Source organism: Ascaphus truei, unplaced genomic scaffold, assembly GCF_040206685.1.
Source record: "Ascaphus truei isolate aAscTru1 unplaced genomic scaffold, aAscTru1.hap1 HAP1_SCAFFOLD_456, whole genome shotgun sequence".
NCBI classification, from domain to species: domain Eukaryota; kingdom Metazoa; phylum Chordata; class Amphibia; order Anura; family Ascaphidae; genus Ascaphus; species Ascaphus truei.
In genome coordinates this window covers 195112-326047 of record NW_027456787.1, presented here as the reverse complement: position 1 = coordinate 326047, position 130936 = coordinate 195112, and the positions used below count along the sequence as shown (strand labels likewise).

Genomic DNA, 130936 nt, shown 5'->3' with positions numbered 1-130936 from the left:
CCTTCACACTCTTTCCCCCTCCCCTCTCCTTCACTCTCTCTCTCCCCCACTCCATCCACTCTCCCCCCCCTCACCTTCACTCTCCTCCCCCCCCACTCCTTCACTCTCACCCCCTCTCCTTCACTCTATCCCCCCACTCCTTCACTCTCTCCCCCCCTCTCCTTTCACTCTCTCACCCCCCTCTCCAACACTCTCTCACCCCCTCTCCTTCACTCTCTCACCCCCTCTCCTTCACTCTCTCACCCCCCTCTCCATCACTCTCTCACCCCCTCTCCTTCACTCTCACCCCCCTCTCCTTCACTCTCTCCCCCCTCACCCTTCACTCTCTCCCCCCTCTCCTTCACTCACTCCCCCCCTCTCCTTCTCCTACTCTCATCCCCCCCCTCTCCTTCACTCACTCCCCCCCTCTCCTTCACTCTCACCCCCCTCTCCTTCCCTCTCTCCCCCCCTCTCCTTCACTCTCTCCCACCCCCTCTCCTTCACTCTCACCCCCTCTCCTTCACTCTCTCACCCCCTCTCCTTCACTCTCTCCTCACTCTCTCCCCCCTCTCCTTCACTCTCTCCCCCTCTCCTTCACTCTCTCCCCCCTCTCCTTCACTCTCTCCCCCCCTCTCCTTCACTCTCTCCCCCCCTCTCCTTCACTCTCTCCCCCCCTCTCCTTCACTCACTCCCCCCCCTCTCTACTCTCTCCCCCCCCCTCTCCTTACTCTCTCCTTCTCTCTCTCCCCCCCCCTCTCCTTCACTCTCTCCCCCCCCTCTCTTCACTCTCTCACCCCCTCTCCTTCACTCTCTCCCCCTCTCCTTCACTCTCTCACCCCCTCTCCTTCACTCTCTCCCCCCTCTCCTTCACTCTCCCCCCCTCTCCTTCTCTCTCCCCCCCCTCCTTCACTCTCCCCCCCCCCTCCTTCACTCACTCCCCCCCCTCCTTCACTCACTCCCCCCCTCCTTCACTCACTCCCCCCCTCCTTCACTCACTCCCCCCCTCCTTCACTCACTCCCCCCCTCCTTCACTCTCTCCCCCCCTCCTTCACTCTCTCCCCCCCCTCCTTCACTCTCTCCCCCCCTCCTTCACTCTCTCCCCCCCTCCTTCACTCTCTCCCCCCTCCTTCACTCTCTCCCCCCTCTCCTTCACTCTCTCCCCCCTCTCCTTCACTCTCTCCCCCCTCTCCTTCACTCTCTCCCCCCTCTCCTTCACTCTCTCCCCCCTCTCCTTCACTCTCCTCCCCCCTCTCCTTCACTCTCTCCCCCCTCTCCTTCACTCTCTCCCCCCCTCTCCTTCACTCTCTCCCCCCCTCTCCTTCACTCTCTCCCCCCCTCTCCTTCACTCTCTCCCCCCCTCTCCTTCACTCTCTCCCCCCCCTCTCCTTCACTCTCTCCCCCCCTCTCCTTCACTCTCTCCCCCCCTCTCCTTCACTCTCTCCCCCCCCTCTCCTTACTCTCTCCTTCTCTCTATCCCCCCCCCTCCTTACTCTCTCCTTCTCTCTATCCCCCCCTCTCCTTCACTCTCTCCCCCCTCTCCTTCACTCTCTCACCCCCTCTCCTTCACTCTCTCACCCCCTCTCCTTCACTCTCTCACCCCCTCTCCTTCACTCTCTCACCCCCTCTCCTTCACTCTCACCCCCTCTCCTTCACTCTCACCCCCTCTCCTTCACTCTCACCCCCTCTCCTTCACTCTCTCACCCCCTCTCCTTCACTCTCTCCTTCACTCTCTCCCCCCTCTACTTCACTCTCTCCCCCCCTCTCCTTCACTCTCTCCCCCCCCTCTCCTTCACTCTCTCCCCCCCTCTCCTTCACTCTCTCCCCCCCTCTCCTTCACTCTCTCCCCCCCTCTCCTTACTCTCTCCCCCCCCTCTCCTTACTCTCTCCTTCTCTCTCTCCCCCCCCCTCTCCCCCCCTCTCCTTCACTCTCTCACCCCCTCTCCTTCACTCTCTCACCCCCTCTCCTTCACTCTCTCACCCCCTCTCCTTCACTCTCTCACCCCCTCTCCTTCACTCTCTCACCCCCTCTCCTTCACTCTCACCCCCTCTCCTTCACTCTCTCCTTCACTCTCTCCCCCCTCTCCTTCACTCTACACCCCCCCTCTCCTTCACTCTACCCCCCCTCCTTCACTCTCTCCCCTCCTTCACTCTCCCCCCCTCCTTCACTCACTCCCCCCCTCCTTCACTCACTCCCCCCCTCCTTCACTCTCTCCCCCCCTCCTTCACTCTCTCCTCCCCTCCTTCACTCTCTCCCCCCCTCCTTCACTCTCTCCCCCCCTCCTTCACTCTCTCCCCCCCTCTCCTTCACTCTCTCCCCCCTCTCCTTCACTCTCTCCCCCCTCTCCTTCACTCTCTCCCCCCTCTCCTTCACTCTCTCCCCCCTCTCCTTCACTCTCTCCCCCCCTCTCCTTCACTCTCTCCCCCCCCTCCTTCACTCTCTCCCCCCCCTCCTTCACTCTCTCCCCCCCCCTCTCCTTCACTCTCTCCCCCCCCTCTCCTTCACTCTCTCCCCCCCCTCTCCTTCACTCTCTCCCCCCCCTCTCCTTCACTCTCTCCCCCCCCTCTCCTTCACTCTCTCCCCCCCCTCTCCTTACTCTCTCCTTCTCTCTATCCCCCCCCTCTCCTTCACTCTCTCCCCCCCTCTCCTTCACTCTCTCACCCCCTCTCCTTCACTCTCTCACCCCCTCTCCTTCACTCTCTCACCCCCTCTCCTTCACTCTCACCCCCTCTCCTTCACTCTCTCACCCCCTCTCCTTCACTCTCCCCCCTCTCCTTCACTCTCTCCCCCCCTCTCCTTCACTCTCCCCCCCTCCTTCACTCACTCCCCCCCTCCTTCACTCACTCCCCCCCTCCTTCACTCTCTCCCCCCCTCCTTCACTCTCTCCCCCTCTCCTTCACTCTCTCCCCCCCTCCTTCACTCTCTCCCCCCCTCCTTCACTCTCTCCCCCCTCTCCTTCACTCTCTCCCCCCTCTCCTTCACTCTCTCCCCCCTCTCCTTCACTCTCTCCCCCCCTCTCCTTCACTCTCTCCCCCCCTCTCCTTCACTCTCTCCCCCCCCTCTCCTTCACTCTCTCCCCCCCCTCTCCTTCACTCTCTCCCCCCCCTCTCCTTCACTCTCTCCCCCCCCTCTCCTTACTCTCTCCTTCTCTCTATCCCCCCCCTCTCCTTCACTCTCTCCCCCCCTCTCCTTCACTCTCTCACCCCCTCTCCTTCACTCTCTCACCCCCTCTCCTTCACTCTCTCACCCCCTCTCCTTCACTCTCTCACCCCCTCTCCTTCACTCTCTCCCCCCTCTCCTTCACTCTCTCCCCCCTCTCCTTCACTCTCTCCCCCCTCTCCTTCACTCTCTCCCCCCTCTCCTTCACTCTCTCCCCCCTCTCCTTCACTCTCTCCCCCCTCTCCTTCACTCTCTCCCCTCTCTCCTTCACTCTCTCCCCCCCTCCTTCACTCTCTCCCCCCCCTCTCCTTCACTCTCTCCCCCCCCTCTCCTTCACTCTCTCCCCCCCCTCTCCTTCACTCTCTCCCCCCCCTCTCCTTCACTCTCTCCCCCCCCTCTCCTTCACTCTCTCCCCCCCCCTCTCCTTACTCTCTCCTTCTCTCTATCCCCCCCCCTCTCCTTCACTCTCTCCCCCCCTCTCCTTCACTCTCTCACCCCCTCTCCTTCACTCTCTCACCCCCTCTCCTTCACTCTCTCCTTCACTCTCTCCCCCCTCTCCTTCACTCTCTCCCCCCCTCTCCTTCACTCTCCCCCCCTCCTTCACTCACTCCCCCCCTCCTTCACTCACTCCCCCCCTCCTTCACTCACTCCCCCCCTCCTTCACTCTCTCCCCCCCTCCTTCACTCTCTCCCCCCCCTCCTTCACTCTCTCCCCCCCTCCTTCACTCTCTCCCCCCCTCCTTCACTCTCTCCCCCCCTCCTTCACTCTCTCTCCCCCCCTCCTTCACTCTCTCCCCCCCCTCCTTCACTCTCTCCCCCCTCTCCTTCACTCTCTCCCCCCTTCTCCTTCACTCTCTCTCCCCCCTCTCCTTCACTCTCTCCCCCCTCTCCTTCACTCTCTCCCCCCTCTCCTTCACTCTCTCCCCCCCCCTCCTTCACTCTCTCCCCCCCCCTCCTTCACTCTCTCCCCCCCTCTCCTTCACTCTCCCCCCCCTCTCCTTCACTCTCCCCCCCCTCTCCTTCACTCTCTCCCCCCCTCTCCTTCACTCTCCCCCCCCTCTCCTTACTCTCTCCTTCTCTCTATCCCCCCCCCTCTCCTTCACTCTCTCCCCCCCTCTCCTTCGCTCTCTCCCCCCCTCTCCTTCACTCTCTCACCCCCTCTCCTTCACTCTCTCACCCCCTCTCCTTCACTCTCTCACCCCCTCTCCTTCACTCTCTCACCCCCTCTCCTTCACTCTCTCACCCCCTCTCCTTCACTCTCTCACCCCCTCTCCTTCACTCTCTCACCCCCTCTCCTTCACTCTCTCACCCCCTCTCTCCTTCACTCTCTCACCCCCTCTCCTTCACTCTCTCCTTCACTCTCTCCCCCTCTCCTTCACTCTCTCCCCCCTCTCCTTCACTCTCTCCCCCCCCTCCTTCACTCTCTCCCCCCCCTCCTTCACTCTCTCCCCCCCCCTCCTTCACTCTCTCCCCCCCCTCTCCTTCACTCTCTCCCCCCCCCTCTCCTTACTCTCTCCTTCTCTCTATCCCCCCCCTCTCCTTCACTCTCTCACCCCCTCTCCTTCACTCTCTCACCCCCTCTCCTTCACTCTCTCACCCCCTCTCCTTCACTCTCTCACCCCCTCTCCCTTCACTCTCTCACCCCCTCTCCTTCACTCTCTCACCCCCTCTCCTTCAATCTCTCCCCCCCTCCTTCACTCTCTCCCACCTCTCCTTCACTCTCTCCCCCCTCTCCTTCACTCTCTCCCCCCTCTCCTTCACTCTCTCCCCCCTCTCCTTCACTCTCTCCCCCCCCTCCTTCACTCTCTCCCCCCCTCTCCTTCACTCTCTCCCCCCCTCTCCTTCACTCTCTCCCCCCCCTCTCCTTCACTCTCTCCCCCCCCTCTCCTTCACTCTCTCCCCCCCCTCTCCTTCACTCTCTCCCCCCCCTCTCCTTACTCTCTCCTTCTCTCTATCCCCCCCCCTCTCCTTCACTCTCTCACCCCCTCTCCTTCACTCTCTCACCCCCTCTCCTTCACTCTCTCACCCCCTCTCCTTCACTCTCACCCCCTCTCCTTCACTCTCTCACCCCCTCTCCTTCACTCTCTCCTTCACTCTCTCCCCCCTCTCCTTCACTCTCCCCCCTCTCCTTCACTCTCTCCCCCCCTCTCCTTCACTCTCCCCCCCTCCTTCACTCACTCCCCCCCTCCTTCACTCACTCCCCCCCTCCTTCACTCTCTCCCCCCCTCCTTCACTCTCTCCCCCCCTCCTTCACTCTCTCCCCCCCTCCTTCACTCTCTCCCCCCCTCCTTCACTCTCTCCCCCCCCTCCTTCACTCTCTCCCCCCCTCCTTCACTCTCTCCCCCCTCTCCTTCACTCTCTCCCCCTCTCCTTCACTCTCTCCCCCCTCTCCTTCACTCTCTCCCCCCTCTCCTTCACTCTCTCCCCCCTCTCCTTCACTCTCTCCCCCCTCTCCTTCACTCTCTCCCTCCTCTCCTTCACTCTCTCCCCCCTCTCCTTCACTCTCTCCCCCCCCTCCTTCACTCTCTCCCCCCCTCTCCTTCACTCTCTCCCCCCCCTCCTTCACTCTCTCCCCCCCTCTCCTTCACTCTCTCCCCCCCCTCTCCTTCACTCTCTCCCCCCTCTCCTTCACTCTCTCCCCCCCCTCCTTCACTCTCTCCCCCCCTCTCCTTCACTCTCTCCCCCCCTCTCCTTCACTCTCTCCCCCCCCCCTCCCCTTCACTCTCTCCCCCCCCTCTCCTTCACTCTATCCCCCCCCTCTCCTTCACTCTATCCCCCCCCTCTCCTTCACTCTATCCCCCCCCTCTCCTTCACTCTCTCCCCCCCTCTCCTTCACTCTCTCCCCCCCTCTCCTTCACTCTCTCACCCCCTCTCCTTCACTCTCTCACCCCCTCTCCTTCACTCTCTCACCCCCTCTCCTTCACTCTCTCACCCCCTCTCCTTCACTCTCTCACCCCCTCTCCTTCACTCTCTCACCCCCTCTCCTTCACTCTCTCACCCCCTCTCCTTCACTCTCTCACCCCCTCTCCTTCACTCTCTCACCCCCTCTCCTTCACTCTCTCACCCCCTCTCCTTCACTCTCACCCCCTCTCCTTCACTCTCTCCTTCACTCTCTCCCCCCTCTCCTTCACTCTCCCCCCTCTCCTTCACTCTCTCCCCCCCTCTCCTTCACTCTCTCACCCCCTCTCCTTCACTCTCTCACCCCCTCTCCTTCACTCTCTCACCCCCTCTCCTTCACTCTCTCACCCCCTCTCCTTCACTCTCTCACCCCCTCTCCTTCACTCTCTCACCCCCTCTCCTTCACTCTCTCACCCCCTCTCCTTCACTCTCTCACCCCCTCTCCTTCACTCTCTCACCCCCTCTCCTTCACTCTCACCCCCTCTCCTTCACTCTCTCCTTCACTCTCTCCCCCCTCTCCTTCACTCTCCCCCCTCTCCTTCACTCTCTCCCCCCCTCTCCTTCACTCTCCCCCCCTCTCCTTCACTCACTCCCCCCCTCCTTCACTCACTCCCCCCCTCCTTCACTCTCTCCCCCCCTCCTTCACTCACTCCCCCCCTCCTTCACTCACTCCCCCCTCTCCTTCACTCTCTCCCCCCTCTCCTTCACTCTCTCCCCCCTCTCCTTCACTCTCTCCCCCCCCTCCTTCACTCTCTCCCCCCCTCTCCTTCACTCTCTCCCCCCCCTCTCCTTCACTCTCTCCCCCCCCTCTCCTTCACTCTCTCCCCCCCCTCTCCTTACTCTCTCCTTCTCTCTATCCCCCCCCCCCTCTCCTTCACCCTCTCCTTCACTCTCTCACCCCCTCTCCTTCACTCTCTCACCCCCTCTCCTTCACTCTCTCACCCCCTCTCCTTCACTCTCTCACCCCCTCTCCTTCACTCTCTCACCCCCTCTCCTTCACTCTCTCACCCCCTCTCCTTCACTCTCTCACCCCCTCTCCTTCACTCTCTCACCCCCTCTCCTTCACTCTCTCACCCCCTCTCCTTCACTCTCTCACCCCCTCTCCTTCACTCTCTCCTTCACTCTCTCCCCCCTCTCCTTCACTCTCCCCCCTCTCCTTCACTCTCTCCCCCCTCTCCTTCACTCTCTCACCCCCTCTCCTTCACTCTCTCACCCCCTCTCCTTCACTCTCTCACCCCCTCTCCTTCACTCTCTCACCCCCTCTCCTTCACTCTCTCACCCCCTCTCCTTCACTCTCTCACCCCCTCTCCTTCACTCTCTCACCCCCTCTCCTTCACTCTCTCACCCCCTCTCCTTCACTCTCTCACCCCCTCTCCTTCACTCTCTCACCCCCTCTCCTTCACTCTCTCACCCCCTCTCCTTCACTCTCTCACCCCCTCTCCTTCACTCTCTCACCCCCTCTCCTTCACTCTCTCACCCCCTCTCCTTCACTCTCTCCCCCCTCTCCTTCACTCTCTCCCCCCTCTCCTTCACTCCCCCCCCTCTCCTTCACTCTCTCCCCCCTCTCCTTCACTCTCTCCCCCCTCTCCTTCACTCTCTCCCCCCTCTCCTTCACTCTCTCCCCCCTCTCCTTCACTCTCTCCCCCCCTCTCCTTCACTCTCTCCCCCCTCTCCTTCACTCTCCCCCCTTCACTCTCTCACCCCCTCTCCTTCACTCTCTCCCCCCTCTCCTTCACTCTCCCCCCTTCACTCTCTCACCCCCTCTCCTTCACTCTCTCCCCCCTCTCCTTCACTCTCCCCCCCTCCTTCACTCTCCCCCCCTCCTTCACTCACTCCCCCCCTCCTTCACTCACCCCCCCCCTCCTTCACTCTCTCCCCCCCTCCTTCACTCTCTCCCCCCCTCCTTCACTCTCTCCCCCCCTCCTTCACTCTCTCCCCCCTCTCCTTCACTCTCTCCCCCCTCTCCTTCACTCTCTCCCCCCCTCTCCTTCACTCTCTCCCCCCTCTCCTTCACTCTCTCCCCCCTCTCCTTCACTCTCTCCCCCCCCTCCTTCACTCTCTCCCCCCCCTCTCCTTCACTCTCTCCCCCCCCTCTCCTTCACTCTCTCCCCCCCCTCTCCTTCACTCTCTCCCCCCCCTCTCCTTCACTCTCTCCCCCCCCTCTCCTTCACTCTCTCCCCCCCCTCTCCTTCACTCTCTCCCCCCCCTCTCCTTACTCTCTCCTTCTCTCTATCCCCCCCCTCTCCTTCACTCTCTCCCCCCCTCTCCTTCACTCTCACCCCCCCTCTCCTTCACTCTCTCACCCCCCTTCCTTCACTCTCTCACCCCCTCTCCTTCACTCTCTCACCCCCTCTCCTTCACTCTCTCACCCCCTCTCCTTCACTCTCTCACCCCCTCTCCTTCACTCTCTCACCCCCTCTCCTTCACTCTCTCACCCCCTCTCCTTCACTCTCTCACCCCCTCTCCTTCACTCTCTCACCCCCTCTCCTTCACTCTCTCACCCCCTCTCCTTCACTCTCTCACCCCCTCTCCTTCACTCTCTCACCCCCTCTCCTTCACTCTCTCACCCCCTCTCCTTCACTCTCTCACCCCCTCTCCTTCACTCTCTCACCCCCTCTCCTTCACTCTCTCACCCCCTCTCCTTCACTCTCTCACCCCCTCTCCTTCACTCTCTCACCCCCTCTCCTTCACTCTCTCACCCCCTCTCCTTCACTCTCTCACCCCTCTCCTTCACTCTCTCCCCCCTCTCCTTCACTCTCTCCCCCCTCTCCTTCACTCTCCCCCCTTCACTCTCTCACCCCCTCTCCTTCACTCTCTCCCCCCTCTCCTTCACTCTCCCCCCCTCCTTCACTCACTCCCCCCCTCCTTCACTCACTCCCCCCCTCCTTCACTCACTCCCCCCCTCCTTCACTCACTCCCCCCCTCCTTCACTCTCTCCCCCCCTCCTTCACTCTCTCCCCCCCCTCCTTCACTCTCTCCCCCCTCTCCTTCACTCTCTCCCCCCCCTCCTTCACTCTCTCCCCCCTCTCCTTCACTCTCTCCCCCCTCTCCTTCACTCTCTCCCCCCTCTCCTTCACTCTCTCCCCCCTCTCCTTCACTCTCTCCCCCCTCTCCTTCACTCTCTCCCCCCCCTCCTTCACTCTCTCCCCCCCCTCCTTCACTCTCTCCCCCCCCTCTCCTTCACTCTCTCCCCCCCTCTCCTTCACTCTCTCCCCCCCCTCTCCTTACTCTCTCCTTCTCTCTATCCCCCCCCCTCTCCTTCACTCTCTCCCCCTCTCTCCTTCTCTCTATCCCCCCCCCCCTCTCCTTCACTCTCTCCCCCCCTCTCCTTCACTCTCTCACCCCCTCTCCTTCACTCTCTCACCCCCTCTCCTTCACTCTCTCACCCCCTCTCCTTCACTCTCTCACCCCCCTCTCCTTCACTCTCTCACCTCCTCTCCTTCACTCTCTCACCCCCTCTCCTTCACTCTCTCACCCCCTCTCCTTCACTCTCTCACCCCCTCTCCTTCACTCTCTCACCCCCTCTCCTTCACTCTCTCCTTCACTCTCTCCCCCCCTCTCCTTCACTCTCTCCCCCCTCTCCTTCACTCTCTCCCCCCTCTCCTTCACTCTCTCCCCCCTCTCTCCCCCCTCTCCTTCCTCTCTCTCCTTCCTCTCTCCCCCCCTCTCCTTCACTCTCTCCCCCCCTCTCCTTCACTCTCTCCCCCCCTCTCCATCACTCTCTCCCCCCTCTCCTGCCCTCTCTGCCCCCCTCTCCTGCCCTCTCCCCCCCCTCTCCTGCCCTCTCCCCCCCCTCTCCTGCCCCTCTCCCCCCCTCTCCTGCCCTCCCCCCCCTCTCCTGCCCTCTCTGCCCCCCCCCCCCTGCCCCCCCTCTCTCTCCCCCCCCCCAGGTTTCAGAAGTGAAATAAAATCAGCGTCCATGCGACGAATCCAATTTATTCTTAGTGAGAATCTGAGCGAGTATAATACCAAAATACACCTGTATGATATAGTGTATATACACCTGTGTTATATAGTGTATATGCACCTGTATTATATAGTGTATATGCACATGTATTATATAGTGTATATACACCTGTATTATATAGTGTAATACACACCTGTATTATATAGTGTATACACACCTGTATTATATAGTGTATACACACCTGTATTATATAGTGTATACACACCTGTATTATATAGTGTATACACACCTGTATTATATAGTGTATACACACCTGTATTATATAGTGTATACACACCTGTATTATATAGTGTATACACACCTGTATAATATAGTGTATACACACCTGTATAATATAGTGTATACACACCTGTATAATATAGTGTATACACACCTGTATAATATAGTGTATACACACCTGTATAATATAGAGTAGAGTATACACACCTGTATAATATAGAGTATACACACCTGTATAATATAGAGTATACACACCTGTATAATATAGAGTATACACACCTGTATAATATAGAGTATACACACCTGTATAATATAGAGTATATACTAGTACAATTGCATTATATACATACACACGTATGAACGTATTTAGGTGTCTGATTTGTATAAATGTAAAGGGTGTGTATATGGAATAATATGTATAATATATTACATCTTTAAGATTGTATATAAATGTTTTTATACACATGGACAGATATACACCCACACACCCCCCTATATGTTTGCGAAACCACACACACATAGATGACACAAATATATATCAGTGTTGGTATGCGTGTGTGTGTATATACACAATCCCCCTCCTATATTTAGACAGGACGCTGTAATTAACACTTTACATGCTGCAGGAAGTCGGTATAACATTGGTTGGGTTTGGAGAGAGGGGGCACCGGAACCCCTGGTATAATCATCGCTGCTTCACATGTTCGGTGTTGGCACGAGTCTTGCAAAGGATTCTGGGTACGGACCATTGTTGGGGGGGGGATTTGTCAGGGTGATGGCCGCCCTTTACTTGGCCATGGGGTTCCTGAATTTAAGTCCGGCAAACTTGGCTTTCGCACCCAACTCTTCTTCAATCCTGCAGAGGGAAGAACGAGTGTGGGTGTGAGTGTGGGTGTGAGTGTGGGTGTGAGTGTGGGTGTGGGTGTGGGTGTGGGTGTGAGTGTGGGTGTGAGTGTGGGTGTGAGTGTGGGTGTGAGTGTGGGTGTGAGTGTGGGTGTGAGTGTGGGTGTGAGTGTGGGTGTGAGTGTGGGTGTGGGTGTGGGGTGTGGGTGTGGGTGTGAGTGTCACTGCCGTTGCCCACGCTGTACCTGTGCTGTGACCTGTGCTGTGTATACATGTGTAGTAGTGTGTGTGAGGGGGAGTCTGCCGCTGCCCGCGCTGTACCTGTGCTGTGTATACATGGTGTAGTAGTGTGTGTGAGGGGGGGGGGGCTGGCACTGCCCGCACTGTACCTGTGCTGTGTGTACATGGTGTAGTAGTGTGTGTGAGGGGGAGGCTGGCACTGCCCGCGCTGTACCTGTGCTGTGTATACATGGTGTAGTAGTGTGTGTGAGGGGGAGGCTGGCACTGCCGCTGCCCGCGCTGTACCTGTGCTGTGTATACATGGTGTAGCAGTGTGTGTGAGGGGGAGGCTGGCACTGCCGCTGCCCGCGCTGTACCTGTGCTGTGTATGCATGGTGTAGTAGTGTGTGTGAGGGGGAGGCTGGCACTGCCCGCGCTGTACCTGTGCTGTGTATACATGGTGTAGTAGTGTGTGAGGGGGGAGGCTGGCACTGCCCGCGCTGTACCTGTGCTGTGTATACATGGTGTAGTAGTGTGTGTGAGGGGGAGGCTGGCACTGCCCGCGCTGTACCTGTGCTGTGTATACATGGTGTAGTAGTGTGTGTGAGGGGGGAGGCTGGCACTGCCCGCGCTGTACCTGTGCTGTGTATACATGGTGTAGTAGTGTGTGTGAGGGGGAGGCTGGCACTGCCCCGCGCTGTACCTGTGCTGTGTATACATGGTGTAGTAGTGTGTGTGAGGGGGAGGCTGGCACTACCCGCGCTGTACCTGTGCTGTGTATACATGGTGTAGTAGTGTGTGTGAGGGGGAGGCTGGCACTGCCCACGCTGTACCTGTGCTGTGTATACATGGTGTAGTAGTGTGTGTGAGGGGGAGGCTGGCACTGCCCGCGCTGTACCTGTGCTGTGTATACATGGTGTAGTAGTGTGTGTGAGGGGGAGGCTGGCACTGCCCGCGCTGTACCTGTGCTGTGTATACATGGTGTAGTAGTGTGTGAGGGGGAGGCTGGCACTGCCCGCGCTGTACCTGTGCTGTGTATACATGGTGTAGTAGTGTGTGTGACGGGGAGGCTGGCACTGCCGCTGCCCGCGCTGTACCTGTGCTGTGTATACATGGTGTAGAAGTGTGTGTGAGGGGGAGGCTGGCACTGCCGCTGCCCGCGCTGTACCTGTGCTGTGTATACATGGTGTAGTAGTGTGTGTGAGGGGAGGCTAGCACTGCCCGCGCTGTACCTGTGCTGTGTATACATGGTGTAGTAGTGTGTGTGAGGGGGAGGCTGGCACTACCCGCGCTGTACCTGTGCTGTGTATACATGGTGTAGTAGTGTGTGTGAGGGGGAGGCTGGCACTGCCGCTGCCCACGCTGTACCTGTGCTGTGTATACATGGTGTAGTAGTGTGTGTGAGGGAGAGGCTGGCACTGCCCGCGCTGTACCTGTGCGGTGTATACATGGTGTAGTAGTGTGTGTGAGGGGGAGGCTGGCACTGCCGCTGCCCGCGCTGTACCTGTGCTGTGTATACATGGTGTAGTAGTGTGTGTGAGGGGGGAGGCTGGCACTGCCCGCGCTGTACCTGTGCTGTGTATACATGGTGTAGTAGTGTGTGTGAGGGGGAGGCTGGCACTGCCCGCGCTGTACCTGTGCTGTGTATACATGGTGTAGTAGTGTGTGTGACGGGGAGGCTGGCACTGCCCGCGCTGTACCTGTGCTGTGTATACATGGTGTAGTAGTGTGTGTGAGGGGGAGGCTGGCACTGCTGCTGCCCGCGCTGTACCTGTGCTGTGTATACATGGTGTAGTAGTGTGTGTGAGGGGAGGCTGGCACTGCCCGCGCTGTACCTGTGCTGTGTATACATGGTGTAGTAGTGTGTGTGTGAGGGGGAGGCTGGCGCTGCCCGCGCTGTACCTGTGCTGTGTATACATGGTGTAGTAGTGTGTGTGAGGGGGAGGCTGGCACTGCCCGCGCTGTACCTGTGCTGTGTATACATGGTGTAGTAGTGTGTGTGAGGGGGAGGCTGGCACTGCCCGCTGCCCGCGCTGTACCTGTGCTGTGTATACATGGTGTAGTAGTGTGTGTGAGGGGGAGGCTGGCACTGCCCGCGCTGTACCTGTGCTGTGTATACATGGTGTAGTAGTGTGCGTGAGGGGGAGGCTGGCACTGCCCGCGCTTTACCTGTAATGTGTATACATGGTGTAGTAGTGTGCGTGAGGGGGAGGCTGGCACTGCCCGCGCTGTACCTGTGCTGTGTATACATGGTGTAGTAGTGTGCGTGAGGGGGAGGCTGGCACTGCCCGCGCTGTACCTGTGCTGTGTATACATGGTGTAGTAGTGTGTGTGAGGGGGAGGCTGGCACTGCCCGCGCTGTACCTGTGCTGTGTATACATGGTGTAGTAGTGTGTGTGAGGGGGAGGCTGGCACTGCCGCTGCCCACGCTGTACCTGTGCTGCGTATACATGGTGTAGTAGTGTGTGTGAGGGAGAGGCTGGCACTGCCCGCGCTGTACCTGTGCTGTGTATACATGGTGTAGTAGTGTGTGTGTGTGAGGGGGAGGCTGGCGCTGCCCGCGCTGTACCTGTGCTGTGTATACATGGTGTAGTAGTGTGTATGAGGGGGAGGCTGGCACTGCCGCTGCCCGCGCTGTACCTGTGCTGTGTATACATGGTGTAGTAGTGTGTGTGAGGGGGAGGCTGGCACTGCCCGCGCTGTACCTGTGCTGTGTATACATGGTGTAGTAGTGTGTGTGAGGGGGAGGCTGGCACTGCCCGCGCTGTACCTGTGCTGTGTATACATGGTGTAGTAGTGTGAGGGGGAGGCTGGCACTGCCACTGCCCGCGCTGTACCTGTGCTGTGTATACATGGTGTAGCGGTGTGAGGGGGAGGCTGGCACTGCCGCTGCCCGCGCTGTACCTGTGCTGTGTATACATGGTATAGCAGTGTGAGGGGGAGGCTGGCACTGCCGCTGCCCGCTCTGTGCCTGTGCTGTGTATACATGGTGTAGTAGTGTGTGTGAGGGGGAGGCTGGCACTGCCCGCGCTGTACCTGTGCTGTGTATACATGGTTTAGTAGTGTGTGTGAGGGGGAGACTGGCACTGCCCGCGCTGTACCTGTGCTGTGTATACATGGTGTAGTAGTGTGTGTGAGGGGGAGGCTGGCACTGCCGCTGCCCGCGCTGTACCTGTGCTGTGTATACATGGTGTAGTAGTGTGTGTGAGGGGGAGGCTGGCACTGCCGCTGCCCGCGCTGTACCTGTGCTGTGTATACATGGTGTAGTAGTGTGTGTGAGGGGGAGGCTGGCACTGCCCGCGCTGTACCTGTGCTGTGTATACATGGTGTAGTAGTGTGTGTGAGGGGGAGGCTGGCACTGCCGCTGCCCGCGCTGTACCTGTGCTGTGTATTCAAGGTGTAGCAGTGTGAGGGGGAGGCTGGCACTGCCCGCGCTGTGTATACATGGTGTAGAAGTGTGAGGGGGAGGCTGGCACTGCCCGTGCTGTGTATACATGGTGTAGCAGTGTGAGGGGGAGGCTGGCACTGCCCGCGCTGTGTATACATGGTGTAGTAGTGTGAGGGGGAGGCTGGCACTGCCCGCGCTGTGTATACATGGTGTAGCAGTGTGAGGGGCATTGGCACTGCCCGCGCTGTGTATACATGGTGTAGCAGTGTGAGGGGGAGGCTGGCACTGCCCGCGCTGTGTATACATGGTGTAGAAGTGTGAGGGGGAGGCTGGCACTGCCCGCGCTGTGTATACATGGTGTAGCGGTGTGAGGGGGAGGCTGGCACTGCCCGCGCTGTGTATACATGGTGTAGCGGTGTGAGGGGGAGGCTGGCACTGCCCGCGCTGTGTATACATGGTGTAGCGGTGTGAGGGGGAGGCTGGCACTGCCCGCGCTGTGTATACATGGTGTAGTAGTGTGAGGGGGAGGCTGGCACTGCCCGCGCTGTGTATACATGGTGTAGCAGGGGGAGGCTGGCACTGCCCGCGCTGTGTATACATGGTGTAGCAGTGTGGGGGGGAGGCTGGGCACTGCCCGCGCTGTGTATACATGGTGTAGCAGTGTGAGGGGGAGGCTGGCACTGCCCGCGCTGTGTATACATGGTGTAGCAGTGTGAGGGGCATTGGCACTGCCCGCGCTGTGTATACATGGTGTAGCAGTGTGAGGGGGAGGCTGGCACTGCCCGCGCTGTGTATACATGGTGTAGAAGTGTGAGGGGGAGGCTGGCACTGCCCGCGCTGTGTATACATGGTGTAGGAGGGGGAGGCTGGCACTGCCCGCGCTGTGTATACATGGTGTAGCGGTGTGAGGGGGAGGCTGGCACTGCCCGCGCTGTGTATACATGGTGTAGTAGTGTGAGGGGGAGGCTGACACTGCCCGCGCTGTGTATACATGGTGTAGCAGTGTGAGGGGGAGGCTGGCACTGCCCGCGCAGTGTATACATGGTGTAGCAGTGTGAGGGGGGAGGCTGGCACTGCCTGCGCTGTGTATACATGGTGTAGCAGGGGGAGGCTGGCACTGCCCGCGCTGTGTATACATGGTGTAGCAGTGTTAGGGGGAGGCTGGCACTGCCCGCGCTGTGTATACATGGTGTAGCAGTGTGAGGGGGAGGCTGGCACTGCCCGCGCTGTGTATACAGGGTGTAGCAGTGTGAGGGGGAGGCTGGCACTGCCCGCGCTGTGTATACATGGTGTAGTAGTGTGAGGGGGAGGCTGGCACTGCCTGCGCTGTGTATACATGGTGTAGCAGTGTGAGGGGGAGGCTGGCACTGCCCGCGCTGTGTATACATGGTGTAGCAGTGTGAGGGGGAGGCTGGCACTGCCCGCGCTGTGTATACATGGTGTAGCAGTGTGAGGGGGAGGCTGGCACTGCCCGCGCTGTGTATACATGGTGTAGCAGTGTGAGGGGGAGGCTGGCACTGCCCGCGCTGTGTATGCATGGTGTAGCAGTGTGAGGGGGAGGCTGGCACTGCCCGCGCTGTGTATGCATGGTGTAGCAGTGTGAGGGGGAGGCTGGCACTGCCCGCGCTGTGTATACATGGTGTAGCAGTGTGAGGGGGAGGCTGGCACTGCCCGCGCTGTGTATACATGGTGTAGCAGTGTGAGGGGGAGGCTGGCACTGCCCGCGCTGTGTATACATGGTGTAGCAGTGTGAGGGGGAGGCTGGCACTGCCCGCGCTGTGTATACATGGTGTAGCAGTGTGAGGGGGAGGCTGGCACTGCCCGCGCTGTGTATACATGGTGTAGCAGTGTGAGGGGGAGGCTGGCACTGCCCGCGCTGTGTATACATGGTGTAGCAGTGTGAGGGGGAGGCTGGCACTGCCCGCGCTGTGTATACATGGTGTAGTAGTGTGAGGGGGAGGCTGGCACTGCCCGCGCTGTGTATACATGGTGTAGTAGTGTGAGGGGGAGGCTGGCACTGCCCGCGCTGTGTATACATGGTGTAGCAGTGTGAGGGGGAGGCTGGCACTGCCCGCGCTGTGTATACATGGTGTAGTAGTGTGAGGGGGAGGCTGGCACTGCCCGCGCTGTGTATGCATGGTGTAGTAGTGTGAGGGGGAGGCTGGCACTGCCCGCGCTGTGTATACATGGTGTAGTAGTGTGAGGGGGAGGCTGGCACTGCCCGCGCTGTGTATACATGGTGTAGCAGTGTGAGGGGGTGGCTGGCACTGCCCGCGCTGTGTATACATGGTGTAGTAGTGTGAGGGGGAGGCTGGCACTGCCCGCGCTGTGTATGCATGGTGTAGCAGTGTGAGGGGGAGGCTGGCACTGCCCGCGCTGTGTATGCATGGTGTAGCAGTGTGAGGGGGGAGGCTGGCACTGCCCGCGCTGTGTATACATGGTGTAGCAGTGTGAGGGGGAGGCTGGCACTGCCCGCGCTGTGTATACATGGTGTAGCAGTGTGAGGGGGAGGCTGGCACTGCCCGCGCTGTGTATACATGGTGTAGCAGTGTGAGGGGGAGGCTGGCACTGCCCGCGCTGTGTATACATGGTGTAGCAGTGTGAGGGGGAGGCTGGCACTGCCGCTGCCCGCTCTCTTACCTCATGAGCTGGTTGTATTTGGAAAGTCGTTCTGACCTGCAGGGGGCGCCTGTCTTGATCTGAGGAGTGGGAGAGAATGTCACGGCAGCTTTAAATATGGCTGCCAAAGGCGGGGCCCTCAATCTGTTCTCTCTAAAACACACACACAGCTATCTCTCACATATCACACACACACGGCTATTACCTGCTCTGTACACGGCTATCCCTCGCTGATAACACACACACACGGCTATCCCTCGCTGATAACACACACACACACGGCTATCCCTCGCTGATAACACACACGGCTATCCCTCGCTGATAACACACACACACACGGATATCCCTCGCTGATAACACACACACACACGGCTATCCCTCGCTGATAACACACACACACACGGCTATCCCTCGCTGATAACACACACACACACGGATATCCCTCGCTGATAACACACACACACACGGCTATCCCTCGCTGATAACACACACACACACGGATATCCCTCGCTGATAACACACACACACGGCTATCCCTCGCTGATAACACACACACACACGGATATCCCTCGCTGATAACACACACACGGCTATCCCTCGCTGATACACACACACACGGCTATCCCTCGCTGATAACACACACACACGGCTATCTCCCGCTGATAACACACACACACACGGCTATCCCTCGCTGATAACACACACACACGGCTATCCCTCGCTGATAACACACACACACACGGATATCCCTCGCTGATAACACACACACACGGCTATCCCTCGCTGATAACACACACACACGGCTATCCCTCGCTGATAACACACACACGGCTATCCCTCGCTGATAACACACACACACACGGCTATCCCTCGCTGATAACACACACACACACACGGATATCCCTCGCTGATAACACACACACACGGCTATCCCTCGCTGATAACACACACACACGGCTATCCCTCGCTGATAACACACACACACACGGCTATCCCTCGCTGATAACACACACACACGGCTATCCCTCGCTGATAACACACACACACGGATATCCCTCGCTGATAACACACACGGCTATCCCTCGCTGATAACACACACACACACGGCTATCCCTCGCTGATAACACACACACACGGCTATCCCTCGCTGATAACACACACACACGGCTATCCCTCGCTGATAACACACACACACGGCTATCCCTCGCTGATAACACACACACGGCTATCCCTCGCTGATAACACACACACACGGCTATCCCTCGCTGATAACACACACACACGGCTATCCCTCGCTGATAACACACACACACGGCTATCCCTCGCTGATAACACACACACACGGATATCCCTCGCTGATAACACACACGGCTATCCCTCGCTGATAACACACACACACGGCTATCCCTCGCTGATAACACACACACACGGCTATCCCTCGCTGATAACACACACACACGGCTATCCCTCGCTGATAACACACACACGGCTATCCCTCGCTGATAACACACACACACGGATATCCCTCGCTGATAACACACACACACGGCTATCCCTCGCTGATAACACACACACACACGGATATCCCTCGCTGATAACACACACACGGATATCCCTCGCTGATAACACACACACACGGCTATCCCTCGCTGATAACACACACACGGCTATCCCTCGCTGATAACACACACACACGGCTATCCCTCGCTGATAACACACACACACGGCTATCCCTCGCTGATAACACACACACACACACACGGATATCCCTCGCTGATAACACACACACGGCTATCCCTCGCTGATAACACACACACACGGCTATCCCTCGCTGATAACACACACACACGGCTATCCCTCGCTGATAACACACACACACGGCTATCCCTCGCTGATAACACACACACACGGATATCCCTCGCTGATAACACACACGGCTATCCCTCGCTGATAACACACACACACGGCTATCCCTCGCTGATAAAACACACACACGGCTATCCCTCGCTGATAACACACACACGGCTATCCCTCGCTGATAACACACACACACGGCTATCCCTCGCTGATAACACACACACACGGCTATCCCTCGCTGATAACACACACACACGGCTATCTCCCACATATAACACACGGCTATCTCCCACATATAACACACACGGCTATCCCTCGCTGGTAACACACACGGCTATCTCCCGCTGATAACACACACGGCTATCTCTCACATGTAACACACACGGCTATCTCCCACATATAACACGCGGCTATCCCTCGCTGATAACACACACACACGCGGCTATCCCTCGCTGATAACACACACGGCTATCCCTCGCTGATAACACACACGGCTATCTCTCACATGTAACACACACGGCTATCTCCCGCATGTAACACACACGGCTATCTCCCGCATGTAACACACACGGCTGTCTCCCACATGTAACACACACGGCTATCTCTCACATGTAACACACACGGCTATCTCTCACCTGCCCGGTACACAGTCCCACCACCAGGTCGGCTATGAAAGTATCTTCAGTCTCCCCGGAGCGGTGACTGACCATCACCCCCCAACCGTTGGACTGTGCCAGCTTACACCTGCAGGGAGATACTCCGTGTCACTATACGGGGTGGGGGTGGGGGAGTAGGGCCGGATGTAGGGGGCGCGGGACGTACGCCTGGATTGACTCGGTGACCGATCCGATCTGGTTGACTTTCAGGAGAAGACAGTTGCAGGCTTTCTGCTCCACGGCCTTCTGGATCCGCTTGGGGTTCGTCACCGTCAGATCGTCTCCCACCACCTGGATCCCGACCTCACCCACAAACTTCTTCCAGGTGTCCCAGTCATCCTGGTCAAAGGGGTCTTCAATGGAGACAACTGGGGAGAGAGGACACTGTGTCACCCTGCGGGGGGAGGGACAGGCTCATAGCTCCCTTCTGTCTGTGTCACTGTGTCACCCTGCGGGGGGAGGGACAGGCTCATAGCTCCCTTCTGTCTGTGTCACTGTGTCACCCTGCGGGGTGAGGGACAGACTCATAGCTCCCTTCTGTCTGTGTCACTGTGTCACCTGGCGGGGGAGGGACAGGCTCATAGCTCCCTTCTGTCTGTGTCACCGTGTCACCCTGCGGGGGGAGGGACAGTCTCCTAGCTCCCTTCTGTCTGTGTCACTGTGTCACCCTGCGGGGGGAGGGACAGTCTCATAGCTCCCTTCTGTCTGTGTCACCCTGCGGGGGGAGGGACAGACTCATAGCTCCCTTCTGTCTGTGTCACTGTGTCACCCTGCGGGGGGAGGGACAGTCTCATAGCTCCCTTCTGTCTGTGTCACTGTGTCACCTGGCGGGGGAGGGACAGGCTCATAGCTCCCTTCTGTCTGTGTCACCGTGTCACCCTGCGGGGGGAGGGACAGTCTCATTGCTCCCTTCTGTCTGTGTCACTGTGTCACCCTGCGGGGGGAGGGACAGACTCACAGCTCCCTTCTGTCTGTGTCACTGTGTCACCCTGCGGGGGGAGGGACAGACTCATAGCTCCCTTCTGTCTGTGTCACTGTGTCACCCCGCGGGGGGAGGGACAGACTCATAGCTCCCTTCAGTCTGTGTCACTGTGTCACCCTGCGGGGGAGGGACAGACTCATAGCTCCCTTCTGTCTGTGTCACTGTGTCACCCTGCGGGGGGAGGGACAGGCTCATAGCTCCCTTCTGTCTGTGTCACTGTGTCACCCTGCGGGGGGAGGGACAGACTCATAGCTCCCTTCTGTCTGTGTCACCGTCACCCGGCGGGGGAGGGACAGGCTCATAGCTCCCTTCTGTCTGTGTCACCCTGCGGGGGGAGGGACAGGCTCATAGCTCCCTTCTGTCTGTGTCACTGTGTCACCCTGCGGGGGGAGGGACAGGCTCATAGCTCCCTTCTGTCTGTGTCACCCTGCGGGGGGAGGGACAGGCTCATAGCTCCCTTCTGTCTGTGTCACCCTGCGGGGGGAGGGACAGGCTCATAGCTCCCTTCTATCTGTGTCACCCTGCGGGGGGAGGGACAGACTCATAGCTCCCTTCTGTCTGTGTCACTGTGTCACCCTGCGGGGGGAGGGACAGACTCATAGCTCCCTTCTGTCTGTGTCACTGTGTCACCCTGCGGGGGGAGGGACAGACACATAGCTCCCTTCTGACTGTGTCACCCTGCGGGGGGAGGGACAGGCTCATAGCTCCCTTCTGTCTGTCACTGTGTCACCCTGCGGGGGGAGGGACAGGCTCATAGCTCCCTTCTGTCTGTGTCACTGTGTCACCCTGCGGGGGGAGGGACAGACACATAGCTCCCTTCTGTCTGTGTCACTGTGTCACCTGCGGGGGGAGGGACAGACTCATAGCTCCCTTCTGTCTGTGTCACCCTGCGGGGGGAGAGACAGGCTCATAGCTCCCTTCTGTCTGTGTCACTGTGTCACCCTGCGGGGGCAGGGACAGACTCATAGCTCCCTTCTGTCTGTGTCACTGTGTCACCCTGCGGGGGGAGGGACAGACTCATAGCTCCCTTCTGTCTGTGTCACTGTGTCACCCTGCGGGGGGAGGGACAGTCTCATAGCTCCCTTATGTCTGTGTCACTGTGTCACCCTGCGGGGGGAGGGACAGGCTCATAGCTCCCTTCTGTCTGTGTCACTGTGTCACCCTGCGGGGGAGGGACAGACTCATAGCTCCCTTCTGTCTGTGTCACTGTGTCACCCTGCGGGGGGAGGGACAGACTCATAGTTCCCTTCTGTCTGTGTCACCCTGCGGGGGGGGGGGACAGACTCATAGCTCCCTTCTGTCTGTGTCACTGTGTCACCCTGCGGGGGGAGGGACAGACTCATAGCTCCCTTCTGTCTGTGTAACTGTGTCACCCTGCGGGGGTAGGGACAGACTCATAGCTCCCTTCTGTCTGTGTCACTGTGTCCCCCTGCGGGGGGAGGGACAGACTCATAGCTCCCTTCTGTCTGTCACTGTGTCACCCTGCGGGGGGGGGGGGGGGGGACAGACTCACAGCTCCCTTCTGTCTGTGTCACTGTGTCACCCTGCGGGGGGAGGGACAGGCTCATAGCTCCCTTCTGTCTGTGTCACCCTGCGGGGGGAGGGACAGACTCACAGCTCCCTTCTGTCTGTGTCACTGTGTCACTCTGCGGGGGGAGGGACAGGCTCATAGCTCCCTTCTGTCTGTGTCACTGTGTCACCCTGCGGGGGGAGGGACAGGCTCATAGCTCCCTTCTGTCTGTGTCACTGTGTCACCCTGCGGGGGGAGGGACAGACTCATAGCTCCCTTCTGTCTGTGTCACCCTGCGGGGGGAGGGACAGACTCATAGCTCCCTTCTGTCTGTGTCACTGTGTCACTCTGCGGGGGGAGGGACAGGCTCATAGCTCCCTTCTGTCTGTGTCACTGTGTCACCCTGCGGGGGAGGGACAGACTCATAGCTCCCTTCTGTCTGTGTCACTGTGTCACCCTGCGGGGGAGGGACAGACTCATAGCTCCCTTCTGTCTGTGTCACTGTGTCACCCTGCGGGGGGAGGGACAGGCTCATAGCTCCCTTCTGTCTGTGTCACTGTGTCACCCTGCGGGGGGAGGGACAGACTCATAGCTCCCTTCTGTCTGTGTCACTGTGTCACCCTGCGGGGGGAGGAACAGGCTCATAGCTCCCTTCTGTCTGTGTCACTGTGTCACCCTGCGGGGGGAGGGACAGGCTCATAGCTCCCTTCTGTCTGTGTCACTGTGTCACCCTGCGGGGGGAGGGACAGACTCACAGCTCCCTTCTGTCTGTGTCACTGTGTCACCCTGCGGGGGAGGGACAGACTCATAGCTCCCTTCTGTCTGTGTCACCGTGCGGGGGGAGGGACAGGCTCATAGCTCCCTTCTGTCTGTGTCACTGTGTCACTCTGCGGGGGGGAGGGACAGGCTCATAGCTCCCTTCTGTCTGTGTCACTGTGTCACTGTGTCACCCTGCGGGGGAGGGACATGCTCATAGCTCCCTTCAGTCTGTGTCACTGTGTCACCCTGCGGGGGGAGGGACAGGCTCATAGCTCCCTTCTGTCTGTGTCACCCTGCGGGGGGAGGGACAGTCTCATAGCTCCCTTCTGTCTGTGTCATTGTGTCACCCTGCGGGGGAGGGACAGACTCATAGCTCCCTTCTGTCTGTGTCACCCTGCGGGGGGAGGGACAGGCTCATAGCTCCCTTCTGTCTGTGTCACCCTGCGGGGGGAGGGACAGTCTCATAGCTCCCTTCTGTCTGTGTCACCCTGCGGGGGAGGGACAGGCTCATAGCTCCCTTCTGTCTGTGTCACTGTGTCACCCTGCGGGGGGAGGGACAGTCTCATAGCTCCCTTCTGTCTGTGTCACTGTGTCACCCTGCGGGGGGAGGGACAGTCTCATAGCTCCCTTCTGTCTGTGTCACTGTGTCACCCTGCGGGGGGAGGGACAGACTCATAGCTCCCTTCTGTCTGTGTCACTGTGTCACCCTGCGGGGGAGGGACAGGCTCATAGCTCCCTTCTGTCTGTGTCACTGTGTCACCCTGCGGGGGGAGGGACAGTCTCATAGCTCCCTTCTGTCTGTGTCACTGTGTCACCCTGCGGGGGAGGGACAGGCTCATAGCTCCCTTCTGTCTGTGTCACTGTGTCACCCTGCGGGGGGAGGGACAGTCTCATAGCTCCCTTCTGTCTGTGTCACTGTGTCACCTTGCGGGGGGAGGGACAGTCTCATAGCTCCCTTCTGTCTGTGTCACTGTGTCACCCTGCGGGGGGAGGGACAGACTCATAGCTCCCTTCTGTCTGTGTCACTGTGTCACCCTGCGGGGGAGGGACAGGCTCATAGCTCCCTTCTGTCTGTGTCACTGTGTCACCCTGCGGGGGGAGGGACAGTCTCATAGCTCCCTTCTGTCTGTGTCACTGTGTCACCCTGCGGGGGAGGGACAGGCTCATAGCTCCCTTCTGTCTGTGTCACTGTGTCACCCTGCGGGGGGAGGGACAGTCTCATAGCTCCCTTCTGTCTGTGTCACTGTGTCACCCTGCGGGGGAGGGACAGGCTCATAGCTCCCTTCTGTCTGTGTCACTGTGTCACCCTGCGGGGGAGGGACAGGCTCATAGCTCCCTTCTGTCTGTGTCACTGTGTCACCCTCCGGGGGGAGGGACAGGCTCATAGCTCCCTTCTGTCTGTGTCACCGTGTCACCCTGCGGGGGGAGGGACAGGCTCATAGCTCCCTTCTGTCTGTGTCACTGTGTCACCCTGCGGGGGGAGGGACAGTCTCATAGCTCCCTTCTGTCTGTGTCACTGTGTCACCCTGCGGGGGAGGGACAGGCTCATAGCTCCCTTCTGTCTGTGTCACTGTGTCACCCTGCGGGGGAGGGACAGGCTCATAGCTCCCTTCTGTCTGTGTCACTGTGTCACCCTGCGGGGGGAGGGACATTCTCATAGCTCCCTTCTGTCTGTGTCACTGTGTCACCCTGCGGGGGAGGGACAGGCTCATAGCTCCCTTCTGTCTGTGTCACTGTGTCACCCTGCGGGGGAGGGACAGGCTCATAGCTCCCTTCTGTCTGTGTCACTGTGTCACCCTCCGGGGGGAGGGACAGGCTCATAGCTCCCTTCTGTCTGTGTCACCGTGTCACCCTGCGGGGGGAGGGACAGGCTCATAGCTCCCTTCTGTCTGTGTCACTGTGTCACCCTGCGGGGGGAGGGACAGTCTCATAGCTCCCTTCTGTCTGTGTCACTGTGTCACCCTGCGGGGGAGGGACAGGCTCATAGCTCCCTTCTGTCTGTGTCACTGTGTCACCCTGCGGGGGAGGGACAGGCTCATAGCTCCCTTCTGTCTGTGTCACTGTGTCACCCTGCGGGGGGAGGGACAGGCTCATAGCTCCCTTCTGCCTGTGTCACCCTGCGGGGGAGGGATAGACTCATAGCTCCAGTCTGTCTGTGTCACTGTGTCACCCTCCGGGGGGAGGGACAGACTCATAGCTCCCTTCTGTCTGTGTCACTGTGTCACCCTGCGGGGGGAGGGACAGACTCATAGCTCCCTTCTGTCTGTGTCACTGTGTCACCCTGCGGGGAGTGTGCGTGGGGGGGGGGGGGGGCAGTCTCACCGGGATAGGACTTGATGAAACTCTTGTACAGATCTCCCAGCTTCTCCCCGGTAATATAGCGGCTCGGGTCATCGGGAGACTTAAAGTCCAGATCATACTTTCCTCCCCGGTAAAATTCGGACGCAGCGACGTCCATCCCAATGACGATTTTGTCGGGGTATCCGGCCTTCTCTATGGCAGATTTCAGCAGCTCCAGAGCTGTGGGGTCAGATGGAAACCAGATCTCCAATCATTTCATGCACCCAGATATTCACTCATTCACTTCTCCCTTACTCACCCAATACACACTCACTCACCCAATGCACACCCATTCGCTCACCCAATGCACACTCCTTCACTCACCCAATGCACACTCATTCGCTCACCCAATGCACACTCATTCGCTCACCCAATGCACACTCATTCGCTCACCCAATGCACACTCATTCGCTCACCCAATGCACACTCATTCGCTCACCCAATGCACACTCATTCGCTCACCCAATGCACACTCATTCGCTCACCCCACGCACACTCATTCACTCACCCCATGCACACTCATTCGCTCACCCAATGCACACTCATTCGCTCACCCAATGCACACTCATTCGCTCACCCAATGCACACTCATTCGCTCACCCAATGCACACTCATTCGCTCACCCAATGCACACTCATTCGCTCACCCAATGCACACTCATTCGCTCACCCAATGCACACTCATTCGCTCACCCAATACACCCAATGCACACTCATTCGCTCACCCAATACACCCAATGCACACTCATTTGCTCACCCAATACACACCCAATGCACACTCATTCACTCACCCAATGCACACTCATTCGCTCACCCAATGCACACTCATTCGCTCACCCAATGCACACTCATTCGCTCACCCAATGCACACTCATTCGCTCACCCAATGCACACTCATTCGCTCAACCAATGCACACTCATTCGCTCACCCAATGCACACTCATTCGCTCACCCAATGCACACTCATTCGCTCAACCAATACACCCAATGCACACTCATTCGCTCACCCAATACACACCCAATGCACACTCATTCGCTCACCCCACGCACACTCATTCGCTCAGCCCACGCACACTCCTTTGCTCAGCCAATGCACACTCCTTCGCTCAGCCAATGCACACTCCTTCGCTCAGCCCACGCACACTCCTTCGCTCAGCCCACGCACACTCCTTCGCTCAGCCCACGCACACTCCTTTGCTCAGCCCACGCACACTCCTTTGCTCATCCCACGCACACTCCTTTGCTCAGCCCACGCACACTCCTTTGCTCAGCCCACGCACACTCCTTCGCTCACCCAATGCACACTCCTTCGCTCAGCCCACGCACACTCCTTCGCTCAGCCCACGCACACACCTTCTCTCAGCCCACGCACACTCCTTCGCTCAGCCCACGCACACTCCTTCGCTCAGCCCACGCACACTCCTTCGCTCAGCCCACGCACACTCCTTCGCTCAGCCCACGCACACTCCTTCGCTCAGCCCACGCACACTCCTTTGCTCAGCCCACGCACACTCCTTTGCTCAGCCCACGCACACTCCTTTGCTCAGCCCACGCACACTCCTTCGCTCAGCCCACGCACACTCCTTCTCTCAGCCCACGCACACACCTTCGCTCAGCCCACGCACACTCCTTCGCTCAGCCCACGCACACTCCTTCGCTCAGCCCACGCACACTCCTTCGCTCAGCCAATGCACACTCCTTTGCTCAGCCCACGCACACTCCTTTGCTCACCCCACGCACACTCCTTCGCTCAGCCCACGCACACTCCTTCGCTCACCCAATGCACACTCCTTCGCTCAGCCCACGCACACTCCTTCGCTCACCCAATGCACACTCCTTCGCTCAGCCCACGCACACTCCTTCGCTCAGCCCACGCACACTCCTTCGCTCAGCCCACGCACACTCCTTCGCTCAGCCCACGCACACTCCTTCGCTCAGCCCTCGCACACTCCTTCGCTCAGCCCACGCACACTCCTTCTCTCAGCCCACGCACACTCCTTCGCTCACCCAATGCACACTCCTTCGCTCAGCCCACGCACACTCCTTCGCTCAGCCCACGCACACACCTTCGCTCAGCCCATGCTCACTCCTTCGCTCAGCCCTCGCACACTCCTTCGCTCACCCAATGCACACTCCTTCGCTCAGCCCACGCACACTCCTTCTCTCAGCCCACGCACACTCCTTCGCTCAGCCCACGCACACTCCTTCGCTCAGCCCACGCACACTCCTTCGCTCAGCCCACGCACACTCCTTCGCTCAGCCCACGCACACTCCTTCGCTCAGCCCACGCACACTCCTTCGCTCAGCCCACGCACACTCCTTCGCTCTCCCAATGCACACTCCTTCGCTCAGCCCACGCACACTCCTTCGCTCAGCCCACGCACACTCCTTCGCTCAGCCCACGCACACTCCTTCGCTCAGCCCACGCACACTCCTTCGCTCAGCCCACGCACACTCCTTCGCTCAGCCCACGCACACTCCTTCGCTCAGCCCACGCACACTCCTTTGCTCAGCCCACGCACACTCCTTTGCTCAGCCCACGCACACTCCTTTGCTCAGCCCACGCACACTCCTTTGCTCAGCCCACGCACACTCCTTCGCTCAGCCCATGCACACTCCTTCTCTCAGCCCATGCACACTCCTTCGCTCAGCCCGCGCACACTCCTTCTCTCAGCCCTCGCTCACTCCTTCGCTCAGCCCACGCACCCTCCTTCGCTCAGCCCACACACCCTCCTTCGCTCAGCCCACGCACACTCCTTCTCTCAGCCCACGCACACTCCTTCGCGCACACTCCTTCTCTCAGCCCTCGCTCACTCCTTCGCTCAGCCCACGCACACTCCTTCGCTCAGCCCACACACCCTCCTTCGCTCAGCCCACGCACACTCCTTCTCTCAGCCCACGCACACTCCTTCGCTCAGCCCACGCACACTCCTTCGCTCAGCCCACGCACACTCCTTCGCTCAGCCCACGCACACTCCTTCGCTCAGCCCACGCACACTCCTTCGCTCAGCCCATGCACACTCCTTCTCTCAGCCCACGCACACTCCTTCGCTCAGCCCGCGCACACTCCTTCTCTCAGCCCTCGCTCACTCCTTCGCTCAGCCCACGCACACTCCTTCGCTCAGCCCACACACCCTCCTTCGCTCAGCCCACGCACACTCCTTCTCTCAGCCCACGCACACTCCTTCGCTCAGCCCACGCACACTCCTTCGCTCTCCCAATGCACACTCCTTCGCTCAGCCCACGCACACTCCTTCGCTCAGCCCACGCACACTCCTTCGCTCAGCCCACGCACACTCCTTCGCTCAGCCCACGCACACTCCTTTGCTCAGCCCACGCACACTCCTTTGCTCAGCCCACGCACACTCCTTCGCTCAGCCCACGCACACTCCTTCGCTCAGCCCACGCACACTCCTTCGCTCAGCCCACGCACACTCCTTCGCTCAGCCCACGCACCCTCCTTCGCTCAGCCCTCGCACCCTCCTTCGCTCAGCCCACGCACACACCTTCGCTCAGCCCACGCACACTCCTTTGCTCAGCCCACGCACACTCCTTTGCTCAGCCCACGCACACTCCTTTGCTCAGCCCACGCACACTCCTTTGCTCAGCCCACGCACACTCCTTCGCTCTCCCAATGCACACTCCTTCGCTCAGCCCACGCACACTCCTTCGCTCAGCCCACGCACACTCCTTTGCTCAGCCCACGCACACTCCTTTGCTCAGCCCACGCACACTCCTTCGCTCAGCCCACGCACACTCCTTCGCTCAGCCCACGCACACTCCTTCGCTCAGCCCACGCACACTCCTTCGCTCAGCCCACGCACACTCCTTCGCTCAGCCCACGCACACTCCTTCGCTCAGCCCACGCACACTCCTTCGCTCAGCCCACGCACACTCCTTCGCTCAGCCCACGCACACTCCTTCGCTCAGCCCACGCACACTCCTTCGCTCAGCCCACGCACACTCCTTCGCTCAGCCCACGCACACTCCTTCGCTCAGCCCACGCACACTCCTTCGCTCAGCCCACGCACACTCCTTCGCTCAGCCCACGCACACTCCTTCGCTCAGCCCACGCACACTCCTTCGCTCAGCCCACGCACACTCCTTCGCTCAGCCCACGCACACTCCTTCGCTCAGCCCACGCACACTCCTTCGCTCAGCCCACGCACACTCCTTCGCTCAGCCCACGCACACTCCTTCGCTCAGCCCACGCACACTCCTTCGCTCAGCCCACGCACACTCCTTCGCTCAGCCCACGCACACTCCTTCGCTCAGCCCACGCACACTCCTTCGCTCAGCCCACGCACACTCCTTCGCTCAGCCCACGCACACTCCTTCGCTCAGCCCACGCACACTCCTTCGCTCAGCCCACGCACACTCCTTCGCTCAGCCCACGCACACTCCTTCGCTCAGCCCACGCACACTCCTTCGCTCAGCCCACGCACACTCCTTCGCTCAGCCCACGCACACTCCTTCGCTCAGCCCACGCACACTCCTTCGCTCAGCCCACGCACACTCCTTCGCTCAGCCCACGCACACTCCTTCGCTCAGCCCACGCACACTCCTTCGCTCAGCCCACGCACACTCCTTCGCTCAGCCCACGCACACTCCTTCGCTCACCCCACGCACACTCCTTCGCTCAGCCCACGCACACTCCTTCGCTCTCCCAATGCACACTCCTTCGCTCAGCCCACGCACACTCCTTCGCTCAGCCCACGCACACTCCTTCGCTCAGCCCACGCACACTCCTTCGCTCAGCCCACGCACACTCCTTCGCTCAGCCCACGCACACTCCTTCGCTCAGCCCACGCACACTCCTTCGCTCAGCCCACGCACACTCCTTCGCTCAGCCCACGCACACTCCTTCGCTCAGCCCACGCACACTCCTTCGCTCAGCCCACGCACACTCCTTCGCTCAGCCCACGCACACTCCTTCGCTCAGCCCACGCACACTCCTTCGCTCAGCCCACGCACACTCCTTCGCTCAGCCCACGCACACTCCTTCGCTCAGCCCACGCACACTCCTTCGCTCAGCCCACGCACACTCCTTCGCTCAGCCCACGCACACTCCTTCGCTCAGCCCACGCACACTCCTTCGCTCAGCCCACGCACACTCCTTCGCTCAGCCCACGCACACACCTTCGCTCAGCCCACGCACACTCCTTCGCTCAGCCCACGCACACTCCTTCGCTCAGCCCACGCTCACTCCTTCGCTCAGCCCACGCACACTCCTTCGCTCAGCCCACGCACACTCCTTCGCTCAGCCCACGCACACTCCTTCGCTCAGCCCACGCACACACCTTCGCTCAGCCCACGCACACTCCTTCGCTCAGCCCACGCACACTCCTTCGCTCAGCCCACGCTCACTCCTTCGCTCAGCCCTCGCACACTCCTTCGCGCGGCCCACGCACACTCCTTCGCTCAGCCCACGCACACTCCTTCGCTCATCCCACGCACACTCCTTCGCTCAGCCCACGCTCACTCCTTCGCTCAGCCCACGCACACTCCTTCGCTCAGCCCACGCACACTCCTTCGCTCAGCCCACGCTCACTCCTTCGCTCAGCCCACGCACACTCCTTCGCTCAGCCCACGCACACTCCTTCGCTCAGCCCGCGCACACTCCTTCGCTCAGCCCGCGCACACTCCTTCGCTCAGCCCGCGCACACTCCTTCGCTCAGCCCGCGCACACTCCTTCGCTCAGCCCGCGCACACTCCTTCGCTCAGCCCGCGCACACTCCTCCGCTCAGCCCGCGCACACTCCTTCGCTCAGCCCGCGCACACTCCTTCGCTCAGCCCGCGCACACTCCTTCGCTCAGCCCGCGCACACTCCTTCGCTCAGCCCGCGCACACTCCTTCGCTCAGCCCACGCACACTCCTTCGCTCAGCCCACGCACACTCCTTCGCTCAGCCCACGCACACACCTTCGCTCAGCCCACGCACACTCCTTCGCTCAGCCCACGCACACTCCTTCGCTCAGCCCACGCTCACTCCTTCGCTCAGCCCTCGCACACTCCTTCGCTCAGCCCACGCACACTCCTTCGCTCAGCCCACGCACACTCCTTCGCTCATCCCACGCACACTCCTTCGTTCAGCCCACGCACACTCCTTCGCTCAGCCCACGCACACTCCTTCGCTCAGCCCACGCACACTCCTTCGCTCAGCCCACGCACACTCCTTCGCTCAGCCCACGCACACTCCTTCGCTCAGCCCACGCACACTCCTTCGCTCAGCCCACACTCACGCACCTTCATTGTTCTCCAGGATGTTGGGCGCGAAGCCGCCCTCGTCCCCCACGTTGGTGGCGTCCTTCCCGTACTTGGCCTTGATGACGCCCTTCAGGTTGTGGTAGACCTCTGCTCCGATTTGCATGGCCTCCCGGAAAGTCGACGCCCCCACGGGCAGGATCATGAACTCCTGCATGGCCAGCTTGTTGCCCGCGTGGGAGCCGCCATTGATTACATTAAAGGCCTGAGAGGGGAGAGACGTCAATGATCGTCACCAAGGACGTGGTACCCAGGCGTTACCTCGAGGGCCACGTGTGGGATAGAGACACAATACCTTAGTGGTTAGACGACGAGGAGGAGGAGAGGGGACAGTGACAGAGAGAAGGCGGGGCCGGTAACAAGGAGAAGGAGAGGTGACAGAGAGAAGGGGGGAGGAGATGGAGGAGAGGGGACAGAGGGAGGAGGAGAGGGGACAGTGACAGAGGAGGGGATAATGATAGAGAGGAGGGAGAGGGTACAGGGACCGAGAGAAGGAGAGGGTACAGGGACAGAGGAGTGGAGGGGACAGTAACAAGGAGAAAGAGAGGAGGACGACAGGAGACAGTGACCTAGAGAAGGAGGAGAGGGGACAGAGAGGAGGACAGGAGACAGAGAAGGTGGGGACGGTAACAAGGAGGAGAGGTGACAGAGAGAAGGGGGGAGGAGATGGAGGAGGGGATAGTAACGGAGGAGGAGAGGGGACAGTGACAGAGGAGGGGATAATGATAGAGAGGAGGGAGAGGGTACAGGGACAGAGAGAAGGAGGAGAGGGTACAGGGACAGAGGAGTAGAGGGGACAGGAGGGGACAGTAACAAGGAGAAATAGGAGGACGACAGGAGACAGTGACCTACAGAAGGAGGAGAGGGGACAGAGAGGAGGAGGAGGAGGAGGAGAGGGGACAGAGGAGGACAGGAGACAGAGAAGGTGGGGACGGTAACAAGGAGAAGGAGGAGAGATGACAAGGGGGAAGAGACACGGAGGAGGAGAGGGCACAATGACAGAGAGACGGAGAGGGGACAGTGGCAGAGAGAAGAGGGGACAGTGGCAGAGAGAAGAGGGGACAGTGACAGAGAGAAGAGGGAACAGTGACAGAGAGAAGAGGGGACAGTGACAGAGAGAAGAGGGGACAGTGACAGAGAAGGAGAGGGGACAGTGACAGAGGAGGTGAGGGACAGTGACAGAGAGGAGGACAGGAGACAGTGACAGAGAGGAGGAGAGGGGACAGAGAGGAGGAGAGGGGACAGGGAGAAGGAGGAGAGGGGACAGTGGCAGAGAGGAGGAGAGGGGACAGGGAGAAGGCGGAGAGGGGACAGTGGCAGAGAGAAGGAGAGATGACAAGGGGGAAGAGACACGGAGGAGGAGAGGGGACAGTGATAGAGAGACGGAGAGGGGACAGTGGCAGAGAGAAGAGGGGACAGTGACAGAGAGAAGAGGGGACAGTGACAGAGAAGGAGAGGGGACAGTGACAGAGAGGAGGTGAGGGACAGTGACAGAGAGGAGGACAGGAGACAGTGACAGGGGGAAGGAGGAGAGGGGACAGTGGCAGAGAGGAGGAGAGGGGACAGGGAGAAGGAGGAGAGGGGACAGTGACGGAGAGAAGGAGGGGATAGTGACAGAGAGAAGGAGGTCAGGGACAGTGACAGAGAGAAGGAGGAGAGGGGACAGTGGCAGAGAGAAGGAGGAGAGGGGACAGTGGCAGAGAGAAGGAGGAGAGGGGACAGTGGCAGAGAGGAGGAGAGATGACAGTGACAGAGAGGAGAGGGGACAGTGACAGAGAAGGAGGAGAGGGGACAGTGACAGAGAGGAGGAGAGGGGACAGTGGCAGAGAGAAGAGGGGACAGTGACAGAGAGGAGAGGGGACGGAGAAGGAGGAGAGGGGAAGGAGGAGAGAGAGACGGAGAGGGGACAGTGGCAAAGAGAAGAGGGGACAGTGACAGAGAGGAGAGGGGAAGGAGAAGAAGAGGGGACAGTGACAGAGAGTAGAAGAGGGGACAGTGACAGAGAGTAGAAGAGGGGACAGTGGCAGAGCGAAGAAGAGGGGACAGTGACAGAGAGGAGAGGGGACAGTGACAGAGAGAAGGAGGAGGGGACAGTGGCAGAGAGAAGGAGGAGAGGGGACAGTGACAGAGAGGAGAGGGGACAGTGGCAGAGAGAAGGAGGAGGGGACAGTGACAGAGAGGAGAGGGGACAGTGACAGAGAGGAGAGGGGACAGTGACAGAGAGAAGAAGAGGGGACAGTAGCAGAGAGAAGGACAGGAGACAGTGACAGAGAGAAGGAGGAGAGGGGACGGAGAAGGAGGAGAGGGAACAGTGGCAGAGAAGGAGGAGAGGGGACAGGGAGAAGGAGGAGAGGGGACAGTGACAGAGAGAAGGAGGAGAGGGGACAGTGACAGAGAGAAGAAGAGGGGACAGTGACAGAGAAGGAGGAGAGGGGGACAGTGACAGAGAGAAGGAGAGGGGGACAGTGACAGAGAGAAGGAGGAGAGGGGACAGTGACAGAGAGAAGAAGAGGGGACAGTCACAGAGAGAAGAAGGGACAGTGACAGAGAGAAGGACAGGAGACAATGACCTAGAGAAGGAGGAGAGGGGACAGTGACAGAGAGAAGAAGAGGAGACAGTGACAGAGAGAAGGACAGGAGACAATGACCTAGAGAAGGAGGAGAGGGGACAGTGACAGAGAAGGACAGGAGACAATGACCTAGAGAAGGAGGAGAGGGGACAGTGACAGAGAGGTGACATATAGATATAGATGTATATTAGGAACCACATCTCACTGGGACTGGTAGGATGAGTTCTGCGTTCCCGGCCAGGTCAGCGATGTGACGGTACAGGGGGACGCCCTTCTCTGCTGCGCCTGCCTTGCACACCGCCAATGACACACCCAAGATGGCGTTCGCACCAAACTTAGCTGTAGAATGAGATAGTCTCAGTGCCCTCTCTGCTATTCCTGTACTGACCCCCCCCCACACAGCTCTGTCACTGCACCTCCATCCTGCCCTGCAGCCCTCTCTGCTATTCCTGTACTGACCCCCCCACACACACAGCTCTGTCACTGCACCCCCATCCTGCCCTGCAGCCCTCTCTGCTATTCCTGTACTGCCCCCCCACACACACAGCTCTGTCACTGCACCTCCATCCTGCCCTGCAGCCCTCTCTGCTATTCCTGTACTGCCCCCCCACACACACACACAGCTCTGTCGCTGCACCTCCATCCTGCCCTGCAGCCCTCTCTGCTATTCCTGTACTGCCCCCCCCCACACCTCCCCACACACACACAGCTGTCACTACACCTCCATCCTGCCCTGCAGCCCTCTCTACTATTACTGTACTGCCCCCCACCACACACAGCTCTGTCACTGCACCTCCATCCTGCCCTGCAGCCCTCTCTGCTATTACTGCACACACAGCTCTGTCACTACACCTCCATCCTGCCCTGCAGCCCTCTCTGCTATTCCTGTACTGACCCCCTCCCCTCCCACACACACAGCTCTGTCACTGCACCCCCATCCTGCCCTGCAGCCCTCTCTGCTATTCCTGTACTGCCCCCCCCCACAGCTCTGCACTGCACCTCCATCCTGCCCTGCAGCCCTCTCTGCTATTCCTGTACTGACCCCCCCCACACACACACACAGCTCTGTCACTGCACCTCCATCCTGCCCTGCAGCCCTCTCTACTATTCCTGTACTGACCCCCCCCCCACACACACACAGCTCTGTCACTGCACCCCCATCCTGCCCTGCAGCCCTCACTGCTATTCCTGTACTGACCCCCCCCCCCCACACACACACAGCTGTCACTGCACCACCATCCTGCCCTGCAGCCCTCTCTGCTATTCCTGTACTGCCCCCCCCACACACACACAGCTGTCACTGCACCTCCATCCTGCCCTGCAGCCCTCTCTGCTATTCCTGTACTGCCCCCCCACACACACACACACAGCTGTCACTGCACCTCCATCCTGCCCTGCAGCCCTCTCTGCTATTCCTGTACTGCCCCCACCCACACACAGCTCTGTCACTGCACCTCCATCCTGCCCTGCAGCCCTCTCTGCTATTCCTGTACTGACCCCCCCCCACACACACACAGCTCTGTCACTGCACCTCCATCCTGCCCTGCAGCCCTCTCTGCTATTCCTGTACTGCCCCCCCACACACACACACAGCTGTCACTGCACCTCCATCCTGCCCCGCAGCCCTCTCTGCTATTCCTGTACTGCCGCCCCCCACACACAGCTCTGTCACTGCACCTCCATCCTGCCCCGCAGCCCTCTCTGCTATTCCTGTACTGACCCCCCCCCCCCCCACACACACACACAGCTCTGTCACTGCACCTCCATCCTGCCCCGCAGCCCTCTCTGCTATTCCTGTACTGCCGCCCCCCACACACAGCTCTGTCACTAAACCTCCATCCTGCCCTGCAGCCCTCTCTGCTATTCCTGTACTGCCCCTCCCCCCCACACACACACACAGCTCTGTCACTGCACCTCCATCCTGCCCCGCAGCCCTCTCTGCTATTCCTGTACTGACCCCCCCCCACACACACACACAGCTCTGTCACTGCACCTCCATCCTGCCCTGCAGCCCTCTCTACTATTCCTGTACTGACCCCCCCCCCCACACACACACAGCTCTGTCACTGCACCCCCATCCTGCCCTGCAGCCCTCTCTGCTATTCCTGTACTGACCCCCCCCCCCACACACAGCTGTCACTGCACCCCCATCCTGCCCTGCAGCCCTCTCTGCTATTCCTGTACTGCCCCCCCCCCACACACACACACAGCTGTCACTGCACCACCATCCTGCCCTGCAGCCCTCTCTGCTATTCCTGTACTGCCCCCCCCCACACACACACAGCTGTCACTGCACCTCCATCCTGCCCTGCAGCCCTCTCTGCTATTCCTGTACTGCCCCCCCACACACACACACACAGCTGTCACTGCACCTCCATCCTGCCCTGCAGCCCTCTCTGCTATTCCTGTACTGCCCCCACCCACACACAGCTCTGTCACTGCACCTCCATCCTGCCCTGCAGCCCTCTCTACTATTCCTGTACTGCCCCCCCCACACACACACACAGCTGTCACTGCACCTCCATCCTGCCCTGCAGCCCTCTCTGCTATTCCTGTACTGCCCCCCCCACACACACACACAGCTGTCACTGCACCTCCATCCTGCCCCGCAGCCCTCTCTGCTATTCCTGTACTGCCGCCCCCCACACACAGCTGTCACTGCACCACCATCCTGCCCTGCAGCCCTCTCTGCTATTCCTGTACTGCCCCCCCCCACACACACACAGCTGTCACTGCACCTCCATCCTGCCCTGCAGCCCTCTCTGCTATTCCTGTACTGACCCCCCCCCCACACACACACACAGCTCTGTCACTGCACCTCCATCCTGCCCCGCAGCCCTCTCTGCTATTCCTGTACTGCCGCCCCCCACACACAGCTCTGTCACTAAACCTCCATCCTGCCCTGCAGCCCTCTCTGCTATTCCTGTACTGCCCCTCCCCCCCACACACACACACAGCTCTGTCACTGCACCTCCATCCTGCCCCGCAGCCCTCTCTGCTATTCCTGTACTGACCCCCCCCACACACACACACAGCTCTGTCACTGCACCTCCATCCTGCCCTGCAGCCCTCTCTACTATTCCTGTACTGACCCCCCCCCCCACACACACAGCTCTGTCACTGCACCCCCATCCTGCCCTGCAGCCCTCTCTGCTATTCCTGTACTGACCCCCCCCCCCACACACAGCTGTCACTGCACCCCCATCCTGCCCTGCAGCCCTCTCTGCTATTCCTGTACTGCCCCCCCCACACACAGCTCTGTCACTGCACCTCCATCCTGCCCTGCAGCCCTCTCTGCTATTCCTGTACTGACCCCCCCCCCCCCCACACACACACAGCTGTCACTGCACCTCCATCCTGCCCTGCAGCCCTCTCTGCTATTCCTGTACTGACCCCCCACACACACACACAGCTCTGTCACTGCACCTCCATCCTGCCCTGCAGCCCTCTCTGCTATTCCTGTACTGACCCCCCCACACACACACACAGCTCTGTCACTGCACCCCCATCCTGCCCTGCAGCCCTCTCTGCTATTCCTGTACTGCCCCCCCCCACACACACACAGCTGTCACTGCACCCCCATCCTGCCCTGCAGCCCTCTCTGCTATTCCTGTACTGCCCCCCCCCACACACAGCTCTGTCACTGCACCTCCATCCTGCCCTGCAGCCCTCTCTGCTATTCCTGTACTGACCCCCCCCCCACACACACACAGCTCTGTCACTGCACCCCCATCCTGCCCTGCAGCCCTCTCTGCTATTCCTGTACTGACCCCCCACACACACACACAGCTCTGTCACTGCACCTCCATCCTGCCCCGCAGCCCTCTCTGCTATTCCTGTACTGCCGCCCCCCACACACAGCTCTGTCACTGCACCTCCATCCTGCCCTGCAGCCCTCTCTGCTATTCCTGTACTGCCCCCCCCACACACACACAGCTCTGTCACTACACCTCCATCCTGCCCCGCAGCCCTCTCTGTATTCCAGTACTTACATTTATTCTCGGTCCCATCGAGCTCCAGCATTACTTTGTCAATCTTTTCCTGCTCCACTACGCTCAGTTTCTGGGGAGAGACAGTCACAGCCTGTAACCTCATTCATTCGCTCCCAACATTCACCCCCAGTATAAAGTCACAGCCTGTAACCTCATTCATTCGCTCCCAACATTCACCCCCAGTATAAAGTCACTGCCTGTAACCTCATTCATTCGCTCCCAACATTCACCCCCAGTATAAAGTCACTGCCTGTAACCTCATTCATTCGCTCCCAACATTCACCCCCAGTATAAAGTCACAGCCTGTAACCTCATTCATTCCCTCCCAACATTCACCCCCAGTATAAAGTCACAGCCTGTAACCTCATTCATTCCCTCCCAACATTCACCCCCAGTATAAAGTCACAGCCTGTAACCTCATTCATTCGCTCCCAACATTCACCCTCAGTATAAAGTCACAGCCTGTAACCTCATTCATTCCCTCCCAACATTCACCCCCAGTATAAAGTCACAGCCTGTAACCTCATTCATTCGCTCCCAACATTCACCCTCAGTATAAAGTCACAGCCTGTAACCTCATTCATTCACTCCCAACATTCACCCCCAGTATAAAGTCACAGCCTGTAACCTTATTCATTCGCTCCCAACATTCACCCCCAGTATAAAGTCACAGCCTGTAACCTCATTCATTCGCTCCCAACATTCACCCCCAGTATAAAGTCACAGCCTGTAACCTTATTCATTCGCTCCCAACATTCACCCCCAGTATAAAGTCACAGCCTGTAACCTTATTCATTCGCTCCCAACATTCACCCCCAGTATAAAGTCACAGCCTGTAACCTCATTCATTCGCTCCCAACATTCACCCCCAGTATAAAGTCACAGCCTGTAACCTCATTCATTCGCTCCCTGCTTCCAACATTCACCCCCAGTATAAAGTCACAGCCTGTAACCTCATTCATTCGCTCCCAACATTCACCCCCAGTATAAAGTCACAGCCTGTAACCTCATTCATTCGCTCCCAACATTCACCCCCAGTATAAAGTCACAGCCTGTAACCTCATTCATTCGCTCCCTGCTTCCATCATTCACAACCAGTATAAAGTCACAGCCTGTAACCTCATTCATTCGCTCCCAACATTCACCCCTAGTATAGTCACAGCCTGTAACCTCATTCATTCGCTCCCAACATTCACCCCCAGTATAAAGTCACAGCCTGTAACCTCATTCATTCGCTCCCAACATTCACCCCCAGTATAAAGTCACAGCCTGTAACCTCATTCATTCGCTCCCTGCTTCCAACATTCACCCCAGTATAAAGTCACAGCCTGTAACTTCATTCATTCGCTCCCTGCTTCCAACATTCACCCCCAGTATAAAGTCACAGCCTGTAACCTCATCCATTCGCTCCCAACATTCACCCCCAGTATAAAGTCACAGCCTGTAACCTCATTCATTCGCTCCCAACATTCACCCCAGTATAAAGTCACAGCCTGTAACCTCATTCATTCGCTCCGAACATTCACCCCCAGTATAAAGTCACAGCCTGTAACCTCATTCATTCGCTCCCTGCTTCCAACATTCACCCCCAGTATAAAGTCACAGCCTGTAACCTCATTCATTCGCTCCCAACATTCACCCCCAGTATAAAGTCACAGCCTGTAACCTCATTCATTCGCTCCCTGCTTCCAACATTCACCCCCAGTATAAAGTAACAGCCTGTAACCTCATTCATTCGCTCCCTGCTTCCAACATTCACCCCCAGTATAAAGTCACAGCCTGTAACCTCATTCATTCGCTCCCTGCTTCCAACATTCACCCCCAGTATAAAGTAACAGCCTGTAACCTCATTCATTCGCTCCCAACATTCACCCCCAGTATAAAGTCACAGCCTGTAACCTTATTCATTCGCTCCCAACATTCACCCCCAGTATAAAGTCACAGCCTGTAACCTCATTCATTCACTCCATGCTCCCAACATTCACCCCCAGTATAAAGTCACAGCCTGTAACCTCATTCATTCACTCCATGCTCCCAACATTCACCCCCAGTATAAAGTCACAGCCTGTAACCTCATTCATTCGCTCCCAACATTCACCCCCAGTATAAAGTCACAGCCTGTAACCTCATTCATTCGCTCCCAACATTCACCCCCAGTATAAAGTCACAGACTGTAACCTCATTCATTCGCTCCCTGCTTCCAACATTCACCCCCAGTATAAAGTCACAGCCTGTAACCTCATTCATTCGCTCCATGCTCCCAACATTCACCCCCAGTATAAAGTCACAGCCTGTAACCTCATTCATTCACTCCCAACATTCACCCCCATTATAAAGTCACAGCCTGTAACCTCATTCATTCGCTCCCAACATTCACCCCCAGTATAAAGTCACAGCCTGTAACCTCATTCATTCGCTCCCAACATTCACCCCCAGTATAAAGTCACAGCCTGTAACCTCATTCATTTGCTCCCTGCTTCCTACATTCACCCCCAGTATAAAGTCACAGCCTGTAACCTCATTCATTCGCTCCCTGCTTCCAACATTCACCCCCAGTATAAAGTCACAGCCTGTAACCTCATTCATTCACTCCCCACTTCCAACATTCACCCCCAGTATAAAGTCACAGCCTGTAACCTCATTCATTCGCTCCCAACATTCACCCCCAGTATAAAGTCACAGCTTGTAACCTCATTCATTCGCTCCATGCTTCCAACATTCACCCCCAGTATAAAGTCACAGCCTGTAACCTTATTCATTCGCTCCCAACATTCACCCCCAGTATAAAGTCACAGCCTGTAACCTCATTCATTCGCTCCCAACATTCACCCCAGTATAAAGTCACAGCCTGTAACCTTATTCATTCGCTCCCAACATTCACCCCCAGTATAAAGTCACAGCCTGTAACCTTATTCATTCGCTCCCAACATTCACCCCCAGTATAAAGTCACAGCCTGTAACCTCATTCATTCGCTCCATGCTCCCAACATTCACCCCCAGTATAAAGTCACAGCCTGTAACCTCATTCATTCGCTCCCAACATTCACCCCCAGTATAAAGTCACAGCCTGTAACCTCATTCATTCGCTCCCAACATTCACCCCCAGTATAAAGTCACAGCCTGTAACCTCATTCATTCGCTCCCAACATTCACCCCCAGTATAAAGTCACAGCCTGTAACCTCATTCATTCGCTCCCTGCTTCCAACATTCACCCCCAGTATAAAGTCACAGCCTGTAACCTCATTCATTCGCTCCCTGCTTCCAACATTCACCCCCAGTATAAAGTCACAGCCTGTAACCTCATTCATTCGCTCCCTGCTTCCAACATTCACCCCAGTATAAAGTCACAGCCTGTAACCTCATTCATTCGCTCCCTGCTTCCAACATTCACCCCAGTATAAAGTCACAGCCTGTAACCTCATTCATTCGCTCCCTGCTTCCAACATTCACCCTCAGTATAAAGTCACAGCCTGTAACCTCATTCATTCGCTCCCAACATTCACCCCCAGTATAAAGTCACAGCCTGTAAACTCATTCATTCGCTCCATGCTCCCAACATTCACCCCCAGTATAAAGTCACAGCCTGTAACCTCATTCATTCGCTCCATGCTTCCAACATTCACCCCCAGTATAAAGTCACAGCCTGTAACCTCATTCATTCGCTCCCTGCTTCCAACATTCACCCCCAGTATAAAGTCACAGCCTGTAACCTCATTCATTCGCTCCCTGCTTCCAACATTCACCCCAGTATAAAGTCACAGCCTGTAACCTCATTCATTCGCTCCCAACATTCACCCCCAGTATAAAGTCACAGCCTGTAACCTCATTCATTCGCTCCCAACATTCACCCTCAGTATAAAGTCACAGCCTGTAACCTCATTCATTCGCTCCCAACATTCACCCCCAGTATAAAGTCACAGCCTGTAACCTCATTCATTCGCTCCCTGCTCCCAACATTCACCCCCAGTATAAAGTCACAGCCTGTAACCTCATTCATTCACTCCATGCTTCCAACATTCACCCTCAGTATAAAGTCACAGCCTGTAACCTCATTCATTCGCTCCCTGCTTCCAACATTCACCCCCAGTATAAAGTCACAGCCTGTAACCTCATTCATTCGCTCCCAACATTCACCCCCAGTATAAAGTCACAGCCTGTAACCTCATTCATTCGCTTCCAACATTCACCCCCAGTATAAAGTCACAGCCTGTAACCTCATTCATTCGCTCCCTGCTTCCAACATTCACCCCCAGTATAAAGTCACAGCCTGTTACCTCATTCATTCGCTCCCAACATTCACCCCCAGTATAAAGTCACAGCCTGTAACCTCATTCATTCGCTCCCAACATTCACCCTCAGTTTAAAGTCACAGCCTGTAATCTCATTCATTCGCTCCCAACATTCACCCCCAGTATAAAGTCACAGCCTGTAACCTCATTCATTCGCTCCCAACATTCACCCTCAGTATAAAGTCACAGCCTGTAACCTCATTCATTCGCTCCCAACATTCACCCCCAGTATAAAGTCACAGCCTGTAACCTCATTCATTCGCTCCCAACATTCACCCCCAGTATAAAGTCACAGCCTGTAACCTCATTCATTCGCTCCCAACATTCACCCCCAGTATAAAGTCACAGCCTGTAACCTCATTCATTCGCTCCCAACATTCACCCCTAGTATAAAGTCACAGCCTGTAACCTCATTCATTCGCTCCCAACATTCACCCCCAGTATGAAGTCACAGCCTGTAACCTCATTCATTCGCTAACAACATTCACCCCCAGTATAAAGTCACAGCCTGTAACCTCATTCATTCGCTCCCAACATTCACCCCCAGTATAAAGTCACAGCCTGTAACCTCATTCATTCGCTTCCAACATTCACCCCCAGTATAAAGTCACAGCCTGTAACCTCATTCATTCGCTCCCTGCTTCCAACATTCACCCCCAGTTTAAAGTCACAGCCTGTTACCTCATTCATTCGCTCCCAACATTCACCCCCAGTATAAAGTCACAGCCTGTAACCTCATTCATTCGCTCCCAACATTCACCCTCAGTATAAAGTCACAGCCTGTAACCTCATTCATTCGCTCCCTGCTCCCAACATTCACCCCCAGTGTAAAGTCACAGCCTGTAACCTCATTCATTCGCTCCCAACATTCACCCCCAGTATAAAGTCACAGCCTGTAACCTCATTCATTCGCTCCCTGCTTCCAACATTCACCCTCAGTATAAAGTCACAGCCTGTAACCTCATTCATTCGCTCCCTGCTTCCAACATTCACCCCTAGTATAAAGTCACAACCTGTAACCTCATTCATTCGCTCCCAACATTCACCCCCAGTATAAAGTCACAGCCTGTAACCTCATTCATTCGCTCCCAACATTCACCCCTAGTATAGTCACAGCCTGTAACCTCATTCATTCGCTCCCTGCTTCCAACATTCACCCCCAGTATAAAGTCACAGCCTGTAACCTCATTCATTCGCTCCCTGCTCCCAACATTCACCCCCAGTATAAAGTCACTGCCTGTAACCTCATTCATTCGCTTCCAACATTCACCCCCAGTATAAAGTCACAGCCTGTAACCTCATTCACTCGCTCCCAACATTCACCCCCAGTATAAAGTCACAGCCTGTAACCTCATTCATTCGCTCCCAACATTCACCCCCAGTATAAAGTCACAGCCTGTAACCTCATTCATTCGCTCCCAACATTCACCCTCAGTATAAAGTCACAGCCTGTAACCTCATTCATTCGCTCCCTGCTCCCAACATTCACCCCCAGTGTAAAGTCACAGCCTGTAACCTCATTCATTCGCTCCCAACATTCACCCCCAGTATAAAGTCACAGCCTGTAACCTCATTCATTCGCTCCCTGCTTCCAACATTCACCCCTAGTATAAAGTCACAACCTGTAACCTCATTCATTCGCTCCCAACATTCACCCCCAGTATAAAGTCACAGCCTGTAACCTCATTCATTCGCTCCCAACATTCACCCCTAGTATAGTCACAGCCTGTAACCTCATTCATTCGCTCCCTGCTTCCAACATTCACCCCCAGTATAAAGTCACAGCCTGTAACCTCATTCATTCGCTCCCTGCTCCCAACATTCACCCCCAGTATAAAGTCACTGCCTGTAACCTCATTCATTCGCTTCCAACATTCACCCCCAGTATAAAGTCACAGCCTGTAACCTCATTCACTCGCTCCCAACATTCACCCCCAGTATAAAGTCACAGCCTGTAACCTCATTCATTCGCTCCCAACATTCACCCCCAGTATAAAGTCACAGCCTGTAACCTCATTCATTCGCTCCCAACATTCACCCCCAGTATAAAGTCACAGCCTGTAACCTCATTCATTCGCTCCCAACATTCACCCCCAGTATAAAGTCACAGCCTGTAACCTCATTCATTCGCTCCCAACATTCACCCTCAGTATAAAGTCAAAGCCTGTAACCTCATTCATTCGCTCCCTGCTTCCTACATTCACCCCCAGTATAAAGTCACAGCCTGTAACCTCATTCATTCGCTCCCTGCTTCCAAGATTCACCCCAGTATAAAGTCACAGCCTGTAACCTCATTCATTCGCTCCCAACATTCACCCCCAGTATAAAGTCACAGCCTGTAACCTCATTCATTCGCTCCCAACATTCACCCCTAGTATAGTCACAGCCTGTAACCTCATTCATTCGCTCCCTGCTTCCAACATTCACCCCCAGTATAAAGTCACAGCCTGTAACCTCATTCATTCGCTCCCTGCTCCCAACATTCACCCCCAGTATAAAGTCACTGCCTGTAACCTCATTCATTCGCTTCCAACATTCACCCCCAGTATAAAGTCACAGCCTGTAACCTCATTCATTCGCTCCCTGCTTCCAACATTCACCCCCAGTATAAAGTCACAGCCTGTAACCTCATTCATTCGCTCCCTGCTTCCAACATTCACCCCCAGTATAAAGTCACAGCCTGTAACCTCATTCATTCGCTCCCAACATTCACCCCCAGTATAAAGTCACAGCCTGTAACCTCATCCATTCGCTCCCAACATTCACCCCCAGTATAAAGTCACAGCCTGTAACCTCATTCATTCGCTCCCAACCTTCACCCCCAGTATAAAGTCACAGCCTGTAACCTCATCCATTCGCTCCCAACATTCACCCCCAGTATAAAGTCACAGCCTGTAACCTCATTCATTCGCTCCCAACATTCACCCCCAGTATAAAGTCACAGCCTGTAACCTCATTCATTCGCTCCCTGCTTCCAACATTCACCCTCAGTATAAAGTCACAGCCTGTAACCTCATTCATTCGCTCCCAACATTCACCCCCAGTATAAAGTCACAGCCTGTAACCTCATTCATTCGCTCCCAACATTCACCCCTAGTATAGTCACAGCCTGTAACCTCATTCATTCGCTCCCTGCTTCCAACATTCACCCCCAGTATAAAGTCACAGCCTGTAACCTCATTCATTCGCTCCCAACATTCACCCCCAGTATAAAGTAACAGCCTGTAACCTCATTCATTCGCTCCCTGCTTCCAACATTCACCCCCAGTATAAAGTCACAGCCTGTAACCTCATTCATTCGCTCCCAACATTCACCCCCAGTATAAAGTCACAGCCTGTAACCTCATTAATTCGCTCCCTGCTTCCAAGATTCACCCCAGTATAAAGTCACAGCCTGTAACCTCATTCATTCGCTCCCTGCTTCCAACATTCACCCCCAGTATAAAGTCACAGCCTGTAACCTCATTCATTCGCTCCCAACATTCACCCCCAGTATAAAGTCACAGCCTGTAACCTCATTCATTCGCTCCCAACATTCACCCCTAGTATAGTCACAGCCTGTAACCTCATTCATTCGCTCCCTGCTTCCAACATTCACCCCCAGTATAAAGTCACAGCCTGTAACCTCATTCATTCGCTCCCTGCTCCCAACATTCACCCCCAGTATAAAGTCACTGCCTGTAACCTCATTCATTCGCTTCCAACATTCACCCCCAGTATAAAGTCACAGCCTGTAACCTCATTCATTCGCTCCCTGCTTCCAACATTCACCCCAGTATAAAGTCACAGCCTGTAACCTCATTCATTCGCTCCCTGCTTCCAACATTCACCCCCAGTATAAAGTCACAGCCTGTAACCTCATTCATTCGCTCCCTGCTTCCAACATTCACCCCCAGTATAAAGTCACAGCCTGTAACCTCATTCATTCGCTCCCAACATTCACCCCCAGTATAAAGTCACAGCCTGTAACCTCATCCATTCGCTCCCAACATTCACCCCAGTATAAAGTCACAGCCTGTAACCTCATTCATTCGCTCCCAACATTCACCCCCAGTATAAAGTCACAGCCTGTAACCTCATTCATTCGCTCCCTGCTTCCAACATTCACCCTCAGTATAAAGTCACAGCCTGTAACCTCATTCATTCGCTCCCAACATTCACCCCCAGTATAAAGTCACAGCCTGTAACCTCATTCATTCGCTCCCAACATTCACCCCTAGTATAGTCACAGCCTGTAACCTCATTCATTCGCTCCCTGCTACCAACATTCACCCCCAGTATAAAGTCACAGCCTGTAACCTCATTCATTCGCTCCCAACATTCACCCCCAGTATAAAGTAACAGCCTGTAACCTCATTCATTCGCTCCCTGCTTCCAACATTCACCCCCAGTATAAAGTCACAGCCTGTAACCTCATTCATTCGCTCCCAACATTCACCCCAGTATAAAGTCACAGCCTGTAACCTCATCCATTCGCTCCCAACATTCACCCCCAGTATAAAGTCACAGCCTGTAACCTCATTCATTCGCTCCCAACATTCACCCCCAGTATAAAGTCACAGCCTGTAACCTCATTCATTTGCTCCCAACATTCACCCCCAGTATAAAGTCACAGCCTGTAACCTCATTCATTCGCTCCCAACATTCACCCCCAGTATAAAGTCACAGCCCGTAACCTCATTCATTCGCTCCCTGCTTCCAACATTCACCCCCAGTATAAAGTCACAGCCTATAACCTCATTCATTCGCTCCCTGCTCCCAACATTCACCCCCAGTATAAAGTCACAGCCCGTAACCTCATTCCTTCGCTCCCTGCTTCCAACATTCACCCTCAGTATAAAGTCACAGCCTGTAACCTCATTCATTCGCTCCCAACATTCACCACCAGTATAAAGTCACAGCCTGTAACCTCATTCATTCGCTCCCAACATTCACCCCCAGTATAAAGTCACAGCCTGTAACCTCATTCATTCGCTCCCTGCTCCCAACATTCACCCCCAGTATAAAGTCACAGCCTGTAACCTCATTCATTCGCTCCCTGCTCCCAACATTCACCCCCAGTATAAAGTCACAGCCTGTAACCTCATTCATTCGCTCCCAACATTCACCCCCAGTATAAAGTCACAGCCTGTAACCTCATTCATTCGCTCCCAACATTCACCCCCAGTATAAAGTCACAGCCCGTAACCTCATTCATTCGCTCCCTGCTTCCAACATTCACCCCCAGTATAAAGTCACAGCCTGTAACCTCATTCATTCGCTCCCTGCTCCCAACATTCACCCCCAGTATAAAGTCACTGCCTGTAACCTCATTCATTCGCTTCCAACATTCACCCCCAGTATAAAGTCACAGCCTGTAACCTCATTCATTCGCTCCCAACATTCACCCCCAGTATAAAGTCACAGCCTGTAATCTCATTCATTCGCTCCCAACATTCACCCCCAGTATAGTCACAGCCTGTAACCTCATTCATTCGCTCCCAACATTCACCCCCAGTATAGTCACAGCCTGTAACCTCATTCATTCGCTCCCTGCTCCCAACATTCACCCCCAGTATAAAGTCACTGCCTGTAACCTCATTCATTTGCTTCCAACATTCACCCCCAGTATAAAGTCACAGCCTGTAACCTCATTCATTCGCTCCCAACATTCACCCCCAGTATAAAGTCACAGCCTGTAACCTCATTCATTCGCTCCCAACATTCACCCCCAGTATAGTCACAGCCTGTAACCTCATTCATTCGCTCCCAACATTCACCCCCAGTATAAAGTCACAGCCTGTAATCTCATTCATTCACTCCCAACATTCACCCCCAGTATAAAGTCACAGCCTGTAACCTCATTCATTCGCTCCCAACATTCACCCCCAGTATAAAGTCACAGCCTGTAACCTCATTCATTCGCTCCCAACATTCACCCCCAGTATAAAGTCACAGCCTGTAACCTCATTCATTCGCTCCCAACATTCACCCCCAGTATAGTCACAGCCTGTAACCTCATTCATTCGCTCCCAACATTCACCCCCAGTATAAAGTCACAGCCTGTAACCTCATTCATTCGCTCCCAACATTCACCCCCAGTATAAAGTCACAGCCTGTAACCTCATTCATTCGCTCCCAACATTCACCCCCAGTATAAAGTCACAGCCTGTAACCTCATTCATTCGCTCCCAACATTCACCCCCAGTATAGTCACAGCCTGTAACCTCATTCATTCGCTCCCAACATTCACCCCCAGTATAAAGTCACTGCCTGTAACCTCATTCATTCGCTCCCTGCTCCCAACATTCACCCCCAGTATAAAGTCACAGCCTGTAACCTCATTCATTCGCTCCCAACATTCACCCCCAGTATAAAGTCACAGCCTGTAACCTCATTCATTCGCTCCCTGCTTCCAACATTCACCCCCAGTATAAAGTCACAGCCTGTAACCTCATTCATTCGCTCCCTGCTTCCAACATTCACCCCCAGTATAAAGTCACAGCCTGTAACCTCATTCATTCGCTCCCAACATTCACCCCCAGTATAAAGTCACAGCCTGTAACCTCATTCATTCGCTCCCAACATTCACCCTCAGTATAAAGTCACAGCCTGTAACCTCATTCATTCGCTCCCAACATTCACCCCAGTATAAAGTCACAGCCTGTAACCTCATTCATTCGCTCCCAACATTCACCCCCAGTATAAAGTCACAGCCTGTAACCTCATTCATTCGCTCCCAACATTCACCCCCAGTATAAAGTCACAGCCTGTAACCTCATTCATTCGCTCCCAACATTCACCCCCAGTATAAAGTCACAGCCTGTAACCTCATTCATGCGCTCCCAACATTCACCCCCAGTATAAAGTCACAGCCTGTAACCTCATTCATTCGCTCCCAACATTCACCCCCAGTATAAAGTCACAGCCTGTAACCTCATTCATTCGCTCCCTGCTCCCAACATTCACCCCCAGTATAAAGTCACAGCCTGTAACCTCATTCATTCGCTCCCTGCTTCCAACATTCACCCCCAGTATAAAGTCACAGCCTGTAACCTCATTCATTCGCTCCCTGCTCCCAACATTCACCCCCAGTATAAAGTCACAGCCTGTAACCTCATTCATTCGCTCCCAACATTCACCCCCAGTATAAAGTCACAGCCTGTAACCTCATTCATTCGCTCCCAACATTCACCCCCAGTATAAAGTCACAGCCTGTAACCTCATTCCTTCGCTCCCTGCTCCCAACATTCACCCCCAGTATAAAGTCACAGCCTGTAACCTCATTCATTCGCTCCCAACATTCACCCTCAGTATAAAGTCACAGCCTGTAACCTCATTCATTCGCTCCCAACATTCACCCCAGTATAAAGTCACAGCCTGTAACCTCATTCATTCGCTCCCAACATTCACCCCCAGTATAAAGTCACAGCCTGTAACCTCATTCATTCGCTCCCAACATTCACCCCCAGTATAAAGTCACAGCCTGTAACCTCATTCATTCGCTCCCAACATTCACCCCCAGTATAAAGTCACAGCCTGTAACCTCATTCCTTCGCTCCCTGCTCCCAACATTCACCCCCAGTATAAAGTCACAGCCTGTAACCTCATTCATTCGCTCCCAACATTCACCCTCAGTATAAAGTCACAGCCTGTAACCTCATTCATTCGCTCCCAACATTCACCCCAGTATAAAGTCACAGCCTGTAACCTCATTCATTCGCTCCCAACATTCACCCCCAGTATAAAGTCACAGCCTGTAACCTCATTCATTCGCTCCCAACATTCACCCCCAGTATAAAGTCACAGCCTGTAACCTCATTCATTCGCTCCCAACATTCACCCCCAGTATAAAGTCACAGCCTGTAACCTCATTCATTCGCTCCCAACATTCACCCCCAGTATAAAGTCACAGCCTGTAACCTCATTCATTCGCTCCCAACATTCACCCCCAGTATAAAGTCACAGCCTGTAACCTCATTCATTCGCTCCCAACATTCACCCCCAGTATAAAGTCACAGCCTGTAACCTCATTCATTCGCTCCCAACATTCACCCCCAGTATAGTCACAGCCTGTAACCTCATTCATTCGCTCCCAACATTCACCCCCAGTATAAAGTCACAGCCTGTAACCTCATTCATTCGCTCCCTGCTCCCAACATTCACCCCCAGTATAAAGTCACAGCCTGTAACCTCATTCATTCGCTCCCTGCTTCCAACATTCACCCCCAGTATAAAGTCACAGCCTGTAACCTCATTCATTCGCTCCCTGCTCCCAACATTCACCCCTAGTATAAAGTCACAGCCTGTAACCTCATTCATTCGCTCCCAACATTCACCCCCAGTATAAAGTCACAGCCTGTAACCTCATTCATTCGCTCCCAACATTCACCCCCAGTATAAAGTCACAGCCTGTAACCTCATTCCTTCGCTCCCTGCTCCCAACATTCACCCCCAGTATAAAGTCACAGCCTGTAACCTCATTCATTCGCTCCCAACATTCACCCCCAGTATAAAGTCACAGCCTGTAACCTCATTCATTCGCTCCCAACATTCACCCCCAGTATAAAGTCACAGCCTGTAACCTCATTCATTCGCTCCCAACATTCACCCCCAGTATAAAGTCACAGCCTGTAACCTCATTCATTCGCTCCCAACATTCACCCCCAGTATAAAGTCACAGCCCGTAACCTCATTCATTCGCTCCCTGCTTCCAACATTCACCCCCAGTATAAAGTCACAGCCTGTAACCTCATTCATTCGCTCCCTGCTCCCAACATTCACCCCCAGTATAAAGTCACAGCCCGTAACCTCATTCCTTCGCTCCCTGCTTCCAACATTCACCCTCAGTATAAAGTCACAGCCTGTAACCTCATTCATTCGCTCCCAACATTCACCACCAGTATAAAGTCACAGCCTGTAACCTCATTCATTCGCTCCCAACATTCACCCCCAGTATAAAGTCACAGCCTGTAACCTCATTCATTCGCTCCCTGCTCCCAACATTCACCCCCAGTATAAAGTCACAGCCTGTAACCTCATTCATTCGCTCCCTGCTCCCAACATTCACCCCCAGTATAAAGTCACAGCCTGTAACCTCATTCATTCGCTCCCAACATTCACCCCCAGTATAAAGTCACAGCCTGTAACCTCATTCATTCGCTCCCAACATTCACCCCCAGTATAAAGTCACAGCCCGTAACCTCATTCATTCGCTCCCTGCTTCCAACATTCCCCCCCAGTATAAAGTCACAGCCTGTAACCTCATTCATTCGCTCCCTGCTCCCAACATTCACCCCCAGTATAAAGTCACAGCCCTTAACCTCATTCCTTCGCTCCCTGCTTCCAACATTCACCCCCAGTATAAAGTCACAGCCTGTAACCTCATTCATTCGCTCCCAACATTCACCCCCAGTATAAAGTCACAGCCTGTAACCTCATTCATTCGCTCCCAACATTCACCCCCAGTATAAAGTCACAGCCTGTAACCTCATTCATTCGCTCCCTGCTCCCAACATTCACCCCCAGTATAAAGTCACAGCCTGTAACCTCATTCATTCGCTCCCTGCTCCCAACATTCACCCCCAGTATAAAGTCACTGCCTGTAACCTCATTCATTCGCTTCCAACATTCACCCCCAGTATAAAGTCACAGCCTGTAACCTCATTCATTCGCTCCCAACATTCACCCCCAGTATAAAGTCACAGCCTGTAATCTCATTCATTCGCTCCCAACATTCACCCCCAGTATAGTCACAGCCTGTAACCTCATTCATTCGCTCCCAACATTCACCCCCAGTATAGTCACAGCCTGTAACCTCATTCATTCGCTCCCTGCTCCCAACATTCACCCCCAGTATAAAGTCACTGCCTGTAACCTCATTCATTCGCTTCCAACATTCACCCCCAGTATAAAGTCACAGCCTGTAACCTCATTCATTCGCTCCCAACATTCACCCCCAGTATAAAGTCACAGCCTGTAACCTCATTCATTCGCTCCCAACATTCACCCCCAGTATAGTCACAGCCTGTAACCTCATTCATTCGCTCCCAACATTCACCCCCAGTATAAAGTCACAGCCTGTAATCTCATTCATTCACTCCCAACATTCACCCCCAGTATAAAGTCACAGCCTGTAACCTCATTCATTCGCTCCCAACATTCACCCCCAGTATAAAGTCACAGCCTGTAACCTCATTCATTCGCTCCCAACATTCACCCCCAGTATAAAGTCACAGCCTGTAACCTCATTCATTCGCTCCCAACATTCACCCCCAGTATAGTCACAGCCTGTAACCTCATTCATTCGCTCCCAACATTCACCCCCAGTATAAAGTCACAGCCTGTAACCTCATTCATTCGCTCCCAACATTCACCCCCAGTATAAAGTCACAGCCTGTAACCTCATTCATTCGCTCCCAACATTCACCCCCAGTATAAAGTCACAGCCTGTAACCTCATTCATTCGCTCCCAACATTCACCCCCAGTATAGTCACAGCCTGTAACCTCATTCATTCGCTCCCAACATTCACCCCCAGTATAAAGTCACTGCCTGTAACCTCATTCATTCGCTCCCTGCTCCCAACATTCACCCCCAGTATAAAGTCACAGCCTGTAACCTCATTCATTCGCTCCCAACATTCACCCCCAGTATAAAGTCACAGCCTGTAACCTCATTCATTCGCTCCCTGCTTCCAACATTCACCCCCAGTATAAAGTCACAGCCTGTAACCTCATTCATTCGCTCCCTGCTTCCAACATTCACCCCCAGTATAAAGTCACAGCCTGTAACCTCATTCATTCGCTCCCAACATTCACCCCCAGTATAAAGTCACAGCCTGTAACCTCATTCATTCGCTCCCAACATTCACCCTCAGTATAAAGTCACAGCCTGTAACCTCATTCATTCGCTCCCAACATTCACCCCAGTATAAAGTCACAGCCTGTAACCTCATTCATTCGCTCCCAACATTCACCCCCAGTATAAAGTCACAGCCTGTAACCTCATTCATTCGCTCCCAACATTCACCCCCAGTATAAAGTCACAGCCTGTAACCTCATTCATTCGCTCCCAACATTCACCCCCAGTATAAAGTCACAGCCTGTAACCTCATTCATTCGCTCCCAACATTCACCCCCAGTATAAAGTCACAGCCTGTAACCTCATTCATTCGCTCCCAACATTCACCCCCAGTATAAAGTCACAGCCTGTAACCTCATTCATTCGCTCCCAACATTCACCCCCAGTATAAAGTCACAGCCTGTAACCTCATTCATTCGCTCCCAACATTCACCCCCAGTATAGTCACAGCCTGTAACCTCATTCATTCGCTCCCAACATTCACCCACAGTATAAAGTCACAGCCTGTAACCTCATTCATTCGCTCCCTGCTCCCAACATTCACCCCCAGTATAAAGTCACAGCCTGTAACCTCATTCATTCGCTCCCTGCTTCCAACATTCACCCCCAGTATAAAGTCACAGCCTGTAACCTCATTCATTCGCTCCCTGCTCCCAACATTCACCCCCAGTATAAAGTCACAGCCTGTAACCTCATTCATTCGCTCCCAACATTCACCCCCAGTATAAAGTCACAGCCTGTAACCTCATTCATTCGCTCCCAACATTCACCCCCAGTATAAAGTCACAGCCTGTAACCTCATTCCTTCGCTCCCTGCTCCCAACATTCACCCCCAGTATAAAGTCACAGCCTGTAACCTCATTCATTCGCTCCCAACATTCACCCTCAGTATAAAGTCACAGCCTGTAACCTCATTCATTCGCTCCCAACATTCACCCCAGTATAAAGTCACAGCCTTTAACCTCATTCATTCGCTCCCAACATTCACCCCCAGTATAAAGTCACAGCCTGTAACCTCATTCATTCGCTCCCAACATTCACCCCCAGTATAAAGTCACAGCCTGTAACCTCATTCATTCGCTCCCAACATTCACCCCCAGTATAAAGTCACAGCCTGTAACCTCATTCATTCGCTCCCAACATTCACCCCCAGTATAAAGTCACAGCCTGTAACCTCATTCATTCGCTCCCAACATTCACCCCCAGTATAAAGTCACAGCCTGTAACCTCATTCATTCGCTCCCAACATTCACCCCCAGTATAAAGTCACAGCCTGTAACCTCATTCATTCGCTCCCAACATTCACCCCCAGTATAGTCACAGCCTGTAACCTCATTCATTCGCTCCCAACATTCACCCCCAGTATAAAGTCACAGCCTGTAACCTCATTCATTCGCTCCCTGCTCCCAACATTCACCCCCAGTATAAAGTCACAGCCTGTAACCTCATTCATTCGCTCCCTGCTTCCAACATTCACCCCCAGTATAAAGTCACTGCCTGTAACCTCATTCATTCGCTCCCAACATTCACCCCCAGTATAAAGTCACAGCCTGTAACCTCATTCATTCGCTCCCAACATTCACCCCCAGTATAAAGTCACAGCCTGTAACCTCATTCATTCGCTCCCAACATTCACCCCCAGTATAAAGTCACAGCCTGTAACCTCATTCCTTCGCTCCCTGCTCCCAACATTCACCCCCAGTATAAAGTCACAGCCTGTAACCTCATTCATTCGCTCCCAACATTCACCCCCAGTATAAAGTCACAGCCTGTAACCTCATTCATTCGCTCCCAACATTCACCCCCAGTATAAAGTCACAGCCTGTAACCTCATTCATTCGCTCCCAACATTCACCCCCAGTATAAAGTCACAGCCTGTAACCTCATTCATTCGCTCCCAACATTCACCCCCAGTATAAAGTCACAGCCTGTAACCTCATTCATTCGCTCCCAACATTCACCCCCAGTATAAAGTCACAGCCTGTAACCTCATTCATTCGCTCCCAACATTCACCCCCAGTATAGTCACAGCCTGTAACCTCATTCATTCGCTCCCAACATTCACCCCCAGTATAAAGTCACAGCCTGTAACCTCATTCATTCGCTCCCAACATTCACCCCCAGTATAAAGTCACAGCCTGTAACCTCATTCATTCGCTCCCAACATTCACCCCCAGTATAAAGTCACAGCCTGTAACCTCATTCATTCGCTCCCAACATTCACCCCCAGTATAAAGTCACAGCCTGTAACCTCATTCATTCGCTCCCAACATTCACCCCCAGTATAAAGTCACAGCCTGTAACCTCATTCATTCGCTCCCAACATTCACCCCCAGTATAGTCACAGCCTGTAACCTCATTCATTCGCTCCCAACATTCACCCCCAGTATAAAGTCACAGCCTGTAACCTCATTCATTCGCTCCCTGCTCCCAACATTCACCCCCAGTATAAAGTCACAGCCTGTAACCTCATTCATTCGCTCCCTGCTTCCAACATTCACCCCCAGTATAAAGTCACTGCCTGTAACCTCATTCATTCGCTCCCAACATTCACCCCCAGTATAAAGTCACAGCCTGTAACCTCATTCATTCGCTCCCTGCTCCCAACATTCACCCCCAGTATAAAGTCACAGCCTGTAACCTCATTCATTCGCTCCCAACATTCACCCCCAGTATAAAGTCACAGCCTGTAACCTCATTCATTCGCTCCCAACATTCACCCCCAGTATAAAGTCACAGCCTGTAACCTCATTCATTCGCTCCCAACATTCACCCCCAGTATAAAGTCACAGCCTGTAACCTCATTCCTTCGCTCCCTGCTCCCAACATTCACCCCCAGTATAAAGTCACAGCCTGTAACCTCATTCATTCGCTCCCAACATTCACCCCCAGTATAAAGTCACAGCCTGTAACCTCATTCATTCGCTCCCAACATTCACCCCCAGTATAAAGTCACAGCCTGTAACCTCATTCATTCGCTCCCAACATTCACCCCCAGTATATAGTCACAGCCTGTAACCTCATTCATTCGCTCCCAACATTACCCCCAGTATAAAGTCACAGCCTGTAACCTCATTCATTCGCTCCCAACATTCACCCCCAGTATAAAGTCACAGCCTGTAACCTCATTCATTCGCTCCCAACATTCACCCCCAGTATAAAGTCACAGCCTGTAACCTCATTCATTCGCTCCCAACATTCACCCCCAGTATAGTCACAGCCTGTAACCTCATTCATTCGCTCCCAACATTCACCCCCAGTATAAAGTCACAGCCTGTAACCTCATTCATTCGCTCCCTGCTCCCAACATTCACCCCCAGTATAAAGTCACAGCCTGTAACCTCATTCATTCGCTCCCTGCTTCCAACATTCACCCCCAGTATAAAGTCACTGCCTGTAACCTCATTCATTCGCTCCCAACATTCACCCCCAGTATAAAGTCACAGCCTGTAACCTCATTCCTTCGCTCCCTGCTCCCAACATTCACCCCCAGTATAAAGTCACAGCCTGTAACCTCATTCATTCGCTCCCAACATTCACCCCCAGTATAAAGTCACAGCCTGTAACCTCATTCATTCGCTCCCAACATTCACCCCCAGTATAAAGTCACAGCCTGTAACCTCATTCCTTCGCTCCCTGCTCCCAACATTCACCCCCAGTATAAAGTCACAGCCTGTAACCTCATTCATTCGCTCCCAACATTCACCCCCAGTATAAAGTCACAGCCTGTAACCTCATTCATTCGCTCCCAACATTCACCCCCAGTATAAAGTCACAGCCTGTAACCTCATTCATTCGCTCCCAACATTCACCCCCAGTATAAAGTCACAGCCTGTAACCTCATTCATTCGCTCCCAACATTCACCCCCAGTATAAAGTCACAGCCTGTAACCTCATTCATTCGCTCCCAACATTCACCCCCAGTATAAAGTCACAGCCTGTAACCTCATTCATTCGCTCCCAACATTCACCCCCAGTATAAAGTCACAGCCTGTAACCTCATTCATTCGCTCCCAACATTCACCCCCAGTATAAAGTCACAGCCTGTAACCTCATTCATTCGCTCCCAACATTCACCCCCAGTATAGTCACAGCCTGTAACCTCATTCATTCGCTCCCAACATTCACCCCCAGTATAAAGTCACAGCCTGTAACCTCATTCATTCGCTCCCAACATTCACCCCCAGTATAAAGTCACAGCCTGTAACCTCATTCATTCGCTCCCAACATTCACCCCCAGTATAAAGTCACAGCCTGTAACCTCATTCATTCGCTCCCAACATTCACCCCCAGTATAAAGTCACAGCCTGTAACCTCATTCATTCGCTCCCAACATTCACCCCCAGTATAGTCACAGCCTGTAACCTCATTCATTCGCTCCCAACATTCACCCCCAGTATAAAGTCACAGCCTGTAACCTCATTCATTCGCTCCCTGCTCCCAACATTCACCCCCAGTATAAAGTCACAGCCTGTAACCTCATTCATTCGCTCCCTGCTTCCAACATTCACCCCCAGTATAAAGTCACTGCCTGTAACCTCATTCATTCGCTCCCAACATTCACCCCCAGTATAAAGTCACAGCCTGTAACCTCATTCATTCGCTCCCTGCTCCCAACATTCACCCCCAGTATAAAGTCACAGCCTGTAACCTCATTCATTCGCTCCCAACATTCACCCCCAGTATAAAGTCACAGCCTGTAACCTCATTCATTCGCTCCCAACATTCACCCCCAGTATAAAGTCACAGCCTGTAACCTCATTCCTTCGCTCCCTGCTCCCAACATTCACCCCCAGTATAAAGTCACAGCCTGTAACCTCATTCATTCGCTCCCAACATTCACCCCCAGTATAAAGTCACAGCCTGTAACCTCATTCATTCGCTCCCAACATTCAACCCCAGTATAAAGTCACAGCCTGTAACCTCATTCATTCGCTCCCAACATTCACCCCCAGTATAAAGTCACAGCCTGTAACCTCATTCATTCGCTCCCAACATTCACCCCCAGTATAAAGTCACAGCCTGTAACCTCATTCATTCGCTCCCAACATTCACCCCCAGTATAAAGTCACAGCCTGTAACCTCATTCATTCGCTCCCAACATTCACCCCCAGTATAGTCACAGCCTGTAACCTCATTCATTCGCTCCCAACATTCACCCCCAGTATAAAGTCACAGCCTGTAACCTCATTCATTCGCTCCCTGCTCCCAACATTCACCCCCAGTATAAAGTCACAGCCTGTAACCTCATTCATTCGCTCCCTGCTTCCAACATTCACCCCCAGTATAAAGTCACAGCCTGTAACCTCATTCATTCGCTCCCTGCTCCCAACATTCACCCCCAGTATAAAGTCACAGCCTGTAACCTCATTCATTCGCTCCCAACATTCACCCCCAGTATAAAGTCACAGCCTGTAACCTCATTCATTCGCTCCCAACATTCACCCCCAGTATAAAGTCACAGCCTGTAACCTCATTCCTTCGCTCCCTGCTCCCAACATTCACCCCCAGTATAAAGTCACAGCCTGTAACCTCATTCATTCGCTCCCAACATTCACCCTCAGTATAAAGTCACAGCCTGTAACCTCATTCATTCGCTCCCAACATTCACCCCAGTATAAAGTCACAGCCTGTAACCTCATTCATTCGCTCCCAACATTCACCCCCAGTATAAAGTCACAGCCTGTAACCTCATTCATTCGCTCCCAACATTCACCCCCAGTATAAAGTCACAGCCTGTAACCTCATTCATTCGCTCCCAACATTCACCCCCAGTATAAAGTCACAGCCTGTAACCTCATTCATTCGCTCCAAACATTCACCCCCAGTATAAAGTCACAGCCTGTAACCTCATTCATTCGCTCCCAACATTCACCCCCAGTATAAAGTCACAGCCTGTAACCTCATTCATTCGCTCCTAACATTCACCCCCAGTATAAAGTCACAGCCTGTAACCTCATTCATTCGCTCCCAACATTCACCCCCAGTATAGTCACAGCCTGTAACCTCATTCATTCGCTCCCAACATTCACCCCCAGTATAAAGTCACAGCCTGTAACCTCATTCATTCGCTCCCTGCTCCCAACATTCACCCCCAGTATAAAGTCACAGCCTGTAACCTCATTCATTCGCTCCCTGCTTCCAACATTCACCCCCAGTATAAAGTCACTGCCTGTAACCTCATTCATTCGCTCCCAACATTCACCCCCAGTATAAAGTCACAGCCTGTAACCTCATTCATTCGCTCCCTGCTCCCAACATTCACCCCCAGTATAAAGTCACAGCCTGTAACCTCATTCATTCGCTCCCAACATTCACCCCCAGTATAAAGTCACAGCCTGTAACCTCATTCATTCGCTCCCAACATTCACCCCCAGTATAAAGTCACAGCCTGTAACCTCATTCCTTCGCTCCCTGCTCCCAACATTCACCCCCAGTATAAAGTCACAGCCTGTAACCTCATTCATTCGCTCCCAACATTCACCCCCAGTATAAAGTCACAGCCTGTAACCTCATTCATTCGCTCCCAACATTCACCCCCAGTATAAAGTCACAGCCTGTAACCTCATTCATTCGCTACCAACATTCACCCCCAGTATAAAGTCACAGCCTGTAACCTCATTCATTCGCTCCCAACATTCACCCCCAGTATAAAGTCACAGCCTGTAACCTCATTCATTCGCTCCCAACATTCACCCCCAGTATAAAGTCACAGCCTGTAACCTCATTCATTCGCTCCCAACATTCACCCCCAGTATAAAGTCACAGCCTGTAACCTCATTCATTCGCTCCCAACATTCACCCCCAGTATAGTCACAGCCTGTAACCTCATTCATTCGCTCCCAACATTCACCCCCAGTATAAAGTCACAGCCTGTAACCTCATTCATTCGCTCCCTGCTCCCAACATTCACCCCCAGTATAAAGTCACAGCCTGTAACCTCATTCATTCGCTCCCTGCTTCCAACATTCACCCCCAGTATAAAGTCACTGCCTGTAACCTCATTCATTCGCTCCCAACATTCACCCCCAGTATAAAGTCACAGCCTGTAACCTCATTCATTCGCTCCCTGCTCCCAACATTCACCCCCAGTATAAAGTCACAGCCTGTAACCTCATTCATTCGCTCCCAACATTCACCCCCAGTATAAAGTCACAGCCTGTAACCTCATTCATTCGCTCCCAACATTCACCCCCAGTATAAAGTCACAGCCTGTAACCTCATTCCTTCGCTCCCTGCTCCCAACATTCACCCCCAGTATAAAGTCACAGCCTGTAACCTCATTCATTCGCTCCCAACATTCAACCCCAGTATAAAGTCACAGCCTGTAACCTCATTCATTCGCTCCCAACATTCACCCCAGTATAAAGTCACAGCCTGTAACCTCATTCATTCGCTCCCAACATTCACCCCCAGTATAAAGTCACAGCCTGTAACCTCATTCATTCGCTCCCAACATTCACCCCCAGTATAAAGTCACAGCCTGTAACCTCATTCATTCGCTCCCAACATTCACCCCCAGTATAAAGTCACAGCCTGTAACCTCATTCATTCGCTCCCAACATTCACCCCCAGTATAGTCACAGCCTGTAACCTCATTCATTCGCTCCCAACATTCACCCCCAGTATAAAGTCACAGCCTGTAACCTCATTCATTCGCTCCCTGCTCCCAACATTCACCCCCAGTATAAAGTCACAGCCTGTAACCTCATTCATTCGCTCCCTGCTTCCAACATTCACCCCCAGTATAAAGTCACAGCCTGTAACCTCATTCATTCGCTCCCTGCTCCCAACATTCACCCCCAGTATAAAGTCACAGCCTGTAACCTCATTCATTCGCTCCCAACATTCACCCCCAGTATAAAGTCACAGCCTGTAACCTCATTCATTCGCTCCCAACATTCACCCCCAGTATAAAGTCACAGCCTGTAACCTCATTCCTTCGCTCCCTGCTCCCAACATTCACCCCCAGTATAAAGTCACAGCCTGTAACCTCATTCATTCGCTCCCAACATTCACCCTCAGTATAAAGTCACAGCCTGTAACCTCATTCATTCGCTCCCAACATTCACCCCAGTATAAAGTAACAGCCTGTAACCTCATTCATTCGCTCCCAACATTCACCCCCAGTATAAAGTCACAGCCTGTAACCTCATTCATTCGCTCCCAACATTCACCCCCAGTATAAAGTCACAGCCTGTAACCTCATTCATTCGCTCCCAACATTCACCCCCAGTATAAAGTCACAGCCTGTAACCTCATTCATTCGCTCCCAACATTCACCCCCAGTATAAAGTCACAGCCTGTAACCTCATTCATTCGCTCCCAACATTCACCCCCAGTATAAAGTCACAGCCTGTAACCTCATTCATTCGCTCCCAACATTCACCCCCAGTATAGTCACAGCCTGTAACCTCATTCATTCGCTCCCAACATTCACCCCCAGTATAAAGTCACAGCCTGTAACCTCATTCATTCGCTCCCTGCTCCCAACATTCACCCCCAGTATAAAGTCACAGCCTGTAACCTCATTCATTCGCTCCCTGCTTCCAACATTCACCCCCAGTATAAAGTCACTGCCTGTAACCTCATTCATTCGCTCCCAACATTCACCCCCAGTATAAAGTCACAGCCTGTAACCTCATTCATTCGCTCCCTGCTTCCAACATTCACCCCCAGTATAAAGTCACTGCCTGTAACCTCATTCATTCGCTCCCAACATTCACCCCCAGTATAAAGTCACAGCCTGTAACCTCATTCATTCGCTCCCTGCTCCCAACATTCACCCCCAGTATAAAGTCACAGCCTGTAACCTCATTCATTCGCTCCCAACATTCACCCCCAGTATAAAGTCACAGCCTGTAACCTCATTCATTCGCTCCCAACATTCACCCCCAGTATAAAGTCACAGCCTGTAACCTCATTCCTTCGCTCCCTGCTCCCAACATTCACCCCCAGTATAAAGTCACAGCCTGTAACCTCATTCATTCGCTCCCAACATTCAACCCCAGTATAAAGTCACAGCCTGTAACCTCATTCATTCGCTCCCAACATTCACCCCAGTATAAAGTCACAGCCTGTAACCTCATTCATTCGCTCCCAACATTCACCCCCAGTATAAAGTCACAGCCTGTAACCTCATTCATTCGCTCCCAACATTCACCCCCAGTATAAAGTCACAGCCTGTAACCTCATTCATTCGCTCCCAACATTCACCCCCAGTATAAAGTCACAGCCTGTAACCTCATTCATTCGCTCCCAACATTCACCCCCAGTATAGTCACAGCCTGTAACCTCATTCATTCGCTCCCAACATTCACCCCCAGTATAAAGTCACAGCCTGTAACCTCATTCATTCGCTCCCTGCTCCCAACATTCACCCCCAGTATAAAGTCACAGCCTGTAACCTCATTCATTCGCTCCCTGCTTCCAACATTCACCCCCAGTATAAAGTCACAGCCTGTAACCTCATTCATTCGCTCCCTGCTCCCAACATTCACCCCCAGTATAAAGTCACAGCCTGTAACCTCATTCATTCGCTCCCAACATTCACCCCCAGTATAAAGTCACAGCCTGTAACCTCATTCATTCGCTCCCAACATTCACCCCCAGTATAAAGTCACAGCCTGTAACCTCATTCCTTCGCTCCCTGCTCCCAACATTCACCCCCAGTATAAAGTCACAGCCTGTAACCTCATTCATTCGCTCCCAACATTCACCCTCAGTATAAAGTCACAGCCTGTAACCTCATTCATTCGCTCCCAACATTCACCCCAGTATAAAGTAACAGCCTGTAACCTCATTCATTCGCTCCCAACATTCACCCCCAGTATAAAGTCACAGCCTGTAACCTCATTCATTCGCTCCCAACATTCACCCCCAGTATAAAGTCACAGCCTGTAACCTCATTCATTCGCTCCCAACATTCACCCCCAGTATAAAGTCACAGCCTGTAACCTCATTCATTCGCTCCCAACATTCACCCCCAGTATAAAGTCACAGCCTGTAACCTCATTCATTCGCTCCCAACATTCACCCCCAGTATAAAGTCACAGCCTGTAACCTCATTCATTCGCTCCCAACATTCACCCCCAGTATAAAGTCACAGCCTGTAACCTCATTCATTCGCTCCCAACATTCACCCCCAGTATAGTCACAGCCTGTAACCTCATTCATTCGCTCCCAACATTCACCCCCAGTATAAAGTCACAGCCTGTAACCTCATTCATTCGCTCCCTGCTCCCAACATTCACCCCCAGTATAAAGTCACAGCCTGTAACCTCATTCATTCGCTCCCTGCTTCCAACATTCACCCCCAGTATAAAGTCACTGCCTGTAACCTCATTCATTCGCTCCCAACATTCACCCCCAGTATAAAGTCACAGCCTGTAACCTCATTCATTCGCTCCCTGCTCCCAACATTCACCCCCAGTATAAAGTCACAGCCTGTAACCTCATTCATTCGCTCCCAACATTCACCCCCAGTATAAAGTCACAGCCTGTAACCTCATTCATTCGCTCCCAACATTCACCCCCAGTATAAAGTCACAGCCTGTAACCTCATTCCTTCGCTCCCTGCTCCCAACATTCACCCCCAGTATAAAGTCACAGCCTGTAACCTCATTCATTCGCTCCCAACATTCACCCCCAGTATAAAGTCACAGCCTGTAACCTCATTCATTCGCTCCCAACATTCACCCCCAGTATAAAGTCACAGCCTGTAACCTCATTCCTACGCTCCCTGCTCCCAACATTCACCCCCAGTATAAAGTCACAGCCTGTAACCTCATTCATTCGCTCCCAACATTCACCCCCAGTATAAAGTCACAGCCTGTAACCTCATTCATTCGCTCCCAACATTCACCCCCAGTATAAAGTCACAGCCTGTAACCTCATTCATTCGCTCCCAACATTCACCCCCAGTATAAAGTCATAGCCTGTAACCTCATTCATTCGCTCCCAACATTCACCCCCAGTATAAAGTCACAGCCTGTAACCTCATTCATTCGCTCCCAACATTCAACCCCAGTATAAAGTCACAGCCTGTAACCTTATTCATTCGCTCCCTGCTCCCAACATTCACCCCCAGTATAAAGTCACAGCCTGTAACCTCATTCATTCGCTTCCAACATTCACCCCCAGTATAAAGTCACAGCCTGTAACCTCATTCATTCGCTCCCAACATTCACCCCCAGTATAAAGTCACAGCCTGTAACCTCATTCCTTCGCTCCCTGCTCCCAACATTCACCCCCAGTATAAAGTCACAGCCTGTAACCTCATTCATTCGCTCCCAACATTCACCCCCAGTATAAAGTCACAGCCTGTAACCTTATTCATTCGCTCCCAACATTCACCCCCAGTATAAAGTCACAGCCTGTAACCTCATTCATTCGCTCCCAACATTCACCCCCAGTATAAAGTCACAGCCTGTAACCTCATTCATTCGCTCCCAACATTCACCCCCAGTATAAAGTCACAGCCTGTAACCTCATTCCTTCGCTCCCTGCTCCCAACATTCACCCCCAGTATAAAGTCACAGCCTGTAACCTCATTCATTCGCTCCCAACATTCAACCCCAGTATAAAGTCACAGCCTGTAACCTTATTCATTCGCTCCCTGCTCCCAACATTCACCCCCAGTATAAAGTCACAGCCTGTAACCTCATTCATTCGCTTCCAACATTCACCCCCAGTATAAAGTCACAGCCTGTAACCTCATTCATTCGCTCCCAACATTCACCCCCAGTATAAAGTCACAGCCTGTAACCTCATTCCTTCGCTCCCTGCTCCCAACATTCACCCCCAGTATAAAGTCACAGCCTGTAACCTCATTCATTCGCTCCCAACATTCACCCCCAGTATAAAGTCACAGCCTGTAACCTTATTCATTCGCTCCCAACATTCACCCCCAGTATAAAGTCACAGCCTGTAACCTCATTCATTCGCTCCCAACATTCACCCCCAGTATAAAGTCACAGCCTGTAACCTCATTCATTCGCTCCCAACATTCACCCCCAGTATAAAGTCACCTTTTCCAGCAGCACCGGGACGATGGTTTTGTTAATGTGATCCACGGCCTTCAGGACACCTGAGGGGGAGAGAGAGAATTGGGAGAGGGGGGGGGGGGGATGGGGTTAGTAGGGGGCAGTGTTTGGCGCCTGTGTGGGTACAGGATTGGTATAATATCCAGGATGGATGAACGAAGAAATAAATATAAATTCAAGGGGAATTAGTGATTTAAGAAATGAATGAATGCATACGTTGATTGAGTCTGCACTAATGTGTGGGTGGCGGACTGAGTGTGAGTGTGGCGGACTGAGTGTGAGGGTGGCGGACTGAGTGTGAGGGTGGCGGACTGAGTGTGAGGGTGGCGGACTGAGTGTGAGGGTGGCGGACTGAGTGTGAGGGTGGCGGACTGAGTGTGAGGGTGGCGGACTGAGTGTGAGTGTGGCAGACTGAGTGTGTGTGTGTGTGTGTGGCGGACTGAGTGTGTGTGTGTGTGGCGGACTGAGTGTGTGTGTGTGTGGCGGACTGAGTGTGTGTGTGTGTGTGTGGCGGACTGAGTGTGTGTGTGTGTGTGTGGCGGACTGAGTGTGTGTGTGTGTGTGTGGCGGACTGAGTGTGTGTGTGTGTGTGTGGCGGACTGAGTGTGTGTGTGTGGCGGACTGAGTGTGTGTGTGTGGCGGACTGAGTGTGTGTGTGTGGCGGACTGAGTGTGTGTGTGTGGCGGACTGAGTGTGTGTGTGTGGCGGACTGAGTGTGTGTGTGTGGCGGACTGAGTGTGTGTGTGTGTGTGTGGCGGACTGAGTGTGTGTGTGGCGGACTGAGTGTGTGTGTGGCGGACTGAGTGTGTGTGTGGCGGACTGAGTGTGTGTGTGGCGGACTGAGTGTGTGGGTGGCGGACTGAGTGTGTGTGTGGCGGACTGAGTGTGTGTGTGGCGGACTGAGTATGTGGGTGGCGGACTGAGTGTATAAATAGAGGTTTAAGTGTTGTAGCGCGCTCCCTTGCGCCCTCCATTTTGTTTTCTGTCTATGTCCCAAGATGAGACTATACATTGCTTACATGGGAGGACATGAATTTGATTTGGCGAAACGCGTAGGGGAGAGGCACTAGTGAGCAAACCTGTGTAAGAACCAGAGAGCGCACGGAGCGTGCAAAGGAGGTCCGACTCGCAGAGTACCGGTGGGACACAGTAACCAGAACCGTGCAAGCCCAAGGGCTGGAGGGAGGTGGAACGCGCCGGGCTGAGAATAACGGGGATTCCCCTCAATCAGCCCACAGGTTACAAGAGAGAAGCCTGTGTGAGGGGTACCACGCCTGCTAGTGTACCCCTGAATATACCACGTGACGTACCTTTCCCCAGGCTCAGCAGCACCCGCCATTACTATGCAGCCTGTGTGAGGGGTACCACGCCTGCTAGTGTACCCCTGAATATACCACGTGACGTACCTTTCCCCAGGCTCAGCAGCACCCGCCGTTACTATGCAGCCTGTGTGAGGGGTACCACGCCTGCTAGTGCACCCCTGAATATACCACGTGACGTACCTTTCCCCAGGCTCAGCAGCACCCGCCATTACTATGCAGCCTGTGTGAGGGGTACCACGCCTGCTAGTGTACCCCTGAATGTACCACGTGACGTACCTTTCCCCAGGCTCAGCAGCCCCCGCCGTTACTATGCAGCGTGTGTGAGGGGTACCACGCCTGCTAGTGCACCCCTGAATGTACCACGTGACGTACCTTTCCCCAGGCTCAGCAGCCCCCGCCATTACTATGCAGCGTGTGTGAGGGGTACCACGCCTGCTAGTGTACCCCTGAATGTACCACGTGACGTACCTTTCCCCAGGCTCAGCAGCACCCGCCGTTACTATGCAGCCTGTGTGAGGGGTACCACGCCTGCTAGTGTACCCCTGAATATACCACGTGACGTACCTTTCCCCAGGCTCAGCAGCCCCCGCCGTTACTATGCAGCGTGTGTGAGGGGTACCACGCCTGCTAGTGTACCCCTGAATGTACCACGTGACGTACCTTTCCCCAGGCTCAGCAGCACCCGCCGTTACTATGCAGCCTGTGTGAGGGGTACCACGCCTGCTAGTGTACCCCTGAATATACCACGTGACGTACCTTTCCCCAGGCTCAGCAGCCCCCGCCGTTACTATGCAGCCTGTGTGAGGGGTACCACGCCTGCTAGTGCACCCCTGAATGTACCACGTGACGTACCTTTCCCCAGGTAGCGGCTCTTGTCTCCATCGCGCAGCTCCAGCGCCTCGTAGATCCCCGTGGACGCTCCGCTTGGCACCGCTGCCCGAAACAGACCTGCGGAGACACGGGTTGCGTTACCCCAACATGTGAAAAGGGGGCAGTCACGCGTGTGCGCCGTGGGAATATCACTTACCCTTCGCGGTGTACAAGTCGACCTCCACGGTAGGGTTACCCCGCGAGTCCAGGATCTCCCGGGCGAAGATTTTCTGGATGGACATGGTGCCTGTAAGAGAGGCAGAACTTTAACCACTGCACCATATAATGATGCAGAGTATCTATACACTGATAGTGATCACGCCGCGCTGTATAATGGTGCTGAGTATCTATACACTGATAATGATCACGCCGCGCTGTATAATGATGCAGAGTATCTATACACTGATAGTGATCACGCCGCGCTGTATAATGATGCAGAGTATCTATACACTGATAGTGATCACGCCGTGCTGTATAATGATGCAGAGTATCTATACACTGATAGTGATCACGCTGCGCTGTATAATGATGCAGAGTATCTATACACTGATAGTGATCACGCCGCGCTGTATAATGATGCAGAGTATCTATACACTGATAGTGATCACGCTGCGCTGTATAATGATGCAGAGTATCTATACACTGATAGTGATCACGCCGCGCTGTATAATGATGCAGAGTATCTATACACTGATAGTGATCACGCCGCCCTGTATAATGATGCAGAGTATCTATACACTGATAGTGATCACGCCGCGCTGTATAATGATGCAGAGTATCTATACACTGATAGTGATCACGCCGCGCTGTATAATGATGCAGAGTATCTATACACTGATAGTGATCACGCCGCGCTGTATAATGATGCAGAGTATCTATACACTGATAGTGATCACGCCGCGCTGTATAATGATGCAGAGTATCTATACACTGATAGTGATCACGCTGCGCTGTATAATGATGCAGAGTATCTATACACTGATAATGATAACGCCGCGCTGTATAATGATGCAGAGTATCTATACACTTCTGCTGGGATAAAAGAGGCAGTGGCTGGGAGACTGACGTACGTGAGATATAACTGTCTCCCAAATTATTTTGAGTGGGTTTAAAAATAACCGTCTTTAAAAAGGTCATTCTAGTTATAGCCACAGCAAATGTCAGCGCGGGCAGCGGCAGTGCCAGCCTCCCCCTCACACACACTACTACACCATGTATACACAGCACAGGTACAGCGCGGGCAGCGGCAGTGCCAGCCTCCCCCTCACACACACTACTACACCATGTATACACAGCACAGGTACAGCGCGGGCAGCGGCAGTGCCAGCCTCCCCCTCACACACACTACTACACCATGTATGCACAGCACAGGTACAGCGCGGGCAGTGCCAGCCTCCCCCTCACACACACTACTACACCATGTATACACAGCACAGGTACAGCGCGGGCAGTGCCAGCCTCCCCCTCACACTGCTACACCATGTATACACAGCACAGGTACAGCGCGGGCAGTGCCAGCATCCCCCTCACACACACTACTACACCATGTATACACAGCACAGGTACAGCGCGGGCAGTGCCAGCCTCCCCCTCACACACACTACTACACCATGTATACACAGCACAGGTACAGCGCGGGCAGTGCCAGCCTCCCCCTCACACACACTACTACACCATGTATACACAGCACAGGTACAGCGCGGGCAGCGGCAGTGCCAGCCTCCCCCTCACACACACTACTACACCATGTATACACAGCACAGGTACAGCGCGGGCAGCGGCAGTGCCAGCCTCCCCCTCACACACACTACTACACCATGTATACACAGCACAGGTACAGCGCGGGCAGTGCCAGCCTCCCCCTCACACACACTACTACACCATGTATACACAGCACAGGTACAGCGCGGGCAGTGCCAGCCTCCCCCTCACACACACTACTACACCATGTATACACAGCACAGGTACAGCGCGGGCAGTGCCAGCCTCCCCCTCACACACACTACTACACCATGTATACACAGCACAGGTACAGCGCGGGCAGCGCCAGCCTCCCCCTCACACACACTACTACACCATGTATACACAGCACAGGTACAGCGCGGGCAGCGGCAGTGCCAGCCTCCCCCTCACACACACTACTACACCATGTATACACAGCACAGGTACAGCGCGGGCAGCGGCAGCCTCCCCCTCACACACACTACTACACCATGTATACACAGCACAGGTACAGCGCGGGCAGTGCCAGCCTCCCCCACACACACTACTACACCATGTATACACAGCACAGGTACAGCGCGGGCAGTGCCAGCCTCCCCCTCACACACACTACTACACCATGTATACACAGCACAGGTACAGCGTGGGCAGTGGCAGTGCCAGCCTCCCCCTCACACACACTACTACACCATGTATACACAGCACAGGTACAGCGCGGGCAGTGCCAGCCTCCCCCTCACACACACTCCTACACCATGTATACACAGCACAGGTACAGCGCGGGCAGTGCCAGCCTCCCCCTCACACACACTACTACACCATGTATACACAGCACAGGTACAGCGCGGGCAGTGCCAGCCTCCCCCTCACACACACTACTACACCATGTATACACAGCACAGGTACAGCGCGGGCAGTGCCAGCCTCCCCCTCACACACACTACTACACCATGTATACACAGCACAGGTACAGTGCGGGCAGTGCCAGCCTCCCCCTCACACACACTACTACACCATGTATACACAGCACAGGTACAGCGCGGGCAGTGCCAGCCTCCCCCTCACACTACTACACCATGTATACACAGCACAGGTACAGCGCGGGCAGTGCCAGCCTCCCCTCACACACACTACTACACCATGTATACACAGCACAGGCAGTGCCAGCCTCCCCCTCACACACACTACTACACCATGTATACACAGCACAGGTACAGCGCGGGCAGTGCCAGCCTCCCCCTCACACACACTACTACACCATGTATACACAGCACAGGTACAGCGCGGGCAGTGCCAGCCTCCCCCTCACACACACTACTACACCATGTATACACAGCACAGGTACTGTGCGGGCAGTGCCAGCCTCCCCCTCACACACACTACTACACCATGTATACACAGCACAGGTACAGCGCGGGCAGTGCCAGCCTCCCACTCACACACACTACTACACCATGTATACACAGCACAGGTACAGCGCGGGCAGCGGCAGTGCCAGCCTCCCCCTCACACACACTACTACACCATGTATACACAGCACAGGTACAGCGTGGGCAGGGGCAGTGCCAGCCTCCCCCTCACACACACTACTACACCATGTATACACAGCACAGGTACAGCGCGGGCAGCGGCAGTGCCAGCCTCCCCCTCACACACAATACTACAACATGTATACACAGCACAGGTACAGCGCGGGCAGTGGCAGTGCCAGCCTCCCCCTCACACACACTACTACACCATGTATACACAGCACAGGTACAGCGCGGGCAGCGGCAGTGCCAGCCTCCCCCTCACACACACTACTACACCATGTATACACAGCACAGGTACAGCGCGGGCAGTGCCAGCCTCCCCCTCACACACACTACTACACCATGTATACACTGCCCAGGTACAGCTCGGGCAGTGCCAGCCTCCCCCTCACACACACTACTACACCATGTATACACAGCACAGGTACAGCGTGGGCAGCGGCAGTGCCAGCCTCCCCCTCACACACACTACTACACCATGTATACACAGCACAGGTACAGCGCGGGCAGTGCCAGCCTCCCCCTCACACACACTACTATACCATGTATACACAGCACAGGTACAGCGCGGGCAGCGGCAGTGCCAGCCTCCCCCTCACACACACTACTACACCATGTATACACAGCACAGGTACAGCGCGGGCAGCGGCAGCCTCCCCCTCACACACACTACTACACCATGTATACACAGCACAGGTACAGCGCGGGCAGTGCCAGCCTCCCCCTCACACACACTACTACACCATGTATCCACTGCCCAGGTACAGCGCGGGCAGTGCCAGCCTCCCCCTCACACACTACTACACCATGTATACACAGCACAGGTACAGCGCGGGCAGTGCCAGCCTCCCCCTCACACACACACTACACCATGTATACACAGCACAGGTACAGCGCGGGCAGTGCCAGCCTCCCCCTCACACACACTACTACACCATGTATACACAGCACAGGTACAGCGCGGGCAGCGGCAGCCTCCCCCTCACACACACTACTACACCATGTATACACAGCACAGGTACAGCGCGGGCAGTGCCAGCCTCCCCCTCACACACACTACTACACCATGTATACACAGCACAGGTACAGCGCGGGCAGCGCCAGCCTCCCCCTCACACACACTACTACACCATGTATACACAGCACAGGTACAGCGCGGGCAGTGCCAGCCTCCCCCTCACACACACTACTACACCATGTATACACAGCACAGGTACAGCGCGGGCAGCGGCAGCCTCCCCCCTCACAAATAAAATGTACTTACAGTATATTGATCCAGAGGAAGCAAATAAAACCCCAGTTTTATATCATCCAATGATATCTCATAAGGGGGAAATTAATTCCTTCCCGACTCCAAGAATTGGCAATCGGATTAATCCCTGGATCGCCATCCTTCCCATGTATACTTATTTGGTATATCCCTGTATACTTTTCCTTTCTAAAAAGATGTCCAACCTTTTGTTGAACAAATCTATTGTATCTGCCATCACAGTCTCCATGGGTAATGAGTACCACATTATAACTGCCCTTACTGTAAAGAACCCTTTCCTTTGTTGCTGGAGAAATCTCCTTTCCTCCAACCTTAAGGGATGGCCCGAGTCCTTTGTACTGCCCGTGGGATGAACAGTTCTTTTGAAAGCTCCTTGTACTGTCCCCGAATATATTTGTATATAGTTATCATATCCCCTCTTAGACGCCTCTTTTCTAATGTAAATAAATCTAATTTAGCTAGCCTCTCCTCATAAGTTAGATTGTCCATCCCCTTTATTCATTTGGTGGCTCGTCTCTGCACTCTCTCTAGTTCCGTGCACAATTATATATATATATATATATATATTGTATTTATTCATAGCTTTGCAATGAAATACAGGCCAGCCTAGCAGTGTAGGGTTTATACCCCTGGGGTATATAATTGCCCCTCTTACCTGGGTATCTGTGACCGGACAGGGAGACGTGCTGGGACGTTACCGAGACACACTTTATATACAGAATATCAGGGACACGCCTACTGTCACCAATCAGTGTCACCAATCAGTGTCACCAATCCAGAGGCAGGGAGATCGCCAGGAGGGGACAGAGATATGGCACTCACAGATATAACACATACACACACACATAACACACACAGATATAACACACACACAGATATAACACATACACACACATAACACACACAGATATAACACATACACACACACATAACACACACAGATATAACACGCACACACACACAACACACACAGATATAACACATACACACACATAACACACACAGATATAACACACACACAGATATAACACATACACACACAGATATAACACATACACACACATAACACACACAGATATAACACGCACACACACAGATATAACACACACACATAACACACACACACACATAACACACACAGATATAACACATACACACAGATATAACACACACACAGATATAACACATACACACATAACACACACACACATAACACACACAGATATAACACACACAGATATAACACACACACACACACACACACACACACACACACACACACACACACACACACACACACACACACACACACACACACACACACACACACACACACACACACACACACACACACACACACACACACACACACAACACACACAGATATAACACACACACACACACAACACACACAGATATAACACATACACACACACTTAACACACACAGATATAACACATACACACACACATAACACACACAGATATAACACACACACACACACACACATAACACACACAGATATAACACATACACACACATAACACACACAGATATAACACACACACACACACACACACACACACACACACACACATACACACACAACACACACAGATATAACACATACACACACAACACACACAGATATAACACATACACACACATAACACACACAGATATAACACACACACACACACACACACATAACACTAACACACAACACACACACATAACACTAACACACAACACACACAGATATAACATACACAACACACACAGATATAACACACACACACACACACACACACATAACACTAACACACAACACACACAGATATAACACATACACACAACACACACAGATATAACACATACACACATATAACACACAGAGATATAACACATACACACACATAACACACACAGATATAACACACACACACACACACACACACACACATAACACTAACACACAACACACACAGATATAACACATACACACACATAACACACACAGATATAACACGCACACACACATAACACGCACACACAACACACACAGATATAACACACACACACACACACACACACACACATACACAGATATAACACACACAGATATGACACACACACACACACACACACACACAGATATAACACACACATACACACAGATATAACACACACTGATATCACACACACACACAGAGATAACACACACACAGAGATAACACACACACATATATAACACACACATCTAACACACACATCTAACACACAGATATAACGCACACAGATATAACACACACACACACACACACAGATATAACATACCCATAGAGATAACACATACATATATAACAAACACACATAACGCACACAGAGATAACACACACAGATATAACACACGCACCCAGATATAACACACACATACACACAGGTATAACACCCAGATATAACACACAAATATAACACACACAAATATAACACACACACACTCACGTATAACGCACACGCACACAGATATCACACACGCACAGGTATAACACACACGCACCCAGATATAACAAACGTAGATATCACACACAGGTATAACACCCACAGAGATATCACACACACACAGATATAACACACACACACACACACACACACACACACACACACACACACACACACACACACACACACAGATATAACACACAGATATCACACACACACAGATATCACACACACACACAGATATAACACACACACAGATATAACACACACACAGATATAACACACACAGATACACATACACATACACACACACACACGGATATAACAACACAGATATAAAACACACACACACACACACACACACACACAGATATAACACACACACATTTAACACACGGATATAACACAAAGACACACACAGATATAACACAATGACGCACATAGATAACACAATACAAACAGATATAACACACAAATACAGAACACACACACACAGAGATATAACACACACAGTTATAACACACAAACAAACAGATATAACACACACAGATACAGCTATAACACACACAGATATAACACACACACAAACAGATATACGACAAACAGATACAGATATAACACACACAAAACAAACAGATATACGACAAACAGATACAGATATAACACACAAAACAAACAGATATAAGACACACAGTTACAGATATAACACACATACGCAGATATAATACAGTGGTTGTATTAATTAATTGATTTGTTGGCTAGTGTTTAAAATGAATGAATTGTTTTGTTGGTTAATGCTTTTATTTATTTAATTGGTTGGCTAGTGCTTTTATTTTTTGAATTGGGGTGTTTAGGTGCTTGTGTATATCTTTTATTATTGTGTATTTTTGCCTTCATGCTTTTTTAATTAGGGTGATCAATGAGTGCTATAGTGGCTTATCATGCCCATATTATATGGGTATGATGTACCATTATGCCAATCAATGGGTAGAGGGTGGGTATAGTGGTCCTGGGGTGTGTGGTTAGGCTTCCAGGGTGGATAGCGGGGGAGGGTGGGTTAACCCCTTAATTACTATAGTGGTTATTAACTGCTAAGGTGATTAAGGGGTATGGGCCATTAGATTGTATTTTTTCATGTATTCTTGTTGGCATTGGAGGACATGGACCTGGAGTATGCTGACGAGGACGCCCTTCATGATGGCAGGGGTAGGTAGAAAGGTTGGTTTGCTTTATTTTTGCTGGCTGGCTAATGGTTTTTTTTAGATAGATAGATAGATAGATAGCTAGATAGATAGAATGATAGATAGATATACACAGATAGATAGATAGATAGATAGAAGGATAGAAGGATAGATATATATATACATATAGATAGATAGATAGACAGATAGACAGACAGACAGACAGACAGATAGATACAGATAGATAGATAGATAGATAGATAGATACATAGATAGATAGATAGATACATAGATAGATAGATAGATAGATAGATAGATAGATAGATAGATAGATAGATAGATAGATAGATAGATAGATAGACAGACAGACAGACAGACAGAGATAGATAGATAGACAGATAGAGATAGACAGATAGATAGATACACAGATAGATAGATAGATAGATACACAGACAGATAGATAGATACACAGACAGATAGATAGATACACAGACAGATAGATAGATAGATAGATAGATAGATAGATAGATAGATAGATAGATAGATAGATAGATAGATAGATAGATAGATAGATAGATAGATACACAGACAGATAGATAGATAGATACACAGACAGATAGATAGATAGATACACAGATAGATAGATAGATAGATAGATAGATAGATAGATAGATAGAGATAGATACACAGATAGACAGACAGATAGATAGATAGATAGATACACAGATACTGTAGATAGATACACAGATAGATAGATAGATACACAGATAGATAGATATATAGATAGATACACAGATAGATATATAGATAGATACACAGATAGATACACAGATAGATAGATATATAGATAGATACACAGATAGATACACAAATAGATAGATATATAGATAGATACACAGATACATAGATAGATAGATAGATACACAGATACATAGATAGATAGATACACAGTTACATAGATAGATAGATACACAGATAGACAGACAGATAGATAGATACACAGATAGATAGATCTATCTCCCACACTCCCTAACCTGCCCCTCTAACCGTCCCCTGTAACCTGTCCCCCTAACCTGTTCCCTCAACCTAATCCGTCCCCTTAACACTAACCTGTCCCGTTAACCTAACCCACCCACCTAACCCTAACCCGTCCCCTTAACACTAACCTGTCCCGCTAACCTAACCCCTAACCCACCCACCTAACCCTAACCCGTCCCCTTAACACTAACCTGTCCCGCTAACCTAACCCCTAACCCTAACCCGTCCCCTTAACACTAACCTGTCCCGCTAACCTAACCCCTAACCCACCCACCTAACCCTAACCCGTCCCCTTAATACTGACCTGTCCCGCTAACCTAACCCCTAACCCACCCACCTAACCCCAACCCGTCCCCTTAACACTAACCTGTCCCACTAACCTAACCCCTAACCCACCCACCTAACCCTAACCCGTCCCCTTAATACTGACCTGTCCCGCTAACCTAACCCCTAACCCACCCACCTAACCCTAACCCGTCCCCTTAACACTAACCTGTCCCCCTAACCTAACCCACCCACCTAACCCTAACCCGTCCCCTTAACACTAACCTGTTCCCTCAACCTAATCCGTCCCCTTAACACTAACCTGTCCCGCTAACCTAACCCACCCACCTAACCCTAACCCGTCCCCTTAACACTAACCTGTCCCGCTAACCTAACCCCTAACCCACCCACCTAACCCTAACCCGTCCCCTTAACACTAACCTGTCCCGCTAACCTAACCCCTAACCCACCCACCTAACCCTAACCCGTCCCCTTAACACTAACCTGTCCCCCTAACCTAACCCCTAACCCACCCACCTAACCCTAACCCGTCCCCTTAACACTAACCTGTCCCCCTAACTTGTCCCCCTAGCCCGCCCCCTCTCTCTCCCTCTCCCCAGTTCCTGCGCTCTGTGAGACGTCCCCCCCTCTCTCTCCCTCTCCCCAGTTCCTGCGCTCTGTGAGGCCCCCCCCTCTCTCTCCCTCTCCCCAGTTCCTGCGCTCTGTGAGACGTCCCCCCCCCTCTCTCTCCCTCTCCCCAGTTCCTGCGCTCTGTGAGACGTCCCCCCCCCTCTCTCTCCCTCTCCCCAGTTCCTGCGCTCTGTGAGACGTCCCCCCCCCTCTCTCTCCCTCTCCCCAGTTCCTGCGCTCTGTGAGACGTCCCCCCCCCCTCTCTCTCCCTCTCCCCAGTTCCTGCGCTCTGTGAGACGCCCCCCCCCCCCTCTCTCTCCCTCTCCCCAGTTCCTGCGCTCTGTGAGACGTCCCCCCCCCCCTCCTGTCCCCTGTGTGTCCTTGGCAGAGGTCAGTCCAGTCTCCTGTTACAGCAAAGACCTTTAAGAAGGGCTGAGGAATGGGAGCAACTCGGGGTCTGTGCTCCCTGACCTTAAAGTGGGGTTATATATAGAGCGGGGGCAGGAGGAGGGAGAGATGGGAGGGGGGGAGGAGGGAGAGATGGGGGGGGGGAGGAGGGAGAGATGGGGGGGGGGAGGAGGGAGAGATGGGGGGGGAGGAGGGAGAGATGGGGGGGTAAGGAGGGAGAGATGGGGAGGAGGAGGGAGAGATGGGGGAGGTGAGGAGGGAGAGATGGGGAGGAGAGGAGGGAGAGATGGGGGAGGAGAGGAGGGAGAGATGGGGGAGGAGAGGAGGGAGAGATGGGGGGAGGAGGAGGGAGAGATGGGGGGAGGAGGAGGGAGAGATACGGGGGGAGGAGGAGGGAGAGATACGGGGGGAGGAGGAGGGAGAGATACGGGGGGAGGAGGAGGGAGAGATACGGGGGGAGGAGGAGGGAGAGATACGGGGGGAGGAGGAGGGAGAGAGATACGGGGGGAGGAGGAGGGAGAGAGATACGGGGGGAGGAGGAGGGAGAGAGATACGGGGGGAGGAGGAGGGAGAGAGATACGGGGGGAGGAGGAGGGAGAGAGATACGGGGGGAGGAGGAGGGAGAGAGATACGGGGGGAGGAGGAGGGAGAGAGATACGGGGGGAGGAGGAGGGAGAGAGATACGGGGGGAGGAGGAGGGAGAGAGATACGGGGGGAGGAGGAGGGAGAGAGATACGGGGGGAGGAGGAGGGAGAGAGATACGGGGGGAGGAGGAGGGAGAGATACGGGGGGAGGAGGAGGGAGAGATACGGGGGGAGGAGGAGGGAGAGATACGGGGGGAGGAGGAGGGAGAGATACGGGGGGAGGGGGAGGAGGGAGAGATACGGGGGGAGGGGGAGGAGGGAGAGATACGGGGGGAGGGGGAGGAGGGAGAGATACGGGGGGAGGGGGAGGAGGGAGAGATACGGGGGGAGGGGGAGGAGGGAGAGATACGGGGGGAGGGGGAGGAGGGAGAGATACGGGGGGAGGGGGAGGAGGGAGAGATACGGGGGGAGGGGGAGGAGGGAGAGATACGGGGGGAGGGGGAGGAGGGAGAGATACGGGGGGAGGGGGAGGAGGAGAGATACGGGGGGAGGGGGAGGAGGGAGAGATACGGGGGGAGGGGGAGGAGGGAGAGATACGGGGGGAGGGGGAGGAGGGAGAGATACGGGGGGAGGAGGGAGAGATACGGGGGGAGGAGGAGGGAGAGAGATACGGGGGGAGGAGGAGGGAGAGAGATACGGGGGGAGGAGGAGGGAGAGAGATACGGGGGGAGGAGGAGGGAGAGAGATACGGGGGGAGGAGGAGGGAGAGAGATACGGGGGGAGGAGGAGGGAGAGAGATACGGGGGGAGGAGGAGGGAGAGAGATACGGGGGGAGGAGGAGGGAGAGAGATACGGGGGGAGGAGGAGGGAGAGAGATACGGGGGGAGGAGGAGGGAGAGAGATACGGGGGGAGGAGGAGGGAGAGAGATACGGGGGGAGGAGGAGGGAGAGAGATACGGGGGAGGAGGAGGGAGAGAGATACGGGGGGAGGAGGAGGGAGAGAGATACGGGGGGAGGAGGAGGGAGAGAGATACGGGGGGAGGAGGAGGGAGAGAGATACGGGGGGAGGAGGAGGGAGAGAGATACGGGGGGAGGAGGAGGGAGAGAGATACGGGGGGAGGAGGAGGGAGAGAGATACGGGGGAGGAGGAGGGAGAGAGATACGGGGGGAGGAGGAGGGAGAGAGATACGGGGGGAGGAGGAGGGAGAGATACGGGGGGAGGGGGAGGAGGGAGAGATACGGGGGGAGGGGAGGAGGGAGAGATACGGGGGGAGGGGGAGGAGGGAGAGATACGGGGGGAGGGGGAGGAGGGAGAGATACGGGGGGAGGGGGAGGAGGGAGAGATACGGGGGGAGGGGGAGGAGGGAGAGATACGGGGGGAGGGGGAGGAGGTAGAGATACGGGGGGAGGAGGAGGGAGAGATACGGGGGGAGGGGGAGGAGGGAGAGATACGGGGGGAGGGGGAGGAGGGAGATATACGGGGGGAGGGGGAGGAGGGAGAGATAGGGGGGGAGGAGGAGGGAGAGATAGGGGGGGAGGAGGAGGGAGAGATACGGGGGGAGGAGGAGGGAGAGATACGGGGGGAGGAGGAGGGAGAGATACGGGGGGAGGAGGAGGGAGAGATACGGGGGGAGGAGGAGGGAGAGATACGGGGGGAGGAGGAGGGAGAGATACGGGGGGAGGAGGAGGGAGAGATACGGGGGAGGAGGAGGGAGAGATACAGGGGGAGGAGGAGGGAGAGATACGGGGGGAGGAGGGAGAGATACGGGGGGAGGGGGAGGAGGGAGAGATACGGGGGGAGGGGGAGGAGGGAGAGATACGGGGGGAGGGGGAGGAGGGAGAGATACGGGGGGAGGGGGAGGAGGGAGAGATACGGGGGGAGGGGGAGGAGGGAGAGATACGGGGGGAGGAGGGAGAGATACGGGGGGAGGGGGAGGAGGGAGAGATACGGGGGGAGGGGGAGGAGGGAGAGATAGGGGGGGAGGGAGAGATAGGGGGGGAGGAGGAGGGAGAGATAGGGGGGGAGGAGGAGGGAGAGATAGGGGGGGAGGAGGAGGGAGAGATAGGGGGGGAGGAGGAGGGAGAGATAGGGGGGGAGGAGGAGGGAGAGATACGGGGGGAGGAGGAGGGAGAGATACGGGGGGAGGAGGAGGGAGAGATACGGGGGGAGGAGGAGGGAGAGATACGGGGGGAGGAGGAGGGAGAGATACGGGGGGAGGAGGAGGGAGAGATACGGGGGGAGGAGGAGGGAGAGATACAGGGGGAGGAGGAGGGAGAGATACGGGGGGAGGAGGGAGAGATACGGGGGGAGGGGGAGGAGGGAGAGATACGGGGGGAGGGGGAGGAGGGAGAGATACGGGGGGAGGGGGAGGAGGGAGAGATACGGGGGGAGGGGGAGGAGGGAGAGATACGGGGGGAGGAGGAGGGAGAGATACGGGGGGAGGAGGGAGAGATACGGGGGGAGGGGGAGGAGGGAGAGATACGGGGGGAGGGGGAGGAGGGAGAGATACGGGGGGGGGAGGAGGAGGGAGAGATACGGGAGGAGGAGGGAGAGATACGGGGGGAGGAGGAGGGAGAGATACGGGGGGAGGAGGAGGGAGAGATACGGGGGGAGGAGGAGGGAGAGATACGGGGGAGGAGGAGGGAGAGATACGGGGGAGGAGGAGGGAGAGATACAGGGGGAGGAGGAGGGAGAGATACGGGGGGAGGAGGGAGAGATACGGGGGGAGGGGGAGGAGGGAGAGATACGGGGGGAGGGGGAGGAGGGAGAGATACGGGGGGAGGGGGAGGAGGGAGAGATACGGGGGGAGGGGGAGGAGGGAGAGATACGGGGGGAGGGGGAGGAGAGAGAGATACGGGGGGGAGGAGGAGGGAGAGATACGGGGGGAGGAGGAGGGAGAGATACGGGGGGAGGAGGAGGGAGAGATTCGGGGGAGGAGGAGGGAGAGATACGGGGGGAGGAGGAGGGAGAGATACGGGGGGAGGGGGAGGAGGAGGGAGAGATACGGGGGGAGGGGGAGGAGGGAGAGATACGGGGGGAGGGGGAGGAGGGAGAGATACGGGGGGGGAGGAGGAGGGAGACATATGGGGGGGAGGAGGAGGGGGAGATATGGGGGGGAGGAGGAGGGAGAGATATGGGGGGGGAGGAGGAGGGAGAGATACGGGGGAAGGGGGAGGAGGGAGAGATGGGGGGGCTTAGCGCTCTGCACCTGCCCCGGGACATGGGGGGGGAGGGAAACCGGGCAGAGAGACATGAGGGGAGAGAGAGAGAGACATGGGGGGTAGAGACACAGGGAAAGAGACAGGCATGAGGGACAGAGAGAGAGACACGGGGGAGAGAGAGAGAGACATGGTGGGAGAGAGAGATATGGGGGGGAAGCAAGACATGGTGGGAGAGAGAGACAGACATGGGGGTGAGAGATATGGGAGATAGACACGAAGGAGAGAGACACGAGGGAGAGAGATGCATGGAGGAGAGAGAGAGAGACACAGGGGGAGAGAGACAGGCATGGGGGAGAGAAATATGGGAAGAGAGATGTGAGAGAGAGATGTGTGTGCGAGAGAGATGTGTGTGCGAGAGAGATGTGTGTGCGAGAGAGATGTGTGTGCGTGAGAGATGTGTGTGCGTGAGAGATGTGTGTGCGTGAGAGATGTGTGTGCAAGAGAGAGATGTGTGTGCGTGAGAGATGTGTGTGCGAGAGAGAGATGTGTGTGCGAGAGAGAGATGTGTGCGCGAGAGAGATGTGTGCGCGAGAGAGATGTGTGCGCGAGAGAGATGTGTGCGCGAGAGAGATGTGTGCGCGAGAGAGATGTGTGCGCGAGAGAGATGTGTGCGCGAGAGAGATGTGTGCGCGAGAGAGATGTGTGCGCGAGAGAGATGTGTGCGCGAGAGAGATGTGTGCGCGAGAGAGATGTGTGCGTGTGAGAGATATGTGCGTGTGAAAGAGATATGTGCGTGTGAGAGAGATGTGTGCGTGTGAGAGAGATGTGTGTGTGTGAGAGATATGTGTGTGTGAGAGATATGTGTGTGAGAGATATATGTGTGTGTGAGAGATATATGTGTGTGTGAGAGATATATGTGTGTGTGAGAGATATATGTGTGTGAGAGAGATATATGTGTGTGTGTGAGAGAGATATATGTGTGTGTGAGAGATATATGTGTGTGTGTGAGAGATATATGTGTGTGTGAGAGAGATATATGTGTGTGAGAGATATGGGGGGGAGAGATATATGTGTGTGAGAGATATGGGGGGGAGAGATATATGTGTGTGAGAGATATGGGGGGGAGATATATGTGTGTGAGAGATATGGGGGGGAGAGATATATGTGTGTGAGAGATATGGGGGGGAGAGATATATGTGTGTGAGAGATATATGTGTGTGAGAGAGATATATGTGTGTGAGAGAGATATATGTGTGTGAGAGAGATATATGTGTGTGAGAGATATATGTGTGTGAGAGATATATGTGTGTGAGAGATATATGTGTGTGAGAGATATATGTGTGTGAGAGAGATATGTGTGTGAGAGCGATATGTGTGTGAGAGCGATATGTGTGTGAGAGCGATATGTGTGTGAGAGAGATATGTGTGTGAGAGAGATATGTGTGTGAGAGAGATATGTGTGTGAGAGAGATATGTGTGTGAGAGAGATATGTGTGTGAGAGATATATGTGTGTGAGAGATATGGGGGGGAGAGATATATGTGTGTGAGAGATATATGTGTGTGAGAGATATATGTGTGTGAGAGATATATGTGTGTGAGAGATATATGTGTGTGAGAGATATATGTGTGTGAGAGATATATGTGTGTGAGAGATATATGTGTGTGAGAGATATGGGGGGGAGAGATATATGTGTGTGAGAGAGATATGGGGGGGAGAGATATATGTGTGTGAGAGAGATATCGGGGGAGATATATGTGTGAGAGAGATATGTGTGTGAGAGAGATATATGTGTGAGAGAGATATATGTGTGAGAGAGATATATGTGTGAGAGAGATATATGTGTGAGAGAGATATATGTGTGAGAGAGATATGGGGGGGAGAGATATATGTGTGTGAGAGAGATATCGGGGGAGATATATGTGTGAGAGAGATATATGTGTGTGAGAGAGATATATGTGTGTGAGAGAAATATATGTGTGAGAGAGATATATGTGTGAGAGAGATATATGTGTGAGAGAGATATATGTGTGAGAGAGATATGGGGGGGAGAGATATATGTGTGTGAGAGATATGGGGGGGAGAGATATATGTGTGTGAGAGATATGGGGGGAGAGATATATGTGTGTGAGAGAGATATCGGGGGAGATATATGTGTGAGAGAGATATATGTGTGTGAGAGAGATATATGTGTGTGAGAGAGATATATGTGTGAGAGAGATATGGGGGGGAGAGATATATGTGTGTGAGAGATATGGGGGGGAGAGATATATGTGTGTGAGAGATATGGGGGGGAGAGATATATGTGTGTGAGAGATATATGTGTGTGAGAGAGATATGTGTGTGAGAGAGATATATGTGTGTGAGAGAGATATATGTGTGTGAGAGAGATATATGTGTGTGAGAGATATATGTGTGTGAGAGATATATGTGTGTGAGAGAGATATGTGTGTGAGAGAGATATGTGTGTGAGAGAGATATGTGTGTGAGAGAGATATGTGTGTGAGAGAGATATGTGTGTGAGAGAGATATGTGTGTGAGAGAGATATGTGTGTGAGAGAGATATGTGTGTGAGAGAGATATGTGTGTGAGAGAGATATGTGTGTGAGAGAGATATGTGTGTGAGAGAGATATGTGTGTGAGAGAGATATGTGTGTGAGAGAGATATGTGTGTGAGAGAGATATGTGTGTGAGAGATATATGTGTGTGAGAGATATGGGGGGGAGAGATATATGTGTGTGAGAGATATATGTGTGTGAGAGATATATGTGTGTGAGAGATATATGTGTGTGAGAGATATATGTGTGTGAGAGATATATGTGTGTGAGAGATATGGGGGGGAGAGATATATGTGTGTGAGAGAGATATGGGGGGGAGAGATATATGTGTGTGAGAGAGATATCGGGGGAGATATATGTGTGAGAGAGATATATGTGTGTGAGAGAGATATATGTGTGAGAGAGATATATGTGTGAGAGAGATATATGTGTGAGAGAGATATATGTGTGAGAGAGATATATGTGTGAGAGAGATATATGTGTGAGAGAGATATGGGGGGGAGAGATATATGTGTGTGAGAGAGATATGGGGGGGAGAGATATATGTGTGTGAGAGAGATATCGGGGGAGATATATGTGTGAGAGAGATATATGTGTGTGAGAGAGATATATGTGTGAGAGAGATATATGTGTGTGAGAGAGATATATGTGTGAGAGAGATATATGTGTGAGAGAGATATGGGGGGGAGAGATATATGTGTGTGAGAGAGATATCGGGGGAGATATATGTGTGAGAGAGATATATGTGTGTGAGAGAGATATATGTGTGTGAGAGAGATATATGTGTGAGAGAGATATATGTGTGAGAGAGATATGGGGGGGAGAGATATATGTGTGTGAGAGATATGGGGGGGAGAGATATATGTGTGTGAGAGATATGGGGGGAGAGATATATGTGTGTGAGAGAGATATCGGGGGAGATATATGTGTGAGAGAGATATATGTGTGTGAGAGAGATATATGTGTGTGAGAGAGATATATGTGTGTGAGAGAGATATATGTGTGTGAGAGAGATATATGTGTGAAAGAGATATATGTGTGAGAGAGATATGGGGGGGAGAGATATATGTGTGTGAGAGATATGGGGGGGAGAGATATATGTGTGTGAGAGATATGGGGGGGAGAGATATATGTGTGAGAGAGATATGGGGGGGAGAGATATATGTGTGTGAGAGATATGGGGGGGAGAGATATATGTGTGTGAGAGATATGGGGGGGAGAGATATATGTGTGTGAGAGATATGGGGGGGAGAGATATATGTGTGTGAGAGATATGGGGGGAGAGATATATGTGTGTGAGAGAGATATCGGGGGAGATATATGTGAGAGAGATATATGTGTGTGAGAGAGATATATGTGTGTGAGAGAGATATATGTGTGAGAGAGATATATGTGTGAGAGAGATATGGGGGGGAGAGATATATGTGTGTGAGAGATATGGGGGGGAGAGATATATGTGTGTGAGAGATATGGGGGGGAGAGATATATGTGTGAGAGAGATATGGGGGGGAGAGATATATGTGTGTGAGAGATATGGGGGGGAGAGATATATGTGTGTGAGAGATATGGGGGGAGAGATATATGTGTGTGAGAGATATCGGGGGAGATATATGTGTGTGAGAGAGATATATGTGTGTGAGAGAGATATATGTGTGTGAGAGAGATATATGTGTGAGAGAGATATATGTGTGAAAGAGATATATGTGTGAGAGAGATATGGGGGGGAGAGATATATGTGTGAGAGAGATATGGGGGGGAGAGATATATGTGTGTGAGAGATATGGGGGGGAGAGATATATGTGTGTGAGAGATATGGGGGGGAGAGATATATGTGTGAGAGAGATATGGGGGGGAGAGATATATGTGTGTGAGAGATATGGGGGGAGAGATATATGTGTGAGAGAGATATGGGGGGGAGAGATATATGTGTGTGAGAGATATGGGGGGGAGAGATATATGTGTGTGAGAGATATGGGGGGAGAGATATATGTGTGTGAGAGATATGGGGGGAGAGATATATGTGTGTGAGAGATATGGGGGGAGAGATATATGTGTGTGAGAGATATGGGGGGAGAGATATATGTGTGTGAGAGATATGGGGGGGAGAGATATATGTGTGTGAGAGATATGGGGGGAGAGATATATGTGTGTGAGAGATATGGGGGGAGAGATATATGTGTGTGAGAGATATGGGGGGAGAGATATATGTGTGTGAGAGATATCGGGGGAGATATGGTGAGAGATATATGTGTGTGTGTGAGAGATATATGTGTGTGTGAGAGATATATGTGTGTGTGAGAGAGATATATGTGTGTGAGAGATATGGGGGGGAGAGATATATGTGTGTGAGAGATATGGGGGGGAGAGATATATGTGTGTGAGAGATATGGGGGGGAGAGATATATGTGTGTGAGAGATATGGGGGGGAGAGATATATGTGTGTGAGAGATATGGGGGGGAGAGATATATGTGTGTGAGAGATATATGTGTGTGAGAGAGATATATGTGTGTGAGAGAAATATATGTGTGTGAGAGATATATGTGTGTGAGAGATATATGTGTGTGAGAGATATATGTGTGTGAGAGAGATATGTGTGTGAGAGAGATATGTGTGTGAGAGAGATATGTGTGTGAGAGAGATATGTGTGTGAGAGAGATATGTGTGTGAGAGAGATATGTGTGTGAGAGAGATATGTGTGTGAGAGAGATATGTGTGTGAGAGAGATATGTGTGTGAGAGAGATATGTGTGTGAGAGAGATATGTGTGTGAGAGAGATATGTGTGTGAGAGAGATATGTGTGTGAGAGAGATATGTGTGTGAGAGAGATATGTGTGTGAGAGAGATATGTGTGTGAGAGAGATATGTGTGTGAGAGAGATATGTGTGTGAGAGAGATATGTGTGTGAGAGAGATATGTGTGTGAGAGAGATATGTGTGTGAGAGAGATATGTGTGTGAGAGAGATATGTGTGTGAGAGAGATATGTGTGTGAGAGAGATATGTGTGTGAGAGAGATATGTGTGTGAGAGAGATATGTGTGTGAGAGAGATATGTGTGTGAGAGAGATATGTGTGTGAGAGAGATATGTGTGTGAGAGATATATGGGGGGGAGAGATATATGGGGGGGAGAGATATATGTGTGTGAGAGATATATGTGTGTGAGAGATATGGGGGGGAGAGATATATGTGTGTGAGAGAGATATGGGGGGGAGAGATATATGTGTGTGTGAGAGATATCGGGGGAGATATATGTGTGAGAGAGATATATGTGTGTGAGAGAGATATATGTGTGAGAGAGATATATGTGTGAGAGAGATATGGGGGGGAGAGATATATGTGTGTGAGAGAGATATCGGGGGAGATATATGTGTGAGAGAGATATATGTGTGTGAGAGAGATATATGTGTGTGAGAGAGATATATGTGTGTGAGAGAGATATATGTGTGAGAGAGATATATGTGTGAGAGAGATATATGTGTGAGAGAGATATGGGGGGGAGAGATATATGTGTGTGAGAGATATGGGGGGGAGAGATATATGTGTGTGAGAGATATGGGGGGAGAGATATATGTGTGTGAGAGAGATATCGGGGGAGATATATGTGTGAGAGAGATATATGTGTGTGAGAGAGATATATGTGTGTGAGAGAGATATATATGTGTGAGAGAGATATATATATGTGTGAGAGAGATATATGTGTGAGAGAGATATGGGGGGGAGAGATATATGTGTGTGAGAGATATGGGGGGGAGAGATATATGTGTGAGAGAGATATGGGGGGGAGAGATATATGTGTGTGAGAGATATGGGGGGGAGAGATATATGTGTGTGAGAGATATGGGGGGAGAGATATATGTGTGTGAGAGAGATATCGGGGGAGATATATGTGTGAGAGAGATATATGTGTGTGAGAGATATGGGGGGAGAGATATATGTGTGTGAGAGATATGGGGGGAGAGATATATGTGTGTGAGAGATATGGGGGGAGAGATATATGTGTGTGAGAGATATGGGGGGGAGAGATATATGTGTGTGAGAGATATGGGGGGAGAGATATATGTGTGTGAGAGATATCGGGGGAGAGATATATGTGTGTGAGAGATATGGGGGGGAGAGATATATGTGTGTGAGAGATATGGGGGGGAGAGATATATGTGTGTGAGAGATATGGGGGGGAGAGATATATGTGTGTGAGAGATATGGGGGGGAGAGATATATGTGTGTGAGAGATATCGGGGGAGATATGGTGAGGTGGGTAAAGCATAAAATTGTGTCACAGCTGCAGTACCAAAGTGTGAGCAGTAGGTGGCTCCCTTGTGATAGCAAAGACATACACACCACGCACACGCGTAAATGCACACACGTACAAACACACACGTGTGCACACGCGTGCGTACTTACTCATGTACACGCGCACGTACACACACACTGTGCTGGATTCAGGGTTTGTAGCCCCTCGGTACTATCGCTCGTGAGCTGTTTAACTACTATAAAAAAATATATATTTTTTTTTCAGAAAGGGACAATTTTATTATTATAAAAAAGACTGAAAACGTAAAAAAAGGGGAAAATATCCCAGAAAAAGTCAATAAATAAAGAGCTTTTTTTAAAACAGAAGTGTAACCCTCCCAGCCCAGCTCCGCACATACGGATTAAATCACACAACAGGCATATACGGATTAAATCACACAACGGGCGTATATACGGATTAAATCACACAACGGGCGTATACGGATTAAATCACACAACGGGCATATATACGGATTAAATCACACAACGGGCGTATATACGGATTAAATCACACAACGGGCGTATATACGGATTAAATCACACAACGGGCGTATACGGATTAAATCACACAACGGGCATATATACGGATTAAATCACACAACGGGCGTATATACGATTAAATCACACAACGGGCGTATATACGGATTAAATCACACAACGGGCGTATATACGGATTAAATCACACAACGGGCGTATATACGGATTAAATCACACAACGGGCGTATATACGGATTAAATCACACAACGGGCGTATATACGGATTAAATCACACAACGGGCGTATACGGATTAAATCACACAACGGGCGTATACGGATTAAATCACACAACGGGCATATATACGGATTAAATCACACAACGGGCGTATATACGATTAAATCACACAACGGGCGTATATATGGATTAAATCACACAACGGGCGTATATACGGATTAAATCACACAACGGGCATATACGGATTAAATCACACAACGGGCGTATATATGGATTAAATCACACAACGGGCGTATACGGATTAAATCACACAACGGGCACATACGGATTAAATCACACAACGGGCGTATACGGATTAAATCACACAACGGGCATATACGGATTAAATCACACAACGGGCGTATACGGATTAAATCACACAACGGGCGTATACGGATTAAATCACACAACGGGCATATATACGGATTAAATCACACAACGGGCGTATATACGGATTAAATCACACAACGGGCGTATATACGGATTAAATCACACAACGGGCGTATATACGGATTAAATCACACAACGGGCGTATATACGGATTAAATCACACAACGGGCGTGTATACGGATTAAATCACACAACGGGCGTGTATACGGATTAAATCACACAACGGGCATATACGGATTAAATCACACAACGGGCGTATACGGATTAAATCAAACAACGGGCGTATACGAATTAAATCACACAACGGGCGTATACGGATTAAATCACACAACGGGCGTATACGGATTAAATCAAACAACGGGCGTATATACGGATTAAATCACACAACGGGCGTATATACGGATTAAATCACACAACGGGCGTATACGGATTAAATCACACAACGGGCGTATACGGATTAAATCACACAACGGGCGTATACGGATTAAATCACACAACGGGCGTATACGGATTAAATCACACAACGGGCGTATACGGATTAAATCACACAACGGGCGTATATGGATTAAATCACACAACGGGCGTATATACGGATTAAATCACACAACGGGCGTATACGTTAAATCACACAACGGGCATATACGGATTAAATCACACAACGGGCGTATACGGATTAAATCACACAACGGGCGTATACGGATTAAATCCCACAACGGGCCCACCGTCCCTTTTAGAAATTAAATGCTATTCCCGTTAGTGAAACTAACTGACTTTTCTTCCGTCCTCTCTAAAGACCGCCGGCCGACTATACTGGTTCCCAGCTAAAACATGCCCTGGCGTAGGCAATAAAGTAACAACACAGTCTCTGTATACAATAATAGGCAATAAAGTAACAACACAGTCTCTGTATACAGTAATAGGCAATAAAGTAACAACACAGTCTCTGTATACAGTAATAGGCAATAAAGTAACAACACAGTCTCTGTATACAGTAATAGGCAATAAAGTAACAACACAGTCTCTGTATACAGTAATAAGCAATAAAGTAACAACACAGTCTCTGTATACAGTAATAGGCAATAAAGTAACAACACAGTCTCTGTATACAGTAATAGGCAATAAAGTAACAACACAGTCTCTGTATACAGTAATAAGCAATAAAGTAACAACACAGTCTCTGTATACAGTAATAGGCAATAAAGTAACAACACAGTCTCTGTATACAGTAATAGGCAATAAAGTAACAACACAGTCTCTGTATACAGTAATAGGCAATAAAGTAACAACACAGTCTCTGTATACAGTAATAGGCAATAAAGTAACAACACAGTCTCTGTATACAGTAATAGGCAATAAAGTAACAACACAGTCTCTGTATACAGTAATAGGCAATAAAGTAACAACACAGTCTCTGTATACAGTAATAGGCAATAAAGTAACAACACCGTCTCTGTATACAGTAATAGGCAATAAAGTAACAACACAGTCTCTGTATACAGTAATAAGCAATAAAGTAACAACACAGTCTCTGTATACATTAATAGGCAATAAAGTAACAACACAGTCTCTGTATACAGTAATAGGCAATAAAGTAACAACACAGTCTCTGTATACAGTAATAGGCAATAAAGTAACAACACAGTCTCTGTATACAGTAATAGGCAATAAAGTAACAACACAGTCTCTGTATACAGTAATAGGCAATAAAGTAACAACACAGTCTCTGTATACAGTAATAGGCAATAAAGTAACAACACAGTCTCTGTATACAGTAATAAGCAATAAAGTAACAACACAGTCTCTGTATACAGTAATAGGCAATAAAGTAACAACACAGTCTCTGTATACAGTAATAGGCAATAAAGTAACAACACAGTCTCTGTATACAGTAATAGGCAATAAAGTAACAACACAGTCTCTGTATACAGTAATAAGCAATAAAGTAACAACACAGTCTCTGTATACAGTAATAGGCAATAAAGTAACAACACAGTCTCTGTATACAGTAATAGGCAATAAAGTAACAACACAGTCTCTGTATACAGTAATAAGCAATAAAGTAACAACACAGTCTCTGTATACAGTAATAGGCAATAAAGTAACAACATAGTCTCTGTATACAGTAATAGGCAATAAAGTAACAACACAGTCTCTGCAGATTATAGAAAGGGTTTTTCTCACCTTCGTCCTTATGGAGAAGATGTCCCTGCTTCAGCACAATATCTTCTCCTTTTCTTCTCCGGGGAACTCGGCCCCCGTGTGCTCAGAGAAACTCCTGTATTTCCTCTGTAACCAGACGTCCCTGCTTCAGCTCGGCTCTCTCGGCAGAGTCTCTCTACCAGCTTCTTTAACCAGCTTTCGGTAGCTGGGGAGCCCCTCTGTCTCCCCACCTTCTCTGAGGGAAAACGGTCTCTCTGACCATGGCAGCTTCCAGTCTTTTAAAGCACTTCCTGAGTATTCAGACCATGCTGATTAGCTTCATTAGGTAACAGCTGTTCCAAGGAGGATTAACTCTGTGTGCTGCAAAAGCCCTATAGCTGCCCTATTCAGCCCCTAGAGGACAGTGATGGTCTCAAATATCCCTCCCCCCAGCGAAACATTGTCCTGTGAGCGACCCGTGCACTATTCCCGTGCACCAGCTTCTTTGTCAGACATGTCTGACATCCACCTCTTCTTTTTCCTTGCCTTCCAGTTGAAGTCTCTCTCTTTGGGGGCGAGTACTAGGCCTTCTGGGCCTGCAGACTGGTCCTTCGCTACCTCTAGATCTTGTGCCGGCCGGAGTCTAGGGTTGAAGCTCCGTCTTTGTTGTGTCCCCTTCTGCACGTGTTCCCGAGCATCCTGCCGTCTATCAGCTCTGTCTCTCAGGACTCTATGCCACTCTGTGATCTTGATCTGCAAATCCTGAAGATGCATCTGTCTTCTTCCTCTTGTGCTCAGAGTCTCCCTTACCCTGTAGAAGAGCCTTGACCTCAGTTAGCTCATTGCGTTCACTCGCCAGTGGCTGTTTGGCCTTCTCTTGTGAAGACAGCAACTCCGCTTTAGTGGTGATGGCTTTTGGACCTTTCTCCATCAGCGTACCTTCAGTGTTGGGTTCCACACTATTTATCTTCAGTACTTCAACTTGGGCGGGATTATCATTAACCCCAAGTGCACCCCATGGCGCCTCTCTATTACAGTCAGCAGACTCGAAGGCTTGGGCCTTTCTTTCTTGACCCCTTAACTTACTCCATTGGGAGTGTTGCTGGACAACCTGTGAGGTCTTTCTCGTCTTACGATCACAGACACACTTCAGTCCCATTCTCGACTGTCTCTTCACAGCGGCTGCCTTCCTGGCAAGGAATCCACTTTGGGTCCCATGGGTACTGCAGTACAACTGGCTTCTTACTGTGCTACAGTACCACATCTCACCGTGGTCTTCCCATTCCGTGCCTTGTGGAAAGTAGACTGTAGTACTGCAACGGTATTGCAGTCGCGCTTCCTGGCGCGCCTCACTTGCTCAGGCGGTTCAATCGTTGTAATCTTGTTTTTCAATTGAGCGGTGTCCCCAGCTCTCACGGTACCGTTGTCTTCACGGGTATTAGTTTCTGTGGGATACAGACGCTTCTTGGGCTGGGCCAATACCTTTTTCTCCAACTTCAGCTGAGGAACCTCCTGATGGGCAGCAGTAGAGTCCAACGTATTGTCCCGCTCTGTCTTCAGAGCCTCGAGCTCCTCCCCCAGGTTGCGCTTTTGCTTCTCTGCCATCTTGCGGGCAGCACGCTCAGACTCCAGGTCCTTCCTCAGGTCTTGAAGCAGTCCTTCTGTACGTCTTTTCCCACTCAGTGCGGCTGCTAGTTCAGCTCCTTTGGAGTTGAGTCGCGATTCCAGATCTGTCAGCTGATTCAGCGCAAGGTTTAGCTCTGTTTCCTGTTCTCTATCTTGACCTGCAGCTGCCGGTGCTCCTCCCGGGCCTTGTCCAGCTGCAGCCGGGCCCTGTCATTGGCCGTGTAGTCCAGCAGCTTGCGGGTATCGGCCATCTCTGTTTCATAGCGTAATGTCAGGCAGGCACCTGACGGACGGACACCTCCTCCCTCTCGGCGCGCTGTATCTGGCGTTCAGCAACCTGCACCTGCAGCTCTTCAGTTTGACCCTGCAAGTCCCCTCCCCAGGCCGTCACCTCTTCCCGGGGCCTTCACCTCTTCCCGGGGCCTTCACCTCTTCCCGGGGCCTCCGCCTCTTCCCGGGGCCTCCACCTCTTCCCGGGGCCTTCACCTCTTCCCGGGGCCTTCACCTCTTCCCGGGGCCTTCGCCTCTTCCCGGGGCCTTCGCCTCTTCCCGGGGCCTTCGCCTCTTCCCGGGGCCTCCGCCTCTTCCCGGGGCCTCCGTCTCTTCCCGGGGCCTCCGCCTCTTCCCGGGGCCTTTGCCTCTTCCCGGGGCCTCCACCTCTTCCCGGGGCCTTCACTTCTTCCCGGGGCCTTCACCTCTTCCCGGGGCCTTCACCTCTTCCCGGGGCCTTCACTTCTTCCCGGGGCCTTCACCTCTTCCCGGGGCCTTCGCCTCTTCCCGGGGCCTTCGCCTCTTCCCGGGGCCTCCGCCTCTTCCCGGCGCCTTTGCCTCTTCCCGGGGCCTCCACCTCTTCCTTGCTCTGAGTTTGCGTCAGCGCCTCCTTCATATTTTGGAGCTTGCAGATTTCCTCCCCAGGGTCGCTGCGGCGTCTGTTTTCTGGGCCTCTTTCTCCGTGGCGCACTGCAGCAGCGCCCGTCGTGTCCCCGGAAAGTGCGCAAAACTGATTTAAAATAGTGTTGCGATGATGTCTATGAGCGCTGCCTCAATGTAATGGTGTACCCCACCCCTAAGGAAATACAAAGTACAAAAAACACACAAAAGGCGCAAATCAGAGACGCAGGCGCATGGATATACAACCTCTGAGCGATAAATACGTGAACAAGTCCTGGATTCGAATTCCACCACGAGATGAACCTATAGAGGAAAAGATACAAATATGGTGAAGTACGTTTATGAGTAAAATTATTGCGCAAGCAACAGAGGCGACTTACAATGTCGCAGAAATAACGGGCACATCAGTAACATGCTTTCAGATCGCGGCATCAAAGGGGCTGATAATCTCAGGAACCGCTCACCCCGTCTGTGCGCTCGGACGCGGAGGCGTCACTGCTCACTCCGTCTGTGCGCTCGGACGCGGAAGCGTCACTGCTCACTCCGTCTGTGCGCTCGGACGCGGAAGCGTCACTGCTCGCTCCGTCTGTGCGCTCGGACGCGGAAGCGTCACTGCTCGCTCCGTCTGTGCGCTCGGACGCGGAAGCGTCACTGCTCACTCCGTCTGTGCGCTCGGACGCGGAAGCGTCACTGCTCGCTCCGTCTGTGCGCTCGGACGCGGAAGCGTCACTGCTCGCTCCGTCTGTGCGCTCGGACGCGGAAGCGTCACTGCTCGCTCCGTCTGTGCGCTCGGACGCGGAAGCGTCACTGCTCACTCCGTCTGTGCGCTCGGACGCGGAAGCGTCACTGCTCACTCCGTCTGTGCGCTCGGACGCGGAAGCGTCACTGCTCACTCCGTCTGTGCGCTCGGACGCGGAAGCGTCACTGCTCACTCCGTCTGTGCGCTCGGACGCGGAAGCGTCACTGCTCACTCCGTCTGTGCGCTCGGACGCAGAAGCGTCACTGCTCACTCCGTCTGTGCGCTCGGACGTGGAAGCGTCACTGCTCACTCCGTCTGTGCGCTCGGACGCGGAAGCGTCACTGCTCACTCCGTCTGTGCGCTCGGACGCGGAAGCGTCACTGCTCACTCGTCTGTGTGCTCGGACGCGGAAGCGTCACTGCTCACTCCGTCTGTGCGCTCGGACGCGGAAGCGTCACTGCTCACTCCGTCTGTGCGCTCGGACGCGGAAGCGTCACTGCTCACTCCGTCTGTGCGCTCGGACGCGGAAGCGTCACTGCTCACTCCGTCTGTGCGCTCGGACGCGGAAGCGTCACTGCTCACTCCGTCTGTGCGCTTGGACGTGGAAGCGTCACTGCTCGCTCCGTCTGTGCGCTCGGACGCGGAAGCGTCACTGCTCGCTCCGTCTGAGCGCTCGGACGCGGAAGCGTCACTGCTCACTCCGTCTGTGCGCTCGGACGCGGAAGCGTCACTGCTCACTCCGTCTGTGCGCTCGGACGCGGAAGCGTCACTGCTCACTCCGTCTGTGCGCTCGGACGCGGAAGCGTCACTGCTCGCTCCGTCTGTGCGCTCGGACGCGGAAGCGTCACTGCTCGCTCCGTCTGTGCGCTCGGACGCGGAAGCGTCACTGCTCACTCCGTCTGTGCGCTCGGACGCGGAAGCGTCACTGCTCACTCCGTCTGTGCGCTCGGACGCGAAAGCGTCACTGCTCACTCCGTCTGTGTGCTCGGACGCAGAGGCGTCACTGCTCACTCCGTCTGTGTGCTCGGACGCAGAGGCGTCACTGCTCACTCCGTCTGTGCGCTCGGACGCGGAAGCGTCACTGCTCACTCCGTCTGTGCGCTCGGACGCGGAAGCGTCACTGCTCGCTCCGTCTGTGCGCTCGGACGCGGAAGCGTCACTGCTCACTCCGTCTGTGCGCTCGGACGCGGAAGCGTCACTGCTCACTCCGTCTGTGCGCTCGGACGCGGAAGCGTCACTGCTCACTCCGTTTGTGCGCTCGGACGCGGAAGCGTCACTGCTCACTCCGTCTGTGCGCTCGGACGCGGAAGCGTCACTGCTCACTCCGTCTGTGCGCTCGGACGCGGAAGCGTCACTGCTCGCTCCGTCTGTGCGCTCGGACGCGGAAGCGTCACTGCTCCCTCCGTCTGTGCGCTCGGACGCGGAAGCGTCACTGCTCACTCCGTCTGTGCGCTCGGACGCGGAAGCGTCACTGCTCACTCCGTCTGTGCGCTCGGACACGGAAGCGTCACTGCTCACTCCGTCTGTGCGCTCGGACGCGGAAGCGTCACTGCTCGTTCCGTCTGTGCGCTCGGACGCGGAAGCGTCACTGCTCGCTCCGTCTGTGCGCTCGGACGCGGAAGCGTCACTGCTCACTCCGTCTGTGCGCTCGGACGCGGAAGCGTCACTGCTCACTCCGTCTGTGCGCTCGGACGCGGAAGCGTCACTGCTCGCTCCGTCTGTGCGCTCGGACGCGGAAGCGTCACTGCTCACTCCGTCTGTGCGCTCGGACGTGGAAGCGTCACTGCTCACTCCGTCTGTGCGCTCGGACGCGGAAGCGTCACTGCTCGCTCCGTCTGTGCGCTCGGACGCGGAAGCGTCACTGCTCGCTCCGTTTGTGCGCTCGGACGCGTCACTGCTCACTCCGTCTGTGCGCTCGGACGCGGAAGCGTCACTGCTCACTCCGTCTGTGCGCTCGGACGCGGAAGCGTCACTGCTCGCTCCGTCTGTGCGCTCGGACGCGGAAGCGTCACTGCTCGCTCCGTCTGTGCGCTCGGACGCGGAAGCGTCACTGCTCACTCCGTCTGTGCGCTCGGACGCGGAAGCGTCACTGCTCACTCCGTCTGTGCGCTCGGACGCGGAAGCGTCACTGCTCACTCCGTCTGTGCGCTCGGACGCGGAAGCGTCACTGCTCACTCCGTCTGTGCGCTCGGACGCGGAAGCGTCACTGCTCGTTCCGTCTATGCGCTCGGACGCGGAAGCGTCACTGCTCACTCCGTCTGTGCGCTCGGACGCGGAAGCGTCACTGCTCACTCCGTCTGTGCGCTCGGACGCGGAAGCGTCACTGCTCGCTCCGTCTGTGCGCTCGGACGCGGAAGCGTCACTGCTCACTCCGTCTGTGCGCTCGGACGCGGAAGCGTCACTGCTCGCTCCGTCTGTGCGCTCGGACGCGGAAGCGTCACTGCTCACTCCGTCTGTGCGCTCGGACGCGGAAGCGTCACTGCTCACTCCGTCTGTGCGCTCGGACGCGGAAGCGTCACTGCTCACTCCGTCTGTGCGCTCGGACGCAGAAGCGTCACTGCTCGCTCCGTCTGTGCGCTCGGACGCGGAAGCGTCACTGCTCGCTCCGTCTGTGCGCTCGGACGCGGAAGCGTCACTGCTCGCTCCGTCTGTGCGCTCGGACGCGGAAGCGTCACTGCTCGCTCCGTCTGTGCGCTCGGACGCGGAAGCGTCACTGCTCACTCCGTCTGTGCGCTCGGACGCAGAAGCGTCACTGCTCACTCCGTCTGTGCGCTCGGACGCGGAAGCGTCACTGCTCGCTCCGTCTGTGCGCTCGGACGCGGAAGCGTCACTGCTCGCTCCGTCTGTGCGCTCGGACGCGGAAGCGTCACTGCTCACTCCGTCTGTGCGCTCGGACGCGGAAGCGTCACTGCTCACTCCGTCTGTGCGCTCGGACGCGGAAGCGTCACTGCTCACTCCGTCTGTGCGTTCGGACGCGGAAGCGTCACTGCTCACTCCGTCTGTGCGCTCGGACGCGGAAGCGTCACTGCTCACTCCGTCTGTGCGCTCGGACACGGAAGCGTCACTGCTCGCTCCGTCTGTGCGCTCGGACGCGGAAGCGTCACTGCTCACTCCGTCTGTGCGCTCGGACGCGGAAGCGTCACTGCTCACTCCGTCTGTGCGCTCGGACGCGGAAGCGTCACTGCTCACTCCGTCTGTGCGCTCGGACGCGGAAGCGTCACTGCTCACTCCGTCTGTGCGCTCGGACGCAGAAGCGTCACTGCTCGCTCCGTCTGTGCGCTCGGACGCAGAAGCGTCACTGCTCACTCCGTCTGTGCGCTCGGACGCGGAAGCGTCACTGCTCGCTCCGTCTGTGCGCTCGGACGCGGAAGCGTCACTGCTCGCTCCGTCTGTGCGCTCGGACGCGGAAGCGTCACTGCTCGCTCCGTCTGTGCGCTCGGACGCGGAAGCGTCACTGCTCGCTCCGTCTGTGCGCTCGGACGCGGAAGCGTCACTGCTCGCTCCGTCTGTGCGCTCGGACGCGGAAGCGTCACTGCTCGCTCCGTCTGTGCGCTCGGACGCGGAAGCGTCACTGCTCGCTCCGTCTGTGCGCTCGGACGCGGAAGCGTCACTGCTCGCTCCGTCTGTGCGCTCGGACGCGGAAGCGTCACTGCTCGCTCCGTCTGTGCGCTCGGACGCGGAAGCGTCACTGCTCGCTCCGTCTGTGCGCTCGGACGCGGAAGCGTCACTGCTCGCTCCGTCTGTGCGCTCGGACGCGGAAGCGTCACTGCTCACTCCGTCTGTGCGCTCGGACGCGGAAGCGTCACTGCTCACTCCGTCTGTGCGCTCGGACGCGTCACTGCTCACTCCGTCTGTGCGCTCGGACGCGGAAGCGTCACTGCTCACTCCGTCTGTGCGCTCGGACGCGGAAGCGTCACTGCTCACTCCGTCTGTGCGCTCGGACGCAGAAGCGTCACTGCTCACTCCGTCTGTGCGCTCGGACGCGGAAGCGTCACTGCTCACTCCGTCTGTGCGCTCGGACGCGGAAGCGTCACTGCTCGCTCCGTCTGTGCGCTCGGACGCGGAAGCGTCACTGCTCGCTCCGTCTGTGCGCTCGGACGCGGAAGCGTCACTGCTCACTCCGTCTGTGCGCTCGGACGCGGAAGCGTCACTGCTCGCTCCGTCTGTGCGCTCGGACGCGGAAGCGTCACTGCTCACTCCGTCTGTGCGCTCAGACGCGGAAGCGTCACTGCTCACTCCGTCTGTGCGCTCGGACGCGGAAGCGTCACTGCTCACTCCGTCTGTGCGTTCGGACGCGGAAGCGTCACTGCTCACTCCGTCTGTGCGCTCGGACGCGGAAGCGTCACTGCTCGCTCCGTCTGTGCGCTCGGACGCGGAAGCGTCACTGCTCGCTCCGTCTGTGCGCTCGGACGCGGAAGCGTCACTGCTCACTCCGTCTGTGCGCTCGGACGCGGAAGCGTCACTGCTCACTCCGTCTGTGCGCTCGGACGCGGAAGCGTCACTGCTCGCTCCGTCTGTGCGCTCGGACGCAGAAGCGTCACTGCTCACTCCGTCTGTGCGCTCGGACGCAGAAGCGTCACTGCTCACTCCGTCTGTGCGCTCGGACGCGGAAGCGTCACTGCTCGCTCCGTCTGTGCGCTCGGACGCGGAAGCGTCACTGCTCGCTCCGTCTGTGCGCTCGGCCGCGGAAGCGTCACTGCTCACTCCGTCTGTGCGCTCGGACGCGGAAGCGTCACTGCTCACTCCGTCTGTGCGCTCGGACGCGGAAGCGTCACTGCTCACTCCGTCTGTGCGCTCGGACGCGGAAGCGTCACTGCTCACTCCGTCTGTGCGCTCGGACGCGGAAGCGTCACTGCTCACTCCGTCTGTGCGCTCGGACGCGGAAGCGTCACTGCTCACTCCGTCTGTGCGCTCGGACGCGGAAGCGTCACTGCTCACTCACTCTGTCTGTGCGCTCGGACGCGGAAGCGTCACTGCTCACTCCGTCTGTGCGCTCGGACGCGGAAGCGTCACTGCTCACTCCGTCTGTGCGCTCGGACGCGGAAGCGTCACTGCTCGCTCCGTCTGTGCGCTCGGACGCGGAAGCGTCACTGCTCACTCCGTCTGTGCGCTCGGACGCGGAAGCGTCACTGCTCACTCCGTCTGTGCGCTCGGACGCGGAAGCGTCACTGCTCACTCCGTCTGTGCGCTCGGACGCGGAAGCGTCACTGCTCACTCCGTCTGTGCGCTCGGACGCGGAAGCGTCACTGCTCGCTCCGTCTGTGCGCTCGGACGCAGAAGCGTCACTGCTCACTCCGTCTGTGCGCTCGGACGCAGAAGCGTCACTGCTCACTCCGTCTGTGCGCTCGGACGCGGAAGCGTCACTGCTCGCTCCGTCTGTGCGCTCGGACGCGGAAGCGTCACTGCTCACTCCGTCTGTGCGCTCGGACGCAGAAGCGTCACTGCTCGCTCCGTCTGTGCGCTCGGACGCGGAAGCGTCACTGCTCGCTCAGTCTGTGCGCTCGGACGCGGAAGCGTCACTGCTCACTCCGTCTGTGCGCTCGGACGCGGAAGCGTCACTGCTCGCTCCGTCTGTGCGCTCGGACGCGGAAGCGTCACTGCTCGCTCCGTCTGTGCGCTCGGACGCGGAAGCGTCACTGCTCGCTCCGTCTGTGCGCTCGGACGCGGAAGCGTCACTGCTCGCTCCGTCTGTGCGCTCGGACGCGGAAGCGTCACTGCTCGCTCCGTCTGTGCGCTCGGACGCGGAAGCGTCACTGCTCGCTCCGTCTGTGCGCTCGGACGCGGAAGCGTCACTGCTCGCTCCGTCTGTGCGCTCGGACGCGGAAGCGTCACTGCTCGCTCCGTCTGTGCGCTCGGACGCGGAAGCGTCACTGCTCGCTCCGTCTGTGCGCTCGGACGCGGAAGCGTCACTGCTCGCTCCGTCTGTGCGCTCGGACGCGGAAGCGTCACTGCTCGCTCCGTCTGTGCGCTCGGACGCGGAAGCGTCACTGCTCGCTCCGTCTGTGCGCTCGGACGCGGAAGCGTCACTGCTCGCTCCGTCTGTGCGCTCGGACGCGGAAGCGTCACTGCTCGCTCCGTCTGTGCGCTCGGACGCGGAAGCGTCACTGCTCGCTCCGTCTGTGCGCTCGGACGCGGAAGCGTCACTGCTCGCTCCGTCTGTGCGCTCGGACGCGGAAGCGTCACTGCTCGCTCCGTCTGTGCGCTCGGACGCGGAAGCGTCACTGCTCGCTCCGTCTGTGCGCTCGGACGCGGAAGCGTCACTGCTCGCTCCGTCTGTGCGCTCGGACGCGGAAGCGTCACTGCTCGCTCCGTCTGTGCGCTCGGACGCGGAAGCGTCACTGCTCGCTCCGTCTGTGCGCTCGGACGCGGAAGCGTCACTGCTCGCTCCGTCTGTGCGCTCGGACGCGGAAGCGTCACTGCTCGCTCCGTCTGTGCGCTCGGACGCGGAAGCGTCACTGCTCGCTCCGTCTGTGCGCTCGGACGCGGAAGCGTCACTGCTCGCTCCGTCTGTGCGCTCGGACGCGGAAGCGTCACTGCTCGCTCCGTCTGTGCGCTCGGACGCGGAAGCGTCACTGCTCGCTCCGTCTGTGCGCTCGGACGCGGAAGCGTCACTGCTCGCTCCGTCTGTGCGCTCGGACGCGGAAGCGTCACTGCTCGCTCCGTCTGTGCGCTCGGACGCGGAAGCGTCACTGCTCGCTCCGTCTGTGCGCTCGGACGCGGAAGCGTCACTGCTCGCTCCGTCTGTGCGCTCGGACGCGGAAGCGTCACTGCTCGCTCCGTCTGTGCGCTCGGACGCGGAAGCGTCACTGCTCGCTCCGTCTGTGCGCTCGGACGCGGAAGCGTCACTGCTCGCTCCGTCTGTGCGCTCGGACGCGGAAGCGTCACTGCTCGCTCCGTCTGTGCGCTCGGACGCGGAAGCGTCACTGCTCGCTCCGTCTGTGCGCTCGGACGCGGAAGCGTCACTGCTCGCTCCGTCTGTGCGCTCGGACGCGGAAGCGTCACTGCTCGCTCCGTCTGTGCGCTCGGACGCGGAAGCGTCACTGCTCGCTCCGTCTGTGCGCTCGGACGCGGAAGCGTCACTGCTCACTCCGTCTGTGCGCTCGGACGCGGAAGCGTCACTGCTCACTCAGTCTGTGCGCTCGGACGCGGAAGCGTCACTGCTCGCTCCGTCTGTGCGCTCGGACGCGGAAGCGTCACTGCTCGCTCCGTCTCTGCGCTCGGACGCGGAAGCGTCACTGCTCGCTCCGTCTGTGCGCTCGGACGCGGAAGCGTCACTGCTCGCTCCGTCTCTGCGCTCGGACGCGGAAGCGTCACTGCTCGCTCCGTCTGTGCGCTCGGACGCGGAAGCGTCACTGCTCGCTCCGTCTGTGCGCTCGGACGTGGAAGCGTCACTGCTCACTCCGTCTCTGCGCTCGGACGCGGAAGCGTCACTGCTCGCTCCGTCTGTGCGCTCGGACGTGGAAGCGTCACTGCTCACTCCGTCTCTGCGCTCGGACGCGGAAGCGTCACTGCTTTAGCAGTGCGCGGGTCCTCTGATGGTGACGTCACTCCCCTACACGGGGATACCGCTGGCTCCGGTCACTCGGGGAGATTAGCCACAGGGCTTAATTCTGAGATTGATATAACAGTCCCAATAGCCTTTTAATGCGGCTTTGCAGCAAATAGAAAGACAGTTAAAAGTCCTGAATACAACAGAAAATAGGGAGATAAGAAAATATATATATATATATATATAAATAGGGAGGTAAGAATATATATATATATAAATAGGGAGATAAGAAAAAATATATATATATATAAATAGGGAGATTAGAAAAAATATATATATATAAATAGGGAGATAAGAAAATATATATATATATATATAAATAGGGAGGTAAGAAAATATATATATATATATATATAAATAGGGAGGTAAGAAAAAATATATATATATATATATATATATATATATAAATAGGGAGAGAAGAATATATATATATAAATAGGGAGATAAGAAAATATATATATATATAAATAGGGAGATAAGAAAAAATATATATATATATATATAAATAGGGAGATAAGAAAAAAATATATATATATATATATAAATAGGGAGATACGAATATATATATATAAATAGGGAGATAAAAATATATATATATATATATATATATATAAATAGGGAGATAAGAAAAAAATAAATATATATATATATATATATAAATAGGGAGATAAGAAAAAAAAATATATATATATAATTAGGGAGATACGAATATATATATATATAAATAGGGAGATAAAAATATATATATATATATAAATAGGGAGATAAGAATATATATATATATATATATATAAATAGGGAGATCTACTAAGAGATCCTCACCCTACTAGTTTTGTCTGAATTTAGACTTCTTCTGGGTTCCCTATAGGCTTAAGCTTGCTGCATGGTCACAGCTTAGAGCACAGCCAGGATTAAGATGGTTAGGGTAACCAACCCCACACTGATGAGACCCATTAAGGTTGAAACAGCTGTCTGTGGGTGGGTTTTCTGGGTATGCACCTTAACCCTGGCTGTGCTCAAAGCTGTGACCATGCAGCAAGCTTAAGCCTATAGGGAACCATGTTAAAAATGGTTTTTGAGGCAAAAGGTGACACTGTGTGCTCATTTGCATGTCATTTCCCAGAATCCCTTGCTGCAGTGGAAGTGCTGGGTGATAATGGTGAAAGGCGGGGCTGCAGACCTGTCTAAGATACACACACACACACTCACACACACTCTACATTTACACATGTGTGTGTATGTATATATATACATATAAAAAGAGAAATTTCAGTAGCGCCACTCGTGAAATCAAGTAAAAATAAAAATAAAATGAATAAATATTAACGTGCAAATATTTGGTATAATACTATTCAAAATATAAATCAATCTAGCAAAAAATGATAACAAACAGTGAATATGAAAAAATCAACATATGTGAAAAATATATGAAAAAATGTGCAAATATTATATCCAACAGGAAAAAAAGGGGGAACAAAAAATGGAGGAAAGTCCAACCCTCAGTACAAGTCCAGTATAAATCAGTGATGTTTTGAAATGCTGCTCACGGATCCACGGCTGCTCTCAGAAGGAATAACCTCCGATCAGCTCCACGCGCTCTCCGGCTGTAAAGCGCGCACTGCGTGATGACGTAGTGTCGTGGTAGCGTGCCCTGACGCGTTTCGTCACGACAGTGACTTTTCCAAAGGAAAAGTTTGGAAAAGTCACTGTCGTGACGAAACGCGTCAGGGCACGCTACCACGACACTACGACACTACGTCATCACGCAGTGCGCGCTTTACAGCCGGAGAGCGCATGGCGCTGATCTGAGGCTGAAAGAATCTCTAAACTGCACGGACACTGAGAGACTTTGTTCCAAATCACCCGACTATTGCTGGAGGTGAACTGGAGGGACTATTTACCATCTGATCTGTTCCAGGACGGTGTGGCCTTGCGGGGGGTGATTATATATATCACAAACTGCCTTTTTATCTCCTACCCTTGTGAGTGTCCTTAATCCCCTTGTCCTTTTTATTGATTAAATGTACTGTTTTACACTATGGGACGTGCGCTCTCTGTTCTTCTTTGTATGTGTATATATATATATATATGTATATATATATATATATATATATATATATATATATATATATATATATATATATATATATATATATATATATATATATATAATCAAAAAATAAATAGATGATACCGTTATATATATATATATATATATATATATATATATATAATCAAAAAATAAATAGATGATACCGTTATATATATATATATATATATATATATATATATATATATATATATATATATATATATATGCAATATTACCATTCTTGCACCAGGTAAGTGAAGACAGCACTCCAGTTGAATAATACAGAATCCGTGTATTCAGGCATATACAGTAGCAAAGTTTGACGCCCAATCCGGCGTTTCGATGTTCTGCGTTCTGTTTTATGCATATCCTTATCCATGTGATTGGAGTTGCATATACACAGTATAACTATTTTTCTTTTAATCGGGGCCATTATTATTTGTTGTTTCAGGTGTTTATTATTTGATTACACCTGTCTGCTGCGTTATATACAGGCATACCCCGCTTTAAGGACACTCACTTTAAGTACACTCGCGAGTAAGTACATATCACCCAATAGGCAAACGGCAGCTCACGCATGCGCCTGTCGTCACGTCCTGAACAGCAATACCGGCTCCCTACCTGTGCCGAAGCTGTGCGCAAGCGGGGAGACTATAGAGCCTGTTACACATGTGTTATTTACATCAGTTCTGCACGTATATGATGATTGCAGTACAGAACATGCATTGATAAGTGGGAAAAGGGAGTGCTTCACTTTAAGTACATTTTCACTTTACATACATGCTCCGGTCCCATTGCGTACGTTAATACGGGGTATGCCTGTGTTACATACATGCTCCGGTCCCATTGCGTACGTTAATACGGGGTATGCCTGTGTTACATACATGCTCCGGTCCCATTGCGTACGTTAATACGGGGTATGCCTGTGTTACATACATGCTCCGGTCCCATTGCGTACGTTAATACGGGGTATGCCTGTGTTACATACATGCTCCGGTCCCATTGCGTACGTTAATACGGGGTATGTCTGTGTTACATACATGCTCCGGTCCCATTGCGTACGTTAATACGGGGTATGCCTGTGTTACATACATGCTCCGGTCCCATTGCGCACGTTAATACGGGGTATGCCTGTGTTACATACATGCTCCGGTCCCATTGCGCACGTTAATACGGGGTATGTCTGTGTTACATACATGCTCCGGTCCCATTGCGTACGTTAATACGGGGTATGCCTGTGTTACATACATGCTCCGGTCCCATTGCGTACGTTAATGCGGGGTATGCCTGTGTTACATACATTCTCCGGTCCCATTGCGTACGTTAATGAGGGGTATGCCTGTGTTACATACATGCTCCGGTCCCATTGCGTACGTTAATACGGGGTATGTCTGTGTTACATACATGCTCCGGTCCCATTGCGCACGTTAATACGGGGTATGCCTGTGTTACATACATGCTCCGGTCCCATTGCGTACGTTAATACGGGGTATGTCTGTGTTACATACATGCTCCGGTCCCATTGCGCACGTTAATACGGGGTATGCCTGTTTTACATACATGCTCCATTCCCATTGCGCACGTTAATACGGGGTATGCCTGTGTTACATACATGCTCCGGTCCCATTGCGTACGTTAATACGGGGTATGCCTGTGTTACATACATGCTCCGGTCCCATTGCGCACGTTAATACGGGGTATGTCTGTGTTACATACATGCTCCGGTCCCATTGCGCACGTTAATACGGGGTATGCCTGTATGTGTTTATAATACTCCTCCTCTTTCTTTTTTTTTCCAACTTTGTATTTTATTCAGTTTTCAAGAAAAAAATAACATTTATCATATACATTGTGTCACATTCTTTCATAACTTGTTTCTACATTTTAAAGTAAGATACTCGTGCTCCGTCATTGGCCCCGTTCTGTCTGCACGGACTGTACTTTGTGTCTCTCTCTGCTTTTAGATACCACTAGTTGCTTTACTTAACTATGAGACACAGTTGTATCTTTATGTATTCAGGTTCAGCTTTTTGAGTTTTATTTTAGTTTCATTTCACATAGTACACTTAAAGCTGCAGTTCAGTCTTTTTATTTATTTATTTTTTTTTACATTTATTTTTTTACTTCAATAGTTTCATGTGTGCAATCTCTAATTACCTAAAGAACTGTATAGCTGCAGGTAAATTCGTTCTCCATGTATTGATAGGCGAAATTTGGTGACATAAATAGAGCTGGCATCTGTTTATATTCTGCTTCTGTCAGTCAGTGGAAGCTCATGAATATTCATGAGCACTCCTGCACTGACATGTGCTAGAGGGAGGGCAGGGCTGACAAAGGGGTGTGCCAGGGCTTGTGACAGGACATGAAGGGGCAGTGCCAGGGCTTGTGACAGGACATGAAGGGGCAGTGCCAGGGCTTGTGACAGGACATGAAGGGGCAGTGCCAGGGCTTGTGACAGGACATGAAGGGGCAGTGCCAGGGCTTGTGACAGGACATGAAGGGGCAGTGCCAGGGCTTGTGACAGGACATGAAGGGGCAGTGCCAGGGCTTGTGACAGGACATGAAGGGGCAGTGCCAGGGCTTGTGACAGGACATGAAGGGGCAGTGCCAGGGCTTGTGACAGGACATGAAGGGGCAGTGCCAGGGCTTGTGACAGGACATGAAGGGGCAGTGCCGGGGCTTGTGACAGGACATGAAGGGGCAGTGCCGGGGCTTGTGACAGGACATGAAGGGGGTGTGCCAGGGCTTGTGACAGGACATGAAGGGGCAGTGCCAGGGCTTGTGACAGGACATGAAGGGGCAGTGCCAGGGCTTGTGACAGGACATGAAGGGGCAGTGCCAGGGCTTGTGACAGGACATGAAGGGGCAGTGCCAGGGCTTGTGACAGGACATGAAGGGGCAGTGCCAGGGCTTGTGACAGGACATGAAGGGGCAGTGCCAGGGCTTGTGACAGGACATGAAGGGGCAGTGCCAGGGCTTGTGACAGGACATGAAGGGGCAGTGCCAGGGCTTGTGACAGGACATGAAGGGGCAGTGCCAGGGCTTGTGACAGGACATGAAGGGGCAGTGCCAGGGCTTGTGACAGGACATGAAGGGGCAGTGCCAGGGCTTGTGACAGGACATGAAGGGGCAGTGCCAGGGCTTGTGACAGGACATGAAGGGGCAGTGCCAGGGCTTGTGACAGGACATGAAGGGGCAGTGCCAGGGCTTGTGACAGGACATGAAGGGGCAGTGCCAGGGCTTGTGACAGGACATGAAGGGGTGTGCCAGGGCTTGTGACAGGACATGAAGGGGCAGTGCCAGGGCTTGTGACAGGACATGAAGGGGCAGTGCCGGGGCTTGTGACAGGACATGAAGGGGCAGTGCCGGGGCTTGTGACAGGACATGAAGGGGCGGTGCCAGGGCTTGTGACAGGACATGAAGGGGGTGTGCCAGGGCTTGTGACAGGACATGAAGGGGCATTGCCAGGGCTTGTGACAGGACATGAAGGGGCAGTGCCAGGGCTTGTGACAGGACATGAAGGGGCAGTGCCAGGGCTTGTGACAGGACATGAAGGGGCAGTGCCAGGGCTTGTGACAGGACATGAAGGGGCAGTGCCGGGGCTTGTGACAGGACATGAAGGGGCAGTGCCGGGGCTTGTGACAGGACATGAAGGGGCGGTGCCAGGGCTTGTGACAGGACATGAAGGGGCAGTGCCAGGGCTTGTGACAGGACATGAAGGGGCAGTGCCAGGGCTTGTGACAGGACATGAAGGGGCAGTGCCAGGGCTTGTGACAGGACATGAAGGGGCAGTGCCAGGGCTTGTGACAGGACATGAAGGGGCAGTGCCAGGGCTTGTGACAGGACATGAAGGGGCAGTGCCAGGGCTTGTGACAGGACATGAAGGGGCAGTGCCAGGGCTTGTGACAGGACATGAAGGGGCAGTGCCAGGGCTTGTGACAGGACATGAAGGGGCAGTGCCAGGGCTTGTGACAGGACATGAAGGGGTGTGCCAGGGCTTGTGACAGGACATGAAGGGGCAGTGCCAGGGCTTGTGACAGGACATGAAGGGGCAGTGCCGGGGCTTGTGACAGGACATGAAGGGGCAGTGCCGGGGCTTGTGACAGGACATGAAGGGGCGGTGCCAGGGCTTGTGACAGGACATGAAGGGGGTGTGCCAGGGCTTGTGACAGGACATGAAGGGGCAGTGCCAGGGCTTGTGACAGGACATGAAGGGGCAGTGCCAGGGCTTGTGACAGGACATGAAGGGGCAGTGCCAGGGCTTGTGACAGGACATGAAGGGGCAGTGCCAGGGCTTGTGACAGGACATGAAGGGGCAGTGCCAGGGCTTGTGACAGGACATGAAGGGGCAGTGCCAGGGCTTGTGACAGGACATGAAGGGGCAGTGCCAGGGCTTGTGACAGGACATGAAGGGGCAGTGCCAGGGCTTGTGACAGGACATGAAGGGGCAGTGCCTTAGCAAATGGCTGTTAAAATAGAATACAAGAAAATTGGTCTTTCAAAGTTGTTTTTTTTAAAACAGAAAATGCTAATAGTATTTTTTCTTACTACAGAACTGATTTATTAAAAACCCACATGCAGGATATTGCCTGAACTGCAGCTTTAAACTATTGTAAAAACTAAGAATAGTATTATAACACAGCAGTGACGCGTTGGAACAGAAAATCAGCGCGCGCGCTGCCGGAGTCTTTTGCTGGAGGCGCTGATCCCTTTGCAGCCTCCCCAACTTACTCCTAAAACAAGGGGACCCCTATACAGGGGACGCCTTGTGAAACGACAAGAAAATGCGCACCAGGGATTAGATGTAATACACAAAACCACGACCGTAGAGCAAAGAAATGTGTATATTAAATTATTTATTAAAACAAACTCTCTAAAATAGACTAAATCTAAACAGACGGCAAACACAATAAAATAAGTGAGACAATGATGCAGGATCGTGGTCACGAGGGAATAACCAAGAATAACGCTGTTACAAAGGCCCTGAAAGGGGGGGGGGGGGGCGGGAACTTACACAGGAGGTGCGAACGGGTCCCGCAGGTTCGCGTGACAGGGGCCCGACCACGCCAACCGCAGAGATGTTACCAGCGCTCGGACTTCCTGCATGACCCCCCGCAGCCTAACAGCAGACGCGCAGAGTGACCTGTCATAACCTCTACGCGCTTCACACGACGTGCTTCGTCAGGACCTCCATTTTTAAAGCGTCCACGTCGCGTGACATGTACATTCTGCAGGGGGATACCGGCACCCCATAACGGGGTCTGTATCTGATGAAGTAGGGGGGTCCAGAGGCTGAAAACAATGCGGTTCAGCACAAGAGACCCCGTATACATGTACACTATTATTATAATGTATACTTATACTGTACGATCGCCTGTAAGCGCCGTACGTGGAGACGCAGCGTCTCCATGCATCACTTATAGGCGGCTTTTTTTCCTATCAGTTATCGCGCTTTACAAGTTTAAGCGCGAAGGCGGGAGCGGGGGCGGGGGGGAGGGGGAAGCTCGGGCGATCGGACATATTTTTGCTCGGCCGAAACAAAATGACCCGAACTTGAATCCCGCTTTTGGCTTCACTTTGTAACGGCCGACCAAAAATCTTCCAATCGGGCGCAAAAACGCGCTGCTTAGTGCATAGCCCCCGTAGTTACACATCCACCCCCCCCTCTCTCACCAGTGTTACTGGCCTGACAGAAAGTGATGTCGGTATCACCAAAGCATGAATAACGGGGGTACGGTATAATGATTACACAGTACATGTATAACGGGGGGTAGGGTATAATGATTACACAGTACATGTATAACAGGGGGTAGGGTATAATGATTACACAGTACATGTATAACAGGGGGTAGGTATAATGATTACACAGTACATGTATAACAGGGGGTAGGTATAATGATTACACAGTACATGAATAACAGGGGGTAGGTATAATGATTACACAGTACATGTATAACAGGGGGTAGGGTATAATGATTACACAGTACATGAATAACAGGGGGTAGGGTATAATGATTACACAGTACATGAATAACAGGGGGTAGGTATAATGGTTACACAGTACATGAATAACAGGGGGTAGGGTATAATGATTACACAGTACATGTATAACAGGGGGTAGGTATAATGATTACACAGTACATGTATAACAGGGGGTAGGTATAATGATTACACAGTACATGAATAACAGGGGGTAGGTATAATGATTACACAGTACATGTATAACAGGGGGTAGGGTATAATGATTACACAGTACATGAATAACAGGGGGTAGGGTATAATGATTACACAGTACATGAATAACAGGGGGTAGGTATAATGGTTACACAGTACATGAATAACAGGGGGTAGGGTATAATGATTACACAGTACATGTATAACAGGGGGTAGGGTATAATGATTACACAGTACATGTATAACAGGGGGTAGGGTATAATGATTACACAGTACATGTATAACGGGGTAGGTATAATGATTACACAGTACATGTATAACGGGGTAGGTATAATGATTACACAGTACATGTATAACAGGGGGTAGGGTATAATGATTACACAGTATATGAATAACAGGGGGTAGGGTGTAATGATTACACAGTACATGTATAACAGGGGGTAGGGTATAATGATTACACAGTACATGTATAACAGGGGGTAGGTATAATGATTACACAGTACATGTATAACAGGGGGTAGGGTATAATGATTACACAGTACATGTATAACATGGGGTAGGTATAATGATTACACGGTACATGAATAACAGGGGGTATGTATAATGATTACACAGTACATGTATAACAGGGGGTAGGGTATAATGATTACACAGTACATGAATAACAGGGGGTAGGTATAATGATTACACAGTACATGTATAACAGGGGGTAGGTATAATGATTACACAGTACATATATAACAGGGGGTAGGGTATAATGATTACACAGTACATGTATAACGGGGGGTAGGGTATAATGATTACACAGTACATGTATAACAGGGGTAGGTATAATGATAACACAGTACTTGTATAACAGGGGGTAGGTATAAGGATTACACAGTACATGTATAACAGGGGGTAGGGTATAATGATTACACAGTACATGAATAACAGGGGGTAGGTATAATGATTACACAGTACATGAATAACAGGGGGTAGGTATAATGATTACACAGTACATGAATAACAGGGGGTAGGTATAATGATTACACAGTACATGAATAACAGGGGGTAGGTATAATGATTACACAGTACTTGTATAACAGGGGGTAGGTATAAGGATTACACAGTACATGTATAACAGGGGGTAGGGTATAATGATTACACAGTACATGAATAACAGGGGGTAGGATATAATGATTACACAGTACATGTATAACAGGGGGTAGGATATAATGATTACACAGTACATGTATAACAGGGGGTAGGTATAATGATTACACGGTACATGAATAACAGGGGGTAGGTATAATGATTACACAGTACATGTATAACAGGGGGTAGGTATAATGGTTACACAGTACATGAATAACAGGGGGTAGGGTATAATGATTACACAGTACATGAATAACAGGGGGTAGGTATAATGATTACACAGTACATGTATAACAGGGGGTAGGGTATAATGATTACACAATACATGTATAACAGGGGGTAGGGTATAATGATTACACAGTACATGAATAACAGGGGGTAGGGTATAATGATTACACGGTACATGTATAACGGGGGGTAGGGTATAATGGTTACACGGTACATGTATAACAGGGGGTAGGTATAATGATTACACAGTACATGTATAACAGGGGGTAGGTATAATGATTACACAGTACATGAATAACAGGGGGTAGGGTATAATGATTACACAGTACATGTATAACAGGGGGTAGGGTATAATGATTACACAGTACATGTATAACGGGGTAGGTATAATGATTACACAGTACATGTATAACGGGGTAGGTATAATGATTACACAGTACATGTATAACAGGGGGTAGGGTATAATGATTACACAGTACATGTATAACAGGGGGTAGGTATAATGATTACACAGCACATGTATAACAGGGGGTAGGGTATAATGATTACACAGTACATGTATAACAGGGGGTAGGGTATAATGATTACACAGTACATGTATAACAGGGGGTAGGTATAATGATTACACAGTACATGTATAACAGGGGGTAGGGTATAATGATTACACAGTACATGTATAACATGGGGTAGGTATAATGATTACACGGTACATGAATAACAGGGGGTATGTATAATGATTACACAGTACATGTATAACAGGGGGTAGGGTATAATGATTACACAGTACATGAATAACAGGGGGTAGGTATAATGATTACACAGTACATGTATAACAGGGGGTAGGATATAATGATTACACAGTACATGTATAACAGGGGGTAGGATATAATGATTACACAGTACATGTATAACAGGGGGTAGGTATAATGATTACACGGTACATGAATAACAGGGGGTAGGTATAATGATTACACAGTACATGTATAACAGGGGGTAGGTATAATGGTTACACAGTACATGAATAACAGGGGGTAGGGTATAATGATTACACAGTACATGAATAACAGGGGGTATGTATAATGATTACACAGTACATGTATAACAGGGGGTAGGTATAATGATTACACAGTACATATATAACAGGGGGTAGGGTATAATGATTACACAGTACATGTATAACAGGGGGTAGGGTATAATGATTACACAGTACATGAATAACAGGGGGTAGGGTATAATGATTACACAGTACATGTATAACAGGGGGTAGGGTATAATGATTACACAGTACATGAATAACAGGGGGTAGGGTATAATGATTACACAGTACATGTATAACAGGGGGTAGGGTATAATGATTACACAGTACATGAATAACAGGGGGTAGGGTATAATGATTACACAGTACATGTATAACAGGGGGTAGGGTATAATGGTTACACAGTACATGAATAACGGGGTAGGGTATAATGATTACACGGTACTTGTATGACAGGGGGTAGGGTATAATGATTACACAGTACATGAATAACAGGGGGTAGGGTATAATGATTACACGGTACATGAATAACAGGGGGTAGGTATAATGATTACACAGTACATGTATAACAGGGGGTAGGTATAATGATTACACAGTACATGAATAACAGGGGGCAGGTATAATGATTACATAGTACATGAATAACAGGGGGTAGGTATAATGATTACACAGTACATGAATAACAGGGGGTAGGGTATAATGATTACACAGTACATGAAAAACAGGGGGTGGGTATAATGATTACACAGTACATGTATAACTGGGGGTAGGGTATAATGATTACACAGTACATGAATAACAGGAGGTAGGGTATAATGATTACACAGTACATGTATAACAGGGGGTAGGGTATAATGATTACACAGTACATGTATAACAGGGGGTAGGTATAATGATTACACAGTACATGAATAACAGGGGGTAGGTATAATGATTACACAGTACATGTATAACAGGGGGTAGGTATAATGATTACACAGTACATGAATAACGGGGGGTAGGGTATAATGATTACACAGTACATGAATAACGGGGGGTAGGGTATAATGATTACACAGTACATGTATAACAGGGGGTAGGGTATAATGATTACACGGTACATGAATAACAGGGGGTGGGTATAATGATTACACAGTACATGTATAACAGGGGGTAGGGTATAATGATTACACAGTACATGAATAACAGGGAGTAGGTATAATGGTTACACAGTACATGTATAACAGGGGGTAGGGTATAATGATTACACGGTACATGAATAACAGGGGGTGGGTATAATGATTACACAGTACATGTATAACAGGGGGTAGGGTATAATGATTACACAGTACATGAATAACAGGGAGTAGGTATAATGGTTACACAGTACATGTATAACAGGGGGTAGGGTATAATGATTACACAGTACATGTATAACAGGGGGTAGGGTATAATGATTACACAGTACATGAATAACAGGGAGTAGGTATAATGATTACACAGTACATGAATAACAGGTGGTAGGTATAATGGTTACACAGTACATGTATAACAGGGGGTAGGGTATAATGATTACACAGTACATGTATAACAGGGGGTAGGGTATAATGATTACACAGTACATGTATAACAGGGGGTAGGGTATAATGATTACACAGTACATGAATAACAGGGAGTAGGTATAATGATTACACAGTACATGAATAACAGGTGGTAGGTATAATGGTTACACAGTACATGTATAACAGGGGGTAGGGTATAATGATTACACAGTACATGTATAACAGGGGGTAGGTATAATGATTACACAGTACATGTATAACAGGGGGTAGGTATAATGATTACACGGTACATGTATAACAGGGGGTAGGGTATAATGATTACACAGTACATGTATAACAAGGGGTAGGGTATAATGATTACACAGTACATGTATAACAGGGGGTAGGTATAATGATTACACAGTACATGTATAACAGGGGGTAGGTATAATGATTACACAGTACATGAATAACAGGGGGTAGGTATAATGATTACACAGTACATGTATAACAGGGGGTAGGTATAATGATTATACAGTACATGAATAACAGGGGGTAGCGTATAATGATTACACAGTACATGTATAACAGGGGGTAGGGTATAATGATTACACAGTACATGTATAACAGGGGGTAGGTATAATGATTACACAGTACATGAATAACAGGGGGTAGGGTATAATGATTACACAGTACATGAATAACAGGGGGTAGGGTATAATGATTACACAGTACATGAATAACAGGGGGAAGGGTATAATGATTACACAGTACATGAATAACAGGGGGTAGGGTATAATAATTACACGGTACATGAATAACAGGGGGTAGGTATAATGATTACACAGTACATGAATAACAGGGGGTAGGTATAATTATTACACAGTACATGTATAACAGGGGGTAGGTATAATGATTACACAGTACATGAATAACAGGGGGTAGGTATAATGATTACACAGTACATGTATAACAGGGGGTAGGGTATAATGATTACACAGTACATGAATAACAGGGGGTAGGTATAATGATTACACAGTACATGAATAACAGGGGGTAGATATAATGATTACACAGTACATGAATAATAGGGGGTAGGTATAATGATTACACAGTACATGAATAACAGGGGGTAGTGTATAATGATTACACAGTACATGTATAACAGGGGGTAGGGTATAATGATTACACAGTACATGAATAACAGGGGGCAGGTATAATGATTACATAGTACATGAATAACAGGGGGTAGGTATAATGATTACACAGTACATGAATAACAGGGGGTAGGGTATAATGATTACACAGTACATGAAAAACAGGGGGTGGGTATAATGATTACACAGTACATGTATAACAGGGGGTAGGGTATAATGATTACACAGTACATGAATAACAGGAGGTAGGGTATAATGATTACACAGTACATGTATAACAGGGGGTAGGGTATAATGATTACACAGTACATGTATAACAGGGGGTAGGGTATAATGATTACACAGTACATGTATAACAGGGGGTAGGTATAATGATTACACAGTACATGAATAACAGGGGGTAGGTATAATGATTACACAGTACATGTATAACAGGGGGTAGGTATAATGATTACACAGTACATGAATAACGGGGGGTAGGGTATAATGATTACACAGTACATGAATAACGGGGGGTAGGGTATAATGATTACACAGTACATGTATAACAGGGGGTAGGGTATAATGATTACACGGTACATGAATAACAGGGGGTGGGTATAATGATTACACAGTACATGTATAACAGGGGGTAGGGTATAATGATTACACAATACATGTATAACAGGTGGTAGGGTATAATGATTACACAGTACATGAATAACAGGGGGTAGGGTATAATGATTACACAGTACATGAATAACAGGGGGTAGGGTATAATGATTACACAGTACATGAATAACAGGGAGTAGGTATAATGGTTACACAGTACATGTATAACAGGGGGTAGGGTATAATGATTACACAGTACATGTATAACAGGGGGTAGGTATAATGATAACACAGTACATGTATAACAGGGGGTAGGTATAATGATTACACGGTACATGAATAACAGGGGGTGGGTATAATGATTACACAGTACATGTATAACAGCGGGTAGGGTATAATGATTACACAGTACATGAATAACAGGGAGTAGGTATAATGGTTACACAGTACATGTATAACAGGGGGTAGGGTATAATGATTACACAGTACATGTATAACAGGGGGTAGGGTATAATGATTACACAGTACATGAATAACAGGGAGTAGGTATAATGATTACACAGTACATGAATAACAGGTGGTAGGTATAATGGTTACACAGTACATGTATAACAGGGGGTAGGGTATAATGATTACACAGTACATGTATAACAGGGGGTAGGGTATAATGATTACACAGTACATGTATAACAGGGGGTAGGTATAATGATTACACGGTACATGTATAACAGGGGGTAGGGTATAATGATTACACAGTACATGTATAACAAGGGGTAGGGTATAATGATTACACAGTACATGTATAACAGGGGGTAGGTATAAGGATTACACAGTACATGTATAACAGGGGGTAGGTATAATGATTACACAGTACATGAATAACAGGGGGTAGGTATAATGATTACACAGTACATGTATAACAGGGGGTAGGTATAATGATTATACAGTACATGAATAACAGGGGGTAGCGTATAATGATTACACAGTACATGTATAACAGGGGGTAGGGTATAATGATTACACAGTACATGTATAACAGGGGGTAGGTATAATGATTACACAGTACATGAATAACAGGGGGTAGGGTATAATGATTACACAGTACATGAATAACAGGGGGTAGGGTATAATGATTACACAGTACATGAATAACAGGGGGTAGGGTATAATGATTACACAGTACATGAATAACAGGGGGTAGGGTATAATAATTACACGGTACATGAATAACAGGGGGTAGGTATAATGATTACACAGTACATGAATAACAGGGGGTAGGTATAATGATTACACAGTACATGTATAACAGGGGGTAGGTATAATGATTACACAGTACATGAATAACAGGGGGTAGGTATAATGATTACACAGTACATGTATAACAGGGGGTAGGGTATAATGATTACACAGTACATGAATAACAGGGGGTAGGTATAATGATTACACAGTACATGAATAACAGGGGGTAGATATAATGATTACACAGTACATGAATAACAGGGGGTAGGTATAATGATTACACAGTACATGAATAACAGGGTGTAGTGTATAATGATTACACAGTACATGTATAACAGGGGGTAGGGTATAATGATTACACAGTACATGAATAACAGGGGGTAGGTATAATGATTACACAGTACATGAATAATAGGGGGTAGGTATAATGATTACACAGTACATGAATAACAGGGGGTAGTGTATAATGATTACACAGTACATGTATAACGGGGGGTAGGGTATAATGATTACACAGTACATGTATAACAGGAGGTAGGTATAATGATTACACAGTATATGTATAACAGGGGGTAGTGTATAATGATTACACAGTACATGTATAACAGGGGGTAGGTATAATGGTTACACGGTACATGTATAACAGGGGGTAGGTATAATGATTACACAGTACATGAATAACAGGGGGTAGGGTATAATGATTACACAGTACATGTATAACAGGAGGTAGGTATAAGGATTACACAGTACATGTATAACAGGGGGTAGGTATAATGATTACACAGTACATGTATAACAGGGGGTAGGGTATAATGATTACACAGTACATGTATAACAGGGGGTAGGTATAATGATTACACAGTACATGAATAACGGGGTAGGGTATAATGATTACACAGTACATGTATAACAGGGGGTAGGTATAATGATTACACAGTACATGAATAACAGGGGGTAGGGTATAATGATTACGCAGTACATGTATAACAGGGGGTAGGTATAATGGTTACACAGTACATGTATAACAGGGGGTAGGTATAATGATTACACAGTACATGAATAACAGGGGGTAGGGTATAATGATTACGCAGTACATGTATAACGGGGTAGGTATAATGGTTACACAGTACATGTATAACAGGGGGTAGGTATAAGGATTACACAGTACATGAATAACGGGGTAGGGTATAATGATTACACAGTACATGTATAACAGGGGGTAGGTATAATGATTACACAGTACATGTATAACGGGGTAGGTATAATGATTACACAGTACATGAATAACAGGGGTTAGGGTATAATGATTACACAATACATGAATAACAGGGGGTAGGGTATAATGATTACACAGTACATGTATAACAGGGGGTAGGTATAATGATTACACAGTACATGTATAACAGGGGGTAGGTATAATGATTACACAGTACATGTATAACAGGGGGTAGGGTATAATGATTACACAGTACATGTATAACAGGGGGTAGGTATAATGATTACACAGTTCATGAATAACGGGGTAGGGATAATGATTACACAGTACATGTATAACAGGGGGTAGGGTATAATGATTACACAGTACATGTATAACAGGGGGTAGGGTATAATGATTACACAGTGCATGAATAACGGGGTTGGGTATAATGATTACACAGTACATGAATAACAGGGGGTAGGGTATAATGATTACACAGTACATGTATAACAGGGGGTAGGGTATAATGATTACACAGTACATGAATAACAGGGGGTAGGTATAATGATTACACAGTACATGTATAACAGGGGGTAGGTATAATGATTACACAGTACATGTATAACAGGGGGTAGGATATAATGATTACACAGTACATGTATAACAGGGGGTAGGGTATAATGATTACACAGTACATGTATAACAGGGGGTAGGTATAATGATTACACAGTACATGAATAACGGGGTAGGGTATAATGATTACACAGTACATGTATAACAGGGGGTAGGTATAATGATTACACAGTACATGAATAACGGGGTAGGGTATAATGATTACACATTACATGAATAACAGGGGGTAGGGTATAATGATTACACAGTACATGTATAACAGGGGGTAGGTATAATGATTACACAGTACATGTATAACAGGGGGTAGGTATAATGATTACACAGTACATGTATAACAGGGGGTAGGTATAATGATTACACAGTACATGTATAACAGGGGGTAGGTATAATGATTACACAGTACATGAATAACAGGGGGTAGGGTATAATGATTACACAGTACATGTATAACAGGGGGTAGGTATAATGATTACACAGTACATGAATAACGGGGTAGGGTATAATGATTACACAGTACATGTATAACAGGGGGTAGGGTATAATGATTACACAGTACATGTATAACAGGGGGTAGGTATAATGATTACACAGTACATGAATAACAGGGGGTAGGGTATAATGATTACACAGTACATGTATAACAGGGGGTAGGTATAATGGTTACACAGTACATTTATAACAGGGGGTAGGTATAATGGTTACACAGTACATGTATAACAGGGGGTAGGTATAAGGATTACACAGTACATGAATAACGGGGTAGGGTATAATGATTACACAGTACATGTATAACAGGGGGTAGGTATAATGATTACACAGTACATGTATAACGGGGTAGGTATAATGATTACACAGTACATGAATAACAGGGGGTAGGGTATAATGATTACACAGTACATGTATAACAGGGGGTAGGTATAATGATTACACAGTACATGTATAACAGGGGGTAGGTATAATGATTACACAGTACATGAATAACAGGGGGTAGGGTATAATGATTACACAGTACATGTATAACAGGGGGTAGGTATAATGATTACACAGTTCATGAATAACGGGGTAGGGATAATGATTACACAGTACATGTATAACAGGGGGTAGGTATAATGGTTACACAGTACATGTATAACAGGGGGTAGGTATAAGGATTACACAGTACATGAATAACAGGGGGTAGGTATAATGATTACACAGTACATGAATAACAGGGGGTAGGGTATAATGGTTACACTGTACATGTATAACAGGGGGTAGGTATAATGATTACACAGTACATGAATAACAGGGGGTAGGGTATAATGATTACACGGTACATGAATAACAGGGGGTATGTATAATGATTACACAGTACATGTATATCAGGGGGTAGGTATAATGATTACACAGTACATGAATAAAAGGGGGCAGGTATAATGATTACATAGTACATGAATAACAGGGGGTAGGTATAATGATTACACAGTACATGAATAACAGGGGGTAGGGTTTAATGATTACACAGTACATGAAAAACAGGGGGTGGGTATAATGATTACACAGTACATGTATAACAGGGGGTAGGGTATAATGATTACACAGTACATGAATAACAGGAGGTAGGGTATAATGATTACACAGTACATGTATAACAGGGGGTAGGGTATAATGATTACACAGTACATGTATAACAGGGGGTAGGGTATAATGATTACACAGTACATGTATAACAGGGGGTAGGTATAATGATTACACAGTACATGAATAACAGGGGGTAGGTATAATGATTACACAGTACATGTATAACAGGGGGTAGGTATAATGATTACACAGTACATGAATAACGGGGGGTAGGGTATAATGATTACACAGTACATGAATAACGGGGGGTAGGGTATAATGATTACACAGTACATGTATAACAGGGGGTAGGGTATAATGATTACACAGTACATGAATAACAGGGAGTAGGTATAATGATTACACAGTACATGTATAACAGGGGGTAGGGTATAATGATTACACAGTACATGTATAACAGGGGGTAGGGTATAATGATTACACAGTACATGTATAACAGGGGGTAGGTATAATGATTACACGGTACATGTATAACAGGGGGTAGGGTATAATGATTACACAGTACATGTATAACAGGGGGTAGGTATAATGATTACACAGTACATGAATAACAGGGGGTAGGTATAATGATTACACAGTACATGTATAACAGGGGGTAGGTATAATGATTACACAGTACATGTATAACAGGGGGTAGGGTATAATGATTACACAGTACATGTATAACAGGGGGTAGGTATAATGATTACACAGTACATGAATAACAGGGGGTAGCATATAATGATTACACAGTACATGTATAACAGGGGGTAGGGTATAATGATTACACAGTACATGTATAACAGTGGGTAGGTATAATGATTACACAGTACATGTATAACAGGGGGTAGGTATAATGATTACACAGTACATGAATAACAGGGGGTAGGGTATAATGATTACACAGTACATGTATAACAGGGGGAAGGGTATAATAATTACACGGTACATGAATAACAGGGGGTAGGGTATAATGATTACACAGTACATGTATAACAGGGGGTAGGTATAATGATTACACAGTACATGTATAACAGGGGGTAGGATATAATGATTACACAGTACATGAATAACGGGGGGTAGGGTATAATGATTACACAGTACATGTATAACAGGGGGTAGGTATAATGATTACACAGTACATGAATAACAGGGGGTAGGTATAATGATTACACAGTACATGAATAACAGGGGGTAGGGTATAATGATTACACAGTACATGTATAACAGGGGGTAGGGTATAATGATTACACAGTACATGTATAACAGGGGGTAGGTATAATGATTACACAGTATATGTATAACAGGGGGTAGGTATAATGATTACACAGTACATGTATAACAGGGGGTAGGTATAATGATTACACAGTACATGTATAACAGGAGGTAAGGTATAATGATTACACAGTACATGTATAACAGGGGGTAGGTATAATGATTACACAGTACATGTATAACAGGGGGTAGGTATAATGATTACACAGTACATGTATAACAGGGGGTAGGTATAATGATTACACAGTACATGAATAACAGGGGATAGTGTATAATGATTACACAGTACATGTATAACAGGGGGTAGGGTATAATGATTACACAGTACATGAATAACAGGGGGTAGGGTATAATGATTACACAGTACATGAATAACGGGGGTAGGGTATAATGATTACACAGTACATGTATAACAGGGGGTAGGTATAATGATTACACAGTACATGAATAACAGGGGGTAGGGTATAATGATTACACAGTACATGTATAACAGGGGGTAGGTATAATGATTACACAGTACATGTATAACAGGGGGTAGGTATAATGATTACACAGTACATGAATAACAGGGGGTAGGGTATAATGATTACACAGTACATGTATGACAGGGGGTAGGTATAATGATTACACAGTATATGTATAACAGGGGGTAGGTATAATGATTACACAGTACATGTATAACAGGGGGTAGGTATAATGATTACACAGTACATGAATAACAGGGGGTAGGGTATAATGATTACACAGTACATGTATAAACGGGGGGTAGGTATAATGATTACACAGTACATGAATAACGGGGTAGGGTATAATGATTACACAGTACATGTATAACAGGGGGTAGGTATAATGATTACACAGTACATGTATAACAGGGGGTAGGTATAATGATTACACAGTACATGAATAACAGGGAGTAGGGTATAATGATTACACAGTACATGAATAAAAGGGGGTAGGTATGATTACACAGTACATGTATAACAGGGGGTAGTGTATAATGATTACACAGTACATGTATAACAGGGGGTAGGTATAATGATTACACAGTACATGAATAACAGGGGGTAGGGTATAATGATTACACAGTACATGTATAACAGGTGGTAGGGTATAATGATTACACAGTACATGAATAACAGGGGGTAGGGTATAATGATTACACAGTACATGAATAACGGGGGGTAGGGTATAATGATTACACAGTACATGAATAACAGGGGGTAGGGTATAATGATTACACAGTACATGAATAACGGGGGGTAGGGTATAATGATTACACAGTACATGAATAACAGGGGGTAGGGTATAATGATTACACAGTACATGAATAACGGGGGGTAGTGTATAATGATTATACAGTACATGTATAACAGGGGGTAGGTATAATGATTACACAGTACATGTATAACAGGGGGTAGGTATAATGATTACACAGTACATGTATAACAGGGGGTAGGTATAATGATTACACAGTACATGAATAACAGGGGGTAGGGTATAATGATTACACAGTACATGTATAACATGGGGTAGGTATAATGATTACACAGTACATGAATAACAGGGGGTAGGGTATAATGATTACACCGTACATGTATAACAGGGGGTAGGTATAATGATTACACAGTACATGTATAACAGGGGGTAGGGTATAATGATTACACAGTACATGTATAACAGGGGGTAGGTATAATGATTACACAGTACATGTATAACAGGGGGTAGGTATAATGATTACACAGTACATGAATAACAGGGGGTAGGGTATAATGATTACACAGTACATGAATAACAGGGGGTAGGGTATAATGATTACACAGTACATGTATAACAGGGGGTAGGTATAATGATTACACAGTACATGTATAACAGGGGGTAGGTATAATGATTACACAGTGCATGTATAACAGGGGGTAGGATATAATGATTACACAGTACATGTATAACAGGGGGTAGGGTACAATGATTACACAGTACATGTATAACAGGGGGTAGGTATAATGATTACACAGTACATGAATAACGGGGTAGGGTATAATGATTACACAGTACATGTATAACAGGGGGTAGGTATAATGATTACACAGTACATGAATTACAGGGGGTAGGGTATAATGATTACGCAGTACATGTATAACAGGGGGTAGGTATAATGGTTACACAGTACATGTATAACAGGGGGTAGGTATAATGATTACACAGTACATGAATAACAGGGGGTAGGGTATAATGATTACGCAGTACATGTATAACAGGGGGTAGGTATAATGGTTACACAGTACATGTATAACAGGGGGTAGGTATAATGATTACACAGTACATGAATAACAGGGGGTAGGGTATAATGATTACGCAGTACATGTATAACAGGGGGTAGGTATAATGGTTACACAGTACATGTATAACAGGGGGTAGGTATAAGGATTACACAGTACATGAATAACGGGGTAGGGTATAATGATTACACAGTACATGTATAACAGGGGGTAGGTATAATGATTACACAGTACATGTATAACGGGGTAGGTATAATGATTACACAGTACATGAATAACGGGGTAGGGTATAATGATTACACAGTACATGAATGACAGGGGGTAGGGTATAATGATTACACAGTACATGTATAACGGGGTAGGTATAATGATTACACAGTACATGAATAACGGGGTAGGGTATAATGATTACACAGTACATGTATAACAGGGGGTAGGTATAATGATTACACAGTACATGAATAACGGGGTAGGGTATAATGATTACACATTACATGAATAACAGGGGGTAGGGTATAATGATTACACAGTACATGTATAACAGGGGGTAGGTATAATGATTACACAGTACATGTATAACAGGGGGTAGGTATAATGATTACACAGTACATGTATAACAGTGGGTAGGTATAATGATTACACAGTACATGTATAACAGGGGGTAGGTATAATGATTACACAGTACATGAATAACAGGGGGTAGGGTATAATGATTACACAGTACATGTATAACAGGGGGTAGGTATAATGATTACACAGTACATGAATAACGGGGTAGGGTATAATGATTACACAGTACATGTATAACAGGGGGTAGGGTATAATGATTACACAGTACATGTATAACAGGGGGTAGGTATAATGATTACACAGTACATGAATAACAGGGGGTAGGGTATAATGATTACACAGTACATGTATAACAGGGGGTAGGTATAATGGTTACACAGTACATTTATAACAGGGGGTAGGTATAATGGTTACACAGTACATGTATAACAGGGGGTAGGTATAAGGATTACACAGTACATGAATAACGGGGTAGGGTATAATGATTACACAGTACATGTATAACAGGGGGTAGGTATAATGATTACACAGTACATGTATAACGGGGTAGGTATAATGATTACACAGTACATGAATAACAGGGGGTAGGGTATAATGATTACACAGTACATGTATAACAGGGGGTAGGTATAATGATTACACAGTACATGTATAACAGGGGGTAGGTATAATGATTACACAGTACATGTATAACAGGGGGTAGGGTATAATGATTACACAGTACATGTATAACAGGGGGTAGGGTATAATGATTACACAGTACATGTATAACAGGTGGTAGGGTATAATGATTACACAGTACATGAATAACAGGGGGTAGGGTATAATGATTACACAGTACATGAATAACGGGGGGTAGGGTATAATGATTACACAGTACATGAATAACAGGGGGTAGGGTATAATGATTACACAGTACATGAATAACGGGGGGTAGGGTATAATGATTACACAGTACATGAATAACAGGGGGTAGGGTATAATGATTACACATTACATGAATAACGGGGGGTAGTGTATAATGATTATACAGTACATGTATAACAGGGGGTAGGTATAATGATTACACAGTACATGTATAACAGGGGGTAGGTATAATGATTACACAGTACATGTATAACAGGGGGTAGGTATAATGATTACACAGTACATGAATAACAGGGGGTAGGGTATAATGATTACACAGTACATGTATAACATGGGGTAGGTATAATGATTACACAGTACATGAATAACAGGGGGTAGGGTATAATGATTACACCGTACATGTATAACAGGGGGTAGGTATAATGATTACACAGTACATGTATAACAGGGGGTAGGTATAATGATTACACAGTACATGTATAACAGGGGGTAGGTATAATGATTACACAGTACATGAATAACAGGGGGTAGGGTATAATGATTACACAGTACATGTATAACATGGGGTAGGTATAATGATTACACAGTACATGAATAACAGGGGGTAGGGTATAATGATTACACCGTACATGTATAACAGGGGGTAGGTATAATGATTACACAGTACATGTATAACAGGGGGTAGGGTATAATGATTACACAGTACATGTATAACAGGGGGTAGGTATAAGGATTACACAGTACATGAATAACGGGGTAGGGTATAATGATTACACAGTACATGTATAACAGGGGGTAGGTATAATGATTACACAGTACATGTATAACGGGGTAGGTATAATGATTACACAGTACATGAATAACAGGGGGTAGGGTATAATGATTACACAGTACATGTATAAAAGGGGGTAGGTATAATGATTACACAGTACATGTATAACAGGGGGTAGGTATAATGATTACACAGTACATGTATAACATGGGGTAGGTATAATGATTACACAGTACATGAATAACAGGGGGTAGGGTATAATGATTACACCGTACATGTATAACAGGGGGTAGGTATAATGATTACACAGTACATGTATAACAGGGGGTAGGTATAATGATTACACAGTACATGTATAACAGGTGGTAGGTATAATGATTACACAGTACATGAATAACAGGGGGTAGGGTATAATGATTACACAGTACATGTATAACATGGGGTAGGTATAATGATTACACAGTACATGAATAACAGGGGGTAGGGTATAATGATTACACCGTACATGTATAACAGGGGGTAGGTATAATGATTACACAGTACATGTATAACAGGGGGTAGGGTATAATGATTACACAGTACATGTATAACAGGGGGTAGGTATAATGATTACACAGTACATGTATAACAGGGGGTAGGTATAATGATTACACAGTACATGAATAACAGGGGGTAGGGTATAATGATTACACAGTACATGTATAACAGGGGGTAGGTATAATGATTACACAGTACATGAATAACAGGGGGTAGGGTATAATGATTACACAGTACATGTATAACAGGGGGTAGGTATAATGATTACACAGTACATGTATAACAGGGGGTAGGTATAATGATTACACAGTGCATGTATAACAGGGGGTAGGATATAATGATTACACAGTACATGTATAACAGGGGGTAGGGTACAATGATTACACAGTACATGTATAACAGGGGGTAGGTATAATGATTACACAGTACATGAATAACGGGGTAGGGTATAATGATTACACAGTACATGTATAACAGGGGGTAGGTATAATGATTACACAGTACATGAATTACAGGGGGTAGGGTATAATGATTACACAGTACATGTATAACAGGGGGTAGGTATAATGATTACACAGTACATGAATTACAGGGGGTAGGGTATAATGATTACGCAGTACATGTATAACAGGGGGTAGGTATAATGGTTACACAGTACATGTATAACAGGGGGTAGGTATAATGATTACACAGTACATGAATAACAGGGGGTAGGGTATAATGATTACGCAGTACATGTATAACAGGGGGTAGGTATAATGGTTACACAGTACATGTATAACAGGGGGTAGGTATAAGGATTACACAGTACATGAATAACGGGGTAGGGTATAATGATTACACAGTACATGTATAACAGGGGGTAGGTATAATGATTACACAGTACATGTATAACGGGGTAGGTATAATGATTACACAGTACATGAATTACGGGGTAGGGTATAATGATTACACAGTACATGAATGACAGGGGGTAGGGTATAATGATTACACAGTACATGTATAACGGGGTAGGTATAATGATTACACAGTACATGAATAACGGGGTAGGGTATAATGATTACACAGTACATGTATAACAGGGGGTAGGTATAATGATTACACAGTACATGAATAACGGGGTAGGGTATAATGATTACACATTACATGAATAACAGGGGGTAGGGTATAATGATTACACAGTACATGTATAACAGGGGGTAGGTATAATGATTACACAGTACATGTATAACAGGGGGTAGGTATAATGATTACACAGTACATGTATAACAGGGGGTAGGTATAATGATTACACAGTACATGAATAACAGGGGGTAGGGTATAATGATTACACAGTACATGTATAACAGGGGGTAGGTATAATGATTACACAGTACATGAATAACGGGGTAGGGTATAATGATTACACAGTACATGTATAACAGGGGGTAGGGTATAATGATTACACAGTACATGTATAACAGGGGGTAGGGTATAATGATTACACAGTACATGTATAACAGGGGGTAGGTATAATGATTACACAGTACATGAATAACGGGGTAGGTATAATGATTACACAGTACATGTATAACAGGGGGTAGGTATAATGATTACACAGTACATGTATAACAGGGGGTAGGGTATAATGATTACACAGTACATGTATAACAGGGGGTAGGTATAATGATTACACAGTACATGAATAACAGGGGGTAGCATATAATGATTACACAGTACATGTATAACAGGGGGTAGGGTATAATGATTACACAGTACATGTATAACAGGGGGTAGGTATAATGATTACACAGTACATGTATAACAGGGGGTAGGTATAATGATTACACAGTACATGAATAACAGGGGGTAGGGTATAATGATTACACAGTACATGTATAACAGGGGGAAGGGTATAATAATTACACGGTACATGAATAACAGGGGGTAGGGTATAATGATTACACAGAACATGTATAACAGGGGGTAGGTATAATGATTACACAGTACATGTATAACAGGGGGTAGGATATAATGATTACACAGTACATGAATAACGGGGGGTAGGGTATAATGATTACACAGTACATGTATAACAGGGGGTAGGTATAATGATTACACAGTACATGAATAACAGGGGGTAGGTATAATGATTACACAGTACATGAATAACAGGGGGTAGGGTATAATGATTACACAGTACATGTATAACAGGGGGTAGGGTATAATGATTACACAGTACATGTATAACAGGGGGTAGGTATAATGATTACACAGTATATGTATAACAGGGGGTAGGTATAATGATTACACAGTACATGTATAACAGGGGGTAGGTATAATGATTACACAGTACATGTATAACAGGAGGTAAGGTATAATGATTACACAGTACATGTATAACAGGGGGTAGGTATAATGATTACACAGTACATGTATAACAGGGGGTAGGTATAATGATTACACAGTACATGTATAACAGGGGGTAGGTATAATGATTACACAGTACATGAATAACAGGGGGTAGTGTATAATGATTACACAGTACATGTATAACAGGAGGTAGGTATAATGATTACACAGTACATGAATAACAGGGGATAGTGTATAATGATTACACAGTACATGTATAACAGGGGGTAGGGTATAATGATTACACAGTACATGAATAACAGGGGGTAGGGTATAATGATTACACAGTACATGAATAACGGGGGTAGGGTATAATGATTACACAGTACATGTATAACAGGGGGTAGGTATAATGATTACACAGTACATGAATAACAGGGGGTAGGGTATAATGATTACACAGTACATGTATAACAGGGGGTAGGTATAATGATTACACAGTACATGTATAACAGGGGGTAGGTATAATGATTACACAGTACATGAATAACAGGGGGTAGGGTATAATGATTACACAGTACATGTATGACAGGGGGTAGGTATAATGATTACACAGTATATGTATAACAGGGGGTAGGTATAATGATTACACAGTACATGTATAACAGGGGGTAGGTATAATGATTACACAGTACATGAATAACAGGGGGTAGGGTATAATGATTACACAGTACATGTATAAACGGGGGGTAGGTATAATGATTACACAGTACATGAATAACGGGGTAGGGTATAATGATTACACAGTACATGTATAACAGGGGGTAGGTATAATGATTACACAGTACATGTATAACAGGGGGTAGGTATAATGATTACACAGTACATGAATAA

At 51.2% G+C, this 130936-nt stretch overlaps 1 protein-coding gene across 1 annotated transcript; it reads right to left on the bottom strand.

Annotated features, from left to right (window-relative positions):
• Window positions 1-9953: 9953 nt before the first annotated feature.
• Window positions 9954-72898, bottom strand: LOC142484890 (beta-enolase). The gene is made up of 12 exons (XM_075584133.1): window positions 72763-72898; window positions 67741-67830; window positions 67566-67661; window positions 65377-65435; window positions 38217-38286; window positions 34430-34563; window positions 31637-31859; window positions 25375-25572; window positions 19968-20169; window positions 19781-19889; window positions 17310-17368; window positions 9954-11075 (listed from the first exon to the last, which is right to left on the bottom strand). Exons 2-12 carry the CDS (start codon window positions 67823-67825, stop codon window positions 11006-11008), a joined length of 1305 nt encoding a protein of 434 aa, XP_075440248.1. The 5' UTR covers window positions 67826-67830; window positions 72763-72898; the 3' UTR covers window positions 9954-11005.
• Window positions 72899-130936: the final 58038 nt, after the last annotated feature.

Excerpts from the sequence above, each read along its gene's own strand:
- LOC142484890 (XM_075584133.1), bottom strand. The coding sequence starts at position 67,825 with ATGTCCATCCAGAAAATCTTCGCCCGGGAGATCCTGGACTCGCGGGGT. Across the intron at positions 34,564-38,216 it reads CGATGGGACCGAGAATAAAT|CTAAGTTTGGTGCGAACGCC; the intron begins GTAAGTACTGGA and ends CTCATTCTACAG. Across the intron at positions 11,076-17,309 it reads AAATACAACCAGCTCATGAG|GATTGAAGAAGAGTTGGGTG; the intron begins GTAAGAGAGCGG and ends TTCCCTCTGCAG.